The 126,055-nt window shown below is 38.4% G+C and overlaps 1 protein-coding gene across 1 annotated transcript; it reads left to right on the forward strand.

Moving 5' to 3' along the window:
• Window positions 1-1,566: 1,566 nt before the first annotated feature.
• raly (RALY heterogeneous nuclear ribonucleoprotein) lies at window positions 1,567-85,158 on the forward strand. Its single transcript, XM_041034443.1, has 9 exons — window positions 1,567-1,580; window positions 2,081-2,308; window positions 61,769-62,092; window positions 67,152-67,224; window positions 69,188-69,235; window positions 76,371-76,534; window positions 82,286-82,405; window positions 83,912-84,093; window positions 85,100-85,158. The coding sequence occupies exons 3-9, from the start codon at window positions 61,837-61,839 to the stop codon at window positions 85,142-85,144; spliced, it is 888 nt and encodes a 295-aa protein (XP_040890377.1). The 5' UTR covers window positions 1,567-1,580; window positions 2,081-2,308; window positions 61,769-61,836; the 3' UTR covers window positions 85,145-85,158.
• Window positions 85,159-126,055: the final 40,897 nt, after the last annotated feature.

The following is a 126,055-nucleotide window of genomic DNA, read 5'->3' on the forward strand; positions in this document are numbered from 1 at the left end:
GTAGAGCTCTGGTGGTGTTGCCTCTCTTTGTGCAGAACTTGGGTATAAATCAGTGGATAGTGCAACACAGCTAATATGATAGCTCCCTTCATTTTGGACTGTCTGACTTTTTTTTTTTGCTGTTAGAAATGTTCTGACTGAGCTTTTAAACCTGCATTTATTTATTTGTTTGCAAACAGTTTGTTTTAGATGTTCAGCAGACATGACACAATGTGAGGTTTCTGTTCACCAGGCAAATGTAAGTCCAATATTTAATTTCAGGTTTGGTCTCCATGGGCTCTTGCCAGTCTAAGTCTACTGTTTTTGCACCAACAACACCATGGCAAATTCCCTGTATGTGTAACATACCTGGCAATAAAGTTTTCTGATTCTTTAAAAGTTTTATTATTTATTTTTTCCCCCATTGTTAATATGAAAATACTTACTGCAGTTTTAAGTTACAGTGCAGCTACAGTTGGCTATAAATTCAATAAGTCAGACAATTGAATGTTTGAGTGAACTTACTGCTGTTTGTCAGCAGTGTAAACCCTCAGCTCCTCTTTCTGCCCTTGGAGGAGAAAACAAACAAGCAGCACAGCAACACAATATGATAATAAACAACCTTGCTCTTCGTCTCTTCACATACCTCCCATCTCTGTCTGTTCTGATCTGTTTTCACAGAGACCTGTGTTTGCACGTGAGCGTTGGCGTGTGCATGTTCAAGATTGCCCTTTGGCTTTTAAAGAATGTTAAGAGTTTGAAACTTCACTGATGTCAAAAAACAAATAATGTGGAGCTCCGGGTTTATGAAGTCTCTCTGCCAACTTCATAGCTGCTACGCAATGCAAGGTAAACAACAGTGAGAACACAAGCAACAACCGTGTCTCCTAGAAATTATGATTCTATACAACTAAAATGCAACAGCAAATTCAATTTGTAGGAAATTGATTCTGTGAGACATTAAAAAAGTTTAATGATTCTGTGGGAATCAAAAGTGGATATATATATATATATATATATATATATATATATATATATATATATACATATATACATATATCCATAGGCACAGGCAGTGTTGCCAACTTAGCCCCACAGTGACTTTTTTTTTTTCAGGTGTAAGACGTGCACCTGGTGACACGCCTTGCACCTTTTTGAACAAACCTTAGCTACTTTCCAGAGAAGAGAGTTGCCACCTTTGCCCCGCCAGGGCGAGGTCGGGCATTCCCTCTGCAGGTACACCTCTCTCTGTGTCTCATTCAGTTGACCGCAGGGCAGCTGACAGACGTGGACGGGCTTCTAACTTTCTCGCTGAGTCATCACTTTATTAATCACAGCATGGCCATTGTTCTTTAACTTGTCAGACGACGTCATTTTTATGTAATTAGGATTTTGGAAATGACTTGGAAGTGACCTCTGGTTTTGACACAGCCCTGTAATACTCCACCGTAGCGCCTCACATTGACCATCAAGTCAAAGTTGAAAACTATTATTGCGTATAATCACGTGACTATTACATCACCTGGACGACAACCGTATTTAACAGCTGATTGGACAAGAGCAATATTTGAATGGAGGGAACGCAAACGGCAGGAGGACAGGTGAGTGAACACGGTGCGTGCACCTTTTTTGTCATCCACTGCTTTGCTCTCTTTAATGGTGGACAGTGGAGATGAAATTTATAAGTAATCAATAAATAAACAAACCGAACCGGGGAGCGGAACCTGAGTGGAGAACGTGGGTTTGAGTATGGATCGGTGTGTGCGCTGTACCTGTACACACCGATGGGCTTACGCTTTCAGAAGCGTGTTCGACCAATTACTGAACAATAAACGGTTTAGTGTGTTAGAAAACACTGGAGGAGAAAGATTAGATTCTGTGGGAAAGGCACGATTAACAGTAGCACTGTACACTGTGTGTGTAGGTGCACATGTATCAGTGTGACTCAGTAGCAGGCCACTGCTGGAAATAAGAATCTGCCTCACTAAAGCTTTCTCGTAATTGCCACCCATGAAAAATCTGCCTTATTCATGAACTGTATTTTTGGACGGGATGTCCTTTTAAGAGTCTCTGTGATTGTGTCTCTGCGCTTTTTAACCAGGTGCCCAATTACGCGCGAAGCTTCGCTGCCCGGGCTCCCCCCTCCCAGCCAGCGCTCAGTGGTTCGCTCCAGTCGGAGCTCTGCTGTTGTTCATCACCGCCCCACTGGCCGCCGCACAGTCGGAGCCTCAGCCCGGTTACCCAGCGCACACTCAGCCTCACTGCCTGCGCACTGCCCGCTCTTCTCCTCTCGCTTCTGCCTCTTCGAGCGTTTTTGCCTCCTGCGTTGGTAGGTCAATTTTCTTTTCCTCTTTTCTTCTCCTCCTTCTTTCTTTCTTGCTGGTTTGGTTTCCCCTTTTTATTTTGATTTTTTTTTTGCCATGAATTCCAGCGGCTGGTTGGATTTCTGTCTGTTGTCCTGCGAGTCTTTACCGGAGCTTTTATCTGCTGTTTTATCTGCTCGACCAAAATCTTTATCAATATCTACTGTTTCTGTCCGAGGGAAACCCATCTTCTGGCGTTTCTTGTGTTCATTTACGGTTTCTTTGGTTTATTTTTGTAATATTTTCTGGCTTCTTTTTTCTTTTCATTTTTGAGAAATAGGACATGTCTTTTCTTTCTATGATCTTGCGAGATTTATTTTGATTTTCGTGCGTTTTATTCGTCTGTTTTCCCTCTTTTGTCTTAATTGTGCAGTTTGATTTTTTTCCTGCTTTTTATAAAAGCCAAAGGGGATTTAAATTTCTCTTAAACTTGAATGTTACGCATGCAGCATGCCAGAACGCAAGGAGGATGGTGATGGGGATGATGATGATGAGGAGGATGATGATGATAGTGGGCAGCTGTTGCACGGACAGCAGATCTTCATCCACGGAACTGCTCCTGTTGGGACTGTTTTTGGCCTGAACCGTGATCTCAGTAGTGAATCTCGGTCACTGTCGGTGTGAATGTGCGTTTACGACCTCTCACACAGACACACTCACACTTCAGCAGCCCCGTTTCACTGTCGCTCCTCGCGAAGCAGACCAGGAGGAGCTGACAGGTCGGGTTAGTGACTCTGTCATGTCCTGTTCTGCATCTCTGATGTGTAATATCATCAGACTGGTTGTTGCTCCTTGGTTCCAGAGATCTGAACCTCACTGCATGCTGGGAGTATTTTCATGACACGACTTGCTCTTGTAAACCCTCAGTCTGAACTTGGCTGTTTCAGGATTTGTTTTGGCATTTGCATGTAGTAGACTGGAACTGAGACTCAGAGGGAAAGTCAGATTTATTTCTTTAGCTGCGGAACCCCATTGATCGAGATTAAATGAAAAGTATCCAGGATTCCCCCCCCAAAGTTTTTACTGATGGAAAATTCTGTGAGGTTGAGTGTGCACATGCTTATTATGGAGAACTAATGCTCCAACCAAATGACCATGTAGGCTGCTTGTCTCTACCCTGGGATACAACCCATAGGTGCATGCCAGTGGCAGCCATACAGGACCTTCATTGTCATGTTAACAATAAACACGTGGTCAAGATTGTGGAACTGTCATGGATGAAACATGGCGATCGGTTTCACATGGGAAATGAAAAGTGTTGGCGTGTGTGAAAGTTCAGTGTTTTGTCGCCCATTCATCTGCCCTAGCTTCCTCCGAACATGGGCTCTGTCACTTTATACTGTGTCACCTGATTTCCTCCTTTGCTCACATCATAATTACAACGGTGGTGAGAGGTTGTCATGGAACTATGAGTCCTCACAACCTGCTTGCACAGATGACCCATGGGATGGCTTTAATACAGGAGGACAGTCTCAATGGGAAATAACTTTCTTAATTTACATTTAGCTTTTGTCCACAGTGCTGTTTGCAGATGACTGAAGTGTGAGATGTGTTGGCTTCCAGTTGCAATTGTAGAAATGTGCTTCTGAGTATGAAGACAAAGTGGAAACTGAGCAACAGAAAACATAGGATGTGACTGAATTTATCTACACTCCTGGGAGGAAAATCCACCTCCTCCACACCAAAAAAAATAAACCAAACTGAATTTAAAGTGACAGGGTAGGCTGCATGAATGTACCACAAATTTTCCATTTTCCACAAATGCATTACATTTTTGTCACATGAGAAATAAAGGTTGTCAGAAGTAAAGGCAGCATGTAGGAAAAATGCAAAAAATAAAAAAGCGATCACAATGCAGTTTCCTCAAAAACATGAATGAAAACAGTGGATGCACACTTTTCTGCCTCACCATGTCTGTTTGTGTGTAAGTGTTTAATGTGCACAGTGTGAAACGCACTCTGTGGTGTGGAGCTGATGTGCAGTGAGATGCAGCTACAGGCAGGACTGTGAGGCTCAGGGGAAGACGAGAGCGTGCTGGATAAGATCAGTGAGGCTGCTGCTGTGGTTTGTTTGTTACTTGAGTCTGTGAAGGTGTTTAGTCTTTATCATTCTCAAACGACACATATAAAGTAGATTTATGGTCCCGGTCTGTTTGTTAATGACTGTGCGGATCAGGATCCTCGTGCCTGTTGCTGATGAGAAGTGTGTGCTGTGCTTACAAGTAGATGTGACTTTTATTTTGTCTGTAGTGGAACAAAGGTCAGTTATAAAATAGGGTTCAGTTGCAGATGTTTCCAGGCCAATTATTTGGAAAACACATAATTAAAACTTTTAATTTTCCATGCTTTAGTCCCACATATCCGACGCCGCTTAAGGCTCCTCTAATTAATATTTTCAGTAGTACAGGCCTTGCACAGTAGTTTTCAATTACTGTGGGTGATTAGACCCCTGCTCAGGTTGAAGATGCGTGGAGCTATGCTGAGAATTATGGTGTAACCAGACAGAATTTTGCTCTCCATTTATTTCAGTGGGTACTGACAACAAAGCCACCATGTCAACTCAAAAGGTGATGATACTCTACAGTTTGTTTCCGCATATGGCCATCTGTTGTAAGGAGAAACAGTTGAATCTCCAATATAAAACTTTACCTTGGTGCAATACATTTTTATTATTTATTTATATTTGCTAGACAGGGCTGTGTTTTTCTTTAGAGTCCTCTATGATGACAGCAGCACTGTCTTCCCAGTTGTTCCATTGAAATGAAAGAGTAGGCTGCACCCCCCCCCCTACCCCCCCGCCCCACAGTGCCAGTGTCTCTGTGAACGGCCTCGATGGTGGTTGAAAAATTCCCACGCATACAGGCGTGTGTAAACTTTGGTAGGTAGCACAGGTAGTACAAGCAGACACACAGCTGAGCGAGTGTAATAAAACCTGTCAGAGTGAGAGCTACAGCACAGTGGAAATGAGATGCAACGTTCTGTTCACGTGGCACGTTCCTCATTCTACTGCTGCATGTGATCAGGCAGCCGTATTGATAGAGAAGAGGAAAATGAAAACAAGGATAAATAAATAATGACTCAGATTTAAACTTGGTCGTGTTAATTATTCAGCGCCTCTGTGCGGGATAATGAATAGATGCTGCTGCACTTTGACTCGTTGTGTAGAAACCCATTAGTGTTTGTGCTCTGCAGGACTGTGTGTTATTTAGTTTGGCTAAAAAACACCAGGCCATGAGGCGATGTTGTTTAACATGTAGACACTTCAGTTGTAGAAAAAAAATAAATAAATATTGATTTTTTGTTGAATATTTATAATTTTCTACAAAGGCTGATTTTTGTTGCAGCACACATTCGGATTGGGATAAAGATCATGAAGTTCATTCATTCAAGTAACTCTTAATCTTAAATAAACGCCCATGTTTAATAATTAATGGTGTAAACAGACATTTCAGTTTGGATTTTGTCTCATGTTTGTGCTTCATGTAAAAGGTCGCGTAATTCAGGAAGAATAGCAGGTTCCACTCTTGCTGTCAGTCGGCTGCGCGTGTCCGTTTTGGAGTACATCAAGTCATTTAGGCATCCACATGTAGCACATTGTTTGTGTGTGATTATTTGTGAGTGTGGCGACACAGGAGGTGTGTCAGTCTGTTTTATTGTTTGTCTGTTTACATTTACCTTGTAGCTCGGTGTGTCCATGATTCAGTTCACAGTTTCTACCAGTCTCTGTGGCTGTGAAGCTGGAGGGTAAATTCAGTTTTGGTTCAGCTGACTTCTCTTTCTCTCTAGTGCAGGTTGCATTGCTCCAAATGTCCCTCTCAGGAGGGGATCATGTAATGGAAGCATGAATTGTAAAGCAGTCCTTTGTAAGAGCGAGATTGGCCTTTTTCCTTCATTTTGCCTTCTTATTCTCTGTGGCGGTGGTGGTAATTTCCTTGTGGAGTAACAATACAGAATGAATAATGAGGAAAACACCGGGTGGTCTCTAGTGAAGAAAAATAAAAAAAAAGCGTTGTCTTTTGTTGCATGTGCACCTGTTTGTAATAAATAAATAGAAATTACAATTTACATTATAATATATAATTGTACATTGTTTCCTGATAATGGTGAGTTGACAGGGATTTGACTGTTAATCCAGGGCCCGTGTTCATACCATGTTATACCATACTGACGTGTGCACGTACATCCATTGACGGTTTACAACAACCCAGGGGGTCGTAAGGTAATACACAGTGGGATAATTTGCTGGAGCTTCAACAGTGCACAGGGCTCCTGTTCTGAACACATTTAGCACAAAGGAACACTCTGAAATCTGCCCCTGAATTTTTACTTGTCATTCACTCTGGTAACAGTTTAATTACAGAACTGTAGTAGTTTTTCATGTTTGTCGCTCATGGCATTGTTTTCATGAATTTTGAAAATGCACATATAGTTTCCGTCAGAATTAAAACATGTTGAAAAACCCTTCTCTAGTTCACCATGTTTTTTTTTTTTTTAACTCCTCAGTGTTGTGTTTATGGACTGTACATAAGAAAATCATAAATGACCTCAAACACGACCCTGATGAAGGAAAGATGGCTGAACATATTTCAAGAAAAAACCTTCGACCAGGGCTGTGTTTCATCATCTCACTGGTACCTGAAACTGCACATTTCACAGCTGAGCTTTTTGAATGCAGACCTATTTTTGGTCAGAAAAGTGAACTGTTAGAGGGAATCTGCAGGAGTAAATGGAGTTGATGATATCAGCAGAGCGATAGTAAAAACTGCAAAAATGTAATTGGATGTTTCTTGTCAAGTGATAGCCAGGCAGCTCCTATGCTGTGCCTGAACTAAGTCAATTCTCAATTTGATGCTTAATGTTGTGGTGAAATGTTTTTCATTCAACATCTTTAATGGGAAAAAAATTGCCTGGATTTCATGCACTGGGTCCAAGAGCTTCTTGGAGAAAGATTTGGATTTTTTGGCATTTTTCATGGCCAAGTATCTTTTTTTTTCTAAGTCTTTCTTCTAAGTCCTTAAAAGTCCTCTGTTGTTAAGGTTTTTTTTATTTGATTTTGATTAAGACAAGAAACAAGGGTAGAAAGAGAAGGGTGACATTCAACAACGTCAATCTCTGGACCATGTGGTTTCGTGGTATTCGCCTTGATGAGCTGTTTAAACACAGCCTTTATGTTCTTACAGTGCTATGGTAACAGTTTAGGCACAAAAACAACCTGGTTATGTTTAGGTAAAGATCACGGTTTAACATGTAAACATGTACTTTTGGGGCTTTTGTTGAAAATACTGATGCTATCTCACAACCGCTAGATGTCGTTTAACAATGAAACGCAGCTGTGGGCTGTAATAAGCTGCTTGCACCAATGACCTGTGGGGTCATTTTTTTCTTTTTTTACTTTTATGAGTAAATAGTCTCTCCAATTATATTTCAGTTTATAAATTCATATAATAAAGGGGAAAAATGCACCAGACTGTGCAGATATTAAAATCTGTGCATTTCATTTGGGTTATTTATCACTTGGAAACAAATCACAGCCATTTCAACACAAATCCTTTGTTACAGCGTTTCACTTAAATGGTCTATATTACGGTTTCCCCTCCATTCATTAAGCTGTGGGCTCTGACAGCTGGAAAATTGCCCCAATAGCTTGAAAAATGTAAAAACAACAGAAACTAATTTTCTGGCCTCGCTGGGGGGAAAAAGGCAAAAAAAAAAAAAAAAAAAAAATTAGATCTATTGTGCAGTTACACCACAGTTGCCCATGTGTCCTGAACTTATCCAAATAGAAGCCATTTTAAACCTTTAACATTCCCCACATTAGAGCCAGGAAGACAATCAGCATGCCAGAACCAAAACTATGCAAAAATCTCTGCAGGAAAAACTGAATATCAAATAGAAAAAAAATTAAAGACTGCACGAAATAATACATGTAGGTTCTGAGTCTGGGGGTCATTGTTTCAAAGATATTACGACTACAAATAATTTAAAAGCGATTACAAATACATGAAACAACATAGTCGACAGCGCAGACTGACATGCTTAATCTCTGTTTTGCTGATTTTCCCACAAGGTTTTCAGCCACTCGAGGCGATTTGAGAACACAGTGGAGAATACAAAGACAGAGTTCATCAATATTTCTGATTGTAAAGACAGTCAGTGGCTTCACTGAGGCCTGAGCAATTTTTATTAATGCAGAAGGAGGAGTTTGTGTCCAGGACAAGAGCTCCAATTTGGGAGGAAAGGGTAGTTCTAGAAAGTGCAGCACATAATCAAAATGAACTGAAGTACTGTCTAAAGCAGCAGCCAAATGCCTGTGACTGCTAGGTAGATGAATTTTGATAACTTAAATGCAGAAAAATAGTTACACGGCACCAACAAAACAACACGACAGAAGGGGAAAAATGATCTAACACTGTGTGAATTCTGGGTTTTTTTTTTTTACCTGGTGTATTTCTCATAAATGTGGCTATTGCAGGTCTGTATGTGACATCTCAGCAGTGTTCATTAGGTCAGCCAGCAAGTTGTGCCAGATGTAGGTATTTGTAAGTTAGCACAGTAACTGTTCCCAGTGGCTTCAATCTGTGTTTGTTTTTTTTTTTCAGACTCAGAGAAAAGACACTGAAATGATTCATGTAAAAATCACTTTTAATCGGAGAGCTGTAGGAGGCTCGTGCTGACTGTCCTGATTTCCCCAAATCTCCACAACAGAGGCGGAAGGTTTAAAGTTGGCACAACTCACAGAACCACAGTAGCCACATTAATGGGAAATGCAGCCAGGTAGAAAATACTTTTATATAATACATTATCCTTTATTTTTCTTTCGTGCTGTTACATCAAGCTTTTTCATCACGAGTCTGTCGAGTCTTGAGCTGGTGAAGTTTCCTGCTAGCAGGAAGCTTTGTTCCAAAATGTGTCTAACATCAGACTGGCTTTTTATTTGTCAAATTAACAAGTAAAATTTAATGTGCATTTAGGCATTGAATATACAGGAAGAAGACCTTTCTCCTGGTCACAATATTGACAGGAAGATGTGTGATTTGGGTGAACTGACCCTTGAATAAACTCTCATTCCACGTGTTTATGAGATTTACCTTGTCTGCATTTTCCACTGTTGATTAATAACTTCCACTGCAGCAACAAGACTTTGAGCCATTAGGTTTTCCCACATGTATGAGGGCAAAGTTGCAAGTGGAGCGGAAGGTTTACTGGAAATTTGGGGCGAGGGGAGCATCACAAAGCAGGGACACTGCGCTTCATGGGCAGAGCTTTAACCCCTGGGCCACCAGTGGGGCCCAGTGTGAAACCAGCAGTAACAGATTTTTTCAGCCGAAGCTCGTGACCTCAATTGAAGTGAAGGTTATGTTGAAATAAAATGTGACATAGAGTTTCTTGACTTCATGATGTAAAATAAAAATTGTGCCTGTGTTACAAGGAAATGAGTGATCATGATTTCTCTCTGCTGCTTTTTATGTTCGTGTAGAGACAATAACCTCCTGTGGTATAACACACACACACACACACACACACACACACACACACAATGCAGTAAATGCAGTACCGTACCACACCCAGAGTGAACCACAATCTCACTGCTCCAAGGAAATCAAGCACTAACGCACACAGAGAGTGAAGCCAGCAGCCAGATGAACATCACTTGAGAGCAGATTGGGGTTAACAATGACTCACACACTCGCACACACATGCTCAGTGTTCTCTTGCCCAGAGAGACTGACACTTACACATAGACAAGGAACACGCACATACTTAGCTAATGGGTATAACTAGTGCAGATAATGGAAGTGTGGCACGCAAACTTGTCTTTCTGTCTGTGAGTTTGTGCGGCACACGTTTTACTGATTAGTAAAGGTGGGTAAAATATATCATGTCTGATGAATTATAATAACCAGACAACAGTGTATGATTTTAGTCTGCCCTAATTAAATTATATTGATTGGTTACAATCCTGTAAATCCAGTACTGCCGTAAAGCGGCCCTGCACGTTGACAACACAGTCACAGATACTAAAATGTGAGATACCTAGTAATGGTATTCAGGAGTCTATACCGGTGGGCAAAGTTTTGTCATTTCATTGTGTAGGCGATAGTTCTCATCTGTTTAATGTTGAAAAGCGCAATGGCTGTACAATATCTTTGCATAAACAAAACACAGTCTTAATATGTGGGGAAAAAAATGAAAACAGGAATCATCTGATCAGAGAGTAAGTTTCTGATTCTCTGTGCTACACACACATTTTGGTCAGTACCAAAAAGGTTGTGAGGTTTGGTGCCCGGCCGGAGCGGTTTGTTTGTTTACTGACAAAATAGAAGACTAGTTGAGAAAGTGCAAAATGTACTGCTGTACTGTTACTTTTGCTTGTTGGAGTTTGGGAATGCAGTTGGCTACTTGCTGTTTTCTACATCACATCCTTAGTGTTTAGATGGAGATCCACTGGTTTCTGTTTTCGTCAGCACACTTTGAAAATCAGCTCAATACTCGTCCGAGATGAAGAAATGTTGTCATGTACGCTGTCATCTTATTGTTACGTGATAATTAAGTTGCATGGACTGTTCTGAACACAGTCTCTGGTGGTGGCGCATTTAAAGGCAATCCGACGCTGGATGCTTGACTGCCAACTACCTGACAACAAAACAGAACAATGCCGGAAACGACCATGTTCCCTTTTAACAATGCTGTCTTTTTTTTGTTTGCTTGTTTGTGTCTCCTGTGTTTCGTTTCTTGACAACGGAGCTCATGAATATGCTTTAGCGCAGCCGCTTGACTGACTGACTGACTGATGTTCTTGGCTGACTGGTTGTTTACTGACTAGTCAACTGACTTGTCAGCTGTCTCTCTTCCATTCCCTCCTCCCTCTGCTCTATTCTTGATCTCTTTCTGGCTTTGGCAAAATGTTCAACTTCACTCTCATTAATGCTTTGCTCCACTCACAGCTCTCTCTCTCTCTCTTTCTCTCTCTCTCTGTCTCTCTCTGACATTTAGAAACCCAGCCACCTCCCTGATTCAGCAGAAACATGGAAACAGATGGAAACCTCTCCTCTCCCTCCTCTCTCCATCTGCTTTCTCTTTCTTCATCCCCCTCTCTGCCTCTCTCTTCTTTCTCTTTGTACCGCTCTCTACTGTACTGTCTCATTTGTAATTCATTTCACTTAATGTTGCTGTCAGTTCATTTTAAATTCTGGCTTTGTTAGTGAGACAGACACATTCAGCTGAAGAAAGATCTTAGAGTCTTTTCAAACCTATAGTGAGTTGCAGTGTTTTTCCCCTTGGTTCGGTTTTTTGTTTGCACCGAAGAAAATTCAAGTGAAACCGTGTGAGAGCGTTCACTTTTAGATTTGGTGAGGGCAGTAGTAAGAAAGTAAACACAGGTAGAAGATTCTGTGTTAGTGTGTGCATGAGTCTCAAAGCATTTTCCCATAGACTATGATTTATTCATTTTATTTTATTTAACCTTTATGGAAACAGCTGACTCCCATTGAGATTACAAGCTCTGTTTTTCAAGGGAGCCCTGGCCAAGATAGCAGCAATATGCTTTTCCAAACAACAGCACTCAGTCGTTTTAATATAAAACAACAACAAATCACAGAGCAGCTAAGGAAGGAAGCACTTACAAACTCCAACAGAAGCCCCAAAATAAAAAAAAAAATAAAATAAAATGTTTGTGCACAGGTCACGTTGAATTACTAACAAGATCACTTATTACTCTACATTACACTGTTTGCCATAGACACTGGTCTGACATTTAAGTTTTGTAAACATATTTTTGTTGTGTAAATATCTGTCAGTGTGTAGATTGATTGCAAAAAAAAAAAAAAAAAAAAAAATAGAGCCTCAGAATCTGCATATCACCTTATTAATAGTAAGAAATGTCTAGTTCTGAAGGCCAAGCTGCACAGCTGTATGAATATGATTGGGCCTTAACTGGCTGATACCAATCAGCTGATATAAATGAGGTTCAACATAGTAAAAATAATGTTAAACATATACAGAATGATGAATTGCAAACTCTCTAAACTGTGTTCATATATTCTTACAGTATTTTACATCTGTCATTTTATACTTGAAAACATTTATTTTATTGTGACTCACTAAACGGGACAAAAGTCAATGTTTTTTCTAACTTATAGAGAGAATTAAAAAAAAAACATGGAAGCGAGTGATCCAGGAATGCAGATGAAGGAGGGGGAGATAAAAGGAGAAAAGAGAATTATTAGAAAGGCAAAAAGAAGAGGGAGAAAGTGAGGGAAAGAAGGCAAGAAGAGGTAACAGGATATGCTAGGCTAGTAAAAGGAGAAGAGAGAGAAGACGAGATCAAAGGAGGGAATGAGAAAAAGAAGAGAGGGAGAAAGTGAAAACTAGACGAGAGGATTGGAGAGAAAAGAGGAGGAACTTATGAAAGCAGGGGAGAAGGGGAGGAGAAAAGGTGTAAGAGGAGTGCAGAGGAGGAGAGCTTGTAGGGATTTGTGTGTGTGCATGTCTAATGACTGATAAAGTGAGGCTGGCCTTGAATTATAGATGCAGCCGAGGTGAAATTTTCATGAAAATGTTACTAAGCCATTCAAAGATTAGTCAAACAACCTCACACGTAACCTGGAAGATGGGGGGATGAATGAAGGAGGGGTGCTGAGAAAAGAGAAGAGGAAGGAGAGGTAGTGTGAGGAAATTAAGGGACAGAGAAGAGTTGAGGGGATGCGAAAGAAGGAAAGAGGGATAATAGAAAGCAAGGAAGAAAGGAAGGGCTATGGAAGAGATGAATCAGTAAAAAGAAAATGATGTAGAGAGAGAGAAAAAGAAGTGATGCAATGAATAACAGAATGTAGAGAGGAAGAAAAATGGAAAAGGTGGAAAGGAGGGAGGGAGGTAAAAATGGAGGAACATAAAGATAGGAAGGAGTGGAGGAGGTGGAGATCAGGAGGGGATGAGTGAGGGAGTAGAGAGGAAAAGATGGATGGAAAGAAAGAAAGAAAGACGGAAGAATGGAAGAATGTAGACAGGAAAAGTTATAGAGATGAAAAAAGAGGTAGGAGAGGACAACAGGAAGGAGAGAAGTTAGGAGGGAGGAGATGGCTGTCAAGCTGGTACAAAATCAATAAATGATCACGTGAGTTTACAGTTTACTGTACGTCCGCCTGCGAAGGTCTGCTGCACGCTGCTCATAGCCGGCTCTGCAAACATGTTAGCATGCTAATATTCGCCCGTTAGTTTTAAACACAAAGTACAGCCAAGGCTGAACTGTAGTTTTTTTTAGATATTTGGTTAAAAGTTTGACCTGATAATTGCGCTCGATGAGACGTGAAGGGATCACTAAAGACATTAAAATTCTCCCCTCAGGATGAATTTTAATGTGAATATCTGTAAAAAATTTCATGGCATGTCATCCAGCAGCTGTACTCCGGCGGTCATGTTTTTATATTTTGAGCAAAAGTTTGTTAAAGTAAATTTTTATCCTTTTGTTCACAGCTTTGGCTTTTTTTTAAGCAACGTTACGCAACAATTTTAACCAACAAAAAGGGCTTATCAAGCTTCAGCTTCAAAGTCATTTTGATGGCACACTGACTCTACTCCGCTCCACGAACGCTTGTTCTTGCACTATGCAACTTGGGTCTCGCTCGAGGTGGAATCAAACGGGATCCGAGATGAAGAGAAAGAGGGAAAGATGGAGAGCCAGAGAGAGTTGGAAGTAGTGTTAACGAGAGTGTTCAAGAGCGTGTGGAAGAGGAAATGACCTGATTGGTTCAGACTCACTTCCCAGCAGCTCTGTTAGTCTGCAGAGCAGAGGACACACATGTTCAGCTTCATTACCCGTTCTGTTTTGACCTTCTGCTGTTAAACTGATAATCAGGTAATTAATATGACCCTCGTTTCAAACACACACATACAAAGAAAACTGGCCACCAGTACACATGGGTATCGGCTCTGTGTGTTTGCATGTAGTGTAGACCAGTGTAGAACCAGGAATAAATGGCCTTAGCTCTGTGAGTGTGAGTGTGTGTGTGTGTGTGTGTGTGTGTGTGTGTGTGTGTGTGTGTGTGTGTGTGTGTGTGTGTGTGTGTGTGTGTGTGTGTGTGTGTGTGTGTGGTCTAATTACACTCCCCAGGCATTATAGGTTATTTGCATTAATAACACCATCACTGGCTAATTTCCATTTAACAACACTGTTTACAGTCATTATCTGTTTAGCGCTGACTGTTGTTGTGTTGTTTGGTTAATTAGCTGCAAACTCTGCTGTTTCACATCACTTAACCCACCCAAAATCATAATGAAAATTTAAATAAAATGTATTTGTTATTAGAATAAAACGTTTCTAAAACAGCAACGTGTAGTGAAATTATAAAAATCATAAAATGTCTTGTCTGACCAGCTGAAAAGGTGATAAATTCATTTACTGCCGCAGTCAAGGTGTAAATGGCATTCAGGAAATGGGACGTGATTTCATACAAAATACCATATTTGGGGCATTTAGCTGCAGCCCACACTGTGAGAATGGAACAAGGCAAAGAGCTTCGCTTTTCTACTGATATTTTACAGTTACACGCTGACTATCACGTATCACACAGAAGCACAGGTTTCATGTTTTAAAGAAAATAAGAAAAATAAACACATAGCCTCTCTCACTTTTATCTTAATGTTTTGCTCGCTGGGCATAAAATTAGACTCTGCAGGTATAATCACACAGTTTGGAGTTTTGGTGTAACAAACAATTTAAGAGAATTAAAATGTACTTTTTGTACTGAACAGAGACGTGCTTCTAATAACAACTTTACTTAACCAGAAAAATGCCTCATTAAATAACATTTTTATATATATTTAATATATTCTAAAAGTCCCACATGTGTAACCGTTATTTCCACTGTGTCATTGTTCATAACTGCTGCCTGATGTTTGCAGTGAGATTTTCTCCATGAATATTTTCCATTAATACTGATGGTGAGTGTGCAGGGAATTTGCGCACTGTTTAACATGAGTGACACCGACCACCACCAAGCGTCCCGCCCACACAGTTTGACTGACAGCTGATCCCGGGGAAGTGCAGTGCATAAGGAATCCGGTAAAAACTCCATTTCTAGATTTTCCTCTGACCTTTTAACCAACACTGGCTCATTAATAGAAAAGCGAGGTGTGGTTGTAAATGATGATAATTATCAACCAGCCTCATCATTTGCGGTTATTTCAGTGACTGTCTGTGTGCTTCTCCACTTGGCTGCATTAGTGATGCATCTTATCCCATAAAGCATTGCCCTGTTGATACCCGCGGCTTGGCTGCTGCCAAATGCTTTGGCTCCCATTTCCTCCATCTATCATCCATCCATTCATCCTGAAACATATTCCTCTCATCCACCCACCACCCACCATCAGTCTCTGGAGCCCCTCCAAGTTTATCTGCACCTTTCAATCTGTCAGGTTGGTCACACTGTCAGGGCTGTCTTTGTATCGTCTATGCATCTGTCTGCCTGAAACATTTCATCCATCTGCAGGAACCTCTAAGTGATGTTTACTTGTGGTGTGTCACATGACCACCTTTAGTGTACCCCCTTTTTACATTTGCAGCCTCACTCATCAATCTTGAGAGTTTGTGAGTGAAGGTGTCTCCTGAAGGAGAGATTCTGTTGTTACCCCTTGTCTCTGGCTTTCTCTGTGTTTATATGGGGACATTCCTGCATAGTATGATATCAAAATGCCAAAAACAATTCTGTGTTCTCAGGTCAAATCCACATTACAAGTCATGTTGAAGCCATGTTGTTTGTACAGTGACACAAACTGGTTTTGATTTAATTGCTCAAGAGCACCCGTGCGGTGGTCACTGGCTTTACTTCACTTCAGTGGTAACATCCAGGTGAATGCTACTGGTCTCTCAGTCTGCACAAAGGAGAATAAATGGATTCTCATCAAGATAAACAGACACCTCAGGGAGTGGACTCTCATACATTCCTCACAGAAAAAAGAAAAGATAACTGAAATTGTTTTTTTCTTTTTTCTTTTTTTCTAATTTTGAGAAAGATTGCTTTCTTAGTCCCCAAAGTGGAAATTTGCTGGTCAGCAAAACACATGATACGTCAACACTTCAATAAATAGATTCCCTCTCTCTCTCTATATATATATATATATATATATATATATATATATATATATATATATATATATATATATATATATATATATATATATATATATTTTTTTTTTTTTTTTTTTTTTTTTTTTTTTCCCTTTCTGAATGAATAATCTTTTTTTCCCTAAGGAGGCTGAGAGAACCACCATCCACCAAAGTATTTTATTAGCTGTTTTGATAGATACAGTGATGGGGCAGCAAAGCAGGGAAGAGTGAAAAGATAGAGATGCAGAGGTTTCTGCAGTTCACTGGAGACTTATAGTCCATCATGATGTTTTGTGGTGTGGAAGAGTCATTGATTAGATGTGCTAACAAATAAGATAGGTGGACAGGGGATTGGATGAATAAATCACCAAATTAAATGACGTTTACTGCCATTTAAAGACATTTTTTGGTGTGATTCATCAACTCACTTTAAAAGGTTTTCCAGTTAACAACAGCTGCAAGACACAACAGTTTTAATTGGTCTGTGGCAAAGATAGGAAGGACAGTGATGTGATCGGGTTAGTTTTCCATTATCATTAAGCCTCTTGCTGCTGAGAGAGAGGAGTAAATGAGTAAATTAATTAAGGGAGTAAAGGAGGGAAGGGAGGTTAAGGAAAGAAGGAAAAGATATGAGGAAGGAGGGGAAAAGGAACAGGGGAGGGCACAGTGAGGGAAATACTTTTCAATCATGGTGAACTGGCTTGGATCAAATGTGATTTCATGAATGAAGTGAAGGAAGGGAAGGAGAGAGGGAGGGAAAACAAGCGCCTGAGTGTAGATCAGATGTAACTAACAGTATCTCGCAGTTTATCGTCAACGCCTGAACACTGAAAATTCATTATGCATTATTTGGCTATATTCTTTCCTTGAGTACAAGACTCAAATTATGTGTGAACAGAAATACATTATTGGACAAACTGTTTTGATCCCACACAGGGAAAGTGTTGGCAGCAAAAGGAAAATACAAAAACAAATGTATGGACAAGTAATAGAAAAAATAAACCATACATTTGAGACAACAATCAACAGCGACGTTAAGTAGCCGGGGGGCTTAAACTTATCACATGATCTTCATCAGCGGATGGAGTTTGCCCATTTGGCACGGTATTACATTCGAATTTCAGTTTTCAAGTTTACGTTCTTCATATCCATGTTGGTTGAAAAGCTGAGTTTATTCTTGACTCTGAAAACAACAGTTTCGAAAATAGTCTCACCAAAAGGTCCATTTAGTAGGAGCATGGAGCTTTCATATCACACGAATCAGAATCTGATCTTTGCACCAACTGCTTTTAAGTGAACACCACTGAGAGGTCCTGAAAAGACTTAGAAAAAAATCTGGCAGACACTTTGTTTGAAGCACACTGGGGCCTTGAGATTTGATAAACTCCTTCCAACCATAAAATCTGTTACAGCAGCCCACGGCCGCTGACTCAGACTGGAGACTAATTTATGGTTGGTTGCTCCACAGTCTCAACAACTGTCAAGTCTTAACATATGACGCATCTCACTGCAAACTTTGGTGACAAAGTAGAAATGGAGTGATCACATAATTACCCTCTGAGCTCCTACAGACTGCTGTTGCTTAATCATGGATGCGTTATATAAATGATACTGTTGAAAATAAAAGTTAGGGTGTTACAGTATATGCAGATGTATTGAAATATATATGTGTAGGGCTTGATAATTACATTAGGAACTTTGCAAGCTTGCAGGGCCGGGTTTTACTTTATCTGAACTTGTAGAGCTAGAAGATCTGACTGCTGAAGGAACTGTTTATCATACTATCTGCTTCGTAAGTGGGCATTTGAATACACGGCATGTTGTTTTCAGCACTGCGTTCTGTGCACGCCTCGTCACCCCTCCACTCTCATGCGCACCTCTTGTTTCAGCGTGTTCTGATTTACAAATTAAGCACCAGATGAAGGAAAAGAGGAGGCTAAATAAGATGAAGAAATGGCGAAGTGAAGAAGAAAAGGATGCTCTGAATTACTCCGATCAGATTAAGTTTGACTTCCTTGAGTACACATCTGCCCCAACACATTAGTGTATGTGTGTGTACATGCGTCATGTTAATCTATAACTGATTACACCATGAGGCACTGAGCTATTAATTTGAGCCTTGCCTGTGCTGCATTTTGGCTGCTATGATTTATACATTTTATTAGTCTGTGTTGAAAGAAAGAAAGAAAGAAAGAAAGGAGCGGGAAGGGTTCAGTGACTAAAAGAGGGAAGCAAAAAAGGAAGGACACAAGGAATGAAAGGAGTAAAGTCCTCAGATTGAATTAGCTCATCTTAGCTGCACTTTGTTGACCAAAAGTGGAAATGTGATTCGGCCTGTGTGTGTTTGATGTGTGCATTTGCGGCCACCATGCCTCATGCATATCTTTGCTGCGCCCCGAAGCGCTGAGTTATAGTTTAATCTGGTCCTGCAGCCTCCTGCATTGAAAACAGCCTCACAAATCACAGTCCACATCCAGATGTCAGCTCACCTCCGCACACACAGGGAGAATGGTCATGTAGGATCAGGGTTTATGCGACTATGTGACAGAATGTGTGTTAATGTGGACCTGAGCATGTGCTTAGAATAATGTGACAGTTCAGTCAAGCTCAAACAATCAGCGGCCACTTATTTTCCCCATTTTAACACAGAAGCACGGCTCAGAAACGGGTTTCACATCCATGAACTTACTGAATATTTGCAGGCATGTGATGTGATCTCTTTGAATGTGGAATTTCCTGTTGTCGTTTCTTTTCAACACACCTGCGATTGTGTGGTTAGGATTTCCACAGCCACCAACACACCATGTGTGGTTTTTTTTTTTTAGGGGGGGGATTGTTGTGTTTGTTGTGTTTTTGTGGTCATATTCAGAGCAGCATTATCAATGTGTCAAAAATTACAGCTTCCTCATTCACTGAGCCCATGTTTGCACAGCAGTTGTTCCAACAAAGAGAGAGAGAGGGGGAAAAAAATGTTTTCCAACAAAAAATTGAACCGGGCACTATTTGCCCAATCAAAAACATGCAAGGTCACGTTCTTTATTCTTGAATAGTTTTTTCGTCTGATAAACCTTAAGCTGCAGTTGTGCTCCATCTTCTCCTTCATGCCTATAGGAACATATCCTTACATGTTGTTGTTGGTCGGTCTAACTTTGGCCTCTTGATATAATTAGATAGTGTCCCTCTTATCCATACTTAACACCATTTTCATGGCCACTTTTCTCTCACTATGTTTCATGGATGTAGCATAGATGTAATGTGCCCATTCTGTCGACCAATCACAAAGCTGTGATTGGTTGACTGTGTCTACAGTTGAGAAAAAAAAATGAGCCCATCGTCTGTGCAAACAGCTTTGACCCACAGTTCTGTTTTATTGTTAGGCGACCTGTGTAGTAATTATGGCTCAAGCAAACAAAGTTAGGTGATGCAGTATATGGAGCTTCCAAACTCCAGGTTAGGAAGTTGGGGTGGTTGGATGGGTCAACAAAACCTGGACTTTCACACAGGAGACCACTGCTTGTTTCCAGTCAGAATTCAATGATCAGCGTTGTTTCTTTTATCGCTTCCACAATCTTAAAAGTGTGTTTGTTATTGTTACCGTACCATAAGGCTGAAAGAAAAGCATATTCAACAGTATCATGACTGTTACACTTTGGCTGTAAGAAGCACTGAAGGTAATGGACTTTGGAATTTTAGTCTTGTTTGCTCACAGCCATTGAACTCAAATGTTTAATACTGAATGACATTTGCTCCAATATGTGTGATGTGTCAGTTTGTGTGAAATAATGTGGAGCAATATGAATATAAATTGGGTTCAAAGCATCTAAGAATGTGTACAAAAGGCTTCAGCTGCTCAAGGCAAGAACATCCTGTGAACATCCTCTAACCCCAAAAGCCATAAACAGACACACAAATGAGCAAAGTGGGTTTGGAATAATTATATTCGCACGAGTGTGATACTTTATTTTTCTGCTTGTGTAATTTTGTACATTTGTTATTTTTTTCCAAATACAACCACCCTCATTTTCATACATTTGAATCTGTGCTGCTTTTGTGAGTGCGGGTCTTTTCCACCTACAGCAAATGAGTTCATGTTTCATGCTGAGCTCTGTATGCGAATACATTTGTGTTTCAGTAGTTTGAAGGTTAGAACAGACTCCAATCATGTAACACCAAAAACATAAATAGCTATAGAAAATATGTATTTTTAGTGTTTATCTCAAAAACAGAAATGCGTGATTGCAGAGCAGAATCGCTTATGAAAACACAGTAAGTAGCTCTATCTGGAGAATGAGATATGGCATTTTCACATGTATGATTTTGTATACATAAAAAAAAATATCTTTTGAAAATACATGACAACTCTGTGATTTAAGGTGTCAAATCCTGTATTTTCTACTTCCCGTCTCTGCTTCTTTTATGTTTTTTTCAGCCCTGAGCATCATTCAGTGTGTGTGCATATGTGTTTTTCTTTTTGTGTGCATGCATCTGGCAGTGGCCTCTCAGCTGTGCTGCAACCTCTTCTTTTAAATATTGTGCAGGAGCTGCTCAGTTGTCATGTAGCACAAAAGTTCTGTCTGTCACAGCCGATGTCTCCAGCCATTCCTCACACTTTCTGGCTCAAAGGAGAACAATATTTTATTTTCCATCTTGTCCCTCTTTGTCAAGGCAGCCGCAGCTGCATTCTGTATTCTGAAACTGAAGAAAAAAAAAATGTCCTGAGTGTTTATCTCCTGTCCTGACAAAAGCAGATTGTATTTCATTCAAAAGCATTTACTGGCTACCTTTTACTTGATATGGAACCTAAATCCTTGTTGTGACATTTCAATTTAAAATACACGAAAAATGGTTTAGGCTGTCAGCCTGTGTGGCTCACAGCAACAGTCTATACACCTAAGCAGTTGTGCTTTGATTACAACAGTGCTGTAGCATTCTGGGAAGTGAGGATGAGGCTGTCAAAATTAAGAAAAATACATTCAAAGGACACTCTCCTTTAAACTTTGAAGCTCTTACTGCATGAATAGTTGATATGGCATCATCATAATCCCTTCATTAGGGACACAAAAGGCCAGAACAACCTGGAGTTTTACTGATGCTCTTAATGAAATACCAAAAATACATAGTTTTACTGTTTATAGGTCTGAAGAATAAGATGCGTGATATTCTAGATTTTTCTTACCATCAATAAATCCCATTAAAACCCCAAACCAACAGTGTATTAGTTCATCTCAACACTTCCTGACTTCTTACCCTGTCTGTGACACTCAGTCCCAAACCTGCTCTGAGCTGGTAATTTGAAAATGACAGTGATTGAATGACTCATGATGTAGAGGCAATGACTTTGTTATTAAGAAACCAGATATACGCAGTCATATAATCTTTCCTGTAACTCATACAAAAACCCACAGAATTACCATATTCAACACTCAGTTCATATTCATGAAGGTCTCTGGTCTTGCTTTGAGCACAGTTTCCACACTTCACAACACTCCAGGATCGCTCTGCTAGCCTTCACCCCCACAGCACTTCATAAAGGGATTAAATACACAAGTGCTTGGCTCATGCTGAAAGGTCAAACTGAGGCACTAATGCTCAGTTTGTTGGTTTTTTGATATATGAAGTGTGCATGCAGGCAAAAGGTTCTCTGTCCCCTTCACAAAATATACTCAATGTCCAGGTCAATCAGGCCACGGTCTGATCCCTTATTGATTTTTATAGTAAAGATCTACTACCAGTTCTGATGGAGGTGAAAGGGAGCAGACAGGTTCAAGGAACATTTTACATTCTTGACAAGTGAACTGGGTTTTTGCCATATGGACCTTGAGCCATTATAGCATCAAAAAGATATAAATATATATAAATCTTATTAACTTGGAAACAAAGACAAGAATTATTCTCTCAGAGGCACAGGACTGGGTTTCAGCAGGTCCTGCTGCCCGCCGAAGAGAATAGCACAAATCTACAGGAAGTGACATGGTCAAAATGTCGAAGGTCACTCAACAAAAATACTATTAACAAATTATAGGCTTTCCAGAAGTACACACAGAAGCCATTACAAATGAGGAAAATAGTGATAAAAAAGTGAACAGCACTGGAACATTGGTATGAACCTATTGCATGAATACACTGGTTATAATTAAATGAGGATGGATTCGACTGAAAGGTCAAACCAGGGAGCTTAAGGTTTTATTTAATTCAAGTCATGTTAAATTTGGTTTTAATGTGCTTTGTGTATGTGTGAGATTGTGTATTTGATATTACTGCTGCTTGTGACTGAAGGAACAGCACATCCTTTGTTACTCAGATCAAGGGTTTGTGTTCAGTCTTACAGGTGTAAGTGAGTAAGTTGGGGTTAGGGGCTTCTTCTGCTTCTTGCCAAACAAGTGTTTTTTGTACTAGATTTCCAAATATTTGTAGACTATTTAACATAAACTGCCAAGCAAAAGCAGAGTTTTGATGTGGTAAAATCCCAGAACAAAAAAAAAAAAAAGGACACCCACCTTGAATGTTTAATTATACGGTGTCTGAACTCTTGGCCTTACTTGCAGTACTGCTTTGAACACAGCTCTAAAAGCGAAATGTTCAAATGTCATGTCAGTGTAATGGTAATCATAGACTTGAAAGACTTAGATCTGGACATCTTGGTTTGCAGTTTAACTTTGAGTTGCCCTGCAGGACTTGATTTACCATGACTGACCTGAGACTTGACTTGGATTTGTCTGGAATGAGTTGAGGTTTAACAGTGTTCCACCGTTATGGAGACACAGGATTCATAGCAGTTGATTTCAATAATCAAAATCTCTGTAGACTGCTGTTTTTCCTGAACGTACTGTGATATGAAGGCTATTGTCTGCTGTCCTTGTTGCCTCTGTAGGTTGTGTCATGTAGCTCAGTAACTCTCCTCACCTCTCTGTCATCAAGAATAATTCCACCACATTCGATGGAGGTCAGAGCAACTCTGATTATGCAAATGTGCAGAGATACAACCTGTTGTTGAGCTATGAATAATGAATATACATCAAAGTGGGGGTCATAATAATGGTGTGAATAGTATTAATATGGATCGCTCAATCATATGTATGAGGTTATTGAATTTAATCCACTGAGTAATGTGTTTAGGCAGTGAAAGACTTCTCATGGAAATGAGAAAGCTTTGACCTTTCTGGATGCATCTGATTACTGTCGGCTTCACTTTATCAAAAGTGTGTGTCTGTCTGTGTGTGTGTGTGTGTAGGGTTGGAAAAAGGCATAAGTTTGGTTTTGAATGTTGGGGGCATACAGTTAGGTCAGAGGTTATAAAACCAGGAAAAAAAATACTAAAGTAAATAATCTGTGTCATTAATGCACCAATGAAATTAATCATTAATAAACTTCATGTTGTATTTATATTTTTAACCACAAAAAATCTGACTTCAAAACTGAAATATAATTTTGGTTCACAGGCTCTGTCCCTTACTGTCTTATCTTTGATGAGAGAATATTAAAAGAACTTATTGTTACATGTAAAGTCACGAGTTCCAACTCAAATATTTCACGAGTTGTTATCTCAGTGTGCCGCTTGACAGTGAGAGGACAGTGTTTACAAACATTTCAGTCAAAAGTCCTTTTAAATATGGACCTTTAAAGCTGCAATAACTGATTTTTGGCCACATGGAAGCAACAGAAAAAAACGGAAACGATACTGACAAATGACTGACTGACAAACAACACCATTCATTTGGAGACATGCCCAATGTTCACTTTCCTCTTTGCTCTGATTTGGTCACCACCATCGTTCTGGTGACATCATTCAGAACAACTTGACACTGAGATCAGCAGCAGAATAGCAGAGTATCCATCAGGATGCTAAACATTAGCAACGTCTTTAACGGCTCTTTCAGACATAAAACGTGGGAGGTGTTCATCCTTCCAGTAGCGATCCATAGACTGGGATAGTCTGTGACATGGAGCACTTAAAGCTGTTCTGAAGGCTCATCGTGGGACAACACCACACTAACTCACTTCATGTTGATTTCTCCTGTCATCTTTCACTAATCCATGTCTGTGTATAAACTCCATGATCTCCCTTTTATTAGTTAGCAAGATTAAAGCTTTGAATATGCTCAAGTGTCCCTGGTGTTCGATGTTGATCAAAGTAACTGCACACAAAAACACCTTTCTATGAAAAACATTTTTATGAGAGTGAGGGTAAAGTGTCAGAGCCTCAGTGATAATGGTTCTGCGATCATACGATCAGATCAAGAACTAAGCACAGAGGTTGAAACACGGATTTACTCAACTTTTAAACTTTTGAGAGCCTCTCTGCGGTTACATGTCACGGTCCCTGCTTGTATCAAATAATTTCTGACTAATCAGTTGAACTTTTGCAGTTTAAAATTTCCCTTTTTAATGAGGGACCTCTTAACAAGGTTCCTTAACGAGCAGTTTCTGCCGTAGCATTGTCAGTGCCGGTCTGTTGACTTTGCAGGCTGTCGCCCTCACACTGCTGCTGACAGCTCGTCTCTGCCTGGGTGTTGCTCAGATGTCAGCAGAGGGGAGCTCAGCTTGGAGCAGGAAGATTTTCCTGCTGTCGCATCATATTAAACTGCAGAGTCGATGTCACCTGAGGAGACATTTAGAAAGGCACTGTTTGGATTCATTACATTAGCATTGGTACATATTAGAGTGATTTTAATCCATCTGTTGGAATTAAAACTCTTGTATTTGGATTTATACTAAATGTAATGCTGTACATTCAGTTCATTTTTTTTGTAACTGTCGTTTTCCCACCTGTCTTTTCTCAGAGTGCTTCCTTTGGGTTGCCGTTGTGGCTGTTTAGAGCCAAAGACACTGTATGTGGTATTGAGCTATAAACATTGGCTTGGCTGCAAAAGGAGCATCAGCGTAACGGTTGCACGCTATGTCGCACAGCAACTGAAAAACATAGGTTTATAATCACTTTCATTCATAATATGACAGATCCATGCCTTGTTTTCTTCTCTGCGAAATGATGACACGTAAGAGCGCGACGAGGCCAAAGAGAACAAATTAAGAAAAGCTGCCATTCGTTCACATCACGCTTTGATGGGAGCTGGGAGATGAATATCTTTGTGTTGTAACTGAAATTGAAAAGGCCTTCTTTGATTTCACGAGGGGGAAGTTTGGTCCTTCCAAGAAAATTCCGTCGCAAGGACTCAAAGATCTTGGTCCAGATGTGAAGAAGAGCTTCTGTAAAAGTAAAAGCTTTTTCTAAGAACTCGACGGCAATCAAGGGCGGAGATTATTAATTTAAAGCGATTTAGAAATTATAGTTTCGTGAATTAAATATAGACCTGCATGTCTTTGTCTGTCCAGCTGTCCTGTCCATCTGAAGTGGTCGTAGAGGAAACTGTATCCAGCCACTCAGTATTTATGTGTGTGTGTTGCCAGGAAACACTCTGACATGATTGAATGCCCAGTGATTTACACACACACACACACACACACACACACACACACACACACACACACACACACACACACACACAGGGTTAACTATATACAGTAATGGGAGGATAATTACACAGGTAGCTTTCATCTTTCATGTATATATGTATTTCTATTGTGTGTGTGTGTGTGTGTGTGGATCCCTTTGATAACAAAGGCAAGACTGTCAGTACCAGCATTTGATAAAGTGAAAGGGAGAGCAACAGAGATAAGTGTTTGTGTGTTTGTGTGTGTGTGTGTGCGCGTGTGCGTGTGTGTGCGTGTGTGTGTGTGTGTGTTTGATTTATACCAACAACTATTCAACCACCTGGCAAACTGTCATTGTCCTCTCCTGTTTCCTCTCCCCTCTGCTGTCCTGCCTCCTCTTATTCAGAGCTCTGGGCTGGAGGCAGGATTCAATTTAAACTTGCTAACGCAGTCGGGGACATTTGGTTTGCAAACAGGGTTTGCAGTGGCACAAATATAAAAATACAAATTAAAAACACAAGCATTGTAACAACACACAGCAGTGATGAGAGCTGACAGTGAGGCACCAGCTGGGTGAGATGAAATGAAATGTTTTTATATCTTCTGCACATTGTGCATATAGCTGCAAACATTTACATTTATATATCCTGAAATTACAATTAAATCTTACTCAATTGTGTTATTATACATTTAATTTTAATTAATTTTCAGTATTTTTTTAATTCCTTGTTTCATTGCTTCATTGTCTCAGAATGTAATCATGGGTATTTTTCATAACCTTATAAACCCTTGATTATTTTCAGACTGTTCAGTCTTAGATTTTTACATAATGCAATGCTGAAATAACAACTTGGCAGTTGCACTGATTTAACCGCTCCCCATTTGCTGTATTTATATTCTGCTTCTCTTTGTTGTGTCCTGTTATTACCGATCACTGGTGCTGGAAACAGTGGAGATTATTCTGTTAAAGCAGAGTAAACGGGTCCTGTCTACCATCCCAGATGTATTGGGTTTGAAACAGTGATGTTACTGGTGATTTTTCTTGGATTCCAAGTCTCTTTTTATTGCCTGTGCACAAATGGACCTAACACAACCATTTCTTTTTCATTTTTTTACTTCTTTACTTTTGTTTTTTTGTTTTTTTACTTACCTTGTCCTTCAGTGAACTGACAGCAGATCAAAGGCTTATTGAAATAAAATAAAGTTCCATAAAAACATAAAGTGTATTCACTCTGTGGTTAGTCTCCAACAATTGTAAAGACAAGGGGAAATAAACAGCAGTGACCGATGTGTACGTCAGCGTAGCGATTAGCGTTAGCATCTTTTTTTGTGTGTGCGTTCATTTTCGTGGTACTTGTGGTGGTGTCGCTCTGGTTTCTGTAGATGGCTCTTTGTTCTCAGTCTTCGTGGTTACTGCTGTGCATTTCTGACTACGTTCTCCTTTGTTCTGTCACAGGTTCTTTGTCTTTGTTTTTCAGTTTTACTGGGTCTTTGTCATGTACACACTGATTTTATCTACAGAACCTAGACACTGACTCTCTTTTTCACGCACATACTCATATGCTCACACCTTATTAGTGCCTTGTTCACCTGCAACACCCACACACACGCATCAATACACTCACATTTCCTTTTCTCTTTTTTTTATTTCCCTTCCTTCACCTTTTCACCTCATTGCTATACCCAGAATCCATCACTTACAGGTCAAAAGGTCACATGCTGCCCACACGTCTCTCGCCTTCACCTCTAGGGAAAAAAGGTGTCATTTCAGCACTGAAGAGAACCGAGCTGGACATTAGGAACATTAAGTGAAGTTAATGGGCAGGCATAATTCTCCAGACGCCAATGACTTCATTGGAGAAATTGGTTTAGAAAAATTTCATTTAATGCTGTGTAATTCCCCTCACTATACTGGTTATTTAATAGAAAATAGTACTAAATGGTCAAACTGGTTATGACGAGGTACACTCATTTGGAGAAAGATAGGAAATAGTTAAAGTGTTGGCCTTTGGGGCAAAAATATAAGCTGGGTGAAAGAAAGAAGAGGAGAAGAAGAAAAAGAAAGAAGGAGAGAGGAGGGAAGGGAAAAGGGGGAAAAGACAATGGTTAAAAGTTTTAGAAATGATAAAGGAGTAATATACGAATTAAATTACTGTAAAAACTTAGAGGGAAAGGTAACAAGACCAGGTCAAGTGTGAAAGAGGAATGGAACAGGGATGAAAATATAAGTGTAGAGGAGAAAGACAGAAATGTACTTTCAAGATAGAGAAAATCGTGATAAACCAATAGAGCTCAGACAGAGGGATGATAAAAAGGAGAAAGAAACAGAGGGAGAGAGAGAGGCGGGGATGGAGAGTGAGAGGGGGTATCGCTAGAAAGGCCAAAAGAAGAGATATAAAAAGATTAAAAACAGAAAGATGTAAAGAAGGTAATGAAGGTAAGCATTCACCTCTAAACTCCTTTTAATTAACTTTCTACCTCCAAAATACACTAAAAGTTAGCTACGCTTGCTTTTTGTGTTAAAAAAAATAAAATAAATAAAAATAAATTCTGGTTAAAAATACGTGCACTACCTTAAAAGCTTTCTTCAAAAAATAGGAGGGGGGGGTGAATGGAATCGCTCTACACGTTTCAGTGGGTGAAGAAAAAAAAAAACCCTTATTGCCAAACAAAGCTGAATAATTTATGGTCTTTAGTGCTAGCAAAGTGGTGGCAGCATGGTGACCACAGTTGAACTAGACAGTGAGGGCACAGTTCCAGTCACGGCTCCTGCTTCAGAAACTCTCACTCGAAGCATCTTGTGCATGTGCTGTGGTCTCTCTGTGCAGTAAACAGCTCAGTCACTTAATATTTGATGTGGTGTTTTTGTGTCTCCGCTTCCTTGGCTCGTAGTCGAGGTTAGGGAGCTGGGAGACAGAAGCATGCTTTATTAAAATTTATGTCACACATTCAACTTTCAAAAGGCCCCCAGAAGCCAGCCATTCACGGCTGCTAACTAGCACGATGTTTTGTCCTTTGATGACCCTTTGTCTGCTTGAAAAGCGAGATAAGGAGCTGAACTGTACTGTGGCCACTGGGATTTTCCCATTACTGCACCAGAAGTCATTCAGAGGTGACAGCAAACTGATCTGATTTGATGTGTACATACGCACCTACCTGATTTCCAGCAGCTTCCTGATAACCGCCTGGGGCAGCCCAGGTCGCAAGCAGCTGCTCCCTCAGGCATGAGTCTGTTTCCTTTGTTTACTTCAGCATCAAAAAAAGTCTTCAGTCAGAAGCTAAGTATGCTTCCAAACGTAGGTGACTGTAGCACAGAAACACACAAGTGTCAGCTCAGTTTGCATGAGGTCCTGTGAGGTGGGCTCATTTAGCAGTCAAACCCCTCACTGCTGTGCTGGGAGCTTCTAACAAAAATGTGACTCAAGCGAGCATCTTGACAGGACAGTGATTCTGGCTGAAAAGGTATTTGAGAGTTTACAAAATCTAAATCTAATTTTAGATTATAATAAAAAATAAATAAATAAATCCAATAATAATCTTTTCTCTGATATTTCTTTGAATTTATTCTTGCTTGACTGATTTATCATTTGTGGTGTAGTTACTGGAGTGTTTTCTTCCCATGTGTGATTATATAGCAATTTTAAATTATTAAAAATTTAGGAACAAACACAGAGGTAATAAAAGTCTATAATATATATGTGTCTCACACAGTTACTGTAAATACATAAAACATATTTAAATTAAAATGAAGTTAAATGGCAGCATGCAAAGATAAGTATGATCCATCTATGATCGTCTTAGCAACTCCTACCTCAGCTTCTGTGTAGACTAAAGGGAAAAAAAAGTTGTCAACTAGACGAATAGTTTACTCACTACAGATTTATCAGGTCAAACTACTACATGACTTGACTGGACTTAACTGGCCCAAATATTGTTGGTGATGTTATTGTTTTTGTTATTCTCCCGACCACCCAACCCACCAATCCTGGAAGGCATCCTTGTCTGAAGCCTCCCAATGTCTCTTCCAGAGAATTTCTCTGCCCATGCCCATGAGCAAGGCAGTTAACCTCCAAACAGCTCAGCCAAACAGACTGTGGTTGTACAGGGAACTGTGAGCTCCAGGCATGTCAGTGATGCAGAATGGTGCCGGGCACAGAAACCCCACGTGTAACAAACTTTTCTTTGATAAATACCAGTGAAATACATAATAAGCTTCATGTGGAAAGTTTAATTCTGTAGTAATGTAGGTATTGGCAGTGATAAAAGGACCATTGGTTCCTGGTTGTGTTTGAGACATTAGTTCACAGGCGGTTCTCAGTGGAGTCATTTACACTGGGCTGAAATAAGGAGATGAATTATTAAACACACCTAGAAGAGTAGAAACTATTCTGACTGCTGCTACAGCGTTCAGTCTGTACTGCAGCGAGGAAAAAATCCTCTCCAATATCCATGGAAGAAAAAACGGTGAATGACGATGGACAGAAATAAAGCCGAATCAGTTAATGCATATCTGTGAAATAAATTCATATGTGTGTAAATTAGACGTGGGTGGAATTTAAATCAAGAAAAAAATGACTTAAAGTTTTTCATGAAATTGGAAAGTGTGGTTGAAGGTGCATTCAAAGAACTGCTCTTTCATGATGGATGCTAGCTGCTTTGATCCACAGCAGTAAAAGCAGATTTCAACCGAGGCTCTGTTTCACAACAAAACCATTTATAGCAGCTTCGTTCCAACCCATGAACTGTGCTCACTAACACGTGTAGTCCACCCTCCGTGATCGTAACCATGATGAAGAAGGTCTGGTCTGCTGTCGTAAGGGCGCTGTTTCAGTCAGGATATGACTCCTGGCTGGACAAACTCTGGACAAAAGACCCACATGGTCTTTGACTAAGCTCACTGTGATACAGAGATGAAACTCGGATTGTACTGTGGCTCACATTCACTTTATTTCAAAAAAGGTGAATGGTTGCGACGGTGGAAAATTGTGTGGTGTAATCCCTGCGAGCTGCGTGTGATGTGACCTAACCCCTCTTCTGTGGCAGAATAGAAGCACAGTTTAATTGTGTTTTTCTTTTTGCATCTATGGAGATAAATGTATGCATGTTATTCATATGACTTGACACTGTTTCGCTTCAGTGCGCTCCGTGGTAACATGCGCGCACACACTCTCCTTCGCCCTGTTTCCAGAATGTTGCTCTTCCTCGCTTGAGTCAACCCCGTTTTTCTTGTTTTTGCTGCCGCTGTTGTCGTTGTGAAGCAAACAAGGTTGATGTGGCCACAAACCAAAAGCGTTATTTCTGCAGTGAGATGGTTGGCAGTGTTAGCAGGTGGCAGGAATGAAAGCAGTTTGTGAAAGAGGAGCTCTGAATGTTTCATACAGAATAACAATAGCTGGATCAGAAACAACGTGAGGCAAACCGCGGATCTGTAATAAAGGTGGAGACTGTTTGTTTCAGCAAACATAAAGGACATATCCAGCCTCTGATCCTTTTCCTACGCTCCGTATTATAAGTCAGTGATGTTCATTAACTTCTAGAAGATGCTGTGGCATCACAAACTTTTTATTTCTATTTCTGGGAACCCATTTTCTCTTGAGAAAAGTATCAGTAGAACTTGCTCTGAACCCAACCCATATTTATTATAGTAACAGCAAATGGGAACCATGCAGATAGACCGTCCTGATAGGACCTGGTCAGGTATCTCCCATCACAATGGCTAGGTTTTCTAGATCACCACTTCAAACATTTTTCATCCTCTGGTTTCACCCACTGGTGAAACACTGTTCATTAGCAAAATTGTTAGCGGTATATCTCTAAGTCTGGCACTATCAGTTTGTCTTTTGTCCCAAGTAATAAGCCTCATACCTGGACTGAAATGCCATTTCATTGTCTAACATTGTTCATGTTTGTCAGTTTCTGCTAGGGAGATATGTGCTGGTTGTTTTTGTTTGGTCTTGCTCTAACCAATCAGCAGCAAGTGACGTATCTATCCTCCCAATCTCATTGTCAGTGCACATTAAAATTGTTGTAGTGGTTGTGAGGAGTAGTTACAGTAAGTTAGCGTGTTCAGTTACGTTTAAGGACATTTGCAGAGTGAGTGTTATTTCACTAAGTCAGCTTACAACAGCTTGTGCAGCTGCACTGGTCTCACCCACACTCTGTGTCATTTTTCTCCCACCGGTATTAATGGATGTATTCTGCGTGTAGAAAGGTGACGTGCTTGACCTTTTACAGTTTCGTCTTTCATCTCGTGCCTCCCTCAAGACAAACTGCATTCAGTGGTGAAGATATGAGAACAACAAAGCTGCCAATTTTTCTTCCATCCAATTTATTTTTTAGTGTGTGATGAGCATTACAACCTGAAGGCATTGCCAACATGGCAATTAACTCTTAGCCTTCTTTTACTTAAAGCAGCTATTATTGATATTTTCAAACCAATCTGTCAACTGACATTGTGAAAACAGTGTGATAGGGTGAAATGGGGTCACTGATAAGAAAATGTTGTTTTCACGACTTGTTTCCACAGCCTCCAAGTGGATGAAAATATCAGTTATTGCAGGTTTAAGGTAAACATATATCTCGTTTAGCCTTGTAGGACTAAAAAGTCCGTCAAGGCTTCTCACCTTGTCGTCCACAAAGTGAGATTCTTTTAGCTTAAGCATCTCCACTCAAGCCCTTAATGCTTCTTTAACACTCAGTAATAAATCCCTGACATAATGCACAGCAAACTAATATGCTGATTTTTACAGGTGCTATCATACAAACGAGATGAATTATTCACAGTTTCTGTCATTATCTCCTCAGACCTTTCCATCAGTCTGAAGTAAATGCACAGAAAACTATGATCTGATGTCACCGTGGCAACCATTTTGCCTTGGTTGTAGCCATCCAATCGCAGCCAGGTGACATATGAAGACAATATCCGTGAACTTAAAATAAACTTTATGTGTACAACAGCCACTGCCAGCGCTCTGAATGTGTTGGCCTGATGTCAAAACTGTTGATTTATGTTTCTCCACATGTTGAAACGTGTTGCTGACTATTAATCAGGATTAAACACTTTAAAAACACCTGAAGATGAAACCTCATTCATTCATGATATTTGAAGTAAATTAGAAAAATTTGCTTTTCGCATTTTTTTCTCAGTTGTATCTTGAGACGTGTTTTCTTAAGAAGCTTTATGTAGGCTTGTGATGATGTGACAAAGTCGGCTGTGTCACTGAATCATAAACCCACAGTTGATGTGTTTTACACAGATGGATGTTTTGGTGTTTGGGAACACAGCTTGGTGACATTTCCAGAAAACTTTTAAGTGGTGGTTCAAAGACTCGCTGCAGTGCATTGTGGGACACAGCACCTCATATCAGAGAGGCTTATGGGATGGTCAATCATCCTGACACCTCTGGTATTGTTCCTGCCGGCGCTCTGTGTGTGTGTATATGCATGTGCGGGCATGCATGTGTACACATGCGTGTTCGATAAAATGACTGAGAAAGCAAAATATATATGTGCGCGCGCGTGTGTGTGTGGGGGGGGTGTGCGCTTGATACAGTGACACAATGATGGAGAGACCCAAGGGTATGTGTTGTGTGTCAGTGTGAAGCTGTGTGGATTGTGTGTAGACGTGTGTGTACGTGCATGGGGGCCTTTAAATGGAGCTATGTGTGACCTGCACTTAAATTCAGGACAATCAGATCTGACACACACTGTTGGTGTGTGTGTGTGTGTTGTTTTGTTTTACTATATTTGTGGGGTCCAGATACTTGGAGCCCAAAATACTTGTGGACTCCTACATCCTCGTGGGGACCGAAATGCTACACCCACAAGTTTAACAGGCTGTTTGTAATTAATGTCATGAACAGTTTAGTACTTCAGCACGCTGATGAAAATAACATCCATGTTAGCTGAACCAGTTCAAATTTGACACTGGCTTTCTTCTCAAAGATCAAGATGTCAGACCTTGAAAGAGAAATCAATAAAAATTCATCATTTAAGTTGATCATTTAAGTTTTACGTATGCAGCACCAAATCGTAACACACATTATCTCAAGGCATCTTACAGAATAAGGTCAAGACCTTGACTTTACAGCTGTAGCCACAGTAGTGAGCAAGTGAGGCTGTAATGACGCACTTGAAAACTGCTTGATGAAAAGAATAATGGTGAGAGGACTTTTCCATAAAGGACAACTCACACTGGTAGTGTATGATTCACATCATCATCTCATCAGGCCACAGTTCTATTTCAGCATTGTGAAGAGTCAGCTCTCCACATTGGTCCATCCAGCCGCTGTATCTTGTGTGTGCTACATGTATGAATTGACATTGTGACACAGTATGATTGTGTCAGTGTGTGTTGCACTTCAGATCCTTTCCACTAATGGCACAAAAAGGGTAAAGTTTGTCCTAAGGGTGGCGCCAGAGGAAAAGCAATAGTGTTGCCTAAATTAAAAGTCTTCATATTTTAAGACGCCTCAGGCTCAGCTATTCAGAGCTCAGCCCTGCATTATCAACTTTTATCAGACTAAGCTTGACTTTGTCAGCTTCAGCTGATCCGTGCTTTGAGCTAAATGCTGACATAGCATACTAACATGCTAAACATTAGCATGTTGCTATGTTCACTGTGAAGGCTTCTGCTCATTTTTCACTCACCCCTCCTCAGTGCACAGTTTTCCATTTGTCATTAAAAATATCCAAATTTCATCATTAGTTGACATTTATTTCTTCACACAGAACAAACAAGGAGTTCGGCTTCACCTCTGGTTGTTATAGCAACAACCGGAGGTGTGGCTGAACTATTAAAAAGATTTACGCAGCAAAATACTGAAAAGTTGTTTGTACGTTTTTGTTTTTTTTTTTCTCATGTTGAAAGTCAACTTAATGAAGATATAAACATATACTGTAAATGTATTAAATGTGTCACTAAAAACGTTTAATGTCCAGGACAGGTTGCAGTACAGGAGAGCTGTGTGTGTGTGTCTGACAGTGGTAAATAAATATGTCTTGTTTACGATGTAGAGAAGAAATTGCCACCATCTGTCACTGTATGAACATGCACTTGTACATAAAAATGCACCCACTAATATACACATAGGTTCATTATAATTAAGTGCTGAGGTATTAACATCAGAATCTGTACATGTACACAAACACACACACACACACATAGTGACAGAGATTTTCTGTAATAAAGTCTCACTGTTGTAAAATCCTAACAAGAAAATATGCTTCTGCTGCTGCACACACACACACACACACACACACACACACACACACACACACACACACACACACACACACACACACACTCATATAAGAACAAAGACATGACAGCAGCTGTGGTTTTATAAAGGTAAAAGTGATTGGACATAAATGAAACTGAGCATAAAAAGCATAAAAAAACAATGACACTAACACATACACATTCATGCATGTAATATGTATGAGTACGATGTATGAGTAAAATATGTACACCCACAGAGACAAATATTAGTGTCTGGTTTTATGAGGCTAAATGTCATTGTGTGACATAGTAAAAGGAATGTGGGCATACACACACACACACACACACACACACACATATACACATAAAGCAAAAGCATGAGGCTGTTTATTGCTGACAGTTTTATAGAGATGCTCTTGTACCATCATGTAGAAACCAGACAGGATGTTGTAGCTGGATGTTTCTCAGTGAGAATCTCCTCCTGCTAACACGCAGAAAAATAACCTCCACACGGTGGAAAAATCATTGACAGTAACCTGAAGAAACTTTGTTTTCTTCTGACTTCATTGCTCCTCTGTGTGATATTTTGATTTTGATGCTGCATGATAACATCTCTTGTCAAACACCCAACACCTCCTGAAACAAATCTCCTGCAGGAATCAATCAAATAAAGAAACCAAAACAAAACATGACTTTACAGTTATAGTCTTTTATTTGGTCATTTATTTGTAAATGACAAGTAAATCTTAAAGGTCATAACAACTTCTGGAAATCTGATATAGACAAAGACAAAAAGAAATGCAGTACTGTAACCACTAGAGGAAAGAGAGAAAATGTAATTAGGTGAACTGGCCTTTTAATGTATCTATTGTTCTTTTGTCATATTAATATTTTTATATTCCATTCCTTCATTTGTCCTTTGTCTCCATGGTTCCCTGTAAAGTCTTGAATCAGTCAGTCAGTTGACTAATGTAACCCCACCCCCACCTCACCCCACACACACTTTTTACCTTCTACTTTTCTCGCTCTCCCCTCTGGTTTTCTCTCCTGTTCCTCTGCAGCTCTTTTCTATTCATTGCTCTTTTCATCTTCTCTTTTTAATCCATCCTTCCTCTTCTGTTATCTTCTGTCCTCGTCCTCACCCCTATTTTATTCTTCTTTCCTTCACTGCTCTTCTCCCTCCTGGCCTGCTCATTATGTCCTCTTATCTGCTTTAAAAGACATTTCAGTGTGTGTTTGTGTGTGTGTGGAGCTACTGTATGTATTTATCAGAATTTAATTTTGGCACATAAACAGGGTTTATAAATATTAGTATAAGCTATGCATGCATAAGCATTGTGTGTGTGTGTGTGTTTGCACATGTGCATATGCACGGAAAGAGAGTGTCATGACTTTGCATCCAATTGTCTCATTAAAGTATTTAGTCAGGCCTTTATTGAAGTATAAGGCTGTGTGACTGTATGGCGCTAATCCTGTTTAAACACATCCTCTGTCTGTGTGTGTGTGTCTGTGTGTGTGTTAGATGTATAAAGTGTCAAAGAGCACCTTCTCTTTGAGTCAAAAACAGAAAGACGAGAAAGAGAAAGATCAAGGAAGGTGAAAAGGGGAAAGAGAAGGAAAGTGAGGGAGCAAAAAAGTGTTAGCCTGATCTTCTCGGTTAAGGACTTCGGACCGTTCTCTGAGCACTTCAAAAAGTTTTGATGTTTTTCTAATGAACTGATGAATTGCTGTTTCATCTGAGTTAACCAGAGCTTATGTGCATTGGTGTCATTAAGGCTGGACTCATATTTTATTGCAAGTGATAGTCTGCTAGAAAATGTGTATGATGTTCCAGAGGTGTGGACTCGAGTCACATGACTTGGACTCGAGTCAGACTCGAGTCATTAATTTGATGACTTTAGACTCGACTTGACAAAATGTAAAGAGACTTGCAACTCGACTTGGACTTTAACATCAATGACTTGTGACTTCACTTGGACTTGAGCCTTTTGACTCGACAAGACTTGCTACTTTCCTCAAAAACCCAAAGATTAAAAAGGATGTTATTAAGGAACGCTCTGTATCTTTCTTTGTATGTGTGCGTCTGTGTGTGTGCTGTCGGCACAACATCCAATCAAATTAGATCAACGTTGTTTTGATCCGACAGCATCCATCCAATCAAATTGCAGGACAACCAATGAAGACGGACTGTCAAACAGCGCGCTAGCTGGAAAAAATGATACCAAAGATAGTTTCGTTCGGGTATAAAAACTACGAGGTGGTCAATAAAAAACGAATTGCAGTATGCAAAACATGTGGCTCGAAGATTACAGATGGAGACGCAACAACTTCGAACTTCGTTCGACATCTGAAGTTGCACAAAGAAAGGTAAGTTCTGAATGAAAGCTTACATTTATTGGCTAAGTAGCTAATTTTTCTTTGCTGTGTAGCTAAATCATTGCAAACACGGTAATTTGTTGCGTCTACTGCGAGTTCACTCCCTTATTCATACCTTTGTTAAGTATTTTTTTAACAGGGCTATGGTTGAGGTACTTATACATAACATTAGTCAAGGTATCACACAGTAGACGGCGGTTAGCAGCAACGCATATTTTAGCCACCTACAAAGAGGCAAACCTAATAAAATCAAGGTCACTTTAAATGTGCGCTATATTAAGAATATGTGTACCGTTTTAGCTTGCTGTCAGACGGATTTTTCCGATAGGAAAACAAAGTTATACTGCTCGTTGCTCTTACTCTCTAGCAGTCCATTGACGAAAAAACAAGTTAGCTTGCACACGTGAGTTGCTGGTCTACGTGCTGCAACGTAACACACTAAGATACAAAATATATTATCACACAATGTTAAGATTGATATTAATAATATGAGTAATTAAGAGTAGTTTCAATACAGTTCATGTGTGGCTATAAGGGATGTTCTGACATCTGTTTAATATGCTTACCTCTTACATAATATATTATTGCTGTGTGGTTAAAAGGACTCGAAAGGACTTGAAACTCAAAGTGTAGGACTTTGGACTTGACTTGAGACTTGTCAATCTTGACTTTGGACTTGACTCGGGACTTGCCTGTCTTGACTTGGGACTTGACTCGGGACTTGAGGGCCAAGACTTGAGACTTACTTGGGACTTGCAAAACAATGACTTGGTCCCACCTCTGTGATGTTCCCAAAATATATATCCTCCCAGAACAGAACCTGAGTGGGTTTTCATTCACTTTTTTTATGTGCATTTTCAGTGTGTAAACAAATATCTGAGTGGAAATGCTGTAAATTCAAAAGTTTACGTTTCTGTAAATTCAGAGTTTTATTATTGTTTATAAATTGAAAGTTACTCTCAGCCACATCCAGATAGAGTCCTGCTGAATGCTGATACACCAAGCTGCTTGATGCTGACGGAACTTGCCACAGGCAGCAACAGTGCAGCCAGCAGGGCGCCGAGCCTCACACAGCAGGTGGAGACAAGACGCTGTCTTATATGTATTCTGACATTTTAAGTTTCAGCTTTGCAACTGTTTTCCCCCCGGAACCCAAAGAATTTAGTTTCAAAAACACTGCCCAGCAGGTCATGGGATTAACAGCACCAGATCACTAGTTGGCCTTGTTTATGCACGAAACTACGACAGTATCGTCTTCAAGCCTCTGACTTTCATTTTTGATTAATGGAAAAATTCTTGGCAAATGGTTTCGCTTCTGTCCATCCTGCGTCACTCCAAGAATTTCACCTCTAGCGGCACAATGAATGGCCCCAGCCATCTCTGCTTTATGTGTAGCCTGTTCAGCACTGGCATAAACTAGCTGTGTCTGAAAATGTGAGGTGAAACAGGCCATTTTTCCCACATCCCTGTCACATATTGGCTACCTGGTCTTTTGTAAACCGGCACGCAAACATATTAGTTAGACATTAGTTACATATTAGAAACCTCACAACACAGATAAATTCATCATGTTCATAATCTCATTCTTTTCCAACAGAGCTGAGTGTATCATTAACCCGAAGTGTGTCCAGATGTGTCATAACACACACGTCTTCATGTGTGTTCTGCCTGCGATCAGTTAACTAACAAAGGATGCATGTTTGGTGTGTAAACAGGAAGCCCAATGCAGCATTTATTTCACATAAATATTACAACACATCAGCAGCCTGTCACTGATACAGTAAAAGATTCTGCACCCAAGCCAGGCTGAGAGATTAATGTCAGAATCAGAAAGAACAGGTCAAATGTTTGTTTTCATCGGTATTTTATGGTTTCTATTCCCATGCAGTCAGAATACACAGGGGAACTATAAATAACTGTAGTACACAATGCAGATTCTATGATGTTAAAATAAGATTTGTTTTTTGTTCCTGCAAATGAATAAAAAAAAATAATTTTAGAGAGAGAGACAGTGAATTAGATGAGGTGTACAAAAGAGACAAAGAAGAGTCAGAGAAAGAAAGGAGGGTGGTGAGGAAAAGGAAAAGACAGAGAGGGAGAGAGCAAGTGGTGGAGAGAGGTAGGGGTTAAACCGTGTCTCACCCTTGTTTCTTACTTGACTGAGCATTCAGCATCCTTCACCCCAGGGCTTTGTCCGCTCTGTCCTGTGTGTGCGTGTGTGTGCGTGTGCGTGTGTGTGTGTGTGTGTGTGTGTGTGTGTGTGTGTGTGTGTGTGTGTGTGTGTGTGTGTGTGTGTGTGTGTGTGTGTGTGTGTGTGTGAGAGAGACCATAAGAAAAGACAATGGATGACAAACTTGGAGGTCAAAGGAAAAATAAAAAACATCAATGAAAAGAGGAGGAAGAAAGTAAAGAAAAATATTATATAGAGAGAATATAGAGACTGTGGGGAAAGCAGAGAGAGGGGTGGTTGGGAAAAAAAAAAGAAAGGGAAGAAGAAAGAACTGGACCAAGGTTCAGTGTTGCAACCCACTCACCAGGTATGCTAAACCTCAGATTATGTTCAATAATATTTGTCGAGTTAAGACAAATTTTATTTCTGTAGCCCAGTTTGCCTCAATTTGCCCTTCCCACCTGCACGACATAATGTCAAAGTATGTCCTGCATCAGTTGTGAGCGTGGAGCATTTGAAAATATAAATCATGTTCTGTAGAAGCATCCAGAATGAGCATCTTTCCTGGGGAGACAGGCCGCTGAGTAATGAAAATGGTGAAAGTGAAAACGAAGCTGTAATTAAAAGCGGAACATTTCCTCCTGAATGTGGTGAAGGTAAAGTGTGTTATATACTATATATATAAGTGGTGCAAAACAAAAATACTCAAATATATAATAAGATGTTTTTGAGAGACACGAAGACAAATTGTCTCAGTCACCATGAGAGAACAAAAGAGGACGCTTCTCTTTAACTTTCTCCTCACGGGATTCGAACCTGGCACCTTGAGACCAAAAGACTGATTCTGAAAAGCTTCCATATGTGAGAATTTGACAGATAATTGGACTTGACAGAGTGCAGGGATTGATTTGAGAATTAATCAGACAGACACACATGCAGACACACACACAAAAAAAATGCCAGAAGTGGTACAATTGTAGCTTGTGGTAATACAGATCAAATGCAAAAACTTACATGCATTTTAATGATTCACACATGCCTGCATGGAAAATAGAAGCCTTGCACACATATGTTTAAAAGTGGCCATCAATTACACACACAGACACACACAGAGTCCAGAATGTGAGTGTACCCCTGGGCAGTGGTTCCCATTAACATCCTGTATGTGCTGCAGTGTTAACCGCCTGCAGTGCCAATCAGCTGAAATGCCAGTCTGCAGCCGCTGGCAGGAGCCCGAGTTGTTATATCCTGCTATCTTAGTGTTTTCTTTTTCCTGCTTCCTGCGGGGAAAAGACAGAGAAACACACGGATAATCAGAAAGGTGGAGAGGGAGAGATAAAGAGAAAGGACAGAGGCAGAAACAGGGAGTCAATATGGTGACAGACACTGACAGCTGAAGAAATAAAAGTTTTTCTTGGATTGTCCAGTTGATATATATATAAAAAAAAAATCCCTACCTGCCCATGGCAACAGAGTAACAGAGATGCTCTTTCTAGAAAGAAACATTGATGTTGTTATTGTGTTTTTTTTTTTTTCAACCACAAGCTGAATTCCAATCGCCTCCATTGTATTAAAGTGGTGGAGATCTCAAAATCTTTTCAAATAAAACCAAAAGTAACTGCACTGATACAGAGTAAGTGGAAAATGGCCGTCCTGTGGTGTGGGTAAACTGGCCCTTTAGATAATGGGAAACTAGACACACTAGACCCTTTAGACCACTGGCTTTGGGCTACATTTCCCAAAAGCAACATCGAAAAGTACATTTTCTGAACGTTCTTGGAGTTGAGTGATGTTTTTGAAAAGCTTCATAAGTTAAAGGTACCATGTTGAGTTTTTGACGGCTCCTTGGTCTACTGAGCAATAAGTGGATCCACGTTCCTGCGAGTGGTTTCACGCTGAGGTAACCCCCCCCCCCCCCCCCCCCCCCCCCCTCCCCCGTCATCTCTGTTTATCTGTCGTTATTTGTTTGGATCCTATTAGCACAAAAATCCGGGCTCAGTTTGGTGCTGAGGGCGGGAGTGAGTAGATGACAAAGAAGATGCAGTATAAGCAATATGCAAACAACGCCGTTTAATGACCACTGCCAAGACTGTGTGTTGTACTCTGTGTGGCGTGCAGCTGCGTGTGTTTGTTACATGATACAATATTAAATAATGAATAAATACATTTTCAAATTAAGCAATAAATTATGAAATAAGTCAATAAGTGGCGTATTATTTCATCATTCTTATTTTCCTTACATCATTCTACTACTTCTAACCATTTTACTGGAGTTGTTGCAATTTTATTTCAGAAGTCACTTTTCATATTGATATTTTTCTCAGTTATTCTTTTGTTAAATTAAAACTCTCTTTAATTAAATAAACATGAACTCCAATAAAACTGTTAACACTTAAAATAAAAATGATGAAATAACCTAACGAGCTTAGGTTTATGTTAGTGAATTATTTATTTAGCGGTTCATATCCAGAGTAATCCAGCTAATAGAAAAGCCTCAGAGAGCCGAGGCCTTCCACTCCAATCATCTCCACGTGCTGTAGTTTGTTTTGATGTTTTCAGTCCCAGAGAGTCAGTGGTGAGCTTTGTTAGTCAGAATTGATCTTTTGGCACACCAGTCAGTGACTACGCTCTGTCAAGATGGTTGATGGTCATAATAACCAGCAGAGAAACACCCAACTGCAGTGATACAGGTTCAGTTTCAGGTAGTTTTTTTTTTTTTTTTTTTTCCACCACCCGCATTTATTATCACCAACACTGCAGCTCTACAGACAGAACCTTTTAGCCTGTTTTAGCTCATGGTTTGTTTTACTGCAGATTTATCGTGTAGCTCTGATAAACTCACCGTACGCTAACTGCCCAGCACTGAACAGACAGACAGACGTTAGCTGGTGAAGAAAGTGGAGCCAGATATTTTCCTCAGGAGCTGGTGGAGACAAACCCAGAGCTACAGTAACACAGAGAACGGGGATGAATTATAATACTTCATGAATAAAAGATTATACTTTGTGTTGCAGATGAGCATGGAAACGAGAACAAGGATGAGGTTACAGAATCAGATCGTTTACAGATACATACAAACAACCATACAGCTGGTTCGTCCCTATTCTCTGATATGACCCACAACAGCACTGTGCCCCTACAGGTGGCACAAGATACGACACAGATAAACTGATAAAAATCACTGTCAAAAAAGATGAATGAATGAATGAATATAACCAATTTATGATGTGACAAAGCTACAGTAAAGGTTTGGTTATATTTTTCTAGTACCAGGAGATTATATGAGACTCACTGGCTGTATTGGTGTATTTCTATGTATTGCTGTCATGAACTGGCTGCATATCAACACAGATCAGAGCTGAGCCGAAAGCCTTACAGTGTGAACAATTTCAGGATTTCAGCAGTCGCCCCCCCCTCCTCAGACCAGACCAGTCCAGATGGAAAACAAGCTGAAATTAGAAAATAATTAGAATGAGATGTGTGCTGCACTCTGCTGATGTGAACATCTCAGTTGTGGTTTGATTGGAGTAGACTACAAATGAATTGGTTAGGAGGGAGGAGGCTGCCGATGACAATTCACTTAGACTGACACTGATCCGTGTGTGTCTGTGTGTGTGTGTGTGTGTGTGTGTGTGTTAGTGTGAGTGAGTGAGAAAGCACTGACTCTTTATATTGGTTCAGCTCGAGTGTGTGTGTGATCAGGGGTTCAATTAATATCAAATCAGCAATCTAGGTGTGCATGTGTTTTGCTGACTGTGAGTAAATTAAATCCAAGGTACGCCCCTGTGGTATACATGCTTATACATGGGTTTAACATGTGTGTGTGTGTGTGTATTCGTGTTGGGTGCGTGTAAATGAAGTTCGATTGAACAAGCAGTCCAATCAGAGCATTTTAAGTCTCTCATTAGTATTCAAGTGTTGCTGTATGTTACTGCACAGGCTGTTGGTTGGGAACTTATAAGACTATTACATGTAAATACTCTTATAAGAGTAAAAGACAAAGAGAAACTAAGTGCCCAATTGAAAACAATAAGAATTTGTTCTTACATTTGGTGCTTTTCATGGCAGAGATGCAAATTTGAATCTTTTTTTTTTTAATCCATCATAGCCTACATTAATCATTCATAAGTAATTAAGCTCAGAAGTTTTTCATACAGCAGCTCTCAAGAGCAGACATGATAAAATTATTCAAATCTGTAGAGAGATAGGGAGAAAAAAAGGACTACGGAGAAAAAAAGGATAAATAATCAAAGACAACACGCAGAGGCTGCATTTGATATGGGTCAAAACAGCAGTGTTTTCTATGTAAGGCCAAAGGTCAGTGCTGTTTTGATGGGAATCATTGTGTCAGTACAAACCACTGTTCTGTTTCCCACCAACAAAACACATCAGTGCTGTTAAATGTACTTTCACTTAAGAACAAAAGTTAAAAATCCTGCACACTGTCCATCACTTGTCCTCACTTTATTAAGAATGTTTCAGTCCTTCAGCCTCCATCAGGAAAAATGAAAAATCAAAACCTTAAAACCTGATGAATTTTGGCTGTTGAAGGTCAAAGGACCGTGAGTAAAGACGGGATATGAACTTTTTGCCTTTTGTTCATGAGTTATGAGTGTTTGATCCCGCACACACCTGTCACTGTGACTTTTAGGTGTGCAAGAACTTTTTTTGAAATATATCTTATTTCAGATGTTGATCACCCTGTGATACGGCCATAAATTTTTACTTATTGAACTTGCATAATACCAATTCAGTTTCATAAACTATAATCCAGAATTTATGTTTAACCCTGGAGTGAGGTACAAGCCACAACCTGATCTGAGGACTATGTGAGCCACTGCTGATTAAGAGCCCTGAATAAGTGAATAACCCATTTTTGTTACTTGTGTCTCACCTGAGGAAGCTTTTCGTGATGCTGGGTTTGTTTTATTTACTGGAGAGCAGAGACAGGTGACCTTCCACTGAGTGAGCCAGACGCCCTGCTGAAGTCAGAATGACATTTCAGCAGATAGCCTTCATACATTCAGCGAGAAAATGAGATACTGAGGAGATTTACACACCACAACAAGCTGTTTTAGACACAGTGGTGCTCAGTAGATTCTGCAGTTCTGAGTTTACCTGGTTAGTATCCCACTATCAAGTTACGCAGATCAGCCTCCAAGCTGGAAACAGCTGGTTGATGGGAGATTTGTGATGCAGAATCAAAATGATTGAATACAAATACAAAAAAATCTGAACCTTGGCTTCAGCTGTAGAGAAAACAAAATGACAGCTTTCCTCTGCTGGAGCTTAAACTGAACACTTTGCTCTCTAGTCAAAATTGGATTTCAGTTTCCAGCCACACCAGTTAAAACACATTTTATCCTTTAAATATGGCGGAAAACATGCAGAAAACATTACAGTGTGCACTTCACCATTATTGATGCAAGGTGTGTAGGAGTGCTTGTTATTTTAGCAGGCAAGCCCAGGGTGGACAGATTTTAACAGCTCAGGCTTTAATCTGCCCTGGGAGGATAAATTAAACATGGCCCCAGACTCAAACCTACAGCCAGTGTGTGTGTGTGTTTGTTATTGTGTGTTTGTGTGTGTCTGAGCCCCTGCCCCTCTTTTTTTTACTTCTTAGCATTTCCTCTTTTAAGTGCTGATCCCATAATCCACAGCTGCAGAGGAGAGACAGTAAAACAAGGAGAGTAAGGTGGAGGAAAAAGGTGTTTGAAAAATTCGTTGTCTCCATGATGTGGATGAAAATAGTGTTTGTCCAATTATCACAGTACCCATGACCACTTGCGTTGGCAAAGACAGAGTCAGTCAGAGTCATGGATCAGTCCTGTAGCAGTTTTAGAGTTTTTATATTTATTCAGCTGGTCAGATTTGATTCAGATGGCAAAACTCATCAGAAACTCAACCTGTAATATCACTCTGTCATTACTGTAGCTGCACTTCTGCAGTATCAGAGAGCAAGAGTTGAAGCTCTCTGATAGGATGTTTCCTACAGCTATAACTATGCCTCCTGGGATTAGGATGTATGTAATCTTGTATCTGTGAGTTTTTCAATTACACTGTCTGTTGGAAAATAAAAATAGCTGTTATTGCAAGTACTGGGGTCGTCAGCTCTAACCCTGGAAATGTAATTCAATGCAAAATTGCAGTTTTGAAGGAAATGTGATTGCAACTAGTTCGATTTTTTTTTTACATAACAAGGAAATGTTAATTTATGTATCTGCAATTTTATTGATACTGAATGTTTGAGTGAACTGTTCCCTGACAACGTGTTTGTCACAGTTATCTTCCACTTGTAGTGACGATAGCATTATTAAACCTGTTTATAGTTAGGGAAAGATCTTGGTCTGGTTTAATTCGGAAAGAAATCCACAGTGATTTGAGACATAACATGTTTATTTACAGATCTTTCTCTAACTTTAACCAAAGAGCTTTTTTCTGCCTAAACCTAACCACAGGCTCTGGTGTCACGGTCCTGTACTTTGTACGGACGCCATCCACCCTGGCCACCTCCACTGAAGCTCAAAAATGTGGTTCCAGTGGTTAAAGTTGTCAGAGAAGGATAATGTAAAATCGCTGGAGAACCTCTTTTAATCTCTCGCGGGTCTTTCGCTAATCAGGTCGGTGACTCGATCCCTGGCTCCTCCTGTCTACATGTCAGAGTGTGGGCAGGATACTGAACCTCAGACTGCCCCCTGATGTATCATCGGTGTGTGAGTGTGTGTTAGTAAAGTGCTGTCTTCAGTGCGTGGTAGGACTAGAAAAGCTCTATGTAAATGCAGACCATTTACCATTTAATATCTGTTTGTAAACATTGCCTGACACTCACACCGTTCTGTTTGTGTTATTACTGTTAAGAGATTTAAAGTGACTTCCTATTGAGCTGCAAGAAATACAGGACAATCACATATTGCCATTTATCATAATACATATGATAATAAGTTATGAACATAATGCTGAGGACTGAGACTTCAGGTCTTTGTCCTGGTGTGAACTTTGTGTACTTGTGCTGTTCTGCCTGTGTAAACTGTATTTTTAGTACTTTGGACGACTTCTCTCTTGACTCTCGGAACTAAATCAACGGAACCGATATTGTTATTGATATGACCGTGTTGTATAGTGTCACAGTTTATTCATTATGATTTGACAACACTGAATTTACTTCATGCGAGACACCTTATTGCTTTTACGACAATATATTTGAGACGAGGAGAAAGATATTGATGGGTGGGGTGGAGGACGGTCGGTAGTTGGAGGGATGAGGCAGGGAGGCCTGGATGGAGAGAAAAGGATGGAGGATGGAGAAAGAGAAAGATAGAGAGAGGTAAGGCTATAATGAAGGAGGTATTGATTTTCTATAGAGGCTCTTTAATCACAAGCTGTACTGACACACCCTGAGGGAGGGTGTGTGTGTGACTGTGCTTGTGTGTGTGTGTGTGTGTGTGTGTGTGTGTGCTTGTGTGTGTGTGTGTGTGTGTGTGTGTGTGTGTGTGTGTGTGTGTGTGTGTGTGTGTGTGTTTGTGTTTGCACACAGGGCCGAGCCCATTCAAATTACACTTCATCTTTTTCTCTGTGGACACCTTGAGTGTGTGTGTGTGTGTGTGTTTCATGCTGTTATGTGTTGCCGTGTACACGTCTGTGTGTGTTCCTTTGTTATATGAATTGTGAGTGTGTGTGTGTGTGTGTGTGTATGTGTGTGTGTGTGGGCAGGCAGTGGATAGATAGATGAGGCTGCCCAGTAGATGGATGAGTGGAACAACCAGCCGTTCATCATCTGGAGAACAAGGAAGGAAGGAAACACTATGATGAGAGGAGGAGGAGTGGAGAGGAGGAGGAGTGGAGAGGATGGAGGAAAAGGAGGGATGATGATGAGGATGGAGGAGAAGAGGAAGGACCAGGGAGGAGAAAAGAAGATGGGAGGGAGGATAGGGGAGGAAAGAGGAGAGATAAGAGGAATGAAGAGAGGAAAAAAGGAAGGGAAAGAGGGAAGGAGGTAGAGATGGGGGAGAATGGGGGGAAAGCACAAAAACAGAATGACAGAGAAAGTGAGTGGAAGGGTGAAAATAGATGGAATAAAAATGGAGGAGGTAGAAAAAAGGAAGAAACTGAGGAGATTAGGAGAGAAAGGGGAAGTAAAAGAACAGAGGAGATAAAGAAAAGAGATAAACTGAGGGGAAAGAAATGAAAGAAAACAAAGGGAGGGAGAGATGAAAAGATAGGGAGAAGAGAGTAATGTATAGGGAAGAGGTGGAGAGGAGAGAGGGAGGAGATGGGGAGGAAGACAGAAAAGAAGTTGAAAGTAGAAAAGGAATGAGAAGAGGAGAGAAAAAACTTAGAAAGGTTCAGAAAAAATGGACAATGAGATAAGGAGAGAAGAGAGAGTGAGCAGAGAGGGATGAAGGGTGAGAAGGAGGGGTAGTTTTTAAAGACACAAGGGGGTGAAAAAATATAGAGGTTGGAATCAGGAAAAAATGGGGGAGAGAACAGAAGGGAGGTGAAGTTAGCTTAGGATAAGATCAAAACTGGAACTTTTCTCACTGAATAAAACTCCACCCTCCCTCCTTCTTACTTCATTTAACTGAGTTTGACAACTTAAGAATCTTTGTGCTCGTTGTAATTATTGGGTTTGAGCACAACATGGGAACGTGACCTGCACCTTGCAAAACCACTGATCCACCCTCAGATGGTGCAGAGCATGTGTGGTAGGAAAACCAGCAGGAAAAGATGGGTTATGGATGTGCAGCTAGGCTGTGGAAATATGAGAATAAAGACAAAATGAAAGTTATAATACACTTCAAGGTCCGCAACAGTGTGTTTGCAAACCTTTACTCCTTAACTTCATACCATGCATATTTAACATGTTTGCTGACCTTTACAATACCAGGCTGTACATTTTTTCTATTCAGTCTGTTTTTTTTCTAGGCTGCCATTAATGTCCATTCGTTTTTTGAAAAAGCAGTTAACAGACTTGTTATATATTATTTCTGTGTGAAATGTCTCTGCTGCATTGTAAGAAAAAATTCTACTGATACATCTTCCTATAGAATGAAAACCAATAGGGACCACTAATGGTAGATTTAATATATTCGTATTTCTAACTTTTGGCAACATGGTTTGTGAAATGTAATGTAAAGTGCACATGATTTGCAGCAAATTGATTTTAACATGTAATACTGTTGGTATGATCCTTTTAAAGCAGGCGATGTCTGTGTGGAAGTGCTTTATGGTAAACAGCTTTTTCCAAAATAGAAAAAAAAAATTTACCAGTTGTGAGTTCATTCAGTCAGCTTTTTTTTTTAACCAGATGGCTTAGGCTATGATGCTTTTAATCCCTCATCTTCGTGGTGAAATTAAATATTGTGCATCGTTTTGCATCTTCAAAATACAATAAACTGAATGTTTGCTGCAAAGGAAACAGAAAAGGAAAAATGAATGAAGAAAAGAGCGGACAGTTTATGCTTCCAAAGGAAAGCTGGACCAGAGCCAGCTCACCTCCACTCCACTCAAAATGGAGACGGAAACATTCATTCTTGTGGATCTATAAAATCGTTATTTAATTAATCGTTGATTCAGTAAATTGCCCTCTTATTAATTGACTACCTGAGCTGATAGTGAACTGATGTCGGGTCTGCAGTGATTGCGGAGCAGAAAACAATGCAGTATCGATCCGTCCATTGGCTGTCCTGGTTCCAGGAACAACAGTTCATTAATGCAGTCTAAGAGAGACTATCTGTCTCTATTACTGCCTGTTGGCCTGCATGGCAATGATTTATAGGCAACCTGTGGAGGCAATGGAGACGGCTAATGTTACCCTGAGTGGGAATGGAGGAGTCAACTTGGATGAAGCCAGCAGTGAGCAGTGAGCTGTCAGGTGTGCACATATCACCAGTATCATCTGAATCCTCAAAGATGCAGTGACTTTATCTCAGTCAGCCTCAACAAACGCGCTGTCTGTTTTGCCATATGCAGGGAAAATGAAGAACCATGTGAGCGCCACACTTTCAACACCTGAGGAAAAAAAAAAAGTTTTTTGGCATCAAGTTGAGCTTGAATCTTATTCTCTGTTCTTCCTTTGTTTGGACTGCCAAGGAGAAAGTTTTAGTGACATGCTTTTGTGGCTTCTCTTCCTGTGCGAGTAAACATTTGGCTCGGACTGCACACAGTTTCACTGGAAACTGTTTCAGAACACAGAAATCAGATGGACTCAGGTTTGGCCTCTAAAACAGTGTTCACATTACCACGTCTTTCCCACTGCCAGTGTGAAAGCACTTCTCCACTGAGGTAGTACACTTACCTTGGTTGTGGAGAAATTAGTGTTTAAAACTAAACAGATGCAGGACACTTTGGTGGAGTAATGAAACCTGTCATGGTTGATTTCATGTGGTAGTTAATCCATGGCAGCGATGAAAAGCTGTTTGATCATGTTGGTGCATCTTACCCAACTGGCTGACAGGGCAAAACTCACTTCACATATTTACATTAATTTAATGCAGAGGTCAGAATCTGCAGCTCCAAACTTGCACAGTTACACATTTACACCTTAAAGCTTCCCCATACAACCACAGTCTGAGCCGTGGGGGGGTTGAATGCCGTACTCGACAGCGCCTCAGTGTTGGTAATTACAGCAGGTCACTGGGTTTTCACTTCACCATGTGGATTTATCCTGTTTATCTGTGATTCAAACAGGCGACTTTTTGGTCATTAGTTTGCTTGACTGACCTCTAAGCCACCAGCGGTTGCAGGTCATGAAATTAATTAACAGTGAAAGCAATTCTGCAGTTAAATGTGCTAAAAATCATTATCACAGAGAGCTTCAGATAAATAACTAAAATGTACAAGGCAAAGGTTTTATTATAAGTGAATCCATGTCACTGCACTGGCTGAGTTTGTTTCTGGGGAGTTTCACATGGAATGACATCCTAATGTTGATCAAAGAACTGCCTGTAGAGAGGAAATTATTGATATATGATTCTTGTTTTAAAGTAAAGCCCCAAGCTGTGTTTACACTGTTAAATGTGCACCATCATTCTGTGATGTTCAAAGCTTCCCAATGGTTATTTTATGATGAAAGGCTCTAATATACTTTTCTCAGAGCCCACTTTGCCTCAAAACAAACCACCAAACAACATAATGGACCCGGAAATGAAAGGTACATTTCCACCAGTGTCAGAATGGTGTTAAAGTGGATTTTTCCTTTAATACTGTGAAATGAGCTGTGAAAGCCAAAAAACACAAGGGAGGGTCAGACTGCGGAGAAGGGACAGTGAGAGTCTTCTCTTTCAACCAGTGTGTGAGGAAGGATAAAGGTGTTGGCATGCAAGGGAAGAAGTATACTTACTAAAAATGCAGATTTTAAAATAAGGATTTGAATTGGTGATGTGCTTCACTCCTATGTGAGATAAACTAATTTAGTCCATTGTTGAGAGATGAAGTCCCTGCTGCTATGCCTTCGAAGCCCCACATGTAAACAGTGGTAGCACATGAGCAATTCAAATCCTCAGTTGACACTGAAATGTCTGCTGCATGAACATGTGAATGAAAAATAAGTTAACGATGCACAAACAAGTTGTGAGAACAACAGTGAGAATGACGCTTTGGCTGGTTTGCGGCCACAGGTTTGTAGACAGCGCTATGAAGAGACACGGTTGGGCTCCAATATATTTATGACACTAAAACTAAAGTACTAAAATTTTTACTTGTCTTTACAGGTTCGTCTGACTATGGATTGTCAGTAGCACAAAGTGTTTGATGTTGACGCTGGAGACATCATTTGTATTTCAACAGTAAACACTGGTTTCTTTCAATCATGACCAAAATCCTTCCCTAACATTGACAAAAAGCGCTAAGGGGCCCAAGCTTAAGTATGGAATGTTATGTTTTTGTTTTTCAGATGTTGAATATACCTTGTATTCACAGTAGTTTTACCACACTGAGGTTACAGCCAACTACATACTATTACTACAGTAACAGATGGATGATCTCTCTCTGTCTCACTCTCTCTTGCTCTGGACTCTAAAACCACATTACTCTGCTCAGTTCACCAAATCTCACTGATTATGCATGAGTACGACTTGGCTGCAGGGACTTTAAGTGGCGACACTCACAGTTGGCTCCTCGCTGATCTGGCAGTCAGAGGGGAGAGAGAACGACGTGACGGTGAGGAGGAAGCAGATAAAAATCAGGACTGGAGAGAGCGATGGAAGAGATATGAAAAAAGACAGGTGGAGACAGAGAGAAAGGGCTGCACAAATAGTGCACTCGCCTGGATGCAAGACAGTTTTTTTTTCCAGGACTGTACTTGAAAAAACATCAGGTCAAATTACACCTTACGGCCAAAAATATGTTAGAATTGAATACCAGCTTTTATTTGAGAATTTATTATTATATCTCAAAGTTGAACCCAGAAGTGTGTGTGTGGGTTTGTGTTTCATTTCCAGTCTGGGTTCCTAGAGTCCTGATGTGTGTGATGTGTCTGAATTTCCATGTGAATTTGTGTGCGCTGTGAGGGCTGCCGTGTGTGTGTATGTGTGAGTGTGTGTGCCAGCCCAGCCCAGCCTGCAGCCTGCAGCCTTGCTCGGGGGCTTCCAGCTCCACTCTTCAGTTATGCAGTGAGCCAAGAACCCGAGTGTGTGTGTGTGTGTGTGTGTGTTTGTCTGTGTATGTTTCATGGATCTGAGTTTATCCTTTTGCCACAGCTGTTACCTCAAGCAATAATTCTGTGTGTGTGTGTGTGTGTGTGTGTGTGTGTGTGTGTCTCAGAGAGTCTTGGGCAACATGAATGGATCAGAGTGGAAATGAGGGTTTAAAAGAATTTCAAGTAGGAGCGAAGGGGCGCTGTGTGTCGGTGTGTGGAGATTTAATGTGTGGCATGAATATGTGCATCATTTCACGCACAAGAAGTTAAAACCAGTAAAATCCAGAGTGATCTGAATCTTGGTAATGAAATATTTGTTAATGTTTGAAACACGCTGAAAGGTTTATCAAACCTTAAAGTCCTCCACCACTCAAATGTGTGTTTTGGTCGTCGCACAAATGGAAGCCCACATTGTGGACAGGGGTGACCACATACTTTATACATGAGCTACCACCCACACGTGTATTGTCAGAGAGGCCCATGGCATATGACTACAAACATCTATGTGTTTAAGAGAGAGGGATAGTTTATGTAGTCTATGTTTGAAGGTCAAATATTCAAAATTACACACAAACACAAACAACAGCTCTCATATCTTACCTCTGTGTCTGCAGGTTGCTGTACTTCACCCCTCAGATACAGATGTTTTTAGTTATTAAACATATTATCAAAGTCTTTTTGGGTGTTTTTTTGGGGTGGTGGTACACCTGCTACAAACAGGCACCCAACCACGCGGAGGCATACCACCGCCATGCGGTACTCCTAGTTTTGTTTTTTTTGTTTTTGTTTTATTATAATTTGGTTTAGTCTAATGGAGTTTCTGTTTGTGTTTGTGAGCAGAGTCTCAGGAACCAGCTGGCCGAGGGGACTTCTCTCTAGAGGCTCTGTAGGTGCGGGCTTTGTTATGTTATGTTTTTTTTTTTAACCATGTATGGTGAGTGCATCTCTCGGGAAATTGGTTCAATGACAGAGTACAATATTTTAAGCCAGATGTGAGCTGGGATGTCATGGGATGAATGGTGTTAAAAGCCATTCTTGCCTTGTCTCTCAGATCATTCACAGTTCTGTTGAAGTTACTTGTGGTGCAGAAGTTCAGGTCAGGATTGGTATAGCTTTTTTATATGTTCTAGAGCAAAGGTATCTAGAAAAAAATTATATTTGTGCTTTTGGAGGTTGGGTCTTTTTTTTGGAATGTCATAATGTTTGTTTTGGTTAGATTCACCGTCAAGGCCCAGATCTTGAGAATTGGTGCAGAGCACTTCGACAGTGCTTACAACACAAGGTGCTGTTGCAGCCTTTCTTTGGATGGAGCTTCTATTTATCCATCCATCTATTTATCCATCCATCCATCCATCCATCCACCCATCCCACTGTCTCTCATATTCTTGAAAGGAAAATAGTTTCCTTGTTGTGCCACATCTGTCCAGGCCTGTCTTGTTATCTCGGCCAAACACATTGACCCTCTCTTTCTTTCCTTGTCTGTCTCTCACACACACACACTCATACACAGTGTTGGCTGAACAGGGTGAAGGCCTTGTTTTTGGCGATTCAGTTCAGTCCTCCTCTGTACAGCTGCTCTGAATGGACAAAATGTTACACATCTTTCTTTCACACATGACACTGATGAGATGAACCCTAGTGAGAGCTGCTCCAGCTCAGCATGCTGTTGGCTGGCCTCGGGCTGACAATCACTAACATGTCCAAAGCCTGTACCATGCTCCTCCTTCCAGATTCAGAAGAAGTGCTCTGTAGCGTGAATACCTGCACAATCTAAAGCTATACAGTGCAACTTTAACATGAACCACCAGCTCTCTGACAGAACTAGAAAAATTTTATAAGCCTTTCACACGCAAGATTTATTGCAGGCAAATTACTTTGGGTTTCAGTAAACCTTAGTGTTTTTCGTTCCACCCACCTGCATTCTATAGATGGATGAATACTGAATAGTGACTACTGCTACCACTGCTACGAATAAAATTCAGGATGAAAAGAACATTTCAGAAGGACTTTGAGAAGGGATTTAAAAGATGCTACTGAGTCCACAAGCCTCAGAAACTTCAGCAGTACGTTCAATATTTTTGTTGACATGGGAGGATGATGAAATTTACAGTACATGGATCCTCGCTGAACTTTATCGCTACATGGATACAGAAACTAGAAAGAAAGTTGCTCTGAAGTTCAACAGTTGCACAAAGCTGTCTAGTTCTTGAGTTTCTTCAGTGAAACAAATTCTTCGTGAATCGCGAAAAAGTTAAAGTGAACGATCAGTGACTAAAACGAGTCCTAGTCCCAAAACGAGGACTGAGCTGCAGGTCACTGTGGAACATCTTGTAAACAAAAAGTGATTGGATTTGTCCCTGAAGGCTCTTGTTGTTTCACTGGTCTCTGTAACAGAGACAGAGAAACTTGTTCTTTTTAATGCAAACCTCTGAGAGAGTGAAGCAGAAGTTGTCTTATAGTTTTAAAGGTCAGCGCTGTATGTGAATATATCAGAGCCTCAGTGGTATAACATCAGCGTTATTGGCTGTGGGAATATCGACTGTAAGCCCACAATGATTCATTCTATCACAGTATTACCACCTTGTGTTGTAAGCACTGTCGAAGTGACTCTAATCCCAAAGCTGCTGCTGTCTCATCTGTTCTGTTTATTATTATGAAGTGTTTCTCCCCGCCTGCTCCCCCGTTGGTGGAATGACCTTCCCTCGCTGAGGGTGGAGCCACTTCTCGTCTTTCAGGTTGAAAACCCGACTTTTTACTATGTGCTTTGCTTTATAATCCTCCCGTTGAGTCACAGCTCATCGTCACCAACATCCAAAGTCCTGACACCACCCCTGTCCTCTTTATCCAGCACTTTGGGTCAGAGAATTATTTGGAAGCAAAAGGTTCTACTGTTATTGTTCATCATTTAGGTGTTTTTATACCTAACTTGTTTACCTGATTCAGTAAGCATGTGCTAAAGGTGTCAATGAAACCACAGTAACTATCATAGTAAATGAAGGTCTTTATTGTCCATGACTCGAGACATATGAGGTCTCAGCTGATGATGCTCATAATCAATGCTTCCGTGGTTCTTCTGTGACACTGGAGAAGATAAACAAACGCATTTCCCCTGTTGCCTTTTAACATTACCAAGGTAATAGGCAACAACTTGCTGCATTCATCTAAGGGATTATATGTGAGAGTGGTAATACTGTAAAAATCAGTTATCGCTCTTTAGCAACAGAAACAAGGCAGAGGCTTTTCACAAAGTGAGTCAAAGCTGCTTTTCCCTGGAGCCCAAAAATGGTAAAAGGTTTTTCTATAGTGGGACATTTTAACACTGGTTTGCTTTAACCCCTCAAATTTTAGTTGCGCCATAAAATGTATTATATCTACGGTAATCACTGAAGTCAAATTTTTTTTGTCCCATTACCCCCCCCCCCCCCCCCCCCCCGCCCTTGAAAGATGACCACATACAATGGCTTCAGGGTTTTCTGATGGAGGAAAAATAAACATCTCCAAAATCAACAGAAACCTTTCGAACCCAAGTGAAGTTCAGATGCTCAGCCGGCAGTCGTGGTTTGCTCTTTCTTTTGCAGAATGATGCAGAGTGGTGGGTCCAGGAGTGGTTTGAGATGTTTAATTTGCTTTATTTGTTTTTACAGCAAACTTCAACAGAAGGAATTTGTAGCTGACATGAATTCACAGCTTTGAATAAATCTGCAAAATCAGAACTGTTGATCTTGTGACTTTGAATCCACTTTTACAGCACGAGAGCCCACCTCACACTGTAGAACTTTAAACTAGATAACCTGGGCTTCAGCAGTGTGCTGTATGTAACAGGTTGTATGTGGGGTGACTGTGTTTACCTCCTTATCTCTCCTCTGGTTAAATATGTAAAATCACAACATGTTTTCATGTATGACAGAATCTCTGAGACCCCGAAGTGATTTGTCTCCTAAACCTAATCTCACAAAGTCACTTAGCTTTTAAACTTGTTTATAGCAATTACAGACAAATGTATATTTTATCATTTATATTTTGATTCCAACACAGACAGTAAGATGTTTTCAGTGTTTTTAGTCATCATGATAATTTGAGTGTTCATCATAATCTGTGAGATAGTCACTCAGAACGTTGCCTTGTCAGGCTCTGAATTCATTTGGCAGATGTTTTACTTTAGAGCTTAATGAGCACACATTCTGTTTGTGCTGCAGAATAAAATAAGAAAATGTGCATAGAACTGACTTCTTTGTGAAAACCATTACTGTTAGCATCTGCAAATTAAACCCCACACTCAGAATAATTTTGTCTCATGTCAAATTGATTAGTGGAGATCAGTCAGCACAGCAGTTGCTAAAATTAATTTGCTTGAATGTTTCACCTCGGATTGGAATCACCATGCGGGAGAACTGAAAGGGAATGGCAGAATTTGAGTTTGATTAATTGGACACAGAATGTAATGGTTAATTGTGGGTTGAAGGATTTTTTTTTTTCCCAGATGTGTCAGAGAAATTATGCTGAATTGCATCATCAAATGAAGCGTGATCAGTGATCAGTTTTTTCCACAAAATAATTTAAGAAGTTTGAAATTGGAAATAATGACAGACTGTTACTTAATTGAATCTGAAAATGCAAATTTTGATTCATGTTTCAATTTGAGCATCAAGAAATTTGAATGAGTGACGTAAAGATCAGTTTCTAGCCGTTACTTCTGACTTGTGTGACTTCTGTGGCATGCTAACTCTTGTGATGATATATCCAACAGCGCCTGAAGACAGCACTTGTATAATCTGTATAATCACAGCACAGCCCCCTGTGGTGCTAGCTTTAATTGCTAATCCTGCACACACTAAATCACAGGGAGAAGTTCCCTGTATGAATTCAGAGTGTGTGTGTAACTTTAGTTTAATTAAAAACCCAGGAAATAAAGCTAATTTAGGTGTAAAGCTGAGCCCATAAAGCTGCTGGTTCTCTTCTCAGAGCAGGATTCACAAGGTAGAAATGTTAATGGATCTGACTCATTGGACCCGGAGAGCTTATCTGAATGCTAATCCTATTCACACACACACAAGGCTAACTGCTGTGGGAGTTTGGTCAGCTTCATAGACAGAGCACAATGTCAGCTTCAACTGGTTTTGGCGAGTTGCTCAAGGGCACATCAGCAGCACAGAGAGCTGAAACTTTGTATATTCTGGTAGAAAACAAATGCCTTGTATGTGAACATTTTACTGATATGTTCAGTATAAATCTCTTTGCAAACTGGAAGACAAATCCTCGTTACATAAACAGGAAAACACGCTTTCTTTCAAACGCATTTGGTGTTTAGATGTAATTAAACTAATTGTTGGGGCATCGGGTTAGGTCACTGTCTCTGGGTTTTCAAGGCAACCAGCAGAGTACAAACAGATTTTCTCAGAGACAAAACATATGGAGGAATCCCAAACACTGTTAGACTGGAGCCTGGAGTGTGCCACCATAATAATTAGAGTTCCATAGTTTAATTACAATCACAGAATACAATGGCATATTCAGAACACTTATTATAAATTGATTTATTGCAAATCCATTTAAATTATACATGATTACACACAAAGTTAAAAAAAAAAATCATTACGTTTGCCAGTTTACAATGCTGTTTCATTATACTTCCCTTACTGCTGAACTCTCACTGACCAGCTGCTGACCTCTGACCCAGATAGAACTGCGCTCAGCGACTGGCACATTTAAGAACCTTTTCTTAAAATAATTTCCTAAAAGTTAATGTTTTAAATGCCCCTTTAATTTTTATATTTAGCTTTTTTAATGTATCAGTTTTTTATTGTTTATAATGAAACATTATAAAAGTAAATAATTGTTCTAGTAGCACACTGCCAGGTGAGCTCAGTAGTGACAAAAGGCAGGATGTTTTCTTTGTCCTGTTGTTTATGAAATACGTTTCTAGGCTTTCATGTTCAGAGGTACATCGTCTCATCTGAGTTCTACTTTGATGTAAAAATACATTTATGTGAAGGCATAATCCCCGACCTGTTATCTTTAAATGTTATCTTACAAACAGTTTGTGTTTTCAGAAGTACTGCAGGTGAGCCATACTTCCCAGATTTTCTAGGACAACTTGAGTCTTGATGGTAATTGAGGATAAAAATATGCCTATGATATGAAGCTCATTTGAGTTTAAAGAGCTAAAATTTACACTAAAACCACAAAGTCAGCTCTCTGAGTCATGTATAGGCCTCATAAATTTCAACCAGTTTTATGCTAATGTATGCATATATCATCATCATGCCATGAAGCCCGAAAGGAGGATGCTTTTAAAGCTAATTTGCTTATAGAGCGTGATATCATTGGGAATCAGCACGTTGGTGTACAGTCTCTGTTAGAGCTCAGATACAGGATGTGTTCCTCTGTTTGCACCAAAGGCTGGAAACTGATGCATTTTCCTGTACAATCTTTTACACACACAGGTCTGAAACAAACACACACAGGTCTGAAACAAACACACACGCCTGAAACAAACGCACACAGGTCTGAAATAAACGCACACAGGTCTGAAACAAACACACACAGGTCTGAAACAAACGCACACAGGTCCCTCCGGGTCAAGTTCAATTTGATTCATTAGAGTTTGACCAATTGGGTTTAAGATGGCTCTGTCACCGGGAAGGTCGGGATGAAAGGTCAAGAGATCATCAAAACACACACACACACAAAGTTGCTTTATCTTGACTTTTTAACCTTTTAACTTCTTGAGATGCAGGTCTGAAAGCAAAAATCTCTTCTTTCCTTTCCACATAGTGTGTGTGTCTTCGAAACACACAGATACAGTTTGCAGTGCTGAATCGTAACCTTTTCTTCCTTCCTGGAACTTAGACTCACCGCTGGATATTTCTAATGAGGGAGAGAGAGAAGCCAAGTGGAAACAGAAATGCAGCAAGAAAGACAGATATGTATGTGGACAGACACTTGCCTGCATACTTTTGGTCTAGGTCTAGAGATTTGAGCCTCTAACTGTAGTTCAAAATCTAATGTAACAGCCTGCTTCCAACTTTGTGGCAACAGATGGGAAAGGCTTTATTTTCAACATGACAGTGTCCCATGTGCATAAAGGAGTGAGTCTCACAGTTTGGAAAAAGTGGGTGTGTGTGTGTGGCTTATTTTGTGGATTCCTTTTTATCTGATCTTGACAAAAATCCCATTTGTGATACATTTTAAACTGCAAACCAAACAATATTGCAGTTGTCACTGAGAATTGCTTTGGTTGTACTTTAGTGTTGTGTAATTGTGTTAGGGACAGTGATTCTTTAGTGGCTTGATGAAATGGAAACAAAACAGAAAAAATAAAACCTCTGGCAGAAAATGTTTTAAATCTTTAGTCCCTGAGGTCGAGTTAAGTCCAAGGTCTTTTTTTTTTTTTTTAAATCCAGTTCCTTTTCCTTTTCCTTTTTAAAACTATAAATGGAATTTAATGTGGGAGTCAGTTGTGACCTGGACCACAAAGAACAGGAAACTGGCCATTCTGCATCAGAATAAAAAGGGATCAAAAGCAGAAAAACACTAACAAATTGTTCTGTGTGGCGTGTTCACCCAAGAAATTCCAACGTGAGCCACTTTCAGTAGCTACATCTCCGTTCCTCAGCTCTATTTTCTCCTAAAGTAAAAAGTAAAAAGAAGTTCCTTCTCATATAGAGACACTTTCACCAGAACTACAAACCATAAGTTTTACCATTTCCTCTCTGGTGACTCATCTGTCAGATTTCACTCCCACTACTGTACAATCAGTTGTTTAGATGAGTCATTCACTCATTTACACAACTCTCTAAGCATCCTGTAAATGCCAAGTTTATATCGAAATGCCATGCAGAAATGAAGCAACGATGAAACATTTTTTAAGTGAGCCGTAATCATCTGGAGCTTTACAGCCGCCTGTGAAGAAAGTAGCTAAGGTCTTCATGAATCAGCTGAGGCCCCCGTCTGAGATCACCTCTCTCTGACTGCTTTGTTCTGGAGAGCTATGTTCTGCAGCACTGTACTGGAAACATGATTATTCCCATACAAGTTCTGGAATATAAGGAGTCTTTTTTTTTCTATGATTTCTAAGCAAATGTGTGGATTCTTGTTCATGAAGGATGTGCCAGCTACATTAAATCTAAAATGATGTGTATTATACCTGCGTGTTAAGATTGGATTGAGTTATGACTGAGAGTGAGTCTGAATTCTGACACAAATTGCAGTAATCCGATGGTAAAGGTTTTTCACTATACCTTAAATGCCTCCATGAGACGTGTGCCAACAGATCCCTTTTAAAGGCTCGAATGTTCCACGTCCCACACGTCCTTTTCTATTTCTCCATCTCTCTCTGCATTTTCCTTTTTCTGTTCCTCCACATTCTTTTAACCCCCACCCTCTGATCTTGTCTCCTGATCCCTACTCCTCTCTCCTCTCTTGTCTTGCTCCTGTCTAATCCTTTCTTTCTCTCCCTTTATCCTCCATCACCTCTTGTCCCCTTCTTTGTTCTCCCTTCCTTCCCGTCCTACCCCTCTTTCCTCCCCTCATCTCCTCTCCCCTATCTTTCCCTCATGTCTTCTCAGCTTGTGCTCATTTCTTATGTGGATGGAGGGAGCCGGCACGCTGCGAGGATGGAGATAAAAACCGTATTAGGTTTTCAAATCCTGCTCTGTGATCGATTGAGCTCATCACATGTGATGAAGCAGCGGCGGTTTGGTCTGCTGGAAGTCACCTGATCAGAGCAAACTTTTTCCTCTTCTTTTAATGCAAAGAGATATTTGAATTTAACGGGAGCTGTTCTTTCCCTTTCAGTGGTGAAACATCTATTAGTAATAAGCTGTTAATAAGCTGTTGTGGTGCTTTCATTGCTCTAGAAATCTGTGACTTCCATTGCTTGAGAACAGTATCCTTTTTGAGGAGTCTGTGACAGTATGTTGGTGATTTTAGCACGATTTCTAAACTAAACTATTGCAGTAGTAAAGTGAAGCATCGCTGTCAGACACCAGAATAAGCGCCGTTTTGATTTTCCCACACTTGTCCCCTGTGACACTGATCAGCACAGGAAAGTCACCAAAACCTACGAGAATCACAAGGATTTATAACAAGTATCGTGGGTTTATTTTATGACAGTTTATTCATGTCAGTAAGACATGTAACACACCCTGCTCAGACCCTCAGAACTGAGTGAACTTTGCCTGCTCAGCACTGCTAAGACTGTTGTTTGACTTATTTAATGAGAACATACAATCCCACACACTTACTTTATTATTTATTATTTGACTCATTACATGGCTTGTCTCTGGACACTATGGTCATGAAGTCTGTGAGAACAATGATGAACACCTGCCGACTAAATAAAGAAAGTAATCTACTGAGAGACTTAGACTTCGTCCATGTATAAGCACAAGTCTCAAAAGACTCAATCAGGGAGGTGGTGGGTTGCAGGTGTCCTCCATTATCTGTCTTTCATGACTAACGTGGGCTTTCTGTTCTCTTTTTATTCTCCTCAGATCCCCGTTTCTCTGCGTCTCTCCCTCCCAATCATTTGTCAGTTGCTTCCTTAGCCCGTCTGTCCAGCATGTCGCTGAAGGTCCAGACCAGTAATGTGACCAACAAGACAGACCCAAAGTCCATCAACTCCCGGGTGTTTATTGGCAACCTGAACACGGCAGTGGTGAAGAAGTCAGACGTGGAGAGCATCTTCTCCAAGTACGGCCGGGTGCTGGGCTGCTCCGTGCATAAGGGCTACGCCTTCGTCCAGTACGCCAGCGAAAGGCACGCCAGGGGGGCCGTGATTGGGGAGAACGGCAGAGTGCTGGCTGGACAGACACTCGGTGAGTCAGTGTGAATTATAGCTCTACTTACAAATCAGGGAAAGAAATTCTGATGGCCAAAGTGGTGGCTGTGGTAGATTATTGTTGAGACCCCCCCCGCCCCCCCCCCCCCCTCCTCTCCTGCTCAGTCTTAAAACGGCGATTACATGTTAGTTCAATTCAAACTTTTATTTAAGTGAGAACAGAGAAACACACAGAGTGCTGCTTGCTTTCTGGTTGAAAGTTAGATGAGAAGATCGGTACCACTCTCATGTCTATTTGTTAAACATGACGCTGCAACCAGCAGCCTCTTTTTTGAATTTAGCACAAAATCTAGAAATGGGAGGAAACAGCGAGTCTAGCCAGCCCAAAGGTGACATAACCTACCTGCCAGCAGCTCTAAAGCTCAGTGAAATAGGTACTAGAAAAGGCAAATTGTCATTTTTGCGCTTTTGCACTGCACATATAACGTGTTAATTAAAATATCCTTTAAAGTGTAAAGGACTTACCCCTCACACCAACTAAGATGATATTATTCATTCCGCTTTTAGGTTTCAAGCTGAGTCCTGCTTAAAAATTAGAGCCTCAGAAAATATTTTCCCAATTCCAGAGCATAATTTAACCTTGATATTAAATCTGTAGACGCACTGAATGATGAATGTATTTCACAGAGCAGCTCACGATTAGATGCAGTGTGTTGATGTATGTTTTGGTTCAGGCATGATCTCTGTCTTATATAAAACCTGCTCACTTGTTTGGGGAAATAAGAAGGCTAAACATGTGAGATGGAACATGCCAAACACATCAATGTCAAATGCATTACGCAGTCATTCCCCACCCTTACACTTAGCAGCCCCACAAGAATGTCGCAGTACTTTCTGCATTCGTACCTACTGTTGGTATTGGACACAAATCTGTCCAGTATGAACAGAATTTTTGGAGTTTTTTGCAATAAGACATTGCTGCTTAATGGCTACAGACTGTCTAACTGGATTAAAGATTTAACAGAAGCTTGTCAAAAAAAAGAAAAAAAAAAAAAACTTGGGCTGACTGATTGATTAATGTCTTCAGATCGTACAATCCTGTAACAGTATGAAGTTGCTGTGACAGCACCAGCCTCTGGAACCTCTGACAAGCCCTGATCACCACTACATCCATTTTCTTCTTGAGTGCTGCCTCTTTCCTTCACCTTTCCTTTGTTACCATTGCATAGCAAAAGAGGAGATAATCAGAGGGGAAATGAGATTTGAGCGGAGTGTGCCTTTAAGCTGCTGGAGTGTTTTTTTCCACCTACCTTTCTGTACCCCCGATGGAGCAGGAAGAGACGAGCTGTCAGCGGACTGGTGTGAAGAACTCAACTGGTTTATGTTCATTCACTGCAGAGCTGCAAGCACACTTCTTTAATAGCCTCTCTCAGTGCAGTGTGTGTGTGTGGGTGTGTGCGTGTGTGTGGATGTGTGATGAAAAAAATATGAATGAGTATAACTGAAAGTATGTATGAAAATGTGTGTGTTCTGGGTTGAAGCGTTAATTGTGCTTTCTCACCATTGTGTGCGTGTGTGTGTGTGCGTGTGTGTATAAAGTGGGATGAAGCTGTGACAGCTAAGGGGCCTCTAAGCGATGCTCTCTGGCCCGCTGCAGCTTTTGTGTGAGTGAGTGAGTGTGTGTGTGTGTGAGTGTGTATGTATGTGAGTGAGTGTGTGTGTGTGTTGCCATGGGGATCATATAAAACCTGTCTTCTCTTTTTCTGAACCACTTAACTACTCGACTCTCTTTTCATGTCTCTCTACCACTCTCTATCTTTGGCTCTCCAGTTAATTTCAGCCCACCATGTGCTTTACTGGGATGGTATAGACTTTATAGCATGAAATTAACCCTTCTCACACATAATCACTGCCTTGGCGCTTTGGCTGGCAAGAAAAACACAAAGCAAACAATAAAAGTAATGCGATAATGACGACTACTTTTATGGCACCTCTAAAACAGTTTGTTACAAACCAACTGCGTCACATAAAAGAGATGGTAAAAGGCAAAATACTGGAACACAACAAAGAAAATGGAATTTCAGCAGGACTATCAAACAAATCTGAGATGCACAGAAAAAGAAAAGAACTGATCAGACATAAAATGTGATGATTAAGAAAAAGACTAGTGACTAGAATGAGTTCTTCCAGAGCCATGGAGGTCCAACAGCAAAAAAAAAACTCTGTCCCTCCATAATGTAAGTTTGATCTGTGGAGCAGCCGGTCACTTCCTGTCAGAGGGCATCATTGAGATTAGCAAGCTGAGAGAAATTCTGAGTCGTCAATACAAACAGGCAACTAGTGTTTGACCATTAAAGGTGCCCAGTAGATATATGTTTGCATTCAGTGTCACTCACGAAAGCACATTGTGTGTATATTTGAGGTTCAGCACACGTGTTTGAACATGGGCAAAGTCAATTAAAAAAATTAAAAATTAAATCTTACACTGTCTCCTACATCTCTGCATTTGTTAGTGCATTGTTATTGATGACCCACTGCTGCCACCAACTGTTGATCAATGGAACAACGTAAACTCCCTGCCTGACAATGATACAGTTCTGTTGTAAAGTGATTTAGGTCTGAATTTTGTCTCCATAAATTCTGCTGTGACTTCATCATGATACAAACAGTCTGAAATGTGAAAACATAAAGTTAGTGACATGACCTGAGAGCTCTGAGGGGACAACTGATTCACAAACTGCTCAGAAAACCTCTAACAAGAGCGAATCGTTTCCACTTTCTCGATCAGCAGAAAAGCAGAGTGAAGCAGAGTGAAGTGTTTTTGGACAGACTGAAATGACCTGCTGCTCGGAGAGACACTGAAAGAGTCAGTAAAGTGTGTTTGTGCTTGTGTTGCGTTCAGGGACATCCCCTTTGAATAACAAGACCCTGCAGGAGATAAAGTCATTGAGGCATATGGAGCAGCAGGTGGACCCTGAGTGTGCATGTGCGTCCTTGCAGACCGCTGGACTGCTGCCATTTCCACACCTGGCTGTGGTCAAAGTTCTGGATCACTGCTTCAAAGACACACACACACACACACATACACACACACACATACACACACACACACACACGCTCTCTCTCTCTCTCCCCTTCACGGTGAAGTTAACGGGCTTGAATCTTCAGCTTCTGGCTGCTGAAAACTGAAAACTCATTTTCTGTCCTCATCCTTCCATCCATCCTTTTATTATCCTCACTCCTTCACCTGCTTCTCTTCAGAGTCCAACACTGTTCAAAGACATGAAGTTCCATTATCATGCTGTATGTTTTGAGGACTTTCAAACACTACAGAGTTCCTTTGACCTCGAATTTGAACAGTAAACGATGTTTTTGGAAAATGACTCGGAGAGATGAAAACTGTTTTATCTCAAGGAAATTTAAAGCTGCCACAGTTTAAAAAGACTGAACTTGATTTCTTGACTACAGATCGATATGATGAATTTAGCGCATTCAGAGAGAAACATTTCAGTTTTTTACCTCTAAACAGTTGTTGGTCAGTTTGCAGAATGAGGTACAGAATGAAGTTAATGCAGAACCACAGGGGCAAAGTTTTCTCTTGGAAGTTCTCAGGTTGCTCTCAGTCTTCACGCCTCCTCCTCAGTCCTGGGTTCAGTTCTTCCAACAGTCTCGGCCGTTTCTGTGTGGAGTTTGAATTTTCTTCCATGTCTGTTGGTGTCCTGCTGGTGCTCTGGTTTCCTCCCACAATCCAAAGCTGCCCAGTGTGCCCAGTGTGTTCCCTGCCTCTTATCCAGTGCATGCTGGGATAGACTTCAGGCCCTAGAGACCATGAACAGGATAAGGGATTTAGAAAATGGATGGATTAATAATGGATGGATGGATGATTCATGGTCGTTTCCTTGTGTGAGAACAGAGCAACCATTAACCACCCACTCATCCTGGGGGTGGGGGCGGGGGTCACAGATGATTCCTAACAGACTGTTGAATTTAAGACTGCAAAGTAGAAACATGCTTTTATGCGTCTGAAGTTTGCATGACACATTTTTTTTCTCGGTGTTAACAAAATAGTGCAATTTTTGTTGAGCATGTTACTGGTTTAAACTTATCACAGCAGAATAAAAGCAAAATAAAAATGAAATTGAATTTTATTTTAGTCTGTAAATAAAGACACAAACAACTTGTTGAAATAAAAACAACTAAAAACTAAAACAACAAAAATAATAATTACTCACAAAAAAGTAAAGCAGAAAATTTTACTTGCCACAAAGTGACACACATGACAGAAACACACTTTTTAAAATTTGGCCTGACCCTTTGCTTCTTAGACATTTATATTTCTCGTTGCTCCTCAACTGCTGCGATTAAGTTTACACATCATAATTATTCACCTTTTTTTAAATTCCCATAGTAAAATTTTAGTTTAAAGATATTTTTCACATCTCACATTAGATTTGACCCACATCAGCATGAACCAGGATTTATCCCGGCCTAACCCGTTTTAATTACCACCACAGCCTCCTAACTAATGCAGGACATTTACTTTTAATGTGCTGTTCCCCTTGAGTATGGTTCTACAACTTGGATGTAAGTGATTTGAATACGTGTTTCAGCTCTGCAAATAAGGGAGGAAAGCCACAAACAGTACAGCGGGAAATCAGATTTCTTACTTTCCTTCTGATTAATTATGCATGGTGAGATGACATGATGCCAGGACTGCCACTGGGAGCTGACTGATTGAACAGCTGACTGCACTAACAGCCACTGTGGGCAGACAGTGTAGGGAAGGTGTTGGAAAATGGCTCAACAGCTTCCTCTAGTGGAGACTGTAAGATAAAACATCAACCAGCTTTTGAAATATATGGCGGTTTCTCTACAGTAATCTATGATATGTCTCCTCTCCAGTTATCTTGTACCCTCGCGTTTTTCTCTGAGCCTTTTGTTTCTCTTATCCAGACATTTCAACATGTGTTTTGGGGTCTGACTGTACTAAAGATTCCTCAGATATCATTATACGAATCTCTTGTATTGGGCATTAAATTTCTTCAAAGGAAGTCAAAATTCAAACCCTCCACTTTCTTCCTCTGCTGTTTTCTCAGACATCAACATGGCAGGAGAACCGAAGCCAAACAGACTGAAAGGCCTGAAGCGATCAGCAGCTTCTCTCTACAGGTACACACTGCCTACACTGGATTGATTTGGCTGATTGATCAGAGTGTCTCTCAGTCTGTCACCCATATATCTAAGCAGATCTTGGAGCGTTTTGGGAATTTGCTAAAACACACAGAGGTTCTTTTAAAGGCCTGGATGCACATTCGAAGACCAGCAAGAGAATATTATAACCATAAAACTGTTGACTACAAAAACAAATGCAGACACTCATGTGGGACTTAGATCTAAACTGTTTTAATTGAGTAGGGCCAAGGCTTTAAAACCACCCACACTGGATAACGACACCCTGATGGAGGTGGAGGCTGAGACCTGTAGATGTTTTATGAACAGCAGCACCCTGGAGAAGTCTTAGGCTTCTATTTTTAAAATCTCAGTCCTCGTTCATCAAAGGCTGCTGTAACTTTTGTGTTGTTCTTGTAGAAAAGAACATTTCTGATTTTTCTTTCCAATAGAAAACCATATAATGCATTGCACTGTCTTTTAGGTGCTTTTTTTGTTGTTGCCTGAAACACATTAGTAATTTGTTTTAATGAATTAATTATTTTCAAGATAGTTATCAAGTTATATAGTTTTCCTTATATTGAAAAAGTTATGGTGAGTCCTACTACCTTAAATAGCTAATGAATATATTTTGTGTTTTTGTGAATATTTTGTGAATATATTTTGAATAATTTTGTGTCCTGCAACTTAATCAGTAAAGTTTCAGAAACCTTTCATGGCCGGAAAAGGTCATTTTATGGTGAAAACTCAGTTTTTATTTATGAGTTTTGTTTAAAAATATAAAAAAAACAAAATGCATACTTCACATCTTTAAAACATAACAAGTAACAGCATTGGGCCCGAAAATGATTTACAAATCAATACTTCTGTCACAGCAAAAGGAAGAAACAAGTTTTCTACTCTCTTGTAATAACTACAGTAAGTTGCTCTTCCATATAGTGGTGGACCAAATATTAGAAATAATGAATATAAAACACCTTTAACATGTTCATCGAGAAAAGAGGAAATGAACATGAAATAAGGCTGACAGCCTCCACATCCCTGGTTTATGTTGTTGTTATTGCTAACATGTTAGCACGCTGTTGCTTATTTATACATCCAGCAGACACAGAGCTACATTTTTTTCCAATGTTCATTCTCCTTTTAGCTGTGAGAGCTAGAGAGAAAATATCTTGCTATTTAGGTGCAAGATATTCCAGTGGCTAACTTTGCATCTAACAGTGCGTTTAGCAGAGCTTTGTCCCCATAAACGGTTTCCTGCTGTTGCTGAAAATAGGCTTGATGACAGTAATGCAGCTGAACCAAAGCAGTAAATTTGCAGGCTGTAAAACCAAAATTGTGAAGCGCAAACATCTTAAAATCTGCAAAGCTGCAGAGTTGGTTGGATTTGTCTCTACGAGCGACCACTTACACATTCCACAGTCATTTTTTTAAACTCAATTTTAGTATCAGAAATGTGATTAATGCAGTTAAGTTAAGTTATATTTTTATTTTTTGGTTGAAGAACTTCTGACTTCATTGTGTCCCCCCATATTATGAGACCAAAGCTATACTGTTATTTGCATTAAATTACTCAGTAACTGTGAATCCAGGACATATGTGCACGTGTCAGTGAAGATTAAACATGCTATACATCATTCTGGAGAATTCAGTTTCTTTTTTCAGGTTCTCTGTCGTCTATGTGATTTTATTTTCTCTTATTCTGTCTCTTGGGCTGAGATGAAGTATGTTGTGGTTTCTTTGTTTTGTCCCACACAGTTTGTAAGTATTGACTCTTTTATGTATTTTTATTTATTTATTTATTTATTTTCATTTCTATGCAACTATAAACTGCATGGAAACCCCACAAAGCTTTTGTTCCCATGTGTTGTTTTAAATGTGGTTTCATGCCCGTGTTGGGAAATGCATTGTATCACATTTGTTTTCTACAGTCACTATGTTCTATTGTGCTTTTTTCCCCCAGTGGCTATGAGTTTGACTATGATTACTACAGAGAAGACTTCTATGACAGGTAAGAGGAAGGATGGTACTTTGGGTTCTTCCAGCCAAGTTTTGAATGCTTGGAGTCTTGGCTGTGCTGTTTCCAGCCATCAGCAGAAGGTTAATCATGTTAACTGCTCAGAGACCCGAGACAGAATGTTGTTTGGAGGCCCAATATGAGTTAAACATGTCTCTATCAAGCAAAAACTATGAAACAAATATAGTGTTTAAAGCACTTTATTGGACTGCTGAAGGTGGAAACAAAGAAAAAGCCAGGAGAAAAATTATGAGCGCATCTATAACAAAAACTAAACCTGATTCCTCAGATGCTAGAGTTCAAGTTAACAAGATTTTGCCAGACAGCAACATGACAGGTAAACTGCAAGATGGACAGATTTTTGACAAAGAATAAAAGACCAGGTGAATCCAAAATATAATGAAGGTTTGGGCTCACTGTCAGTGTAGCAGCTGAGCCTTATGTGTGTTTGTTTTGTTTTGTTTTGTTTTGTTTTGTTTTGTTTTGTTTTGTTTTGTTTTTTTCTGGTTAGGTTCAACATTTTCCATTGGCACAACAGTAACTTTAAACAGATCATGTTGGAAATAGTTTTAGAGGCACTGGTATAAAGAATTGGATAAAATCAAATAAGACACAAAATAAAACTATTTAAGATCCAAATCCAACTATCTTGGTATTAATTATCTAAATAAAGTGTGTAAATTGTTGGGCAGAAATTCTGCTGTGTGCCCCAAAGTTGCCAATTTGGCAAAAACTGTTTGACTTTTGAGGACTGTTTGTACTGTTAAAAAATATTTGATCCCAAGATAACAACACAAACACAAAATAAACCCAGCAATAGCTCAAATATTTAAATCTTATTAAATTTAAAATGTATTTAAAATTTAATGACAGTGTTTGTTTAATTTTATGTAGTGAGTGCTGCATGTATGAGTGTTAAACTATTTGAAGAGAGTGTATTAACTACGAGAGAGGAGAACTGGCTATTAACTGCTAGAGACTATCTATCAGCTTTACTATCAGCCCTGACTGTTTCACTTCATCTGCAAGAAGAAGAAGATTAAGAAAATTGATGCATGGTTCTTTTGTGAAAGCCTGTGGAGTTTATGGAGTGTTTGAAGTCAGGTGGCTGGGGCACTAGCTGTAGCTTTGCAGATGTGTGTCTGTGTGTGTGCCACACAGCCAAACATTTTCAAACCAACATAAATGTTATTTAAAAAAAAATCCTTCTTGAGGTTCCTGTAAACAGCTTTAACTGGATGATACACAATATATACAGTGTTATACTGACAGACAGCGTGAAATAATATGATTTTAACAACTTTGAAAAGAAAACATGCTGGTCAGGTCAACAAGCCTGGTCACGGTTAGATGTGTAGTTGTGAGGCTTAGGGAGTAGAAAATGTACATTTCTGATTTTTCTTCCTGATGATCCTCAAGTACATGTGTATCTGTGTTTTTGTTTGGTGTGTTTTAAATATCCTAACAGAGACATTTACAGATACTTTTGTTTTAAAGTCTCCCTTATTTTTTAGAATATATCTCAATATAATGTTTTTTTTTGTAAATTTGTACTTGTAGAGCGTGACTGTGAGCATTTCTTAGATTTTGCAAATGTGGTCCTTTATCTGCACTGAGTCCGATTTATCTTTCTTTTTTTTTAGTCTCATTCTTGTCTCACCAGATCCTAAGGTCAACAATGGACCTATAAAAACACCCCCAAATCTAAGGTGCATAAACTGTTTTTCAAAACAGAGACCCGATCCTAAAGAGACCTGAGATGAGTCAGACCTGGTCCAAAACAGTCCCAGTAATGTGAGGCCCAAACCAAAATGCTGTTGCCCCAACACAGAAAAGGAGGGATGTCAATTAACAAGCAGCCGGAACTTGAAAACACTTCACAGTTCACTCTCCAACTGCCTCAAAAAACATGGTTTTTCACTGTGATGATGATGATGATGATGATGATGATGATGATGATGATGATGATGATGATGATGATGACGATGACGACGACGAGGATGATGTGATTAGAGCCGATCCCTGAAAATGGAGCCAGGGCACTCCCTGACCTGATTAGACAATTAGAATATACTTTAGACTCAGCCTGACTCAGGTCCAGAGTCAGGTCTCAGTCACCGACTCAGCACCTCTTACAGGACACAGGATACTTGCTGGACCTGCCTCCTGATAAAACCAACCTGGGGAACATCTGGTCAAATTTAGTTCATTTAAATTGACCTCTGCAGTCATGCCACAGTGTGGTAACTATTACTGCTCTGACGAGACCAGGTGAAAGTCATCATCAGAGTCATCACTGTTAAAAGAAAGAGGGTAAGAAGACAAAGCCGCATCTGTAGTCCCGGCATTCCTCTTACTTCAAGCAAATCTTTGGACCCAGTCACGTCTCAACTGATTTTCATGAGAGTTCAGGGCTTTGAAAGCGAGTCTTTACTTTAGAAATGTAGAAAAATACACTCAAACTATTTTTTTTTGCTTTTGAAAAATGAAGTGAACAGAACAGAAAGTAGACATGGCCAGCTGAGACGAGTCTGTGATGATGCATCAGATGATCCCAGATGTCAAACGAGTGTCTGTCTCCAATCTAAGGATGGGCTCTTTGTATTCACCCTGAGAAAAACATAATAATCTGGGGTAATACGGTGTAATTTTTTTTTTTTTTTTGGGGGGGGGGGCATTATAGGGACAGTGAAGGCAGACAGGAAGTGTGGGGAAAGAGAATAGGGAAAAGACATGCAGCAAAATGGTTTTGAAACTTTTGGGGTGCAGAGGTTTTGTGTTTCACAAAAGATGATCATGTTTGTGGGAGAAAAACAGCTCTCCCGAAGCCTCCTTTGACTCCTGTCAAAACGCATCAAACTTTGTCTGTTTTGACATTAAACAGTCTAATGCAGTGAAGAAGGGTAATCAAGGTTTCTCCATCTCCCGAAGAGAGGAAGAGCAGTTGTGTCTGTTAATTCTCTGAATTATACATCACCATTCCAGTTACTTTGTCTCTTCTTATTATTGAGAGCAAAGAGGGAACAGCAAGACAATTTCCTGCCAATGTCGCTGCGGAAAAGAATTCAGTTCATTTTTCTGCATGAGTTGTGTAACTCTGCCCATGGATCCTTCTGGGACTTGTAAAAAATCTCAACCATGGGAGAAGATTTCAGACTACAGACTACAAGCTGGCTTTGTGCATGCGGAAATTTTAAATTTTAAATAAGACAGAGTAAACACACACTGTTGCCATAAGCATGCACACACGTTGTTGTCTAAATATCATTTTATGCTGTAACATAGAGTTCCCTCCACTGATGCTATGGGGCCATGACCAAACCAAGAAAGATAGACCCAGGCCAAAAGGACACAAGTATGCAGACAAGGGTGTCTAGAGTCAATCAAAGCTACAGTCCCCACTCTGTTGCTCCTTTCTGGATGTAAACATCCTCAAATTAAAGCTGAGAGCCAGCAGTTTAACCACATAGTCAATGCACAAGAGAAAGGAGTCAACATACTGTAACACGAAATAGTTTATAAATAATTTAATGAGTGCATTGAACTGTACACATACAAATGAGGCATTAATTTACTGTGTAGTTTTAGTAATTTTTTTTCTGTACCTGTTGCGGTAGCAGGCTGAGTAAAGTAGCCCAGGCACCCCTAGCTACTTCCGTCAGCTTCTGCTGGGGGATCCCTGAGGAGGTCCCAGGCCAGATCAAATATACAATCCTTCCAGCGGGTTCTGGTCCTACTCTGGGGTCTCGTCCCAAGCTTTTACATGCTTGGAATACCTCTACGCGGAGGCATCCAAAGGGCATCCTAATCAGATGTCTGAACCACCTTAACTGACTGTTTTCAATACAAAGGAGTGGCGGTGCTACTCATCACTCCTTCCAGATGTCTGAGATGTCTCTTCATCCGATCGCTCAGAGTCAGCGCAACCACCCTGCGAAAGAAACAATATAGTACAGGATTCAAGCTGGTAACCTTGTGATCACACGCTGCCTTCCTTAACCTCTCACCATACATCCATTCATCCCCTCCAACCTGGCCCCTATACTCGAGTCAAAGAAACCATGCTGAGCTTTAGTGGACGAACATCTGTTTTAACAGATGTTGAAACATGCTGACCAGCTGGGCCACAGACCTCAGAGTTGATGTACACTCGTCACTGTGATCTGGCAGTCGCACACCGTCTCTCACATTTTTAGCATAGAAATGTCCAATATATGTACATATATGTACAGTACATTTATGAAATGATATGACTAATGCTGCGGTGAGCAGACATATAAGGTTCATTTGTAGTATTGCTGTTTCCTTAAAAGCCACAGAGCTGTCAGGTTTTATTTTTCTTTCTTTTCTTCCCTAGTTCTTGCTTCGTTGTCTTCTTCCTTTCCCCTCTTTTCCTTTGACTTCTGTCAACCCTCCTGCATGTTTCTTTTTTACTTCTGTTCATTCCTTTATTTTTTACTGTATGCATCAAAACCAGCCGGGCCTGACATCATCTGTGCAGAAACTGAAGTTTATCTCTTGATGTATGATCTCTATAGTGAATCTAGGGATTAAAGACCTTGTCTGCTCAGGTTATTTGCTTTGAGCAGCAGAGCAGTTTTGTCCAAATGGTGGAATTAAATCATCATATTACACAATACGATTTAACATTTCTTTTTATCCCCTGGGAGATGCATGTTAAGGAAGGAGAGAAAAGAACATTGCCATCTGCACAAATGATCTATGGTGATTATCAGACCCAATACTTCGCAGTTTTACGAGCATCTGTAACAATCTGATGAAACTCTGGGAGGATGTAAATCTGAAGATTTTGTACCTTGTCTGGGCTGGATATCAAATACGGACCAAAAAAAGTTACTGCTTGTCCCAAGAGGTTAAAGCACAGGTGACAGAGGACTGTATCTCACTGAGCTTGATGTAGTAGCCAAAGTGAGGTCAGCGATGTCAGAACAGTTGAATTAAATCACCATGTTCCACGTAGGTCTCCCCCCAAAAAATATGATTAACTCTCATGACCCGAGTTGAATTACCAACTGGGAGTGAAGGAAGTTTTTGATTTAAACATACGCTGATCATCCACAACATTTAAAACTGCTGGTTTTAATTTTGGCAAAACAATGTAGGGCTGACCCTCAAAAAGTTAAATCATGATCAACTTTTGCTGCAGTACAACACCATCAAGCAAGTGACTGCATTGGCCAATATGCAAGTACACATTCCTGGTAGATTTCTTTGTAATGTGAACACCATATTTTTACTGTTAACCTCACACTGTCACAACAAAAGATAAAATAGTTGTCACCAAAGCAACTTTTCTGGGATGTAAAATCTGAACCTGTACTTACTCTTTAAGTGTCTTAACAGTTTTGGTTTTATCGTTCTTATGTTCTTATCTTCTGACTAAGAACACTCAGTCATCTTTTCTTTTGGTGGATTCATATTAACTAACTTTGAGCTGGCCTTGTTTGAAGTTTGGCCAAAGGCATCAGTCACTTCAGCAAATGGCCAAAAATAACATTTGGTTATGTTAAAGTGAAAGAGTGTTCTAGTGGCTGTCATAAATACTCTCCATGTACTATACTGTACAGCCCTATGCAACTGTCATCTGACATAAACCGGTTTAATTTCCGTTCAAATGAAATTTAGCTGCCACCTGGCGTACATGAAAAAAACAATGTCCAGATTCATGCTTCTGTGTCCTGTCGTCACAATACTCAGGATAGGTCAGAGAAGTTGAGAAGTTGAAAGCCTCAGCAGTTTCACAATGAGTGCTCATTTATTTTATGTGTTTTGCAAAGATAGCATGTATTGCAAAAGGTTTCTATTAGATTGTATTATAATGTGAGGTGTACACCCTGTTCTGACTGATTTTATTTCAGAAAAAGGAATTCGTATTTGGCTTAAAATGTTTTTGGCCTTTTGCGTGACCTACACGTTGAGAAACAATGTTCTGAATTTTGTCCACCGTCATCTGTGCAAGATGCTTCAGTCGAACATAACAGCAGTGAGAGTGAACAGCTTCACATCTTGTCTTGTGACCTGAAAACCTTGTGGTATTTGAATGTGGAGAAACATGCAGGAGTGCAGGATAATAACACGTTAGTTGTGTCCTGCCACTAAACAATAAACAAAATGTGTTCCATGTGGCACATTCACACAAATCAATAATGGACACACAATATACTCAAGGAAATACAGGAGCAACTCATAGCTGGCAAAAAGTAAAATCAGATGTTGGATGATGGTGCAAAAGCTCTGAAAACAAAATAATAAACCCATAAATCTTTTTTATTCACAATCCGTGAAGTTTCCAAAACTGAAATTGGAAATGGCTTGCCAGTTTGGCTGATGTCTGTTCTTGCACGCTTTGTATTATTCAGAAAAAAAAACAATATAATGTACATTAATTTATTTTACAATAAATACCTTACAGCAAGAATTAGCACATAACGCGTGCTTGAAACGCACATGGAGATGGAAGGTTTTTTTATCATGTTGCTCTTGCTTTTGTGTCTGGTCAGAAAGTTTAATGATCTTATGTTCTTATTTTGCATGTAGACTTTTTATTGTTATCCCCTTCTCCTTGAAATCATGTTTATGCAATGCTGATTTATTTTACAAAATATGTTTTGCGGATAGTCTAATTGCTGCCTGGATTATGTTCCGTGCCAACGTTTTACTCAAGTGAGCCAATTTTGGCATTTGTTTCCTGCAGGGCCCCATCACAGAACGTTTCCTCCAAAATGTATTTGCTGTTGCACATTACTAGTATGAACATAATTTGAACATAATTTATATCTTTGACCTCTGGTTTGGTGAATAAAGGATGATTTTCAATTTAATTTACTCTTAGCTCCTTCCTTTAAACCCTCCTCTTTCCCTTCTCTTTCTCAACTCATCTCCTGCCTTCATTTCTCCTGCTTTTCTTCTTTCCTCTCTCTGTCTCTCATGTTTTTCCAAATACTTTCTCCTCCTCCTCTTCTGACCTCTTTTCTCCTCTCTTAATCTCTCCCCTTACTTTCCTCCTTTTCAATCATCTTCTCCTTTCTTTTCTGTTTCCTCCTTTGTCTTTCTTTCCCTCTCTCCTTTCTGTCCTCCCTCCACCCTGCCCTCCTTTCTTTCTCTTCAGGTTATTTGAGTACCGTGGCAGGGTGTCTCCAGTCCCTCGGGTAGTGCCCGTCAAACGTCCGCGGGTGGCAGTGCCTCTGGTACGACGAGTCAAATCCCTGCCAGTCAAGTTGCTGGCGCGTAACGCCTCTGTCCTCCCCACCAGCAATGGCAACAAACAGAGATGTGAGTTCCTATTTATCTACCTACGTACCTGTCCGGGCATCTCTCACATTTCTCTATATCTATCATTGCTCTGATGATAATCTGATAATCTGATCATTCTGATAGTTAGATTTATTATAAATCAGCAGTTTGTGGTTCATGTATTATCTTTGCTTTTGAGTAACATTTGTGAGTCAATATCTGTTCCTTTCGCTACACAGTAAAAGTTTTTTTTTTAATCTATTTCCCACTAGATATATAATGCTGGAGAAATACGAATACAGAATACTGGAAAAAACACTGATGTAACAAAGTGTACCTAATAATAAAGCTTTTTAAATTTGGGGGGTTCATTGTACAACTGGAGTGTGGAAATGTAGGAGTAGTGGAAATAAAAGCTGTAGTGTAGTGTAGTTTTACTTCTGCAGTAGCAGTAATTGTTGTGGTATAAGTCACAATTACAGTAAATGCAGTTCAAATAAAGTTAATGTATTTTAAAGTTTTAGCAAACACGAAGGTTTTAACAGACTAAATAAACCGTGAGCTGTATATCTGTGGAATTATCTTCTTGGTAGAAGTCTAATCATCAAACATCCTTCCTCTGTATGTCCCTACTCTTTCTCTCATGTTTTGTTTCTTTCATATTTCTAACTCACTAAATTCATCCTTCTGACGCAGACCTCCTCTTCATCCATCTTTCACGTCTCGCGTTTTACATGTCAGTGGAAGGTTCAAGCAGCAGGGCGACTGTTGTCACTTTATTTTTGCATTCTGCTCATTAAACATTCATTTCACATCATGTTCAGATTGTGGATGTGAAGAGAGATGCTGACGCCCCGTCAGCTCCTTTCACATTTGACTTCGACCTGAACCTTTATTTCCAAACAGCAGTTTTTTTTATTTCTGCTGAGTTTCACTGAAATTCACCCTGTGCATTGCTCGCAAAGCAGTTTTCATGTCACTGATTTGAGTGTCTTTCTGTGTACTCATCAAACTTGCATTTCATACGGTTTTGAAAAGCAATATCAAAACAGAACACACACTGGGGCTTCTTCTTCACCACTTTTTTTTTTTTTTGAAAAGCTCATAATAAAGAGCTGACAGTTTATACTTTAATCCTCCTAATGCTCAGTGTGCAACCACAAGCCTTGCCAATGTATTTGTGCTCGCAGTGACAGTCCTTAAACCAGAGACCCTGAGGTCAACATTATGAAATTTGTTTGGAGCTACTGAATTTGATTTTTTTTTTTTCACCTGGTTTTGAATCAACCAAGCCCAGTCTCTGTCTTCATGAAAGCAGTTTTTTGTCAGCTGAGGATCCTGTTGAAAAAATACACATAGTAACTTAATATGTAGTACATATACTGCCATGGCATTAGAAAACTTTAACATAGATGTCTGGGCAGTGCTGCATGTGCATTCATTGGTGTATAGGGCAAGCAGGATTGGTGAGCTGATGCACCTATGAGGGGCGGCGGCACTGAGGGCAAGAGTAACGGACAAGGTTGTGTTCAGTCTGACCTCTCGAGTGTGTAGGCAAACTTATAAGAATCTAATTGAGGGAGTTTATCCACTTTCAGCTGGCTCACTGTGAGCGTCTCCATGCTTCTCATTATCACTGAAGTTACAGAGATGGGTCTGACATCATTTTTCTCCTGTAGACATGGTTCCTTAGTACAGTGTGGAGACCTGTGAAATGTGTTCTGTAGGTGGCTGTGTATGCATTATTCACATTACCATTACACGTTTCTAAAATCCTGGTTTTCTTGGTGTCATGTTTAATGTACCATTTAAAATCTGACAATACCATACCTTTCAATTTAAATTTGCTCTTGTTGAAAGTTGGGACACCACCTTTAAACAGGGTGTTGCCAAAAAAAGGGCATTTATGCCCAAAATAAAAGAGGAAAATAGCAATTTTACAATAATGTTCTATATTTTCATAGATTAATATATCAAAGATTTTTTTTAAGAATTAATGAAAATCAAAACTGACAGGACTAGCTCTAGCATGTCAGCATCCATCACAGTACTGCCATGGAGCCATTTCTTTCCAATAAGAAAATCGGATGCAGATGAAAATGAAACAGTGAGAATGTTTTGACTTTAGCTTTGACAGGTGTTGGATTAAGTTGGGATTTCAGAAGTCTTGGTGAGAATCAAAAGTGATGTGAACTTAAAGAACATTACCACAGAACCACATCACATCAGTTTAAAGAGAAGAACTTGTCTTCAGTTGAAGCCTGTAGAAATATCATCTCATCTCTTGCTGCCCCCTCTACAGGGATTATTCTGAGGACAGAAGCCAGAGCCGCTCCAGAAAATCAGTAACTCTGGGGCTGGCAGAGATTCAGTGTCAAAGACACCCAGTGGGCTATCAGGCAGATTCAAGGGCTTGTGCTCCTGCTGACTGACAGTCTCCAGGTGCATTGTTTTAAGCGCTCCTTCTTTTTAAATAAGCAGTGACAGCGCTGGTGATAGAGAAAGTGAGCTTATAGCAGAATGACTGATGTTTTTAAAAACCCCTAGACTGCCTCTCACTCGTCAGTCCAAGTACCTTTGAGCAAGTTGGGCTCAAAACTTACCAGGAACTCTGGTTTTCAAAGTTATTTTCATCCAGTTTCCCTTTTTTCCTCTTCATGGGCGAGGCGGTCTACTCCGGAACAAGCAACCTCTTCATTTCTGTGAAGAACGTCTGTGTTCTGTCAGAAGCTAAGACAGAGGTAAAGTTTCTTTGTCACAGTACCACAAAACCTGTTTAGGAAGGAGTTTTATTGTGACCTTAGTTTCAGTTGCCTAAAACGAATTAGACCTAGCTTATAAAATTTGCTTCAGTTTAAGTATGAACAGACCGTATTGGTTTAGCCTTGTGTTAGAAAGACATAAAGCATAATAGGTTGGATTCAGGCCATTCACACCCCTCATCGTGTCAAAACCTCTTTTGAGAAGTAAGAAATTATTTACAGTACTTCGTTCCTCATCTGCTCAATTATATTTCAAGATCTTCTGTATGCTTCACAAAGAGCACAGGCAGACAGGAGAGATCTTGAAAGTCATTTGTGATGGACAAATTGCGCTGTCAAGTGAGTGACAGCGGCTTCATCTCAGTTCGGAAAGAACAGTGGATTATAGCTAGAAACAATGAAGGAGGCTAAGCTGGTGTTCCAATATGGACCAGGTAGTTTGGATTACTTATTAACATCATCACTTTAATATTGTAATTTAATGTTGCATGTTGTTCTGAGGCTTGATTGAAGCAAACCGTTAATATGAAATAATTGCATTTATCTTCTGAATTGTGAGAGGCTTCCACCAGATCAGGTTACAGAAACTCCCCAGACAAGGTTAGTTCAATAAATCCCTGAAGAACCAGTTCACAGACGGTTTTCAAGTATATTGATCTCTATGAACAGTTATGACTCTCAAATGTAAGGCCTCCCAGACTGGCTTATTACACTGACTCCCTGTGGACCAATATTCAAGGGAGGTCCAGTAAAATGGAGTATACAGTTTAAGTTGTCATACATCAACAGTTAAATCCTTCCCTTGTGCCTTTTGTTCCTCTTCCCCTCAGAATAGTTTCTAACTTCAGGAAGAATCAAGTTTTACCCCAAGTGTTCTACAACATCTGACTTTTATGAAATCATAAGGAGGAAGCAGACTGAGCTTTAGACCCAACATAATGCAAAATTTTGATTGAAAGGTCTTTGAAAATCTTTGAAATGCTGGCCAACAGACTAAACCACCATCTGATATCTCTTAACCATTCAGATAAGACCAGGATCTTCCCAGGCGATCCTCTTGTCAATGTTAGGCACCTCTTTATAGCATATATCCAGACTATGAAGGCTCACCCTGTATATCATTATATCCTGATGTAAAAAAGGCCATGCCAACCACATTATTAAGACCAGCAGAGGTTTATGTTTTGGAAATTATTGCTTTATTGGGTAAAGAAATCAATTCTACACTGGAAAAACAAATTAACCTATAAGCAGATGATGTGTTTCTCTATTTACACAACCCATGAGAAATCAGTCCTTTACACCAGTCAAACCATATATGCGGTTTGAGTTACTTCCATGCTAACATAATAAAATGAGAACCTCAAAATCCTGCATCTGTCCAAAGCTGTAAAGCTTTATTAGGTCATGTATTTTTTTTTTCTCTAAGATATATATTGAGAGGGATGCAGTTTTGTTTCAAGAACCAACCATTTGCAAATTCGGAGTGCCTGTAAACTTTAAAATCTACTTGCCACTTTGGCTGCTGATTTAACATGCACATGTTTCTCATTCAAAAGCTATTTCACATCAGCCTTTGATTCCAAGATTTTTCCAACATTTTCTAAATGTTCTCCTATATCTTAACTGAAATAATAGTATTTCCAAAGGAATCTTGCAAAGTGCAGGCCCTGTTCAGACCTGTGTGTGTTGATGCAGTTGTATAACTGTCCAAACAAGAGAGAGATGCTTCTCAGCTGGTTTGGTTTGAACTCAGATGGTTTTCTGTATTAAAACATTTCTACTGACAAACCTAATAGAGATGTGCAAATGAGACAAAGCAGAGAGAGAACAGCAACAGAAAACAAAAAGAGGAGAGGGAGGAAATACAGAAATGGGATAAGATGCAAATAGAGGCATAAGGGTGAAAGAATAAGACAAGAAAGTAGTTGGAGAGAGGAAACAACAGAGAGAGAAGGAAAGTGGACAAGATAGGGAGGAAACAAAGGAATTAGGGTAAAGGGAAGAAAAAAGCAGGAAACAGCAGAGCAACAGGAAAAGATGTAAATAAGAAAGTGGATGGAAAACAAGAAACGGGAAAAAAGCAAAGTAAGAAAAAATGAAAGGAAGGACAGAAGAAGAGAAGGAGGAAGGGATGAGTGTTGAATATGTATTGAGCAACAATTATACACACACTCACAGTTGGTGAAATATGGTAGTAATTGTGAGTTTGTTGTGGTGAAACAAAAACAACCACCAGATGTGTTGATGGCTGATGGCTCCAGTTGTTTTCTGCTGCCACTAATGTACTCATCACTTTGTCTGTCGTCCTTTAATCCTTCCTTTTCTCTTTCTCTCTCCCTCTGCCATTTTCTGTTGTTTACCCCAGAACTGGGGTAAAGTTGGGTATTGACATTTTTTATTGTTTATTTTATTGCAGAACAAACAAACAAAAATTCAGCCAGTGTCACACATAAAATGATTTCATTACACCATTTAATCTGGTGATCAACAGAAGAAAAATAAACATATAGGTTACTATTAAATTACTAATAATGTCATTAATATTAAATTACATTAATTAATTATTATTATATTATTAAAAATTAAAAAGCGTTGTCTAAAATTTATGGATCCCAATGTGTGTTGTTCACTTGTATAAAGCTGTATAAATATTCCATCATCTTTCCTGTGGTGTTGGTTTCACAGTGTAACAGGCCAGAAGATGAACCTGCCTGAATCCTTCCTGTTGGTTGACAAAGGTTCAGACAGGCTGCTGCTGGTTGTGGTGTCATGGTGGCAAATGAATTCACTGTTCACATTAGACCCTTTAGTGACCTTGGAGCATCATTTGAACAGTGCTGTGTTTCTAAACCCTGTCGCTCTCCTCAAGATTCAGCCTTTGTCCAGTATGTAGTAAAATGTACCATATTTTTTCAGGAAAGTTCCAGAAGGATTATAATAATAAGATTCTGAACTTTTCTAAATGTTTCCGTTTTTCTGTCTGTATGTGTCCCTCTGTCTCTCTCTGTCCGTGTCTCTCTACCAGCAGTGAAAAGTACAGAGCTTCAGGCGATCAAGTCAGAGTTGACTCAGATTAAAGCCAACATTGAAGCTTTGCTGGGCAGACTGGAGCAGATCACAGAAGACACACACATCGCCGCCACAGGTAACACACACACGCACACACACATATAAAGAGTTAAAGAGAAACACTTATAGTTTTTCAACAGTTTGCTTCAACTAAAAAATTCTCACTTCCGTATCAGACACTTTCTGGCAGCCACGTGTGCTCTTCAGCCTCCTGGAGAAAAAACAGAATTGTCACATCAAGAGAAATGAGCAGGAAACACCATAAAATATGTCTTGTCTCAGTGATGTTATTTCCTGTGCTGTTGTCTGAAGACATAAGTGGCTTTTTTGATATAAAGTGACTGAGGCCACGTCTTTATTTCCATAATAAATCAAGTCCAGTGCACGATGAATCAATGTGTGGAGGATTTATTTGTTTGCTTCCTTCGGAAATGTTATTTACTGATGTATCTGTTCATAATAAATCTGCCTATTTGAGCGTCCTGAGGTTAAGGACAGATATAGTTAAGGAGTGGCAACAGCATTAAAATTAAACCAGGTTAACAGACAGTTACTAATATTGCTCAGAGATATATAATATAATATAGAGCTTTATTTACAGAAAATTTTGAGGACAATATAAAATGGCATACTGAAAGTACACATCAAAGAATTACAAATATATTTTTTCTGTTCAACCATTAAATAGCCTAGTAAGATCAATTTAAATAATGTCTCATAAAATGAATTTTACCCCAGTGAAATTACTTTTATTGTCACATTATGAAAAGCAAATAAGCTTTTACTTGTCATACCCACAGCTCCTTTGTTGATTTGTTGTTTTGCTGGTTGTGGGGAATCTCTGGGAGCCAGTTCATGCCTCCAGCTTTTTGCAGGCTAACATCGCGAACAACACTATGAGGACTGAGGAGCACCAGAGGAGCTGTTGTAGCCTGATACCATCCTGCTCTGCATCCGCTGCTTTAACTTTCTCTCTCTCTTCCAGTTTTCAGTAGTTTCTCCTGGTGTGGTTTAATACAGACACAGTTCACAGCAACTTCAGACACACTCTTATTTTATTTTAACCAAAACCATGATCTTTCTCTAACCTTAACCAAAGTGCGTTTGTTGCCTAAACCTAATCAGAAATGGGACTTTGGTTGTGAACCCTGGTCTCTGGTGTGATAGTTGTGGACTTGGTACACAATTTGAGCAAGTTTGAGAAAGTTGTTGGCAACTGGCGACACTATTGAACCAGATCAGCTGGAGAATGGGGGTAACAGTAACCAAATAAAGGAAATCAGACAGGACTTTTGTTTTTCCCTTTAGTTATGAATCAGATCACAAGACACATTTCTAAAATCAGATTTAAAGCCTTAAACAATAGCTCAAATCAATCTTTTCTTTTCAATCAGTGAAGGATGTGTATGTTTTCTTTGCTGAAGGAGATATAGGACAGGAAACAACAAAGCTCCTTTCCTTAAATTCTGCCAGCTGTTTTCAATGCCCACATTGTGACGTGCCTAGGTCAATTTACACTCTCTGCATTTTTGTAATATTATGTGGGTTTTTTTTGTGTTTCTGTCTGCGTGTTTCTGTCCAGAGCTGAGGAAGGCAGAGGAGTGTAAAAACGAGGAGGCGTGGCAGGAAGGGGAGGGGTCAAGCTCAGAGCTCGATGATGAAGAGGAGCAGAGACAGAACAGCGAAGCCGAGGAGGAGGAGGAAGAAGAAGAGGAAGAGGAAGAGGAGGGAGAGCACATACAGGACGACACCCACGACCACATGGTGAGCATTATAGTAATACACCTGTATCTCGTATCTCTGAGTGTGAGAGAGCAACACACACACACACACACACACACACACACCTTTTTATCCTCATCCTCATAGATTTCCCTTGCTTTTTAGATTTGACTCAACATTGAGATTAATTACTGAATATGTTTGATCTGACCCCATTTGTGACTGTTCTTTTGCAGCCTACAGCTTCGGCCTAAAGATGCAGCATATGTACCACGTTTGTTCTGACTGAAATGTTGCTTCTACTTTAATAAATGTTGTGCTGGCAGTGTGTGTAACTAGAGATCAGAACAATTTAAAAATAATCACTGGTATTTCCACCAGGGATGGATCCCGGTGTATTTGTCAGATCACCTCATTTCCCAGCATTATCTGGTGGAAGATATTGTATTTTCCGTAAGAGATTTCTCAGGAGCCTAAATTCCACAGCAGCTGCACAGGGAGTGAACCACATCATGTCATGATCTTCTGATTTATTTGCTGTAGTAGGTAGGATTATATAACAGGCAGCATGTTGTTCAGAGCAGGTCAAAAAGTCACCGGAAAATGTCAACTTGATGGATTCTGTGAGATGCTCTGCATAATAAAATGCTTTTTAAACTTAGTCCTTACATGTTTATATAACTTCCCATCATAAAACTTAATGCTCCCATGCAGCTGATGCTCTATTTCACACTGACTGTTGCCTGTGGCACTCAAGCGTTTTGATGAGCTTTGCTCTTCTTAGTCCTCAGTAGTTGACTACAGATGGTAGATAAACTTGGTTTGATTCCTTCAAATATTTTCAGTAAACAATACAAAAACTTTCAGGGTGTTCTTTTTCTTAACCTGTATGAAAATACTCTGAATTCCAGCCTGATCCTTGTGCCATTATGTGTACTAAAATTTGACATAATCATAATGTGAGGCCAGTTTCGCTGAATGCTTGGATACTTTTAGTACACATTTGTGTGTGCTCTGATTCAGGTCTATTCTTTGTTGTTATGTCCAGGAAAACAGTCGCCTGTCATCAGAGATGGACTCCCTTCACCCATGAGAGGTGAGTGCTTTTCTATGGATTGGGGTTGCATCTCATATAAGAGGACACATGTCGTCTCGACTGTATCCTGCTTAAGACACATTGCAGTTTTGTTCCTGCAGAAACTTCTCAAAAATGTGCCAGTAGAGAAAAGTTTGAGCTTAGTTTAATGTTTAATGTCTGATAAAGAAATCTCTGCTTAAGAGCCAGGATCCGTTTGCTTGTACAAATTTTCACCTACTGGTAGATTTGTCTTGCGTTGTCTTGCACAGTGATGTTCAATCCAGATTTATATCAAACAGGTTTGAAATTATCTGGGGCAGCTTGATCGTGTCTGTAACGTATTGCTCTCATTACCAGATTTTCTGTTCTGAACACTGAACCCGATAGAAGACAGAACTCTCTGTAATGCTTTGAAGGGGCAAATTGGACGTAAATCAGCCTCAGATTCTTCTAACTTAATGCTTTCAGTCATACTCAATTTCTAAAAGTTTGATAAAGCAGCAGAGCAAACAGATGATTTTAACCTCGTTTTAACCAAAGCTGTATCTCTGAGAGCCAGACCTCCTTCTTTAGAAACACCACTCCCCCCTAATTTTTTTATATGAGTCATTGCCAAACAATCATTAACAGGACGTTAAGGTGTAATTTCAATATGTCACACAAACAGCCTGTGTGGTTCTTTAGGATCTGCTTGTTTTGGAAATTCCCTTGCTGTTTCACTTTAGCTGGTTTTCCATCATTTATCACATGAATACGTGGTGTCCCACTATATTAGTTTTTCAGTTTGTTGTTGTTGTTCTTTTTTTGGTTTTGTTTTAAAGTAAATATTCTGAAACAAGTTTTCTGCACTGTCAAAAATCAAATGACATGTTAAAAGAGTCAGAATCAATCATACATAGGTGGAAAATTTTAACAATGTGGAACTGCTTTTTAAAGACAAGAGAAAATTTGTTCAGGCTCAGGGCAAAAAGTTATGAAAATAACATGCACACACACACACTCATATGCAACCAGAAATACACAGTCCCTTGCATGCCTTGCTAAATATACAGTCACTGGCTGGAAAAACATCCATGGCTTTAACAACACAAAGTCAAAGGTCTGGTTTTGATTGAATTCAGATCCTTGTGATGTTGCAGCAGAAATACTCAGTTTCCTCACCCCACACTGAGCCTGAGTTTCTCTTTATGATCATCAAGTCATGTTAAGTCATACAGGTGTTGTTACAAACAGCAGGTGAACCCAACCACAGGACACAGACTCAGAGTTCAAATAAACAAGATAAAGTTTCACCACGGGCAGCTCAAGGTTTCTAACATCATTGCTATGTTTGACGGGGGTTAGGTGAGAGAAGTGGGAGTAAGGATGGAGATTTGATCCAAGACGGAGAGCTGACAAAAGCACCAAACTTTCTAAGAACCATTTTGCTGTTCCACGGGCTAGTGAACGACCGTGGAGCCATGTCAGTACATCACCGTATACATCCGCATACATCTCTGCTTATTCAGCAACACTAGCAACACAACAACAATAGTGATGACAACATTTGCAAGTGTTTTGATTTGATTTTATATCCATACTAAAGATCTGTTTTATTTTCCTCTTCTTTGGATTAGGCAGACTAGACGTCCCACTAGCTCTGTTCTTTTCTTGGCAGTCAGAGTTGTAGTTAGTCTTATTTGTCACGATAGTCCTGCCCCCCCCCCAACCCCAACATATGCAGTTCTTGGTCCTAGACCAGTAAAGAGTTTTTGCCGGTCTGGAACCAGTTTTCCTGGCCAGGAGCCAGTTCTTAGGCTGTCAAAACTCAAAGAACTGGCTCTTGAACGGCCTTGGTGGAAAAGGGGTATGAGTGAGTCATGTAGGGGCCACTCTGCCACTGCCCAAATCTTATCTGGGTCCACCTTCACCTGCCTGCTTTCAATGATGTTGCCTAAAAAAAGTTCACTGACCTGATGTGGAAGTCAAACACTCCTCTGCTTCTGCTAATAACTTCTAAATCCTCCAGAAGCCTTTGAAGAACTCGTTGGACATGGAGAGTGCGCTCTTGGCAATTTTTAGACAAAAATGAAGCAGTTGAGAAGGTCTTTGAGGACGTCATTAACGAGGGTCTGGACGATTTGGCACTGCTAAAACCAAAGGGCATGACGAGGTCCTCAGAGTGACCTAGGGGGGCATTGAAAGCAGTCTTCCACTCCATCTCCCTCCCTTATTCTAACCAGATGGTAGATGTTCCTCAGGTTCAGCTTGTTCTTAACAGTGATGTTTGTGTAACATCACTGTTAAGAACAAGAGAGGTTTTGCCAATTTAAAAAAATGAAAACTTAAATTAAATCTTAATTGGTCCAAGTAGAAGAGTATAAGAGTTGGAATCAATCATTATAGGTGGAAAATTTAAACAATGTGGAGCTATTTTTTTAAAGACAGGAGGAAATTTGTGCAGGCTCAGGGCAAAAAGTTATGAAAATAACATACACACAGCCAGGTATACACAGTCATTGGCTGGAAAAACATCCATGGCCTTAACATAAAGTCAAAGGTCTGGTTTTGATTGAAGTCAGATCCTTGCAATATCACAGCAAAAATACTGAGTTTCTGCACCCAACACAGTTGGAGTTTCTCTTTATGATTATCATGTCATGTCATACAGATGTTGTTACAACAGGTGAACCCAACCAAAGGACACAGACTCAGAGCTCAAGAAGCAAAGCTGGTTTGTTGAGCGTGTGGCCCAAGCACAAGGACACAAGGAAACAATAATTAGCACAGAGAAAAATACAAGGGAAAAACTTAGGACACTCAGTTCTAAGTGGCCTGGATGTGAGCTATCAAACTGACTGAAACAATGATCTGCTGGGTTGATAAGATGGATTACAGGTGTACAGGCTGACTGGAAATCAGGTAGCTGAGACAGGGAGAGTTTTCCAGTTGCCTTGTACTTACTCGTACCTATGTAGCTGTGTGACGTATGTATAAAATACCCTTTATTTTTTTGGTGAACACACCTTTAAGTATTATTAAATGGGCTCTATGATCTGTTGTGAATGTGTTCACAAAGGAACTTTGTACAAACATTGTACAACTTTGTACATTTCTGACATAAGACATTACGCACAAAAAAATATGAGTGCTGGTTATGTGGTATTGTGATTTGGGGCAGTGTTTTTCTGTTTTTGAACATCATAGAAATTCTTACATCTGGATCTAAGTCCTGGCAAAGCATCAGATTTCCTGAATTTGGCAGGAAGCTCATCGACTAAATGAACCCTGACACTCTTCTTTATATAAAATCTGAAACGCGAGCTCAGATGTATATTTTTGTAATTCACCCCGCCAGATAATGTACACAGATATCAGCGAAAACTGATAACCAAGAGAGTATCTCTATGTCTGATCGTTTTAAGTAAACAAAGAGGCAAATTGCTTTGCCAAGAACTGAGAACAAGAAAAACTTGGCCTCTGTGTGGCTGCACAACATACCAAGTTCTTCCAGAAAATATGGATTTAAATTTTGCGTCTGAACTTGATCACGCCATTCATAATTAGAACAAACAAGCTGTTTTCATATAGTTCCCTGTAGTGAAATACTTTTCTTCTCTGTGGTCGGGGCCGTTCTGTCTAATCACCGAGCAGTCCTGCTGCTTTTATTGGACAGGACGTCAAAGCTTTCGTTAACTTACAGCATTTCAAGACTGAAGAACTGTACAACAAAATATGACCTTATTAACTGTATTGATGTGAAACACAAAGTTCAGTTTGTTGCCAGGTACTTAAAACTAAATTGTTTTATTTAGACTTTTTCTGGCATTAACAGTGATGTTCTGAGTTTTATTGATGTTTCAGGTTCATGTCTTTGACAAACTTCAAGTTTCAAGCGATGTTCTTGTCGCATAAACCATGTGTCGTAAATAAGTGACATGTTAGAGTAGACGACCGGCTTTCAAATCATGAATCAGATGCACTTTGCACCGCATAAAGCACACTGTAACTGTTAAATTTACATTTTACTATTAATATTTACATCGCCGTGGCCAGATTAACCTGTTAGGATGTTTCATTGCAAATATGCCAGGTTTAAATTCAAAAGGTTTATTGTTTATTAAATAAACTCCAGTTATCATTCAAGAAGTAGGATGTCCCATTATTTACTTTAAACACTAATTTAAGGACAATATACAAAAACAGAAATCTAATCAAAATTAATGCTGAGACATCCTACTTCTTAAAGGAGACATCAAAAATCCTCACAGAGCAGACTGTCTGCTTTTGATTCAAGGTCTTTCCAGGAAGAGGGGCCCGTAGCAGCTTGTGAAATGAGTGCACACTCCCTCAGAGATTATGTGCTGGGAACAAATGTAATGCGAAGGATAAATTTCTTTGCCATGAGAGGATTTTGAGATAATACCAAGAAATGGACACAGTAGTTTCACGCAGCTGTCAAGTGACGTGAAAACTGTACCCTTACGTTTAGGAAAATACACGTGAACTTTGACAGTAATCAAAGGGCTCAGGTGACTCATAATCTGAGGAAGTGTCGTTGCACAATGCTCCCTTTCTTGTTCCCAACTGCAGGATTAAATCTGGGAGGGGAGTGAAAAAGCAGTGCTTGACCCTCCTTCATCAACACTGCTGTGGTGCCCTTTAGCAAGGCCCTGAACACCGACTGCTCCGACTGTAGGTGTACCGGGCAGCTTCCAGGTGTGATCAGGGTGTTCCCGTAAAAGAGAGGTTGTCTCTCAATAAAGACTTTCCAGAATCACACAAAACATGAATTCCTCTATTTCAGTTAGAGCCTGTGCACTGAAATACAATCATTTAACTGCTGTTTGAAATATTACATGTATTTAACTTAGACATCTTCAACTTTAAAAAAAAATGTGATCATATTCATAGTTTGACAAGCTGTCACACAGATCTCAGCAGGACCAACTCCTACACATGATTATAAGACAACTTCTGAAGCATAAGGAGGGTAAATTCACACGTTTTCTAAGGACGTCCTCACAGGACATCAAGGACTCCACTTGAATTCAACAATATGTGTGTCAGAGACATAATACACTAACTAGTCTATCTGGCTGAGTGATGACTCTTAGAATGCAGGGTGCACAAATTGGGTTCAAAGGGGTAATATGCCGTTTGGATCTTTCTGATGAAGTGAGACAAACTGAAGTTATATGTAGGTTAAACAAAAGGAAGGAAACGGGGCATGGTGGTAACATAAAGCATGTGTCAGTGTTGCAGTTACATAACAGCTTTTTAGGCATATTTTTTATCTGAAGGGCTATAAAGCATCAATTCCATACATTTTTAGCTAAAGTGAAATTCAACACATCACACTCCTCAGGGGCATCACAGTTTGAAAAAGGTTTAAAAATTCAGCCGAAGAATGAACTCCAGCTGAGGTTTTATGTGAAGGGTGAAATTGATTTACAGCCCTTCTGCATAAAAAGCAGCAGAAAAAGCCCTGAAGTGCATCACATCAGGCGAACTGCTGCCCTTTCACTGCCCGGTTCAGACACGGCCTGATTGTCTGGACTCCTAGCAGGAGAGTGTTAGACACTGGTTTAAAAGATAATATTGCGCAGCACAGGAGAAGAGAAGCACTTTGTTGTCCATGAGAAGAAGCAGCAGCATCAGAAATACTAATGATCTTCAGAGCTGAAATGTTGCTGATGACTTTTCCACCTTATCTTTACCCTGCCCAGCTTATTCACTTTCTCCACATTTGTAGATCAAAGCCTTAGTTTGTGCAGTTTGTCACACACTTTAAGCATCAAGTCCAAAGTCCATAGTATTCTCACACAGGCCATAAAGACAGTACATAAAGAAATATCTGTCATAGTAAAAACAGAAAAATTTTAAACGTGATGGATAACTAATTAGAAATAGTTTGATAAACCACGTTCAGGCGTCTGTTGGAAGAGTCCAGAATTTAAGCTTCATCTGATTCTTGGCTACGGACAAACTTCAGCTTCTTAAAAGATGCATCAGTTTGCTTTTTGGCCACTTGGGGGCAGAAAAAACAGAACATCTGTCAAATAATCCCCTAATAAAGTTGATATGGCAAATGTGTTAACAAACAGCTGCCTTTTTACACATCCAGCAGACGTGGAGCAGCAGTTGCACTTGTTTGTGTTCACCTGGTAAATATAAGCCCATATATTCACTCTCATTTTTCTTGTTTTAACTGGTTTGGCCTCCACCAACTCCTGAGAAAAAAAAAAAAAAAAAATCTTGCTCTTTCATTGCTTTAACTCTTTAGTAAAGAGTTCAGTATCAAAAATGTCTTTTTTTTTTTTTTTTTAATTGTGATGAACTGAATACAGTGATTTGTCACTGTATTCAGTTTCAGGGTGTGATGAAGTTCATTAAGTCGACAGTACAGTGTGCTTTGGCCTGTAGCCCCTCCCACAGGACAAAAGCTGGACGAGGCAGTGCGCAGGGTGAAAGAGGTCAGACAGAATTTTATCCGGCCTTTTTGTTTATGTGTTTGTCATACAGCGATTAAATTGATGGATGATGGCAGCCTTTGATCTCGGATGATCTACTGTGGGCTGCAGTTTTTTTGTCTGTCTTCTGCTTTGGCACACGTGGGTCCATGTTTGACTGTTCTGATTAGTTTAAAATGTTTTCCATCTATCACAAAAGACAGCATAAACACTGCGATGCTGCAGGTCTGGCAAACCAACGTTGCAGCTTTCCTCTGAAAATATCACTTTGAACTAGCACTTTAAATCGCACCATGGTCTGAGTCAAAGTTCTCGATCCAAAAATGGGGCTTAAAAAAATCTGTTTCTCTGTACTTCTGATAAAGAGAAGAGGGGCCTTTAAAACCTTTTAGCCCAGTGAACCTTTTCCCTTTAAAATGATCTCCCCTACATCTTCTATCAGAGGCTGCCACATTTCTATAAATTTGTTGTCATTACCCCTAATTTTTTACAGAGCTTTTGTTTCAGTATAGCACTAACTTCTATATATGTCTCTGTTACCTGTTTACATTTCAGACATTTTGGTGATCTGCTGGGATCTATCTTGTTCATAACATATGGTGTCCTATGTAATCTACGGAGTATTTTGTACTGTATTTATGACTGAGAAACAGACAGCGGGTATTTCGAACAAATCTTTTCCAATCATCTTCATCATAAACGAGTCAAATATTTTAAATCCAGCAGGTCTGATTTACACACCTAATGTTTCCACAGTTCATGTTCAAGGGAACAGTAGTAAATCTGAGGTGGATTCTCTGAATATTTGAAAGGGTTTCAGCTCCGCTTTGCCGAGCTTTCCAGGATCCCCCAGCACTTCAGATTTTCCCCGCTCTTTCTCTATGTCTGTTGTAGTGTGAAATATTGAAAAGGAATTGTTCAGCATTTACGGGAATACCATTTTCTTTCCCCCAGAGATGGAGTAGAGTAGACTTTATGTGATAAGCACAGTGCTGCAGTCAGGATGTAGTTATTCTAGAGTAGCTTAAAGGCTGGAAGCAGCCAGCTAACTGTTTCACTCTGCCAACAGGAAAAAAAACATCCACCTACCAACACATCAAAAGCTCACTAATTAACATACTGTGTCTTGTTCAACTCAAAACATAAACAGAAATGTGAAACTGACAGTTTGTGACTTTAGGGAAAGTGAAACACTGCAACTATTTTTTCCTCATCTCTCAGGAAATAAAAAACAAACAAATAAACAAATGTTGATCTATTCCCTTAAATGTTTGGCTTCAGAAAAAGTCTTCAGAATAAAAGATAGGGAAAATATAAAAGATTTGTTCTTCTGTTTCTTTGACAAACTCTCACAGGGGGATGATCACAAAGAGATACACACACACTGACAAATTTGCACAAACATGAACTGTTGTGATGACAAAAGCTATTCAAACTGGAATCAGTCTGAAAGTCAAGGTTTGAGAGCAGACAGAAAAGACTTTCATGTTCACAAAGTTCCAGCGATTTTATAATGAACACTAAGCTGTTGTAGCAGGCAGCCCATGTGTTGCTGTCTGAACTGAAACTGACCTGATAAAACACTTTATTTTAGGAATATGCAACATCTGAGCAACAAAACTGGAACAACTCAGGTCTTAAAGCTAGATTTTGGCACCAGGACCCCTTTCAGGAACAGGCCCTTAGCTCATGTAAGAAAGCTGGATCCGTCTTCAGGCCCATACAGTGTCGGTCGGTGCTGTGTTTCAGTGGTTCTCAATTAACTAAGCCCAGAGCAGTTGACCTACAGTAAGCCTGGAGTGAGACCCTGCTTTGCCCAGTTGGAAATCCTGTCTCATGTCTGTAATTTTACAGTTCTGGCAAAAAATAAGAGCGAGAATCAGATAATTTGTTTCCAAACAACAGCACGTGTTTGATGTTATGAACTCTGAACTGTTTTTGTTGCATCAAAACTATAAATTTTAATCTCTCACTTCATACTGTTTTATTGTTTTCACTTATTTTTAAACAAAACTGGTGGCACGGCTTTAAGCAACACTTTTTTTTTTTTTTAGCTCTAATTGCCAAATGTTAACATATTAAACCAAGATGATAAACATTATACCTGCTAAACATCAGCATGTTAGCATTGTTTTTTTTTTTTTTTTTTTACACATTTCCAACCCTCAGTTTATACACACACGTTATATTTTGTTGTTTGTCCCATGTATGAAGGAGCAGTAGTAAAGGAGCAGACAGACCGGCAGCATGTCGCTTCTGACCTTTAACCTCCAGGTCAAATCAAATAGAGTTTAAGGGGAAAAAATAAGGCAGAGGGAGGCAAAAGACGACCTACAGCTCAGTCAAATCTGCAGACACAGCTCCTGCTGTGGCCTCAACACCTTGATTGGATAAAAGGAAGCCAATGCTGACTGTTGGTAGGGAACAAACCGTAAACTATTCTCCAGAAACAAAGCCCAGAAATCTTCTGAACTTTCTGCTGTTTTGTTAGAACACCACACTACTTCCTGCTTTGCTGCTGAATGTCATTAAAAGCAGTTTGTGCATCATTTTTCAGGAGATGACAGTCTTGTGCCTACAAATCTGATCTGTCGCTGTGACTGATTTGCGATTGTTTATTGCAAAGTTTATTTGCACTTGTGTTTTTCTGCTGTTAATGATCTGTCCTCTGTTTCAGGTAGTGTGGACTTTGGAGGAAGAGACAGAGAGAGAGAGAGAGAGCCGCCTCGACAGACAGAGAACTGTATAACAGCACAGGAAGATCATCAAACAGCAGGGAGCCAGACTAACGCACTCATACGCACACATACACACACACACATGCACAACTAAAAGGAAAAAAAAACAGCATAGACAGACTTGACACTTTGTCAGAGCCACAGGAAGATACTAAAACAGCAGGGTACTGCCAGAACACATCATAAACTGATGAGTTATACACACTAACACACACAAACGGAAGAAAAAACACAAAGTGAAGGAGACAGACACAATGCTGTGTCAGAGCCACAGGGAGATAGTAAAACAGCAGGCTGCTGTCAAAATGCATCTTAAGCCTACGGATTTAAATGCACACACACACACACACACACACACACACAGTGGTCTGCAGCTGACAGCAGCCACGTTTGGGGAAGCCAGAGCTCATCAGATCGTCATCTGCTGCTTTATAGCGCTTAATACAATGGGACTGAAACAGGCAACATACTGAGGCAGAGCAGGTTGTTGATTGAAAACCCTGTAAGGGCAAATTCTTTTGAAATTAAAATCAAAAAACAAATCCAAAGATAAAACTGTCAGTGCGCTTCATTCACTGTCAAATGATTTTCATCATAGTTTTGGTAAAATGTAGTCTGCATCACATTAAATAATCAATGTAAATTCAATAAGCTAGTTAGTGTTAAAACACTTTATGTTTTTTGGTGATGTAATTTCACAATGATTCCCTTTATTACCAAGAAATTTCCTGGAAACAGCTATGCAATGTGTTATGAACTGCACTGTTCTACTGATACACTTCTGATACACAATTAATTAAGACCAAATGTGTTGTTGTTTTTAAACTGAGGCAGAAATACACTCCCCGTGTCTTGTCCACCGGAAAGTAAAAGAAGAAGAAATTACTTGATATATGACTTGGGATATAACTCTGTGGGCTTTTTGAAATTTTCAGACATAGTAGACAAAGCCAGCTTAGATTGGTACGACTTGTATTTATTCATGAGTGAGTACATACATCTGCTTATATAGAGCACATCAGTTGAGTAGGCGGTCCTTCAGTGTGGCCCCAGGGCGCCTTTGCATTCACACTCCTAAAGGAATGTGGCTACATGCAGACCACCTCTGACTGTGGTCTGAGTGAGTGGATCTCACCTGTTCCCAAATGCATCCTGGGTTAATTCACACCTGCGCTTAGAGCTGCCCAGAAACTGAAAATGGAAACAGAGTCAGAGTCTAACTCTAATGCAGTGTATGAAACCACAGGGCCATGCATTGACAGAATGTCTAATAAAATGGTTTGAAGATAATAAAGCATTTAACTCGGGTTGTTAATATATTAACCTAAAATATAAATTACTGTCGTGTCATGTAGAATGGTTCATGTGGTTCATGCTTTTTAAAACTTTGATATTAGTGTGACATGTGTAGGAAATTAACATACACGACCTGCTGATACGTTGTATGTTAGAATAAACTAATGCTCAGTTGCACAGAGTCACTCTGAAAGTCGTGTGAAGAGAACCACCAGCAGTGCTGCTATATCTCTTAAAACAGATTCAATTCATCCCACTAAATAATGTTTCATTCCTTTGAGAACTAGCAGCTCTTAAACATACAAGAAAAATTTCCATGACTCATGTCAAACTATTATAATAATTCGGGAACTCAGCATGAGGTCACAGGCTATAAAAATCTGAAGAAAAAAAAGATAGTTTATGCATAAATATAAACAATATGAAACAGGTTTTATCATTAATGACAAGCACATGCTCATAAGTTTATGAATTGAAATATTTTATTGTTTTATGATGACTTCACTGTGCTAAGCCCCCATCCAGTGTCCTCTGAACCTGTCTAAAAAACTAATAATGTAAAGTACAGTATGTCTTTGGTTTACAAGTAATAAGAATCGGCTGCTGAAGAAGCTCCTGAAAATCCAAAGCCAACTATTGTTGTTTCCTTAATATTTATTTATTTATCTATTTTTAATTGTTGCTATTGTTAATATTGTTGTTGTAGAGATGAAAGGTTGCCTCACAAATTAAATTTGATCACTACTAAAAAAAAAAAAAAAAAAAAAAAAAAAAAGACATGACTGGCTTCACATGTGAGACTGTTTGTGGTCGTAGTTACATTAAGGTTGTGTGGTGATGCAGTTTTGAGCTGCTGCGTTCAAGGCAACGCTTTGTCCTTTGAACATCATGTTCTGAAATACAAGATATGAATTTGTTCTTTTTCCCCAACCTTCATACCATGGAGTTTTCAGCTCAGTCATCTCTCAGAAAAGTTCTCACAGCTGCCCCTTATTTCAGTGAAAAACCGACAACCTGCTAAATACATGGCTTTGAGATTCAGGTATTCTGTGAAATTGCATTATAATGAAAATGTGGACCTATAAACAGGGAGTAAATGTTAATGTTGGAAGATTTAAAGTCCTCAGAATGTTGCCACTCTGTTTTAGTTTCAGTCAAGAAAATGCTGAAGTAGAGGAAATAGATGAAAGAGTTTTGCTACCTGTCCACTCACTGTACATCCATTACAGAACTTATCTATCTGCTTCTTTTTGTCTTCCTTCCTTTTGTCTCAATTCCCTGCCTTCATCCCTCCTTCCTTTGGGTTGCTTATTCACCAGCTTCCCTCCCTTCTGACACCTTTACTTTATTCTTAACATCTGTTCATCGTTCCTCTTTTACTTGCTTTTAATTTATTTTCCCCTGTCCTCTTCATTTCTCTTTTCCTTCCCTGTTTTCATCCATCTTTCCCTTTCTCTTCTTTCATTTATCTCGTTCCATTTTTCACTTTTCCTTTTCCCTATTCCATTTCACCTTTGACTTTTGTTTCATCTGTTATTTTATTGTCTCTTTCCTCCTTTTCTTTACTGTCTTCCTTTTGTTCTTTTCAACTTTAATTTCCTTTCTTCCTCTTTTCTTTAATACCTCAACTCTCGTTTCTTCTCTTTCTGCACCTCCTCTCCTGTTCAAGATGGAGAAAGAGGTGTCAGTGCAGACAGAAGGGATTTACTCAACGCTGTGTTCCCTTATTATTCTTCTTCTTCTTCTTCTCAGAGGTAGTTGTTCCGATCTGGAACTTAAAACAAGTTTTAACCCAAAATGGGCTCTGAATATAAAATCTGGGATAATTACCCACTGCTCTGTTTTGCCACCTGTTGGTTTATTTTCGGTCTGATTCATCATATTTAAAATAAGTTTGTTCATGATGTTACGAAGTTCACCTTTACATAGACTAAACTGTAAATTGTACATCCTTGTGTATACACTTGTTATAATCTCATAAATAATCAGCCATTACAGCAGTTTGTGTAAAGGTGAGCTACGTCCTGCAGTGAAAACTAAAGCGGTGGTGTGTTTGACCAAGTTTGACCAAGACGTGCAAGATGTTTATATATCGGTCATAATGTTTCTTTGGCTTTATTTTTCACCCCCAAATACGCATCTCACAGACTCTGACTCTAATATTCAGAGGAAAATATAGGCTCTCTCTTTCTTATCTTCCTCCTGTTTCTCCCACCCTCGTCTTCCCCACCCTTTCTCCTCTTGTACCTGTTCAGTTTCTACATGCTGATGTTATAAATAGGCTTTGCTGTTATTTTTAATGACTTGTGCATACTGTACGATGAAGGTGATGATGCTGACTCCTCTGTCTGCACTGAGACGGTGCCAGAGGCCTTTACAACACATGTAAATAATCCAAATAAAAAAAAAAAAAGTTGGAACTTGTGACCATTGTCTGATAACTTTTGTGTTAACAAACCTGTAAACATGACAAGTCACTTCCATTTTTCATGAATCAAACTTATTTCTTCTATTTAATCTATTGTGAGCTTCACATGAAACACTTTGTCTCTCCTCAGCACCTCATCATAAATAACCATCAACAAAACTACATCTACCTGTTTTCTTGTAAAGCGGCAACATTGGCCATTAAGAAAAGCATCATGTAGTTTTATTTCTAAACAAGATGAAGCAGGGACCTGCAGAGAATGAATGAATGAATGAATGATTTCTTTAATTTAGTTTTACTGAAAAAAGATTAACCAGTCACCAGTGTGTTCTCCAGCAATTAACAAGACAATTTTTCCAAAATGTTTTACAATGACAGCAATGTAATGATTTGGTCTAATAAATGTTGTACTATTTTAACTTGCCAGTTGCAACATATGTCATCTAGTGTAAAAACTGAATTGTATTGACCTATACAGTTACATTTAGTGTATAAAGGGAATCGGGCTTTTTTAGTCACTGTGTGTTCATCCTTGAGAGATAAGACTGTTTACATTTATGCACTAAAATAATAAAGAAAGTAAATATGCAGCTCTCTCTAAATTTCAATCCTTGAATGAATCGCAAAAAATATACATTTTCAAAATTGTGGTCAGAATCTTATAATTGAATTATATTTCAAATGTTGGCCTCACAGTTCCAAAATTAAATCTCAATTCATTTAAAGTACAGCCACTTATTTAAAGCCTGTTTTTGTTTAAAGGCATGCTACCATTAAAACCACATTTTAAATAAACCACATGCTCCCACAACCTTTTCTCTGCTTTTTAAATGTGGCTGTCAGACTCTGACCTTCATTAATACCAATTTAAATCCTCCCTGTAGTAAGAAACCTGAAAATAGCCTCAAAAAGCTGCATATTTCATGAGTCATGTCAGGTTACTGTTATTAAATAATGATAGTATTACTGGTAAATCTGAAATGGATCCAAACATTTGCCTGAACCGAAGACGGGTTTAGTTAATTTCATTTTCCGTCTGACAGAAAGTCTGGGATGTGGAGTTTGGGTCTCACGGGAGTTTTAAAGACATGGACATTTACTAGACAGGAAAGCTCTGATGAATGAAGCCGTCGATCTGCATTATGGGAGGTACATATACGTAGGCTCCATGGAGGCCATAATGCCATCATACCTTTTTTTTTCAGCACTTTTCTCTTTTTTGAAATCTGTCCTTCAACTTTATAAAAGTCCAATATAAAAAAAATATGTTTTTAGTAATTAATAATTGAAATGGGTCACAAATATATACACTAATGTTTTAAAAGGCTCAGTCATTTCCTAAAACGGGGGGGCACTGTAAGTGCCAGTGCAAGTGTTATTCAAACAGGAGGAAATAGTGCATTTGTTGGAGACTATTTTCAGTGGCAGATTAAAACACTAGCAAGAATTTATGGCAGCAGGAGGATGAATGAAGGACTGAAGGGTTGTTTCTCTCTGGTCTCTCTTTCTCTGTACCTTTCTGCAGGTATCTCTGGCTCTGGAGCTGCATGTTCTCTGTCTGTGGTCCTGGCTCCACTGACCTGCTGCTGTTTATTGTCTACAACATAGGTGTCAAACCTGTTCCACAAAGGGCCGTGTGGCTGCAGGCTTTTGTTCCAACCAAGCAGCAGCACACCAGACTTGACTCATTTAATCAACTGATCTCAGTCTTCAGACAGTTGATTGGTCAAACTGTGTGTTCTTGATTGGTTGGAACAAAAACCTGAAGCCACACGACCCTTTGTGGAACAGGTTTGACACCTCTGGTCTACAATGATCTAACACATGTTTAATGTTCCACTCTACTACAGATCAATTTTGGATTAATATGCTATGCAGACAGTAATGTAAATAATTACCAATTATGACAGCTTTTTGCTTCTGTGCTCTGTGACGATCTTATCCCAGTTGCAAAAACTGAAAATGTAAAGGAACCTTTGAGGACGACAGGCAGGAATTGGATCAGAAGGCAAACAATTAGAATCATTGAACCCCAGATGTATGATTTTATATCCCAGCTTTCAAAACCACCTGAACCACTTTGGAACAAACTTTGGTCCAACTTGTTTAGATCACTCATGACAGAAAAATTGTCTGTAACATTTGGCCCAATAATTGCATTGTATGTCAGCACCTTTATAAGGGAGGACATGTGTTGCTTCACAGCAGCAGCAGAAAAGATGAATAGCGGATTTGCTCCCGTGGGAATGCTGATGGATACCATCAAAAACACGAGTGTGGAGAAAAAAAACAACAAAAAAACAAAACCTATATCTGGCTCATGTTCTCTTAGAATGGCCCTCTTGTGCCTGAGAGCTTTGATAGCACAATGGCTTTCAAAATCAACTTGAACCTGCAACCTCTGCTCCTGCAAACACTTAAGCTTTTGAACTAAAATTTCTAGTTATAGACAAGTTCACTGTCTTCAGACATTTCTGTGCACAACACCCTCATATACTCTACCTGTTAGACCCACTGTGTGTGTAAGGTAAGCGCTTTAGAGGCTCATTTGCCATTTTTCATCAATATATCCGTTTTCAAAAAGCGCTTCATAAATTGGAGCCAGGATCTGAAGCACTAACCTCGACACCGGTACACATTTAACAACCGATTCTCAGCGGTAGTCCTTCTGATGCTATTCTGAGAGATTTTTATTTACATGTTATCTTTCAAAGTGTTATTGCAACTGAGAAATGTAAATTAAACAGCTTATGTAGTATAAGAAAGCACAGAGGATTAATGATTTAAATTTTTGTCTGTGCTTTGTTTTTACCTCTGCGTGCAGTTACAGAAAATCCACTTAAACTAACAGAACTTTGAAGATAATTACCACAGCAGCTGATCAGGGAAGCGTGGAAAAGCATATTCTCACTTGTCTGACAGATGCCATGCAGATAGATATTTCCACAGTAAAATCTTGAACAGAAAGGTTGGACAAAGAAGGCGACCTCACATGAGCTGTAACTTCAGTTTATTTCATAAGCAGTAATTTAAACTAACATAAAACCAAATTAAACCAAAGCAAAACGCTGTAAGCAATGACAGAGACTGGCTGGTTGGCATCATCTTGTATGGACTTCTGGCCAGGCCAGGTGAGCCAAATTCACCCTGATGAGCTTTGACTCCTCCCTCAGGTTTCTGTAATGAGAGGAAAGGCAGGTCTGTGCACCTGTGCACCAACATTTACACCATCAAAGAAAATATTCACACATATATGGCAAAGCATCAAAACACAAAAACTGATCAAACTGACAAAACGTAAGATCTGACAGTGAAATATGTGTTTTTCAACATAGAAAAACTGGTGTGAAAAATGTGAAAGAGTAAAAATTTCAATCATGGGACCTTAAGCAGCACTGACAGACCATGTAAAACACAGGACACCACTGTCACTTTACTGTGTAAAATAGTCAGTGTTGTTTCTTTCATGACCTTAATCACATGTTTATTATTCTATCCATGACAACAATGGTCCTCCGGCCTGAACTATTTATTTTAACCCAAACCACGATCATAAACCTAACCAGGTTGTTTTTGTGACTTAACTTGACCAAACCTTCACCATCACATTGACGAAGCACAGACGACCTGTATGCTCATTTAGGTTGGAGAACATAACTATAGAAAATATATAAACACACTTGCCAAAACACACTTGTTTTGATGAAATTGTTACTAAATTTTGAGCAGAATTTTACCCATCGCGGTAGCTGTAGTGATCATTTCTGGGGCTGTGGTAAAAGTCATTTGTACACATGATAATAGCGTATTTTCTTTTTTTTTTAAACCATAGCAATTCTTTTGAACTTGAGAACATCTGTTGTCCACTCAACCTCTAACTGTTTGCACCTGCTGCTCTTCACAGCAAGTGTCTGACTCATTCCACCTTCCATGACAGCTCACATGAGATAACCTAAAATATGACAAAGATGTCAAGGTCATGGTCTGACTGCTGCAAGCTGTGTTGTACATTTAGTTCAGAATGTGTTCGTACAAATTCATGTGGCAGAGACAGCTTGGTGTGGGGGATCAAAAGGGACATATCTGATCTTGCAAGGGCTTGAAACATGATGGTGCATCTGGAAAGAATACACTCGAGGTGCAGCAATTAGCTCCTCTTGTATCAGAACATGCAACTTCTACACATGCTTGATGTTTTTTTAAATCAGAGTCCAGCAGGCAAAATTGGCCCTACATGCTTTGAATCTGGCAGATTGTATTTGTAAATTAGGCACAGTAAACTGACGGTCAGCAAAGATGTGAAATGGGTCCCAACACGTTCTGAACTTGCAGATGAACAGAACTCATCAGCTAATTTTGCACGATCACAAATGATTAGCCTCTGGTTGGGAATGGGCGACGCTCCTGGACATGACGGGACATTCAAAAAAAAATAAAAAATGTTTAAAAGAGGATGTTTTGATACTTTCAAAAACAGGCATTTTAGCCAGTTTGTTTCTCACAAATCTTTGAAAACGCACCACTGTTTCTGACTCTAGTTGTGTTGTTGCAGAAGAGCACGAACTGATTGAGTTTTCCAGCTGACAGCAGAACAGTTGGTAGTTAGTTGTTCTCTCTGACCTTCTGACATTCCTTCCATTCCTACTTAAGGCTTGATGCTGCAACCCTAACACCTTCACATACTGTGAGACCAACTGAGCATACTTAACTTTATTTGAGAAAACTTGACTTTGATACTTTACTTTCAATGAAGACAGGATCTGAGCCCTTATCCTTCACACCTGTAGGCACTTAACAACCTCTTGACCTTTCTCTTAGATTTCTTTTTTTATCTTTCATCTGCATGTAGTCTATCAAAATCTACTTGAAACTGGGAAACATATGGATTTCATATCTTGGACACGTTTTGGGGCTCCCCCCCGCCTCCGCTTTATCGCTGGCTGCAAGCTCTCATTAAACCCAGACTGAACTTCAAAGTCATGAGCTGTAACATTCTGTGAGTGTGATGTTTTATCCACCATAAATTTATCAGCTCGATCAACAGAAGTTTGGAAAAAATTTGTTGATCAGAGAAGGGTGACTGTCGTATTCAGATCAGTTTGAGTGATCAACATGTTTTCTCTCTTATCTCTAGAGGTATCTAGTCATACATAACTCTGTTAAGGGACATTTCTGGTTCTTGTTGGTGCCTAAAACAGGCTCAAGACCAAGCATGAGCACATAAGCCATAGCTTAAAATAAGTTTGTCCTTTATCTTTTTTTAAGTAAACCAAAAGCAGAACCAATCAAACTTAAAAGGTGGAAGACAGGGGAGATGAAAAGAGAGTGGCTGACTGCCAAAAGTTTATTTAGTCTTGCAGCCAGACCAGGTGAGCCAAATTCTCCCTAATGACCCTTAAGGTTCCTGTAGGAAGAGGTTCAGCAAGTCTGTCCAATAGGTTGTCATGCCAGATTGTGCCCCAGTTTTTTTTTTTGCTTTTTGTTTTTTACGTTCAGTAGTGAGTTCACAGTGAAAAAGCAAACTCAGAATGCATATTTACAAAACTTTGATTTTTATTACACTGTAGATGTACACTTTTTCCCCCACAATGCCCAAAGGAAATGAGCACTATATAACACTTAATCCATAAAAACTAACACTTGCAGAGCTAGTGTTAGTATAGATTTTGGTTGTTTCATGCGCAATTACAATCTGAGTGTTAAACTTGACCATGCCCATCATTTCCTGTGAAGAAGCGCCTAGAAGTGTGTTGTCGCCATTTTTCCTCATCACCACGGTAAGGGGTATTTGATAAAATTTATAATTTTAGGTCGAAATAAACACAAATATTGGCATAAAGTGTTAATCGAATTTCATTTGCTCGACAGTGCATATGCTCTACTGGGTATATTCAATTTGAAAACAGTTTTTGTGGAAGTGACTGGTCGCTAGCAAGAACTCGCTTATCTAGCTAATTTAATGTAGGATACTCTGCATGCTGAATAAATACTGCCACCAGTTGAACTATGTTCTTTTATTCTTTTAAAGTAAAACTACCGAAACGCACATAGTAACTGCAGGGTGAACTGGCTGCAACAGGAGCGGAGTGGGCAGATGACAGAGGGAGAGAAAGGTGAGTCCTTCACTTTGATAGCTTTTTAACGGCATTCGGGTCACTTCATAAGAAGCAAGAGACGGTAAGGTATAAGAAGCCTTGCACATGTTAAGCCTACGCATAGTACGTACACGGATAGCTTTAGTCTGCCAGTCGCTAACCACAGTTGTAGCATTTAGCTCTGTATTTAGCCTAAACAGTTATTTAATCTAACAGAGCGGAGTCCTCGGGATTATTCCTTCCCGATCAGACACAAATAGGTCAGACCCGCTTACTTCTGGCCTTCAGATATGGCAGCAGATGTGGCTATTTTGCACAGTAACCCTGCTTTTTTTTTCTTTTATTACTTTAACCGTACTGCGGAGTCTGTGTATTTCTTGCGACATTTCTAATGATACCCAGTTACACACAATTCATGCTTCAAATGTGCAAGGTTACTCATGTTCTCTACTATTTAAAAAAATATACGACCAAAAGCTATGAAAGTGTGGCAGATTTAACGTCAATTAGTATAATATGGTGTCAGACAGCAGAATCTTTTTTTTTACCCACCTCTCACAGGCCGCACTTCCTCAAAGACACTGGGCCTGTACAACCCTTTCTTCTGTGTGTTGGAGAAAGACAGAACAGCATTCAAAATTTCTACATTGTCCCGGACCAAAAGGTCATTCCCTGTTCAACGCAGACCGGTGTTGCTGCCTTTGATGAGCTCTTCAAGGCTCATTTTGCTTTTGCTGTGTCCTATGACGAGGCACTGTACAACTTACTACAACTACACAACTTACTACAACTACACATTCATCCAGACCACCGTGTATGGAAGGAAAGTCCTCGAGTCAAAGAAATCGGAGCAAGAATTCTTCATACTGCTGTTTGAAGAACAACACATCTTTGCCTGGAAACATGTTCATGTGTTACATATGCAAGGTACACCACTCAAGTTGTTCTTTGTTATTTAGACTTTTAAAGTTTCGACATGGTTTACAGTGTTGATTCAAATGTTCACAACAGTCCGTGAAGAACTTCAAAAACTCACAAAAACTCTTGTAAAAAAAACACCAGAATCAGTTGGCTTTTCATTTTGAGAACTTTTATTTTAAAAGATTGCAGTTTGACTTTATTAGTGAAGTCTTGGCCAGCAATTCAGAGGGCAGTGAAGCGCTGAATGACAGCTTTGATGTGGTCTGCTTTGTTTCCACAACATCCTGGGTCAAAAGCTATGCACTGGTGTTGACAATGAGATGCCTTTATTCAACAGGATTGTCAGTATAATTGTCAGAGATGACAATGCTTATCGTCTGACCTGCAGAGTCTCAACATTGTATTTTGATGGCCACCTAAATACATTTACTATTGAGGAAAAAACTTATGGTTTCACCCTGGTTTGTATAGATGATCTTGAGTACCACAGACCTTATGATCGACAGTTTGCATATGACTCTGAACAAATGTACATTGTGCCATACAGTGTTGTGATTTCATGCTGAAGCATGTTCATGTTTATTGGTGTACTATGAGCTGTTTTAATAAAAGTTGAATATTTTTGTACAAATTATATTGTGTGTAGGTTTGTGAGGTACATGGTTTTGTGGGAATAGTGGCAGGAGGGGGATTAGTTGTCTGCAACATTCTACACCACATCAGAGTTAATTGCATTACACTAGATCAGTGTCAATGTTTTGCAGTTCAGTGTAATTTGGTAATGTTTTTTAACACTGACACTAGTGTAAAGTTTTATCAACTATTGAGTGTTAGCCAGTGTTAATTTTTAACTCTAGATGGGTGTTAAAAATTTCACACTTTCAAAAGTGTTAATTTAAGACTAAAAAGTATGGACACATATAGACACTTTTCTAGTGTTTACACAGAAATATGGTACACCAAAAGATTTTTTTTTAACTTTTTTGAACTAAAATGTTGCCATCATTTTATCTTTGACAAGTTTCTTGTCAGCTGAGTGCCTCATCACTGACATAGCTTCCTTGCAGTCATCACCAGACAGCTACCTCACAATTGAATGTATGTAGCGAAGAGTCTTGGGACCATCTTGAAAAGAGGACTTGGATTTCTTGATGTCTTCGATAGAGTTGCGCTTGAAAGTTTTCAACCTCCATGCCAGGTAACCATAACCACTCTGCAGAAAAAAAAGTCATATTTTTGTAAGACCTCAAAATGTCATAAAAAACGTAATAGTATAGTAAGGCGTCAAAATTAGCAAAAAAAAGTAAACATTTTTTCTTACCTCAAAATGTCATAAAAAATGTCATTTGGCCGTAAGGCGTCAAAATCGCCCAAAAAAAGTCAAAAATTTTTTTGACCTCAAAATGTCATAAAAAATGTCATTTGGCCGTAAGGCGTCAAAATCGCCCAAAAAAAGTCAAAAATTTTTTTGACCTCAAAATGTCACAAAAAACATCATAGTATAGTAAGGCGTCAAAATCGGCCAAAAAATGTCAAATTTTTTTTTGACCTCAAAATGTCACAAAAAACGTCATAGTATAGTAAGGCGTCAAAATCGGCCAAAAAAAGTCAAAAAAATTTTTAACCTCAAAATGTCATAAAAAATGTCATAGTATAGTAAGGCGTCAAAATCGGCCAAAAAAAGTCAAAATTTTTTTTGACCTCAAAATGTCATAAAAAATGTCATTGTATAGTAAGGCGTCAAAATCGGCCAAAAAAAGTCAAAAATTTTTTTGACCTCAAAATGTCATAAAAAACGTCATAGTATAGTAAGGTGTCAAAATCGGCCAAAAAATCACAAATTTTTTTTTGACCTCAAAATGTCATAAAAAACGTCATAGTATAGTAAGGTGTCAAAATCGGCCAAAAAATCACAAATTTTTTTTTGACCTCAAAATGTCACAAAAAACGTCATAGTATAGTAAGGCGTTTTTTTCGGGCAAAAAAAGTCAAAAAATTTTTTGACCTAAAAATGTCATAAAAAACGTCATAGTATAGTAAGGCGTCAAAATCGGCCAATAAATCACAAATTTTTTTTTGACCTCAAAATGTCACAAAAAACGTCATAGTATAGTAAGGCGTTTTTTTCGGCCAAAAAAAGTCAAAATTTTTTTTGACCTCAAAATGTCATAAAAAACGTCATAGTATAGTAAGGCGTCAAAATCGGCCAAAAAAAGTCAAAATTTTTTTTTACCTCAAAATGTCATAAAAAACGTCATAGTATAGTAAGGCGTCAAAATCGGCCAAAAAATGTCAATTTTTTTTTTGACCTCAAAATGTCATAAAAAACGTCATAGTATAGTAAGGCGTTTTTTCCGGCCACAAAAAGTGGAAATTTTTTTTGACCTCAAAATGTCACAAAAAACGTCATAGTATAGTAAGGCGTCAAAATCGGCCAAAAAAAGTCAAAAAATTTTTTGACCTCAAAATGTCATAAAAAACGTCATAGTATAGTAAGGCGTTTTTTTCGGCCAAAAAAAGTCAAAATTTTTTTAACCTCAAAATGTCATAAAAAACGTCATAGTATAGTAAGGCGTCAAAATCGGCCAAAAAAAGTCAAAAATTTTTTTGAAATCAAAATGTCATAAAAAACGTCATAGTATAGTAAGGCGTCAAAATCGGCCAAAAAAAGTCACAATTTTTTTTTACCTCAAAATGTCATAAAAAACGTCATAGTATAGTAAGGCGTCAAAATCGGCCAATAAATCACAAATTTTTTTTTGACCTCAAAATGTCATAAAAAACGTCATAGTATAGTAAGGCGTTTTTTTCGGCCAAAAAAGTCACAATTTTTTTTGACCTCAAAATGTCACAAAAAACGTCATAGTATAGTAAGGCGTTTTTTTCGGCCAAAAAAAGTCACAATTTTTTTTGACCTCAAAATGTCATAAAAAACGTCATAGTATAGTAAGGTGTCAAAATCGGGCAAAAAAAGTCAAAAATTTTTTTGACCTCAAAATGTCATAAAAAACGTCATAGTATAGTAAGGCGTCAAAATCGGCCAAAAAAAGTCAAAATTTTTTTGACCTCAAAATGTCATAAAAAACGTCATAGTATAGTAAGGTGTCAAAATCGGCCAAAAAAAGTCAATTTTTTTTTTTACCTCAAAATGTCATAAAAAACGTCATAGTATAGTAAGGCGTTTTTTTCAGCCAAAAAAGTCACAATTTTTTTTGACCTCAAAATGTCATAAAAAAACGTCATAGTATAGTAAGGCGTCAAAATCGGCCAAAAAATGTCAATTTTTTTTTTTACCTCAAAATGTCATAAAAAACGTCATAGTATAGTAAGGCGTCAAAATCGGCCAAAAAATGTCAATTTTTTTTTTGACCTCAAAATGTCATAAAAAAACGTCATAGTATAGTAAGGCGTTTTTTTCGGCCAAAAAAAGTCAAAATTTTTTTTGACCTCAAAATGTCATAAAAAACGTCAAAGTATAGTAAGGCGTCAAAATCGGCCAAAAAATCACAAATTTTTTTTTGACCTCAAAATGTCACAAAAAACGTCATAGTATAGTAAGGCGTTTTTTTCGGCCAAAAAAAGTCACAATTTTTTTTTACCTCAAAATGTCATAAAAAACGTCATAGTATAGTAAGGCGTCAAAATCGGCCAAAAAATGTCAATTTTTTTTTTGACCTCAAAATGTCATAAAAAACGTCATAGTATAGTAAGGCGTTTTTTTCGGCCAAAAAAAGTCAAAATTTTTTTTGACCTCAAAATGTCATAAAAAGCGTCATAGTATAGTAAGGCGTTTTTTTCGGGCAAAAAATGTCAATTTTTTTTTTTACCTCAAAATGTCATAAAAAACATCATAGTATAGTAAGGCGTCAAAATCGGCCAAAAAATGTCAATTTTTTTTTTTGACCTCAAAATGTCACAAAAAACGTCATAGTATAGTAAGGCGTTTTTTTCGGCCAAAAAAAGTCAAAATTTTTTTTGACCTCAAAATGTCATAAAAAACGTCATAGTATAGTAAGGCGTCAAAATCGGCCAAAAAAAGTCAAAATTTTTTTAACCTCAAAATGTCATAAAAAACGTCATAGTATAGTAAGGCGTTTTTTTCGGCCAAAAAAAGTCACAATTTTTTTTTACCTCAAAATGTCATAAAAAACGTCATAGTATAGTAAGGCGTCAAAATCGGCCAAAAAAAGTCACAATTTTTTTTTACCTCAAAATGTCATAAAAAACGTCATAGTATAGTAAGGCGTCAAAATCGGCCAATAAATCACAAATTTTTTTTTGACCTCAAAATGTCACAAAAAACGTCATAGTATAGTAAGGCGTTTTTTTCGGCCAAAAAAAGTCGAAATTTTTTTTGACCTCAAAATGTCATAAAAAACGTCATAGTATAGTAAGGCGTTTTTTTCGGCCAAAAAAGTCACAATTTTTTTTGACCTCAAAATGTCACAAAAAACGTCATAGTATAGTAAGGCGTTTTTTTCGGCCAAAAAAAGTCACAATTTTTTTTGACCTCAAAATGTCATAAAAAACGTCATAGTATAGTAAGGCGTCAAAATCGGCCTAAAAAAGTCAAAATTTTTTTGACCTCAAAATGTCATAAAAAACGTCATAGTATAGTAAGGTGTCAAAATCGGCCAAAAAAAGTCAATTTTTTTTTTTACCTCAAAATGTCATAAAAAACGTCATAGTATAGTAAGGCGTTTTTTTCAGCCAAAAAAGTCACAATTTTTTTTGACCTCAAAATGTCATAAAAAAACGTCATAGTATAGTAAGGCGTCAAAATCGGCCAAAAAATGTCAATTTTTTTTTTGACCTCAAAATGTCATAAAAAACGTCATAGTATAGTAAGGCGTTTTTTTCGGCCAAAAAAAGTCAAAATTTTTTTTTACCTAAAAATGTCATAAAAAACGTCATAGTATAGTAAGGCGTCAAAATCGGCCAAAAAAATCACAAATTTTTTTTTGACCTCAAAATGTCACAAAAAACGTCATAGTATAGTAAGGCGTTTTTTTCGGCCAAAAAAAGTCAAAATTTTTTTTGACCTCAAAATGTCACAAAAAACGTCATAGTATAGTAAGGCGTTTTTTTTTTCGGCCAAAAAAAGTCACAATTTTTTTTGACCTCAAAATGTCATAAAAAACGTCATAGTATAGTAAGGCGTCAAAATCGGACAAAAAAAGTCAAAAAAATTTTTGACCTCAAAATGTCATAAAAAACGTCATAGTATAGTAAGGCGTCAAAATCGGACAAAAAAAGTCAAAAAAATTTTTGACCTCAAAATGTCATAAAAAACGTCATAGTATAGTAAGGCGTTTTTTTTTTCAGCCAAAAAAAGTCACAATTTTTTTTGACCTCAAAATGTCACAAAAAACGTCATAGTATAGTAAGGCGTTTTTTTTCGGCCAAAAAAAGTCAAAATTTTTTTTGACCTCAAAATGTCATAAAAAAAGTCATAGTATAGTAAGGCGTCAAAATCGGCCAAAAAATGACAATTTTTTTTTTTGACCTCAAAATGTCACAAAAAATGTCATAGTATAGTAAGGCGTTTTTTTCGGTGAAAAAAAGTCAAAAATTTTTTTGACCTCAAAATGTCATAAAAAACGTCATAGTATAGTAAGGCGTCAAAATCGGCCACAAAAAGTCAAACAATTTTTTGACCTCAAAATGTCATAAAAAACGTCATAGTATAGTAAGGCGTTTTTTTTCAGACAAAAAAAGTCAAAATTTTTTTTGACCTCAAAATGTCATAAAATGTCATAGTATAGTAAGGCGTTTTTTTCGGGCAAAAAATGTCAAAAATTTTTTTGACCTCAAAATGTCATAAAAAACATCATAGTATAGTAAGGCGTCAAAATCGGCCAAAAAATGACAATTTTTTTTTTTTACCTCAAAATGTCACAAAAAACGTCATAGTATAGTAAGGCGTTTTTTTCGGCCAAAAAAAGTCAAAATTTTTTTTGACCTCAAAATGTCATAAAAAACGTCATAGTATAGTAAGGCGTCAAAATCGGCCAAAAAAAGTCAAAATTTTTTTGACCTCAAAATGTCATAAAAAACGTCATAGTATAGTAAGGTGTCAAAATCGGCCAAAAAAAGTCAAACAATTTTTTGACCTCAAAATGTCATAAAAAACGTCATAGTATAGTAAGGCGTTTTTTTTCAGACAAAAAAAGTCAAAATTTTTTTTGACCTCAAAATGTCATAAAATGTCATAGTATAGTAAGGCGTTTTTTTCGGGCAAAAAATGTCAATTTTTTTTTTTACCTCAAAATGTCATAAAAAACATCATAGTATAGTAAGGCGTCAAAATCGGCCAAAAAATGTCAATTTTTTTTTTGACCTCAAAATGTCATAAAAAACGTCATAGTATAGTAAGGCGTTTTTTTCGGCCAAAAAAAGTCAAAAATTTTTTTGACCTCAAAATGTCATAAAAAAAACGTCATAGTATAGTAAGGCGTTTTTTTTTCGGCCAAAAAAAGTCAAAATTTTTTTTGACCTCAAAATGTCATAAAAAACGTCATAGTATAGTAAGGCGTCAAAATCGGCCAAAAAATCACAAATTTTTTTTTGACCTCAAAGTGTCACAAAAAACGTCATAGTATAGTAAGGCGTTTTTTTCGGCCAAAAAAGTCACAATTTTTTTTGACCTCAAAATGTCATAAAAAACGTCATAGTATAGTAAGGCGTCAAAATCGGCCAAAAAAAGTCAAAATTTTTTTTGACCTCAAAATGTCACAAAAAACGTCATAGTATAGTAAGGCGTTTTTTTCGGCCAAAAAAAGTCAAAATTTTTTTTGACCTCAAAATGTCACAAAAAACGTCATAGTATAGTAAGGCGTTTTTTTTTTCGGCCAAAAAAAGTCACAATTTTTTTTGACCTCAAAATGTCATAAAAAACGTCATAGTATAGTAAGGCGTCAAAATCGGACAAAAAAAGTCAAAAAAATTTTTGACCTCAAAATGTCATAAAAAACGTCATAGTATAGTAAGGCGTTTTTTTTTTCAGCCAAAAAAAGTCACAATTTTTTTTGACCTCAAAATGTCACAAAAAACGTCATAGTATAGTAAGGCGTTTTTTTTCGGCCAAAAAAAGTCAAAATTTTTTTTGACCTCAAAATGTCATAAAAAAAGTCATAGTATAGTAAGGCGTCAAAATCGGCCAAAAAATGACAATTTTTTTTTTTGACCTCAAAATGTCACAAAAAATGTCATAGTATAGTAAGGCGTTTTTTTCGGTGAAAAAAAGTCAAAAATTTTTTTGACCTCAAAATGTCATAAAAAACGTCATAGTATAGTAAGGCGTCAAAATCGGCCACAAAAAGTCAAACAATTTTTTGACCTCAAAATGTCATAAAAAACGTCATAGTATAGTAAGGCGTTTTTTTTCAGACAAAAAAAGTCAAAATTTTTTTTGACCTCAAAATGTCATAAAATGTCATAGTATAGTAAGGCGTTTTTTTCGGGCAAAAAATGTCAAAAATTTTTTTGACCTCAAAATGTCATAAAAAACATCATAGTATAGTAAGGCGTCAAAATCGGCCAAAAAATGACAATTTTTTTTTTTTACCTCAAAATGTCACAAAAAACGTCATAGTATAGTAAGGCGTTTTTTTCGGCCAAAAAAAGTCAAAATTTTTTTTGACCTCAAAATGTCATAAAAAACGTCATAGTATAGTAAGGCGTCAAAATCGGCCAAAAAAAGTCAAAATTTTTTTGACCTCAAAATGTCATAAAAAACGTCATAGTATAGTAAGGTGTCAAAATCGGCCAAAAAAAGTCAAACAATTTTTTGACCTCAAAATGTCATAAAAAACGTCATAGTATAGTAAGGCGTTTTTTTTCAGACAAAAAAAGTCAAAATTTTTTTTGACCTCAAAATGTCATAAAATGTCATAGTATAGTAAGGCGTTTTTTTCGGGCAAAAAATGTCAATTTTTTTTTTTACCTCAAAATGTCATAAAAAACATCATAGTATAGTAAGGCGTCAAAATCGGCCAAAAAATGTCAATTTTTTTTTTGACCTCAAAATGTCATAAAAAACGTCATAGTATAGTAAGGCGTTTTTTTCGGCCAAAAAATGTCAATTTTTTTTTTGACCTCAAAATGTCATAAAAAACGTCATAGTATAGTAAGGCGTTTTTTTCGGCCAAAAAAAGTCAAAAAATTTTTTTGACCTCAAAATGTCATAAAAAACGTCATAGTATAGTAAGGCGTCAAAATCGGCCAAAAAAAGTCAAAAATTTTTTTGACCTCAAAATGTCATAAAAAACGTCATAGTATAGTAAGGAGTCAAAATCGGACAAAAAAAGTCAAAAAATTTTTTGACCTCAAAATGTCATAAAAAACGTCATAGTATAGTAAGGCGTTTTTTTTCAGCCAAAAAAAGTCAAAATTTTTTTTGACCTCAAAATGTCATAAAAAAACGTCATAGTATAGTAAGGCGTTTTTTTCGGCCAAAAAAAGTCAAAAATTTTTTTGACCTCAAAATGTCATAAAAAACGTCATAGTATAGTAAGGCGTCAAAATCGGCCAAAAAATCACAAATTTTTTTTTGACCTCAAAATGTCACAAAAAACGTCATAGTATAGTAAGGCGTTTTTTTCGGCCAAAAAAAGTCAAAATTTTTTTTGACCTCAAAATGTCATAAAAAACGTCATAGTATAGTAAGGCGTCAAAATCGGCCAAAAAAAGTCAACATTTTTTTTGACCTCAAAATGTCACAAAAAACGTCATAGTATAATAAGGTGTCAAAATCGGCCAAAAAAAGTCAAAATTTTTTTGACCTCCAAATGTCATAAAAAACGTCATAGTATAGTAAGGTGTCAAAATCGGCCAAAAAAAAGTCAAAAAAAATTTTGACCTCAAAATGTCATAAAAAACGTCATAGTATAGTAAGGCGTTTTTTTCGGCCAAAAAAAGTCAAAATTTTTTTTGACCTCAAAATGTCACAAAAAACGTCATAGTATAGTAAGGCGTTTTTTTCGGCCAAAAAAAGTCAAAATTTTTTTGGACCTCAAAATGTCATAAAAAACGTCATAGTATAGTAAGGCGTCAAAATCGGCCAAAAAAAGTCAAAATTTTTTTTGACCTCAAAATGTCACAAAAAACGTCATAGTATAGTAAGGCGTCAAAATCGGCCAAAAAAAGTCACAATTTTTTTTGACCTCAAAATGTCATAAAAAACGTCATAGTATAGTAAGGCGTTTTTTTCGGCCAAAAAAAGTCAAAATTTTTTAACCTCAAAATGTCATAAAAAACGTCATAGTATAGTAAGGCGTTTTTTTGGGCCAAAAAATGTCAATTTTTTTTTTGACCTCAAAATGTCATAAAAAACGTCATAGTATAGTAAGGCGTTTTTTTTCGGCCAAAAAAAGTCAAAAATTTTTTAACCTCAAAATGTTATAAAAAACGTCATAGTATAGTAAGGTGTCAAAATCGGCCAAAAAAGTCAAAAATTTTTTTGACCTCAAAATGTCATAAAAAACGTCATAGTACAGTAAGGCGTTTTTTTCAGCCAAAAAAAGTCACAATTTTTTTTGACCTCAAAATGTCATAAAAAACGTAATAGTATAGTAAGGCGTCAAAATCGGCCAAAAAATCACAAAATTTTTTTTGACCTCAAAATGTCACAAAAAAACGTCATAGTATAGTAAGGCGTTTTTTTCGGGCAAAAAAAGTCAAAATTTTTTTAACCACAAAATGTCATAAAAAACGTCATAGTTTAGTAAGGCGTCAAAATCGGCCAAAAAAAGTCAAAAAATTTTTTGACCTCAAAATGTCATAAAAAACGTCATAGTATAGTAAGGCGTTTTTTTTTCGGCCAAAAAAAGTCAAAATTTTTTTTGACCTCAAAATGTCATAAAAAACGTCATAGTATAGTAAGGCGTTTTTTTCGGTCAAAAAAAGTCAAAAATTTTTTTGACCTCAAAATGTCATAAAAAACGTCATAGTATAGTAAGGCGTCAAAATCGGCCAAAAAATGTCAATTTTTTTTTTGACCTCAAAATGTCAGAAAAACGGTCATCGTATAGTAAGGCGTTTTTTTCGGCCAAAAAAAGTCGAAATTTTTTTTGACCTCAAAATGTCATAAAAAAACGTCATAGTGTAGTAAGCCGATTTTTTCGGCCAAAAAAAGTCAAAAATTTTTTTGACCTCAAAATGTCATAAAAAACGTAATAGTATAGTAAGGCGTCAAAATCTGCCAAAAAAAGTCAAAAATTTTTTTAACCTCAAATTGTCATAAAAAACGTCATAGTATAGTAAGGCGTTTTTTTCGGCCACAAAAAGTCGAAATTTTTTTTGACCTCAAAATGTCATAAAAAACGTCATAGTATAGTAAGGCGTCAAAATCAGCCAAAAAAAGTCAAAATTTTTTTAACCTCAAAATGTCATAAAAAACGTCATAGTATAGTAAGGCGTTTTTTTCGGCCAAAAAAAGTCAAAAATTTTTTTGACCTCAAAATGTCACAAAAAACGTCATAGTACAGTAAGGCGTTTTTTTCGGCCAAAAAAAGTCAAAAATTTTTTTGACCTCAAAATGTCATAAAAAACGTCATAGTATAGTAAGGCGTTTTTTTTTTCGGTCAAAAAAAGTCAAAATTTTTTTTGACCTCAAAATGTCATAAAAAACGTCATAGTATAGTAAGGCGTCAAAATCGGCCAAAAAAAGTCAAAATTTTTTTAACCACAAAATGTCATAAAAAACGTCATAGTATAGTAAGGCGTCAAAATCGGCCAAAAAAAGTCAAAAAATTTTTTGACCTCAAAATGTCATAAAAAACGTCATAGTATAGTAAGGCGTCAAAATCGGCCAAAAAATGTCAATTTTTTTTTTGACCTCAAAATGTCATAAAAAACGTCATCGTATAGTAAGGCGTTTTTTTCGGCCAAAAAAAGTCGAAATTTTTTTTGACCTCAAAATGTCATAAAAAACGTCATAGTATAGTAAGGCGTTTTTTTCGGCCAAAAAAAGTCAAAATTTTTTTTGACCTCAAAATGTCATAAAAAACGTCATAGTATAGTAAGGCGTCAAAATCGGCCAAAAAAATCACAAATTTTTTTTTGACCTCAAAATGTCACAAAAAACGTCATAGTATAGTAAGGCGTTTTTTTCGGCCAAAAAAAGTCAAAAATTTTTTTTACCTAAAAATGTCATAAAAAACGTCATAGTATAGTAAGGCGTCAAAATCGGCCAAAAAAATCACAAATTTTTTTTTGACCTCAAAATGTCACAAAAAACGTCATAGTATAGTAAGGCGTTTTTTTCGGCCAAAAAAAGTCAAAAATTTTTTTGACCTCAAAATGTCACAAAAAACGTCATAGTACAGTAAGGCGTTTTTTTTTTCGGCCAAAAAAAGTCACAATTTTTTTTGACCTCAAAATGTCATAAAAAACGTCATAGTATAGTAAGGCGTCAAAATCGGACAAAAAAAGTCAAAAAAATTTTTGACCTCAAAATGTCATAAAAAACGTCATAGTATAGTAAGGCGTTTTTTTCGGCCAAAAAAAGTCACAATTTTTTTTGACCTCAAAATGTCATAAAAAAAACGTCATAGTATAGTAAGGCGTTTTTTTCGGCCAAAAAAAGTCAAAATTTTTTTTGACCTCAAAATGTCATAAAAAACGTCATAGTATAGTAAGGCGTCAAAATCGGCCAAAAAATCACAAATTTTTTTTTGACCTCAAAATGTCACAAAAAACGTCATAGTATAGTAAGGCGTCAAAATCGGCCAAAAAAGTCACAATTTTTTTTGACCTCAAAATGTCATAAAAAACGTCATAGTATAGTAAGGCGTCAAAATCGGCCAAAAAAAGTCAAAATTTTTTTTGACCTCAAAATGTCACAAAAAACGTCATAGTATAGTAAGGCGTCAAAATCGGCCAAAAAAAGTCAAAATTTTTTTTGACCTCAAAATGTCACAAAAAACGTCATAGTATAGTAAGGCGTCAAAATCGGCCAAAAAAAGTCAAATTTTTTTTTGACCTCAAAATGTCACAAAAAACATCATAGTATAGTAAGGCGTCAAAATCGGCCAAAAAAAGTCAAAATTTTTTTTGACCTCAAAATGTCACAAAAAACGTCATAGTATAGTAAGGCGTCAAAATCGGCCAAAAAAAGTCAAAATTTTTTTTGACCTCAAAATGTCACAAAAAACGTCATAGTATAGTAAGGCGTTTTTTTTTCGGCCAAAAAAAGTCAAAATTTTTTTGGACCTCAAAATGTCATAAAAAAACGTCATAGTATAGTAAGGCGTTTTTTTTCAGCCAAAAAAAGTCACAATTTTTTTTGACCTCAAAATGTCACAAAAAACGTCATAGTATAGTAAGGCGTTTTTTTCGGCCAAAAAAAGTCAAAATTTTTTTTGACCTCAAAATGTCATAAAAAACATCAGAGTATAGTAAGGCGTCAAAATCGGCCAAAAAATGACAATTTTTTTTTTTGACCTCAAAATGTCATAAAAAAACGTCATAGTATAGTAAGGCGTTTTTTTCGGCCAAAAAAAGTCAAAATTTTTTTGGACCTCAAAATGTCATAAAAAACGTCATAGTATAATAAGGTGTCAAAATCGGCCAAAAAAAGTCAAAATTTTTTTTGACCTCAAAATGTCATAAAAAACGTCATAGTATAGTAAGGCGTTTTTTTCGGCCAAAAAATGTCAATTTTTTTTTTGACCTCAAAATGTCATAAAAAACGTCATAGTATAGTAAGGCGTTTTTTTCGGCCAAAAAAAGTCAAAATTTTTTTTGACCTCAAAATGTCACAAAAAACATCATAGTATAGTAAGGCGTTTTTTTCGGCCAAAAAAAGTCAAAATTTTTTTGGACCTCAAAATGTCATAAAAAACGTCATAGTATAGTAAGGCGTCAAAATCGGCCAAAAAAAGTCAAAATTTTTTTTGACCTCAAAATGTCATAAAAAACGTCATAGTATAGTAAGGCGTCAAAATCGGCCAAAAAAAGTCAACATTTTTTTTGACCTCAAAATGTCACAAAAAACGTCATAGTATAATAAGGTGTCAAAATCGGCCAAAAAAAGTCAAAATTTTTTTGACCTCAAAATGTCATAAAAAACGTCATAGTATAGTAAGGTGTCAAAATCGGCCAAAAAAAGTCAAAAAAAATTTTGACCTCAAAATGTCATAAAAAACGTCATAGTATAGTAAGGCGTTTTTTTCGGCCAAAAAAAGTCAAAATTTTTTTTGACCTCAAAATGTCACAAAAAACGTCATAGTATAGTAAGGCGTTTTTTTCGGCCAAAAAAAGTCAAAATTTTTTTGGACCTCAAAATGTCATAAAAAACGTCATAGTATAGTAAGGCGTCAAAATCGGCCAAAAAAAGTCAAAATTTTTTTTGACCTCAAAATGTCACAAAAAACGTCATAGTATAGTAAGGCGTCAAAATCGGCCAAAAAAAGTCACAATTTTTTTTGACCTCAAAATGTCATAAAAAACGTCATAGTATAGTAAGGCGTTTTTTTCGGCCAAAAAAAGTCAAAATTTTTTAACCTCAAAATGTCATAAAAAACGTCATAGTTTAGTAAGGCGTTTTTTTCGGCCAAAAAATGTCAATTTTTTTTTTGACCTCAAAATGTCATAAAAAACGTCATAGTATAGTAAGGCGTTTTTTTTTCGGCCAAAAAAAGTCAAAAATTTTTTAACCTCAAAATGTTATAAAAAACGTCATAGTATAGTAAGGTGTCAAAATCGGCCAAAAAAGTCAAAAATTTTTTTGACCTCAAAATGTCATAAAAAACGTCATAGTACAGTAAGGCGTTTTTTTCAGCCAAAAAAAGTCACAATTTTTTTTGACCTCAAAATGTCATAAAAAACGTAATAGTTTAGTAAGGCGTCAAAATCGGCCAAAAAAAGTCAAAAAATTTTTTGACCTCAAAATGTCATAAAAAACGTCATAGTATAGTAAGGCGTTTTTTTTTCGGCCAAAAAAAGTCAAAATTTTTTTTGACCTCAAAATGTCATAAAAAACGTCATAGTATAGTAAGGCGTTTTTTTCGGTCAAAAAAAGTCAAAAATTTTTTTGACCTCAAAATGTCATAAAAAACGTCATAGTATAGTAAGGCGTCAAAATCGGCCAAAAAATGTCAATTTTTTTTTTGACCTCAAAATGTCATAAAAACCGTCATCGTATAGTAAGGCGTTTTTTTCGGCCAAAAAAAGTCGAAATTTTTTTTGACCTCAAAATGTCATAAAAAACGTCATAGTATAGTAAGCCGTTTTTTTCGGCCAAAAAAAGTCAAAATTTTTTTTGACCTCAAAATGTCATAAAAAACGTCATAGTATAGTAAGGCGTCAAAATCTGCCAAAAAAAGTCAAAAAATTTTTTAACCTCAAATTGTCATAAAAAACGTCATAGTATAGTAAGGCGTTTTTTTCGGCCACAAAAAGTCGAAATTTTTTTTGACCTCAAAATGTCATAAAAAACGTCATAGTATAGTAAGGCGTCAAAATCAGCCAAAAAAAGTCAAAATTTTTTTAACCTCAAAATGTCATAAAAAACGTCATAGTATAGTAAGGCGTTTTTTTCGGCCAAAAAAAGTCAAAAATTTTTTTGACCTCAAAATGTCATAAAAAACGTCATAGTATAGTAAGGCGTTTTTTTTTTCGGTCAAAAAAAGTCAAAATTTTTTTTGACCTCAAAATGTCATAAAAAACGTCATAGTATAGTAAGGCGTCAAAATCGGCCAAAAAAAGTCAAAATTTTTTTAACCACAAAATGTCATAAAAAACGTCATAGTATAGTAAGGCGTCAAAATCGGCCAAAAAAAGTCAAAAAATTTTTTGACCTCAAAATGTCATAAAAAACGTCATAGTATAGTGAGGCGTCAAAATCGGCCAAAAAATGTCAATTTTTTTTTTGACCTCAAAATGTCATAAAAAACGTCATCGTATAGTAAGGCGTTTTTTTCGGCCAAAAAAAGTCGAAATTTTTTTTGACCTCAAAATGTCATAAAAAACGTCATAGTATAGTAAGCCGTTTTTTTCGGCCAAAAAAAGTCAACATTTTTTTTGACCTCAAAATGTCATAAAAAACGTCATAGTATAGTAAGGCGTCAAAATAGGCCAAAAAAAGTCAAAAATTTTTTTGACCTCAAAATGTCATAAAAAACTTCATAGTATAGTAAGGCGTTTTTTTCGGCCAAAAAAAGTCAAAATTTTTTTTGACCTCAAAATGTCATAAAAAACGTCATAGTATAGTAAGGCGTCAAAATCGGCCAAAAAAAGTCAAAAATTTTTTTGACCTCAAAATGTCATAAAAAACTTCATAGTATAGTAAGGCGTTTTTTTCGGCCAAAAAAAGTCAAAAATTTTTTTGACCTCAAAATGTCATAAAAAACGTCATAGTATAGTAAGGCGTCAAAATCGGCCAAAAAAAGTCAAAAATTTTTTAACCTCAAAATGTCATAAAAAACGTCATAGTATAGTAAGGCGTTTTTTTCGGCCAAAAAAAGTCAAAATTTTTTTTGACCTCAAAATGTCATAAAAAACGTCATAGTATAGTAAGGTGTCAAAATCGGCCAAAAAAAGTCAAAATTTTTTTGACCTCAAAATGTCATAAAAAACGTCATAGTATAGTAAGGTGTCAAAATCGGCCAAAAAAAGTCAAAAATTTTTTTGACCTCAAAATGTCATAAAAACCGTCATAGTATAGTAAGGCGTCAAAATCGGCCAAAAAAAGGCAAAATTTTTTTTGACCTCAAAATGTCATAAAAAACGTCATAGTATAGTAAGGCGTCAAAATCGGCCAAAAAATCACAAATTTTTTTTTGACCTCAAAATGTCACAAAAAACGTCATAGTATAATAAGGTTTTTTTTTCGGCCAAAAAAAGTCAAAATTTTTTTTGACCTCAAAATGTCATAAAAAACGTCATAGTATAGTAAGGCGTCAAAATCAGCCAAAAAATGTCAAAATTTTTTTGACCTCAAATTGTCATAAAAAACGTCATAGTATAGTAAGGCGTCAAAATCGGACAAAAAAAGTCAAAAAATTTTTTGACCTCAAAATGTCATAAAAAACATCATCGTATAGTAAGGCGTTTTTTTCGGCCAAAAAAAGTCAAAATTTTTTTTGACCTCAAAATGTCATAAAAAACATCATAGTATAGTAAGGCGTCAAAATCGGCCAAAAAAAGTCAAATTTTTTTTTGACCACCTAATGTCATAAAAAACGTCAAAGTATAGTAAGGCATTTTTTCGGCCAAAAAAAGTCAACTTTTTTTTTTACCTCAAAATGTCATAAAAAACGTCATAGTATAGTAAGGCGTTTTTTTCGGCCAAAAAATGTCAACATTTTTTTTGACCTCAAAATGTCATAAAAAACATCATAGCATAGTGAGGCGTCAAAATCGGGCAAAAAAAGTCAAGAAAATTTTTGACCTCAAAATGTCATAAAAATAGTCAAAAAATTTTTTGACCTCAAAATGTCATAAAAAACGTCATAGTAAGGTGTTTTTTTCGGCCAAAAAAAGTCAAAATTTTTTTTGACCTCAAAATGTCATAAAAAAGAGAGGTGGAAACTATTAATAGCGACCAAAAACAAAAAATGTACCAGGATGTAAATGTGTTTTTTTAGGGTGTAAAGTTGGCTATTTTAACATGGGGGTCAAAGGAGAATTGCTCACTTCTGGAGCCAGCCCCCAGCAGCAGCCGAGGAACTGCAGCTTTTTGAACGCAGAAGTGATCCTCACTGTTGAAACCTACAACTCCCCCCTTGGTTGCCGGTTAATGTTTTTTCTTCGTCCATTTCACGCGCCTCTCGTCTCGCTAGCATAGTAAACTCGCTCACTGATTCTGTTACAGGGTGTTTTGTTATGACTCTTACTCAACAGCTCCACCTTGGGGTTAAATCCTGTATGACAGCCAGTAACTGGAGAGTCACTGCAGTGTGTTACAAAAAAATAAAAAATCGATCTTTGGAAATTTAATAATCAATTCATAATCATCCATAATATAATCAATAATGGATTTTTCTCACCACCCCTAAGACTCACCATATTATTATCAGTGTCTGACCACTGTGCTGAGCTCTCCAAACACTTACAGAAAACAGTGCCAGTTGCAGACCGCGATTACGTAATGGGCTGCAAATGTTGGGAATGAGGTGTAAATTAAATACAGTTTGCAAACGTAAACTGAATTAAGCTTGGTGCAGAAATCTGCCCTGTCCTTTCAAGTACATAAACTTGGACTTCTGTTTTCCTGCGGTCTTTCACTGCTGAAGCTTAGTCTTGTATAAATATTTGGTGCTGTAACAAGACACATTTACAGCATACATATACTGTGATTATTGCAGGCATGCAGAGTAAACCTTCCTGCTTATCCTTATTGTCAAATTAACCTCCATCACGTTATCTAAACAGAGCTCAGCAAATTCACTCAGTGAGAATGCTTTCTGAAAATTAAGAAAAAACGACACCAAAGTCTTTGCTGATTTAGATGATCCAGTCAAGTTAGCCCAAAGGTATCACAGCTCTCACCTACCACCCAGAATTACAGATCATATTCAGTCTTTATCGGCCCAATCAGCTACAAGTAGTATAGCTGGAAAAGGTTTTATCAAATTCCTGATAAAGACAAACATGAGAAAAAGAATGAGAAATGTGAAAGGAAAGGAATAGCAGACATACAGGCGTTAAAGGATGCATTTACAACATTTAGATTTGTGAAGCTCTGTCAGTCTCTTCATGTAGGTTTTCCCACGCAAGGCAGCTCCACCTTCAGCAAAGAGCCTCTTGTCTGGATCTAAGAACATCCTTCAAATACAGAAAATATTCAACGCGACCATGATTTCATGTAACTGCTAAAATTACTGAACATACATGCCTTGGGCTTCAGATGGGGCATGGACCAAAAAAAAAAAAAACGCAAAAAATTTTCTGCTTAATTTGCTCATATTATTTTCTCACATATCAATTCAATTTAACCCTTGTTGTTACTTCTGAAAAATCTATTAAAACCTTTTTTGAAGAGCTTTGCCTCTCATAAAACCAGGCAGGGTACACCCTGGACTGGTCGCCAGTCAATCGCAGGGCTGACACACAAAGACAGACAACCACACACGCATACAATTTAGAGTAGCCAATTAACCTATCCCATGCATGTTTTTGGTACTGTGGGAGGAAGCCGGAGTACCCGGAGAGAACCCACGCAGGCACAGGGAGAACATGCAAACTCCACACAGAAGGGCCCAGACCGGGGTTCGAACCCTCTTGTTGTGAGGCGACAGTGCTAACCACTGCACCACCGTGCCGCCCCCAAAACCAACTTTTATCATGGTTCAAAATAATCAAATGTTATGGGGCACTAGTTAACTGGCCCTCAGCCCTGGTGAGATCATGACCGTGCACCATTTGTGTCTCACAGCACTTGAACACATCATCACTTCTGACTCTCTACATGGATTGTGCTTGTTTTTGGAAAACTATCTCAGGATTAGACCTCAGCTTTGCCTTATCTGAAGTTAGCACGCCATTTTCTTAACCTCTTCCTTTGTGATGCAGGATTAAACAAATGTTTTGCCATTGGTCTTACAAAACCACTACTGCATCACTGAGTTGCTCTTAAAAAAAAAAGAAAACAGAATATCATGTGTGCCTCTTGGTGCTTCTTTGTGGATGGATTTAAAGTGTATTTAAGCTCTCCAGTGAACATCCATGACTGCATGTTTTTTTAAGTGTCAGTAAGTGTCAACACCAGGAAATAAGACTTTTGTTGTTGTGTCTTGTTTCTTATTTTTTATTTCTTATATAAGTGTCTTATTTCAAGGCAACCCACTCTGACGTGTCTTGCCACCACCATAGAGACCACCAGGCTCACATAGCAGCAGGCATTTTGACACATGTCAAACACCTCAAGTACAAAGCTGCACAATAGTGGCACATAGAGCATGGTGCCCCATTTGGAATGGTTCCCATAGCAAAGCTCTGGGAAGTGGCTGAGAGCTGCTCTTTATCCAAGATGGGAGAATTAACCAGATGTGCATTTGACAAACCAAGCAGCTGCTCTTCATTCTTGAAGTCTTTTCTCTTGTGAAAGCAAAAAAAACAAAAAACAACAACAACAACAACAAAAACACTGTTTGAAAATACTTCCCATGAAGCATAAATCTCACCTTTGTCTCTGTTGTCCAAAGTACAACAGCAACTTCTTTGCCTGGCTGCGGTGTGTCAAGCCTTTGTGGGCTCATTACTGCCCCCTGAGGCTGCAGAGCTGAAAAACGCTCGCTGGTACTTGATGACACTTTCCTCCTGTAATAATTAGGGCTGTGGTAATTATGACAGGAGCAAATGAGGAAGTCAGGTGACACAGAGTGAAGTAAAGGCCATGTCAGGTGGAGGTTGGGATGGAAGTATGGAGCCTACTGTCTGTTTCCCATGTGAAACCATCTGTGCTGTTTCTTTTGTACAGGACTGTTCCACAATCTCAACAGTGTAGGGCTGCTGCTGTGTGCTGCTGGCGTGCTCCTAAGGGTCGAATCCCAGGGTAGGGGTGAACAACCTATATGGCTGTTTAGGTAGAAGGACTTGTTGACCTCAACAGTTGGTGTGAACTGCAGTTCTCAGCCACAAGGGGCAAAAATGAGCCCATTGCATGCTCAAAAACTTTTATGTCAAAGTCAAAATGAAATAGTTATTGATCACTGCTCGATCTGTTCTTTATTGAACTGTTAGAATCTCTGAATAAAACCGCAGACCCTGAGACGACTTGTGTTCTATTCTCGGTCAGTATTTCAGTTTCTTTCTTCCATCTTTTCTGAGCTTTGTCTGTTTTCCAGCTGTCTGCGATAATCCCCCTTCCTCTGTCCCACTTCTTTCCATACCACATGAATTAAGGCCCTCTTCAGCAAGGACTGGAGGAATGTTGCAACACTGCTTCATCTCAGAAAAAATCAGTCTGAGTCAGGTAACGGATGGGTAACGGATGGGTAAATCCTCCTTGGTTGTATTTTTTTAAATCTGGCAGCCAGAAAGGAAAATAGCTTCCACACACTGACTGAACATGACCCCATGAAGGTCTTGTTTGTATAACCTTTCAAATTACAAGCCTTTACTGGATATTAGAGGGAAATAGAATGTCGTAAATAAGGGATTCAAAGTGGTACAATAAATTGGATGAATATTACATAGGGAAATAAGACTACACAAATAAACTAGCTCTGATGACTAAATAAAATTTAAAAATGAAGAACTCTCTTACATGCTCTCCACAAAGAAATTTTTCTGACAAAAAGTTTCAACTTTTGAACATGAGACAAATGTCTCCTCCACAGAGAGAAAATTTCATCATCAATACTGACAAATGTATAGTATTCACATGTTTATAAATGTGACAACTTTACACAAGCAAGAACAGAAAAATATCAGAAACTCGAGGACAGACCTGAACCATGCAACACGATGCTGAGCAGTTGTCATAAATAATGGAACTGTCCAGAAGACATAGAATACATATACTTTTTTTTTTTTTTTCCACTTAAACATTATCCAATGATTACCAGTCATTCTGCATGGGACACAGGCAGAATGACACTTGTTTGACTTGGATCCTGTCTTGTTATTTCTGGAACCCTAGTTGTTTCTTGGAACCAAGCTCATGTGAATTTTATTTTACTATCATTATTTATGGCATACAGTAATACTTGTTTTCATGTGATGTGACAGATGTTGCACAGATACATCTGACCCTCCCTGTTTCCACTTGTATAGGCTGGTAATGTGTGTTTTGTCCTCATCTCAAGCTGTTTCTAAATTGTTCCAATTATTTCATGCTGCAGTATGTGAGTATGGGAATTTCCAACCACTAGGGCCAAAAATAGTCCAAAAGAAAAATACCATTGACTTATTAACTTATTATGGGTGACAAAATATTTACATTTACATATATTGCAGACACAAAACATATTATGTAAAGTGTATGTATGTATGTATTTAAGAGTATGTAACAAAAAAAAAAGTCAAAAGACTAAACCCAAACTAAGGTA

The sequence above is a fragment of the Toxotes jaculatrix genome, chromosome 3 (genome assembly GCF_017976425.1).
Source record: "Toxotes jaculatrix isolate fToxJac2 chromosome 3, fToxJac2.pri, whole genome shotgun sequence".
In the NCBI taxonomy this organism is placed as follows: domain Eukaryota; kingdom Metazoa; phylum Chordata; class Actinopteri; family Toxotidae; genus Toxotes; species Toxotes jaculatrix.

Excerpts from the sequence above, each read along its gene's own strand:
- raly (XM_041034443.1), top strand. The coding sequence starts at position 61,837 with ATGTCGCTGAAGGTCCAGACCAGTAATGTGACCAACAAGACAGACCCA. Across the intron at positions 69,236-76,370 it reads AGAGAAGACTTCTATGACAG|GTTATTTGAGTACCGTGGCA; the intron begins GTAAGAGGAAGG and ends CTTTCTCTTCAG. Across the intron at positions 84,094-85,099 it reads ACGACACCCACGACCACATG|GAAAACAGTCGCCTGTCATC; the intron begins GTGAGCATTATA and ends TGTTATGTCCAG.